Here is a 121,981-nt window from a genome sequence, read left to right on the forward strand (position 1 = left end):
ACTGAACCAGTTTCACCTATGTGATTCCTAGAATCAGTTCTCATGAGCGGTCTTGTAAAAACAAAATTCCAATGTGCACAGTTAGCTTGTGTGCAGCAATATTACATTGGTTAAAATTTTTGGCCCTTCATTTTTACGGTCTTCATAGAGGTTTTCTCATCTTTGGGATACTCTGATGGCACAGAGTTGCCACTATATAGAAAGATATTTTCATTATTGTGCTCTGTAGTTTATGTTAGTGGTAGTATACAGTGTACATAAAAATATCTATTTTCAGCATCTCAATTCATGCAATAGTAAACAGGTATTTATTGTGGTGACACGTTTTGCCGTCTGTGGTATCTACATTGCTGACAGCCTTATGCTGAATTTCGTGTGCAGAATTGCTGCGGTGTATATGCAAGGGTTAAAAAAAAATGTTGTAGTTGCATCCTGTTTTAATGCGATGTACGCTTCACTCAAGGTTTTGGTGCCCCTCTTGGAATATTTAAAGTAAGCTAGAATGCAGATTCATTTAAAAAGTATGTGGTAAAGCTAGTGCATTACGTAATATGCTCACTTTAAAAAGTAGCATCATTTAGTTTCCTTATGTGTAATGTGTCCCGTGCCGTATTTGTTCTTTCTTCACATACTGCATTGCACGATTTGAATCTGTCGAGGCAAATATACTTGTGAATATTGTTTGAAGAACAATAAATCAGTGTTAGTAAATGCTTTGGTTTCTTGTTGCATACAGTGGTCGTATTTCGGTGCAGGTGAAATGTTAGAGGCCTGTTCATTGTCATGTTAGAGAACTAGAGAACTCCATCTAGGGAACTTCAGCTAATCTAAATTATCAGGAGGCCTCCACTGTGGCATCTCGCTTTAGGCTTTTAAATCTCATAAACCAATCTAGTTGAAAGCAATGCGAAAGTGCTGCATACGAGAGAGAGGCCCTGCACTGAGATGGGGCACGATGCAGCTTCTGCTTTTCTACCCTTGTTGATAGTTGAACCTTGCTTGTGACAGAACGTAACTATCTGTAACAGACCAGTTACACGCTTTTAAATATGAGTTAACTTTCGGCCTGGTAGCTGTTAGCTGTATCACGTTTATAGCTGTCAGGCAGAAGGGCATGCGCAGGGTTCTCCTTTGGGGGAGCGGGACGATGTTTCGCCTCAACCCTCCGCCCCCATGGGCGTCGGCACTGGAGTGCAAAAAGGGCCTTGCTGCGCTCCAGCCACATCAGTACTTGTTTGCTACAGTAGCTCTCCCCCTCTCCGTGCCATCAGTCTGGAGAACACGTCCATTGGTGCAGGCTTGTGTGCATCCGCCTATGAGCCACTGACTCCTAAAGTTCTCCATACCCTCCCTTATTAGCCGAAGCCGAAAGAAAAGAAGTTTTGCAGTGGACAAAAAAAAAATTAAAAGTGAAACGATCAGTTTCCCTGGCCTTGCGGAAGTAAAGGTGGGAAGTAAACGGCTTTGGAATGCAACATGTGGGGTAGTCGGCCGCCATGAACGTCAAAAACCTGCATGACAGAAGTCCTGCACTTCAACCAAGGAGATTGCTGGAGTGGAAGCTCCCGCAATGCTTCGCCAGCTTTTTCCCTCGAAAGGTCTTTCTTTTCTGGTGGTTCCCACTTGAAAATCGAGTGGCTTTGATCTATTAACCTAAAGGCTGCGTTAATTATAAATTAAAAGATAGTTGTTTCTGGCGGAATAACGCACAGAAACGAGTGTCGGGGACAATCAACAATAAAATTTGCCTTCAAGGCATAGTAAAGAAAAGTAGCAATATAAGGGCGCACTTTGAGCACTATCTCAACCGCTAAAGTTTCCACGTTAAGCTCGCTGGGCGTGCGAGGAAAACGCTCCTTCTCAATCGCTGCACGCCAACAGGCTACAGTTTATCACGCCCCAAGTAAGATGGTGGCTGCGCCTGCCATCCTAAGGTAATACGGCTTCACTCGTGGGCAATTATTTCCACTCCAGCAATTTTTAAAACCTCCTTGGCTTAAAATAATGCTGGCACAGGTCCTACTGACTAAAAGCACAAGTAGGACAGCGCACCCCTTCGCTTATTAGTAAGGGCAACCCCCCATCCCCGCGGGCCGTGCCCAGGAATTTTTTTCCGGGAGAACAGAACGACGACAAAGAGACAAGAAGGACACGAGCGCTCGTGTCCGATCCGCGCGCGGAAGAAGGACCAACTAGCTCAAACTGCCACACTTTTTTCTAGGGTTGTGAGTATAACCCGTAGAAGGACTAACTTTGGCACCGGGTAGTCTATGTGAAGGAGAATAAATAATTTATCCCCTGAAAAGCATAAAAATTTCCTGGTCACAACCCCGCCCCCTTAGTATGACCACGGCCGCTGGATGAAAGAGCGCGCTCTTTCATCCAGCCGCCGTGGTATGGCCCTGCCCTCCTCCTATCTTGTGCGTTCGCCTGTGTCATCGCAACGGGAACGATGCTAACACGAGCAAGGACCGCAACTAAACAGAATAGGACGGGCAAACACTACAGGACCCAGGAGAGGAAATAATTATTCGCACATAAAACCCCTATATATTGTGGAAGGTAGCGACTAAGCCTCTTTGGTAGCGACACTCCCTGATACGCCGTCTCACTCTCACCGTGTCGTCGACTTCCTCTTTTTTCACCCCCTCTCTCGCGGAGCCGGCGCACCCGCAGCGCTCAATCGCTGGGACGCGCGCTACCAGCTAGTCAGGTGACCCTGACGTCACCTGAAGCGCGCGCAAACGAACTTATCGCGCTTTGCCTTCACAGCGCACGCCATGAACCCTCCAGGTTCCTTGCTCCGAACGTGCTTCAGAGTTGAATTCTGAGCTTCGTTATTCGTGGTGATGCCTGGCTGCTGCGTGTTTCAGTGCAGCAGCATGTCACATAAACGAGTAAGATTATTTATATTCCCCGTGGCGAAAAAAAAAATGCCGTGCGCGGGAAGCAGGGCATTTAAAACATCGGGGGAAAAAAACTTCGTCCCTTCCAAACACGTCGTTCTTTGCGAGGTTATTGTTAGAAATTTACTTATATATACCTGGATATCTTGGTGAAGTTGTATGGAGACTATAATGTTCATTGCATTACTGGACTGTCCGTTAAGTTCTATAACGAGCACATATAAATGTAGATTTAGCTTTATCTGAGTTACTCACTTTTCTATGCGGTTTTCTTGGTGCCTTGACAAAGCCTTGTTGGGTTTTCGCGTGAGCGTTAATTTTCAAAATATTCACTTTTTAAAGCTAACGTGTGTGATTCCTTACTTGTAGTTGTGAACGCGCGCGCGCGCGCGCGCGTGTGTGTGTGTGTGTGTGTGTGTGTGCGTGCGTTCGCGCGCTCGCTTATGTATGCGTACGTGTGCGCCTGTATTTGCTTTCAATTATGCATGTCAGTATTTGCACCGGTGCTTGTGCGAGCCTACGCGTATGTTGTAGTGCGTACGTTTGGTATGTCTGTATTCACACCTGTGTGTGCGTGTGTGCTCGCACGTATGCCTGCGTATGTGTATGCCTGCGTGTGCGTTCGTTTGTGTATGTCTGAATTTGTGCGTGCACGCGTATGTGCGGGAGCGCCTACGTGCGCTTGTGCATGTATGGACGTGAGTGTGCGCACGTATTATGCGCCAGCGTTTGTGTGCGATTGTGTATGTCTAAAGTGTAATCATAAGGTACCATAGTATTAAAAGCTTTTGTATGTGTAGTCAGCTTCCTTCAGGGGCGAAGCTTCTCCTTAGGCCGTGGACGTTCCCTCCTCCGTGTCTACCTCTAGTGTATGACTGGCTCAATAGATGGCGCTGCGTGTATATGTCCTTTTACGCGCATTGTCGCGTAAAGGCAGAAAGCGCTGGGGTGGTGCCGACCAGACCCGTTGTGATGTGAGTTATGATGTGCCGTTAAGGCGTACGTGAGCAAGTGCTGCGCTCCGGATGCGGGGGAGTGTCTCGTCGAGTCCCAGGGACCATCGGGCTACCATCTATATGCAGTGACAACGAACCGTCGCGCTGTACGAGCTTCTAGGAGGACGAGGCCTAACGGGCCGGTCTGGAACACCGACAGCAACATCGGCATGTAGTGGAGTGGTACCGCCTGCGGACGAGAGATGGCGCCAGTTTCTACACCCGTGGTGTGCGAGAGGCGGTTCGTGGAGTGTTATCGGCTGCCCACGTCGTTTTGACGTGCAGCATACCATGACGCCGAGGAGGTAGGCCAGAAAGACAACAGGCTACTGCTAGTGACAAGCAACAGGTAAAGCTGAAGGGCCAAATGACGAAGCGAGCTAAACAACAGCAACGCACCGGCGCGCCAGTCGTATAGTGCGACAGATGTGACAGATGGTTATACGTCGACGAGGCTGGCTTCCCTGACTTCGCCACGGCCAGTGCGGCTAACCCATTCACTTGCAAGCCATGCTTGACAGTAGAAGCCTTACAGACCAGGCTACATGCACTTGAGGCCATAGGAGCAGGTCTGGGGCAGCAAGTAACCGCCCGAGGTCAGGAGGTACCTGACCGGTCTGAGCAGGAACAAGATACCACTCTGTCCACATAAACACCCAAAACCGGGGCGATGAGAACCCCAACATCAGGCTCATCGGGACAGCCCGAGACTCAGCCCCTGGACGGAAAGAGCGCGCCTGTCAACTCTGGCGACTCAGCACACGACGATCACAACGAGCCATGCAGACAGGAGCAAGGCAGGGCACCACCCGAACGGCCTCGAATACACACGAATATGAAGGAGGTTGTAGACAGGTCGACGGGTGAATCACTGCAAGAACTAGACACTACACCAAACTCGCCTGGGGAAACCCGGCAAGTTGGTGTGAGGCAAGAAGACAACCTCCCAGCCCTAGACAACACAATGGATCTATCTGCAACGGGCCTGGAGGCGCCCCCAAGGCCGAACGACGATGCGATGAAGCAGGAGCGTCGACACTCTAAAGGGTATGCGAAGTCAGCTCAGGCTTCCCGCAATACCCACTCGCACATTTTGCTGGTGGGAGATGGGAACGTGCCACGTGTCGCAAGAGCACTCCAACGACAACTTGGCCCCAAACAGAATCTGCAGACATGCTGGACGCAACATGCGACTGTGAAATGTGCACAGAAGTTGCTACACCAGTACATAGGAGAACCCCAAGGGGAAGCTGGCCGTTGTCGCCGGCTGGTGGTGCTGCTGGTGGGAGCAACAGACGCAATTCGGGAGACCCGCCCGGAAGACGTCGTCCAAGTGATACGTGACAGCGTGGCCCTGTACGCGGAGAGGCTGGTGATTTGCTCTGTTCCAGAGGTGACTCCCCGAGGGAAGGTTACACTGGCTCGAGCTATTACATTGAATGCCCAGCTAAGAAAGATGTGTTCCATACTGAGAGCAACGTTCCTGGACAACAGCACGCAGTTGGAAGAAGGATGGCTGGCCCGGGACAGCGCTCTCTATGTCGCAGACACAGCCTCCCAAGTGGCGACCCGATTGGCAACGATTGCAAACAATTTTTTAGCGAATTGAGAACGTCCTCGGAGACGTGACAAAAGGGGCCCGAAGAGAAAAAAGGAAAACGACACTGGTACCACTGGCCACGGAAGTCCGGGCGGGTTGACACCTACTGCCTTGGACGTTTGCGGACAGGGGAGCGAAGGTCATCCAGCTTGGCCCCAGACGCAGCACCCCGTGCTTCTCCGGCATCCACAACCCGGCTCCACCAAACACCAACAGGAGCCGACGGACCCCCCAGAAAACAGAGCATTGGGCCAAAGTGCCCCTGTGGGACTACTATTCCCGGAGACGCGATCAAACGACGTGATACCACAAGCTGTCCAGCCCCAGCAGTCCCCGCCCTGGCAGGGCAACATACAGCCTCCATACCTAACCCAACCGATGGGAGCACTACCTATTGGACTAGACCTGGCTCGTATGATAGCCGACATGGTCCAGCAATACATGAGGCAACATCCCCAATGACATGCCCTCCGTGCCGAGCAGGACATGAGCAGGAGAGCTTTCGCAGTGGGGAGTATGGGAGACACTGTGGTCCAGAGGACATTCGGACATGTCTATTAAAGTGCCATAGGCGCCAGGCGAAGTGGCAATGCTTCCGATCGGGTTTTCTTAACATGCACGGTGCCCGCCGGGAACAAAAGTAGGGAGAGCTGTATAATGCCCTGAGAGACGAAGAGTTCTCGCTATATGCAGTGGCAGAGACCCACTTACGAGATCTGGAAGAGCCACCAATTCAGCGAGACTGGCACTGGACGGGTCAGAACAGATCTGGCCAGAGTCGCAAAGGGGGAGGGGTCGGTGTGTTATGGCGCCACGACCTCCATTGGCAACGTTTGGATGGGGAATGCAGAGACCACATGTGGGTAACAGAAAATGTGCTTGGTGTGAACACTGCGGTGTGTGTTGTATACTTGTCTGTGCAAGGCCTACACGAAGGAAATGTAAGGCTTATTGGATGTGTACGCGAGGACGCTCGACGACTGCAGGCAGACAACGATCATCATTATTGGCGACTTTAACGGGCACCTGAGTGAGCTGGACGGGCACCTGGATGCCAACGGGAAGCTGCTCCTGCAGTTGGGCGAAGGCTTAGACCTCGTCATCATGAACCTCGAGCCACAGTGGGAGGGACAGCTCACATGGTGTGCTCGCGGCAGCGCCACCAATATTGATTATGCCCTGGTCTCTCTGCGTTTGCATGCAATGCTACAGAGGTGCGGTGTGGACGAAGAGAGAAAGTACAGTCTCGGGAGCGACCATAACCGCCTCAGGCTCGACTTCGGACACTCCTGTCATAAAGGAAAAATAATTTCCAGACGGAAAAAGATCAAGCGGTACCTACCACACCATTCCATCGAGGCTGTCGTTGAGGACTTCGAGGCCTGTGCCGAAATGCACGAGGCTACCAGTTATGACGAGTACATGTTGGCCCTGCGACGGGTGGTGGAACGACATATGGTCCCAGACAGACGGTCGACACGAGCGTTAAAAAGTCTGTGGTGGGATAGCGATGTTGAGGAAGCCTGGAAAAGGCGTCGAGAGGCAAACAGGGAGCATCGAAGGATGGTGCAGTCGTCGGATACAGAGGCATGCGCAGCCACCTGGCAGAGATATCTTGAACTGAAGCACGAGATACAGGCATTGGTGCAGGCGAAAATTGCCGAGTACAACATGAAGCTATTTCAATCTCTGCGCGAAGAGGGCAAGAACGCAGCCCAGAAGTTCTGGCAATATGTGCAAACACTGGACAGGCGACAACAGAATTCGCCCCAATTGAGGTATGCTGACACCGACCAGCCAGTGGCACATGTGCGGCAGCACCTGACACGATACATCAGTGGACTGTTCGGCTCGACGGGAAATGACGGCGACAGGGATGCTTCCGCGGCCGCGACACTGCACCCTGCCCTCGGCTAAAGGCAAGAGGAAGCGGAACCGTGCTGGGCGGTGAGCAGTGTGACAGTCATCCGCGCCTTAGCGCGAATAAGCACTCGAACTGCAACGGGGCCCGACGAGGTGCCAGCGCGCCTGGTGAAGTGCCTCCGCCAACAGGCTAGGGAGAAGCTTGCAGACCAGCTGTCGAGCATCCTTTCTGGCGCTGAAATCCCGAAGGACTGGCGTCAGGGTCGGATAACATTGATCCTAAAGCAAGGTGGCGTGGCGGACCTGCTGCAGAGCTATCGCCCTATCATGGTCACTAGCGTGATGTACCGAATGTTTGCCGGTATCCTAAGGGAATGGCTAAGTGGCTGGGTCGAGACGAAGAACTTGCTGACGAACTACAAAATGGGTTTCGTTCGGGTCGTAGATTGGAGGATAATATTTTCACTCTGACCCAGTGTGCCGAAATAGCGAAGCTTGAAGGGCGATCTCTGCTATGCTGTTTTCTGGGTGTACAGAAACCATACGAAAGTGTCCCGCAGGCAGCATTGTTTGATTGCATGAACCACTTGGGCCTTCCAGAGATCCTCATCTCGACCGTGAGACGTATGTACAGGGGTAACACTGTAGTGGCACACTTCGGGGATGTTCAGTCAGACCCCGTTGTAGTAGTGAAAGGCCTGAGTCAGGGTTGCCCACTTTCACCATTACTGTATATTCTTTACGTCTCAAGCCTCGAGAGGAAGCTTCTTAGCTCCTGCCTTGGTTTTCGGCTCCACCACACGACTAGCGGTATCGACGAGAGGCGTCGTCTACCGGGCTTAACGTTCGCAGACGACATCGCGCTCATGGCAGAAAGCACAGGGGAAATTCAGGCACTGCTGGACATCTGCCAGGATGAAATCACCCGCCTGGGGCTCTGCTTCAACGTTAAGAAGACAGCCCTTCTCAGACTTGTGGGGGAGTGTACCAAGGAGAGTGTCGTGACCCTGGGAGATGCCGAAGTGAGCAGCTGCACCGAATACAGGTACCTGGGTGTAAAATTGTCAGCATCAACGGACATGTACAGCCTACATGAGGCGAAGACGCGTGAAGCTGGACTGCGGGCTCAGAGCATCCTCCGGCGCCGCTGTTTGTGGGGCTGCGACCGGTATTTAATGGTACGTGACCTTTGGAAACTCGTCCACGTGCCTGGGCTGACATTTGCGAACGCAGTCGTGATTATGTCAGCGGCCAGCCGGGAATGGTTGGAGCGGCGACAACGGGAAGTAGGACGCATCACTCTGGGCTGTCATGGCAATGGTGGCGAATGAGGCGGTCCAAGGGGACATCGGCTGGTCGAGCTTCGAAGCGCGTGAGGCGGCCAGCAAACTGACGTTCCACTGCCGCCTGATGTACATGGCCCGCGAGAGGTGGTCTCGACGAGTTTTTCTACCTCATGGTGACATGTATGCGCACCAAGTGGGTACGACGAGTGTACCAACTTGAGAAAAAGTTGGGGTTTTTCCGGCCGCCACTGGCGGCCGAAAACAAACGGGGGCGCACTAAGGAAATTCGCCAGCGTATTAAGGAGGCCGAGGAGGAGAAGTGGAGGCAGACACAAGTGAACAAGTCAAGTCTCCTCCTCTCCCGCCAGCACAAGGACACCATTGCTCCAGTCCCACTGTACGACAATGGCCTTGGAAGTGTGCTGTTGTTTGAGGCGAGAGCAGGGGCCCTGCGTACTCTCGTCCGTAAGCAAGCCTACGACGGGGAACTCGTGAGTGTGGTGTGTCGCGCGTGTGGTGGGACTGACGAGACCATCGCACACATCGTGACTGAGTGTCCGCAACTGAGCCCATCCAGTTCGAACACAGATCTCGCTGCCGCACTGGGTTTTGTGGACACAGGTGATGTGGTGGACTACGCCGCAGTAAGGCGCAGCAAAACTCGCCTAGAACAATGGAGGAAAATAACTCTCCGGGGACTTCGGGAGGGTTCTTGACTCGGCAACCCGCCCAGTCTGTATTTTATAAAATACAGAATTTTTCTTATTTTCTTTGTATTTTTTACTATCGGCTAGGGTGCCAAAGTGTGCCCGCCCGTTACAAAGGGAATGGCCTCTACCATCATCATCATCTTTAAAGTCACTGGAATTTTTTCCCCTGTGACTCTAATGTCCTTGAAAATAATATAACTAGATGGCGTTAGTGTTTTTCACAGCATATCCACGAAGTGAATGATGATGAGGGGGCGAAGCGTCCGTCTGTCCGTTCGTGCTTCCACCGTCCGTGCATCTGTCCTTCCGGACGGACGCTTCGCCCCACTCATCATCACTGATCACTCGATGGATATGGTGTGATTTTTTTTCTTCTTTCTAGGAGACTGAGGTAAGTCGCCGAGGTAATGAAATACAATTTTACGTCGTTCAATGGGGATGGAATACAGGCACGCGCGTTAATTTCACTCGGGCTTCACGCGAAAAATTCATGTGTTACCAAGGAAACATGACATGAATTTTTCGCGTCGGTGTTGGTATAATAAAAGGGCGTTAATTCCTCCGGTGAATTCATCAGGTAAACCGCCACATTCTTTCAAGGCTACCGTGTTTGAGTTCATCCGGACCACAACAAATGATAAAAATTCAACCTTATGCGCTTACATAATAGCGCTTATCACGCCTCCGCGTTAAGAATAGTAGAAGCACGGCCGCTCGATCTTCAGATCGAGTGGTCCTGGTTGAAGTGTAGATGAGTAAACCGCTCAGCTGATAGTTGGCAGGCACTGTTGGTACTCGTTTTTTAAAGTGCCTCCGCTTGTATTTATCGAAGCGCATTAAAAATATATCAACCACTTTTTTCCAACTAAATCCTACTTTCGTCCAGGTGGTTTTTAAATACGAAGCATTTTTTCGCAAACTTCGGTGACTGAGTCTATCTATCTATCTATCTATCTATCTATCTATCTATCTATCTATCTATCTATCTATCTATCTATCTATCTATCTATCTATCTATCTATCTATCTATCTATCTATCTATCTATCTATCTGTCTGTCTGTCTGTCTGTCTGTCTGTCTGTCTGTCTGTCTGTCTGTCTGTCTGTCTGTCTGTCTGTCTGTCTGTCTGTCTGTCTGTCTGTCTAGCCGCTCACGACTTTTAGTGTTTCTGGCCGTTTCGCTAATGATATCGATACGAAAATTGGCGTGGAATTACATGACGGTATGACGAGCATAAGTGATTAGTGATAACATGAAAATCATGAGATTTATGTCATGATTTACATTTCATGGTAATGCTGCTTTTGCAGTGGTTTCGTTCACATGCAAACCTAGTATGGTATGACATGACTGCATGGCAAACGTAGTTATGACTATGAATATATAACATGGCTGCATGGCGAACATAATGCATGTCACGTAAGTCATGACTACACGCCACGCTCATGGTGCGCTCGCGGCCGTTTCGCTAGCTTCACATATACCAAATTTGGTATTACGTGATGTCAATGGATGGCAAAAGTATATGACGGGTGCAAACATGATCATGATGACATGCGTGTCATGTAAGAACATGAAAACATGCTACGTGCATGGTGCGCTCGCGGCCGTTTCGCTAACTTCACATATACCAAATTTGGTATCACATGACGTGAATAGGCGACGAAGGTAAATGACGCGTCGAAACATCATAATCATGACGTGCGTGGCATGTAAAACGTGACTACATGCTACGCCCATAGCGTGCTTACGCCGGTTTCGCTAGCTCCGCATATACCAAATTCGGTATCACATGACGTGAATAGGCGACGAAGGTAAATGACACGTCCAAACTCGATAATTACGATATGGAAGTCATGTATAGCATAATTTACGTCCGCCTCGTAACGTTATACGTTGTGCTGATTTTAAAGCGACATATAAACGTTCCTCATTCGTGCTTCGCATATAATTGATTCTCACTGTACGTGGGATCTGCAAACTTTTTTCCAAGTGACAGAACCTCGTAAAATGCGTCAAGGAGCTGAATAAACAAGCGTGCGCATTGAGTCGATCTAATGCGGCTACAGCGAGCAAGTGGAGGGTTCCTGGCGGCGTCGGCCTAAGTTCCCTAGATAAAACAATCGACAACTTTATGTGGCAGCAAAGCCAAAGCTACGTGGGCGGAGCTTCTACACATGTGCTCCTACACCTAGTAGTCCATTTTCGCACAATTTCTGTTTCGCAAGCGCATCCAACATGTACGTTTTCGCACCACCATGCAGTATATCTTACATTTTTTGAAGGGAAGAAATAAATCAAATGTTTTTTTAATGGAAAAAACACGAAGCTTTTTTTGAAGGGTTGAGATTTATTTCAGAAGAAAAAAAGAACGTACGGCCGAGCAGGTACTGGCCAGGTGATTGAAACAACGCAAAGCCAAGAAACCACGTTCTAAATTTCAGTGCATACTTGGTTGGCATTATTGTTTTCCTTCTTTCAGAGAGGAAAAAACTTTCTCGAGGCGCTCACGTTACTTTATAGAGGACGCGAAGGCAATGACGGAAAGCAGTAATCTTGGCACAAATCAGTCATGACCGGGCGCCTGATCTTCGTAAATCCACAGTTGAGTGAAACGCAGTCTTTACCCGGCCAAGAACGCTGTTTTTGCACGGTCAACAGGGTAATGCACATGAGCGCGTCTGTTACCCAGTGTCACGGGTCCCGTTAATTAGGGAGGCGATCGCCGGGCTAATTCCAAGGGCCGAAGTATCGGCCCCCCGAACCGCACCACGAAAGCGTGGACAATTCAGAAGTGGACCTTTTTGGCGCGCCAGCGGACGCCGGCTGTGGCCCAAAGAACAAATCAGAGCCGAGAGTTGATAAACAAAACAAAATTATATTCTCAATAATGGCAGATCAAAAACAATACACAAGTATGCACACTCCACAATAGTTGCATACAATGTGTCACCAATCAAACAACGTACTACACAGTACAATCAGCCACACTCGAAACAACGGACACAGACAACAATATGCACTACAATGCAGTCGCATGCATTGAACAACCAAGACACTTAAAGACTAAAGAGATAGAAAACCTATTCAGTCCAAAGTTCTTGGAACAAAAGTCTGGATGATACTCTTCCGAGAATCACTCACTCAAAGTCCAGTGTTGTCGTTCCGCTGCCCCCAAGTTTCTCTTCCAGGAAATCTCGACTGCCCCCGAAGTTTCTCTTCTAGGAAACCTCGCGTCTTCACTTGGCCACTCTCCGAGCTTCAAACTTCTTCGCCGGAAACACGTCGGCTTCACACACGCAGCTGTTGCCACGCGTCTTCGCTCGATAGCGGTAGACCCACGCTCTTGCCTGTAGCTCGAGCCTTCACCCCTCAGGTGGAAATCCTCTTCTTCTCCTGCTTTGTCCTTACGGACAAAACCTTCGCCGACTACACGGCGGAATCCCTACGCGCTCTGGCGCTAACTTCCGTCTTCTCCTGATCTCTCATCTCGGCTGCTCGATTAAATACCTTCCGCGCGAGATTCCAGAAAGTTCTCTTCATTTCGTCGGCGCGATGCGCAGTGAAGGCTGGGGAGAGGGCGAGACGGCTCGAAGGCCGTTCGCGACGGATGACTCAACCCGGCATCACCACGCCCCTTTCCATCTAGAATTTTCCAGAGCTTGCTCCGCCGCCGATGCGAGGAGGTTTCGTCGGCGAACCCACGCTTCCCAGGAGAGAGGGGCGCGTGCCCGGGGAGTCTTTGGATGTTTTTTTTCCTTTTTCTTTTATCGCTGACCTCGCGGCGTTTCTCCCGCGCTTTATCGCGAGAATTTGGCGGCGCGCCCTTTTTGAGCGCTCGTTTTGAGACACCCAGGCAAAGCGTTAGGAAGGAACCAATACTTTTTTGCAGACTAGTTGGTTCATACTTGAAAAATTGAATTGCTGCACAAACTTGAAGAAAAAAACAAGAGAGACAGGAAAGAGTGCACTCTTTCCTGTCTCTCTTGTTTTTTTCTTCAAGTTTGTGCAGCAATTCAATTTTTCAAGTTAGGAAGGACTCCATTCGTGGACGCTGACGGGATGGGTGTTACGGTACGCTATCTTACCAACGCCTCGTCTTAGAAGCTTGCGGCGTGAGAATCAAAACAGCTGCCACACCCTTTCCCTCCTTCATTTTTGATTGCTGTCAGTTTTTAGCATCACTTGTGGTAAACGGTGCAACAACTCGGCATTTTGCATAGCCTCCGAAATAGTCGTGTATTATTGCAGATCTCGAATAACTTTTGACTGACGTGCCCCTAGGAGCCACAAGTAATCCTACTGAAACGTTCCGTATGCGAGTCGAATAATTCCATATGTTTCCATAAAGAATACATGTTTCCCATATATTTTTCATATATTTCCGTAAGATTCTTATGGCGTTTTGTTTAAACAAAACGCCGTGATAATGGATGGATAGATGGATGTCGATTGATTGATATGTGGGGTTTAATGTCCCAAAACCACTATATGATTATGAGAGACGCCGTAGTGGAGGGCTCCGGAAATTTCGACCACCTGGGGCTCTTTAACGTGCACCCAAATCTGAGCAAACGGGCCTACAACATTTCCGCTTCCATCGGAAATGCCGCCGCCGCAGCCGGGATTTGAACCCGCGATCTGCGGATCAGCGGCCGAGTACTTTAGCCACTAGACCACCACGGCGGGGTCGGATGGATGTATGTGGCTGTACCCTTTAGATCGGGCGGCGGCTAACGCCACCTAGCCGTAATACTTAGTGAACTAATCATTAGCTTTATCTTTTTTTCCTTTAAATAGTGAGGTTGAGGATTCGTACTTTGCAGTGAAGGGTTTAATTTTCACTCGTGCCTTGACTTTAGCCACCAATCAGATAACCTCCTTCTAGTTAAGTCTACCCGCTTAAAGTCTATTTTGTCCTCCCTGTCCCTAAACCCCAGTGCTTTGAAAAACTCTGCGCCATCATCCTAAACTATAGGGTGAAGCCCTTTACAGAACATTATCAAATGTTCGGCAGTTTCTTCTTCCTCTCCACACGCACTGCATATTGTGTCTACCCATTCGTATTTGGCCCGATATGTCTTGGTTCGCAGTACTCCCGTCCTGGCCTCAAACAGTAGAGAACTACTCCGAGTATTATCATAGATCCTTTCCTTGGCAATTTCCTGCTTAAATGTTTGATAGATCTCTAGTTCGGACTTCTGAATCATGCTAATTCTCCACATGTCAGTCTCCGTTTCCTTCACTTTCTTCTTAACCGATAGTTCTTTTTGGTTTGGCCACCTGCTGTTTTCTAAGTATTTACCAGTCAATTTCCTGGTTCGCTTCCTTCATTTTGTATCGACATTCATGTACAAGTAGCTGAAAACCTTCCTAGCCCAACGCTCCTCCCGCATTTCTCTCAATCGCTTCTCAAATTTTATCTTGCTGCTAGCTTCCCTGCCCTCAAATGATGTCCATCCCATATCACCTTGTACTTCCTGATTTGGCGTATTTCCGTGAGCTCCTAAAGCAAGCCTACCTATTCCACGTTGCTTAATTTCTAATCCAATAATAGTGTCGGTCACGAGCGCCCCTACACGGCGCTCGCTCAAAACTGAAGGCAAGGAGACTCCGCTGACAACACGAGCCATTCGTCAGGCACCGTAAAAAAGGAGGCGTTGGCACAACGCTAGCGCTGTCCTCTGGCGGGCTGTGCAGCGGTGAGAAGGTTCTGCATGGCCTCGTAGATGGCGCGGCCAACTGGTAGTTGTTCTGTGGCACGGCTTCAGTAGCGCGGTAGCGGGCGCGCTTGCTCTATTTCGTGCGTGTTGTTGACCATGGCGCTTCAGGAGAATATGGACTGTGATATCCAAATTATCGAAGAGAAGACTGACCTTCCGCCACCTTCGAAGCAAAGGTAAGTGTTACTTTGTGTGTATGTATGGTAATTTTTTGGTTTTGCCGCTGACTTGGTGGGCCTGGCCTTTCTTCGGACAACTGTGGTCGTGCATGTCTGTCTAGGCCTTGCCTTTGGGAGGTGGGTCTGCGAAAGGTTGTTTCGTGACACGGGAGTGCAAGAAACGCTGTCAACGAACCGTGCTTCGAACTCGCGGTTGTTGCACTCTGCATGTTGTTGGTGTTTAATCCGTCTAACGTAAGCGATCGTGTGTCGCATTTTTTTTCCTTTTTACGTTTCTCAAGTTCCCCGTGATCTTCCGTCGACTGTCCGCTGCGCCGATAGTGGTTCGCATGTCTTCTCATGTGATCGCTCGGGTACTTCCTCATTTGATATTTCCCAGCCGTCATTCGTAGGGGACGAAACATATCATAATACGTCATACAAGCCATCACTGCTTTGATGTGTGCATGAACGTGCTATCAGGGAACGTATTGCGATATCAAAGCGACCTCCCGATCCTGTTTTCTACTTCGCCTCCCGTTTTTTTTTCTTTTTTTTTTTCCTGCCGCCAGCAATAGCTCGTTTCCTTCACGGCTTCGTTAGTTCTTTTTTTTTTCCGGATTGGATACCGCTCAATGCCTAGAAACCATACAAACTGCAGTAATAAATTTGGGCGCAGATCCTACGCTCTGTGTGAACCAGCAAAGCTATATAAAGCGTAGGTATCTAAGGGATCTTAGAGCAAGTGTAAATCACTGTGGGGTAAGCAAGTTTTATTTCGCAGTAAAGAATGTTGAAACTCGACGTGTTTAGAAATGCGCGATAGCAACGAGATCGCATATGTTGTTAAACGGGGATTACGATTTTTACCGTAATCTCCGTTTCAACTGCAGTGAGTATATTTCTGTTTTGGTACGTAAAGCTCCGGCATTTAGGTTCATGGAAAATAGGCTGCTAGTAGTGGAAAAAAAAATAAAGTCTACTGTGTGGAGGTATCTTTGCGTTTTAAAACACACGATTCATTGAACCGAGGTCATTTTCATTCTTTGTTGCCGAAACTAAAAAAAAAAAAAACTAAAAGCGTGCCAAATCGCGTGTGGGCAAGTTTCTTTAACTTGCAAAAACTGAACGAGAACGGGACGAAAACAACACATTGTACAGCGTTGGGCTCGTTACCTCTCTCTCTCTTTTAAATTCAGGTCGAGCTGTTTTACCACAAGCAGCTGATTGGTGGTTGATCGTCAATGAACCGCACGTCCCGGCTATCATCCACCGAAAGGAGCAGTATGAAAAAAAAAAACAATACTGCGTCGTTTATGACTGACTTTGTTATCTGAAGATAGTTGTCATTAATTTTGCGTGTTCATTGAACGCCCTTCACAAGCTGCTTGTTTTTTAAAAAAAAAAAAAGAGAGAGAAGACAGGAGATCGCGGGAAGCTTTGATGGTTAGTGGTGTAACGAGTCTAACTGTTCTGCTTTCGCCCGCCGTCGTATCTTAAAGGAACCCTGCAACACTTTTTTGAGCATGGCATACCTGCCAAGTTTCCCGGATTGGCCGGGAGACTCCCGGATTTGGACTGTTTCTTCCGTTTGTACGGTTGTCATGAAAAATCTCCCGGAAATCGAAAATTTTGCGCGTGATCCCGCCGCCTTGACAAAAAAGGAGCACAATCCGCTCCACGCTTTTCTAACCTACCCCATTTTATCATGAATGAGTGTAAGAGGCGTTCATCTAAACGTACAGTAGAATCTCGGTGATGCGAAACCGCGGTAGACGCGAATAAGTGAAATTCCTCAGCGAAATTACATTATGTCTATTGGGCCTGAATTCGAATGTTCCGAACACATTTCCTAATCGCGGCAGGTGATACGAACTTTAGTACGGAAATCGTCCGAACGAAGGCCGAGAGCAGCGTACTCGAAGCTTGGGAAGTACGCGTGTGACCGGCGCACGCACTGTCTTCTACAGCGTGCGTGATTGTCGTTGCCGCTGTCGACGAAACCGTGGTCGCTTTTGACGCGATCATGTATGGCGACGACGTAACTGTCCCGAAAGTGTGCGTGCGCTTAACACCCAACCAGTCAAAGCAACGCTGCTTTCCGCAAGTCCTGCGGACAAAACCGCGGCAGATGCGATCGTAGGCGGCATAAAACGACTTTGTTTTGAAGGCGCAATCAAGCGCAGGGGTATTTAAAAAAGGACCTACCATTTGCCGCAACCGGCGCGCACAACATCAAGGCGGCGCGATAGCGATCTACGAGTTCCGAGGGCAGTAAATACGTAAAAAAAGTTTCGCTGCAAGGGCGAAGCTATGAATGCGACAGCAACAACTTGGAATATCAGACTGAGAACGGCAAGCAGATCGCAGCGCGCTGCTCACGCACAAATGACGCACGAAAACAATACATATAAGGCGAGAGCGAACTAACAACGTTTACCGCGCGACACGTAACGTGCTGTTTGAACAAAACCAAAAAAAGCGATGCTTGATACCTAATCACAGGTACGGAGCAGTACAAACTAACAAATGTCTCAGTTATACCTCGCTGTGTATGAAAAGCGCGCTCTTTTCGCAAGCGGGGCCTGGGCATAGACCGAAGATACCTTTGTGTGCCCGGCAACTAACGCAATCGTTCCAGTGAAAGCCGAAGGCACACGATTCTCCCCACCGAAAGATAGGCGCGCGCGCACAAGCATCACCCCCATCCGCGGCGCTAAGTACGCATCAGAGATAAGCGCGCGTCGGCGCATTGCGACGAGCTGGGCACCGAGCGCTGTCTTTTTTTTAAGTGTGAATACACTTTATAAGCGACCCCAAACCATCCACCGCCGTCGGCGGCGTCCGCAGTCTTCTCTCTATCTTTAAAAGAAAGAGGACTTGGCGGGCCGCAGCGCGCCGCTCTACCGAATAAGCCACGGACGCGACGCTGATATCGGTGTCAGTAACGCGCCTTATACCCCCTCCCCCTTCGCTCGCTCCTCCGCTCTCCTCACTCGCTGCAGCTGCGCGCGCACCCCTCTCTCTTGCGCGCCCGCCTTCTCTCTCAGTCTCCCGTCGAGAGCGGGTCGTGAGGGGGAGTAAAGTTAAAATCCGTTGGCATTCGCCAGTGAGTTAACGTAAACTCCCCCGTGTGATCAAATTGCGATTCCCAGGAACCATTACACCATAAAGGCACCATAGTGTGATTAATTAATATAATAGTGCGAATTAATAAATACCCCTCATAGCATCACCCCGTGTATTCGCACTTAACCATGTTCACCCTCGGGGAAATGCTTGGGAGTTTTTTTTTCCTTTCTAGAGTGTTAATATATATAGATAAGTATACATATACGGTGAATCACGGCCGTGGCGGTGACAGCAAAAGACCAGCCTAGACTGTCAATAACAAAGGGGCCAGACACGTTTTGGCGTTCCTGTAACACATACACGAGCTGTTTTGAAGGAAATATTCTGCTAGTTGTGTTGATCCTTTCAGACTCTCACTTTAGTGGGAAACCCTACCTTCGTGTGTTCGGCCACTCCAAGCCGACCCCAATGCTGATGTTCTTGTTTTCTTGTTTCCGCGATGTTTTTGGTTTTTTTTTTTTGGTGCCGAAAGAAATAAAAGCGAATAATTCAGCACCCCCCCCCCCCCCCCGCTGCTGCGGAAATCTTCCGGATTCAGAATCCTTGAACTTGCATGGTCAGATAAAGCTGCCGATCTGTAGTAGAGGCCCTGACAACATGCGAGCCAAATATTATAACGCAGATCGCGGCCTGGAATTCACATTAAACTATTAAAGTTGGCTAAATATAGCTTCCTCTACTCTCGACAAACCACGGAATTAAGCCCATCTACCAGCCATTGGATGATTTGAACATGGCGCGCTCGCTTGTTGCAGAGGTCACCGTGAGAGACCGTCACTTGTCCACGCGTGCGCGCGCGATCGCGCTGAGAAAGCTGCGTATCGAAGAAGAAAAAACGCTCAAGGTCACGAGGCGCGAGTGACGTTTTTTGGATTGCCCCTGCCATCCCTCTCTGCTTAGCTTCCAGCGCTTTCATCGGGACGAGAGAAGAAAGAATGTGATTGCAGCGTGTGACAAATCTTTGTAACTCCGCTCGTACTGGACGGTAGGCACTGCGCCGTGCTCCCGACCGGGTTGCAGAAATTAGGTGCCTTTTCTCATCTTCTAACCACTACCACTGGACGGATTCTTAAAATTTTTGCGGCGTTTATTTTGTGAGGTAATACGCTTTTCCAGTGAATCAATTCCATGGTTACTCAAACAAGTGTTTCAGGGCCCCTTAAAGGGCTCGAAAAACCTCCCATAAGTCGAAATTCAGTTCTTGTGGGGAAATTGTGCACGAGGTACGACGAACACGGATCCGTGATAATTTTTCGTTACGGTACGCGTTTCATTATCGAAACTGTGACATATTTCGCTCTCTCTCCTGCGCTTCCCTTCGCTGGTATCCTCTCCCACGCCCCTTTGCCCTCTCGCCGAGCGCCCCTGCCAATCCAACACCATCTAGAAAAGGTGGCCAATCCTGGCCAATCTCGCGTGGCATACGTCATCGCTGACGCGCTGTTTGAAATACCGTCTACTTCCGGTTGCCGCGACTTCAACCGTCGACGCCGTCAGTTGCGTGCTTGTTGGCGAACCGTGGCCGCCGTAGTCGTGCCGGTGTGGAACCTGCATTGCGCACATGCCTTCAAAGGATTGCCAACGTGATGGACCCGTACGGGGACGCGCGTGTTCCACGCATGCAAGCAACACGACGGACATCAAGCAGCGCTGCTTGCACACTGACCGGAAGTCGTAGGCGCTCGACAGCATATTTGGCTCGGTGGGCTAGGAATGTGGCACGGCGCGTCACGCGGAGGCCCGAAAAGCCATGAAAAGACGAGGGATTGTTTCTTGGAATTTGTGGCGCACCCGGCGGCTCGTAGCGCTGCCGCGTGCAGAATCGTTGACCGCGACAGCATTCTGCACAATGCGCGCGTTTACTTGAAATATATATATATATATATATATATATATATATATATATATATATATATATATATATATATATATATATATATGAGGCTGTCTACAGGCCCTTTAAGTGCCGTGTGCTCAGATTTGGGTGCACGTTAAAGAACCCCAGGTGGTCTAAATTTCCGGAGCCCTCCACTACGGCGTCTCTCATAATCATATAGTGGTTTTGGGTCGTTAAACCCCACATATCAATCAATCAGGCCCTTTAAGTGCCCAGCTTCAGGACGCGAGTTCAATCACCGGCTACGGTGGTGGCGGGCCGGTGCAAGCACGAGTGGGTCCCGTGGCCGGAGCAGTCGGAAGGGCAAGTTGTGATCGCGGAAACTGCATGCATCATTCCATCTCAGTGAACAGGCGTGGACGCTTTTTAGTGCGCCAGATGAAAGTAACATGATTGGGGTTTCATTCCCCGTCACCCTTCTCCACGCGGTGGCAAGTAAGGGAAAATAAGTTCCCCTCACGCGAAGTTTGTTTCTATTTCCCACTTACTTATCCCTTCCACCCTGATTTTACCGCGTGTTTTTCGCTATCATTTCATATTTGTTCTCTTCTTTTACCTTTCTTTTGCTCAATCTCACTGTCCCATCAATCCCCGTTCCCCCGCGAGTGGATCGGTGGAGGTGTCTTCACATGGGAGGCAGTTATCGTGCACTCCACACCCCATTTTCTTACCTTCCCGCCTCGTCCTCAAAAATCACCCACCCACCAACTCCTTCCCTCGCAGCACTGGCAGGTGTATAATGAAGAGCACCACTGAGCCTTCAAAGGTCACTGACCAGTCGACGACGTGGGCATGGAGGTTGACGATTGACACCTCGGATGAACCTTTTTGTCTGTGGGAAATGGCGACTCGTTGAAACCACTCAGTCGCCCCTGGGCGGGATAAGGCCGGCCTGGTGAGATCTGCTAGACTAAAAGGTGGCACCACCAAAATTTGTATCCCGCAGGTGCGCAGAGCACCGGAGTTTCCCCCTCCGCTCTGGAATGTTCTCAGTCACCGTGAGTGGCGACTGGCGTCGGTGATTGGGTGACAAGAGCGGCCACATTCGTATGGGTTCTAAATGCAAAAACTAGCAAAAGCCGAGGTAGTCAAAATTACGATGCAGGGGACCTGCCGCCATATCGCACCACATCATCCTTTCGTGGATTTGGCACGGAGCACCCTGACATTTTCCGGTCCCATTTTCCTTTTTCTTAACACTGGTCCAGACTTCAGTGATTATTGTTTGGCCAGTGTTTATCACTTAACCGTCAACCATGGCAGGCATCACGTGCTTTAATTTAAACGAAAAAAAAAAAGAAGATGGGTGCAGAATTTATTGTAGCCAATACAGTAAATAAAAAAAAAGAAAACGATCACGGGAAGGCATCCTCCCGTGAGACGATTCGAAGGCAAAAACGTTTTTTTTTCTTCTCAATGTAATGATCCTCCTCCCCCCCCCCCCCCGCAAGCTTCCTGTACTAAACATGGGTTTGCATTGGCTCCGTGATCGGAGCCATTGCAAGCTCTCTGCGCGTCACCTAAATTTGCAGGGCCTCTGTGATTGGTTCACTCTTAATGTCATGCTAGGACGTGGCCTCTTGACGTTAAAGTTTTGGCAACTTGTGACTTCATATCGTGATTTTTTTTTCATCACTATTGCTGTCAATTTTGACGTTGAATCATTCGAGGCTTTCGCATTAAAAAAGGTGCTACCATGTCGTTAACTACGTCATTAATTTGCCAACAAAGCACAAAAGTTGTCATTTCAGAAAGTTTTTTTTTTAAATCAGAATGACTGCACGCGCAATGAACATGCTTTTTCTGTGATGATGCCGATATTTCATTTACTGTCGACTTGTCATTTTTGTTCCTTTTCGTTTTAATTGCGCAGGTATATAATGCGTGGTTTGACAAATAAACTCATGTTTTAAGTCAGCGCTGTTGTATGTGTCCTTCTCTGCCTGGTCTTTATCCCGGCAGCGGCGGCTGCATTTTCGATGGAGGCGAAAATGCTGTAGGCTCGTGTGCTCAGATTTGGGTGCACGTTAAGGAACCCCAGGTGGTCGAAATTTCTGCAGCTTTCCAATACTTTTCTGTGATTGTTACGTTGAGCGTGTACGTAGTGGGCGGGTGGAGTGCATGAAAAGTAAACGCCAAAAGCTTCTAACTGCTAAAGAATAGACTGGCGCTGCTTTTAAGGCTGTATACAATAGATTAAAAATACCTTTTTTTGCGTTTCGGAGTAGTAATTAAAACTGGTAAATGGCTGTAGTGGTGGTCCTCTGTCCGGAGTCAGAGAGCTTAAAGCCGTCCCGGGGGCCTCACAGGGATAGAGAACATGTACGTACCATTAGGCGCCGAATCTAAGATACTTTGTACAGTGATAACGTGTGCGCTTCATTCACCGCATAGCGTAGCCCTCGTGGTCATACGTTTGGACAATGCAACTGGTGCCAGTGGGCGGCTATGCTTCAGAATAAATATTTCAAATTTGCCTTTTTGTTTGAACAGTGTACATTGATATTAGGTGCTGAATGTAACGTAGCATATGACCTTTAATAAACGTAAAAAGTATGCTAAGTCAATTTTGCATAATACCGCCTCAACATGGCCTATAAAATACACAAGACCTAAGATGGGCATATACTATAAGCTTACATATATATCGCCGCAATGAACTTGAACGGATACTCGTGCTAGCAATAGCTTGTTAGACGCTCGTAATAATGTCATCTAAGATTTGTTCGACAAATTCGCTCAACAGGTTCGTGGCAAAAGTCAGTAACAGTGCGCAAAAGAACCGTTGCGTAGTGAAGTTTACATAGTGAAAAGGTCACAGAAGTTTGTAAGTGCCCAAGAAAGTTAGTAACAGCTCCCTTTACTAACTCTTTGCTTGTGGTCACGAGACGAGCGTTTTACTGCTTTTTTTAAGAGTTTAAGGTACCGTGATTCGGCCGTGAATAGACATGAATGATTTATTCGTATATAGTTCAAGTTTAACGAACGATTCATAATGCAAGGGCCGCATCAGGCAACTCATACGTTGCGGGTGAATTAAAACTCCAGTTCGAATTTGACGCAACGGGCTACATGAACGCCTACGTAAGTGCAATATTTCAGAGCGCTGCGTAAGAGAAAGCAGCCTGCTGCAACACGCAACAAGTCCAGTGTCACGGTAGTTTTAAGGATGCGTGTTGGCGCGAATGCATACAGCGGTATACGTTAAGCCCAAAAGATCGTCTTCGCGCGATCAGTCGCTAGCACAGGCGAACCTCATTCACGCGGCGGCTTCGGCGAGCGAACTTCACTGTTGCTGGCATGAGGCAGTCTACTCGCACCAAGAAAACCGCGTAGTGAGCGGTATGCAATTTAAAAATACGATATATTGCTGTGTAATGGAACGGAAAGTGTTTATGAATGCCTTGTAACACTTTTTTTTATATGCACACGCGTAAACATTGCGTCATTTCCTGTTGCGAATACGTGACTCGGGCAGGGTCACGTGCATCTATGTAGTCCTTGTCTTTCCCGGTTTTTCGCTATTGGCTGCTTGAGCCCAGCACTTCCGCACGATGAGCGACGGTTTCCAAATCTGGAGAACCGAGCGATCGCGCGAAAACGAGCACGCGACACGTCGCGCGAACGCCCTGTTTCGTCGCTCATAGCATCGCTCGTCGCTGTCGCGTGCATTTTCGCGCTTATGAGGTTTGCTCTTGAGGCCAGTCGCAAGGAAAATACGTCCGATAGTAGTCATATGATGATCCCGAAGCTGTTGACATTGTAACGCAGCGCAAATGAAACTGCCTTAGACACGTTTACTTCTCGGCACACAACGAACAAGCGGGCTGTAGCAATGAACATAAATTAACGACAGGTCGAAGCTTACGCGCCTTTGGCACGCTCGACGCTTACAGCTAACAAGCGCCCTCGTCGCCAAACACTTATTAAACTAAAATAGTGATCTATTGCAAGCGGGGCGCCACTACAACTCAGTTCAACTCCTTTGCCGAATGCAAGCTCCACATGCACCCTATGCTTTACACTTCGGACATTGCAAAAGAAAAAGGTCTCCCGCGCTTAACTTCGCACTACTTTGCCTGTATCCTGATGAAATGATGCACACAACCTACATTGTCCGGCACACACAGCTCAACTTAGTGCACGGATGACCCTCATTTTCACGCGTTCATTCTTTCCTATCTTCTTCCCGTCTCGCTCAAGTTTGACATTCTTGGCTTAAAAGTGTCAGCAACGTCGGACCTTTGCTCATTTCGAGTGGTCGCACTCCCATTTCGACGTTTCCTGTCAACTGATAAGTTGCGCGCTCCTGTTTTGCGACTAATCGGCTATATTTTTTATTTATTTACAGTACCTTACAGAGCCCTTGAGGGGCATTGTGTGAGGGGGGCGGTACAGATAATGTGTTAGAAATATATATATATATATATATATATATATATATATATATATATATATATATATATATATATATATATATATATATATATATATCCATACATACATAGGCAAATATTGAATATAATAGGAAATGCAGTTCAACTTATGATCATGTAAACAAAATACTAAAAAAGTGAGTTACAGTATCAGAAGGTGAAATTAAAAAAAAGATATGACAGTAGCTACAACCTAGCAATAGTGCAAAAACATCGGCAACAGTCCTATAAGCACAGATGAGTACGAAGATGCGATAGAGTAGTTTTTGGTGCATAAGTATTCTTTAAGAGTATGATAGAACTTTGTGTGGTCTTGTTTTGACGTAAGATCATTTGGCAAATCATTCCACAAACGAATAGCTCTTGGAAGAGCCGATTGGTTGAAAGCGTTAGTATTGCCGTACATGCGTGATAAGCTAAAGGTGTTATGTAGTCTGCTCGAAGTTCGGCGTGCTACATTAAGGTGAACAGATGGCATCATGCTGGTGTGGATGAGTTTGCGAAATAGTGATTAAAGTGAGATATCTATGTGATTGTTACGCTGAGCGTGTACGTAGTGGGCGAGTGGAGTGCATGAAAAGTAAACGCGAAAAGCTTCTAACTGCTAAAGAGTAGACTGGCGCTGCTTTTAAGACTGTATACAATAGATTACCTTTCTTGCGTTTTGGAGTAGTAATTAAAAATCTGGTAAATGGATATAGTGGTGGTCCTCAGTCCGGAGTCAGATGTGTTTAGAAATATTGGTTAACGATTTAGAGTATTTGGTACTCTATTATGGGAGAGCTTAAAGCCGTCCCCTGGGCCTCAGCACGTGGTTATATGGCACGTCAAGCTAGTAATGTGTTTAGTAAAAGTGGTTAACGATTTTGAGTACTTGGTACTCTACTTGGGAGAGCTTAAAGCCGTCCCGGGGGCCTCACAGGGATAGTGAAGAACATGTACGTACCATTAAGCGTCGAATCTAAGATACTTTGTACAGTGATAACGTGTGTGCTTCACTCACCGCATAGCGTAGCCCTCGTAGTCATACGTTTGGACAACGCAACTGGTGCCAGTGGGCGGCTATGCTTCAGAATAAATATTTCAAATTTGCCTTTCTGTTTGAACAATGTACATTGATATTAGGTGCTGAATGTAACGTAGCATATGACTTTTAATAAAAGTAAAGAATATGCTAAGTCAATTTTGCATAATACTGCCTCATTATGGCCTATAAAATATACAAGAACCAAGATGGGCATATACTATAAGCTTACATATATATCGCCTCAATGAACTTGAACGGATACTCGTGCTAGCAATAGCTTGTTAGACGCTCGTAATAATGTCATCTAAGATTTGTTCGACAAATTCGCTCAACAGGTTCATGGCAAAAGTCAGTAACAGTGCGCAAAAGAACCGTTGCGTAGTGAAGTTTACGTAGTGAAAAGGTCACAAAAGTTTGTAAGTGCCCAAGAAAGTTGGTAACAGCTCCCTTTACTAACTCTTTGCTTGTGGTCACGAGCGTTTTACTGCTTATTTTAAGAGTTTAAGGTACCGTGATTCGGCCGTGAATAGACATGAATGATTTATTCGTATATAGTTCAAGGAGGTCAATCGCGTCCTCCCCTTCTAATGATTTGTGGGGGGCGCTGTATTTTTGTCGCATGCCTCGCCGGTTAGCAAGAATTTCGCGAGGGGCCAATCTGGAAGATCCCCGTAACGGTTGGAGAGAACGGTAATCAAATTTCACTCTTTGGCAGGAACAACGCGCCAGTGTCATTGAACTCAAATTTCCCGCGAAGGGCTGGTTGTTATAGCAACGCCTCTTTGTGTTCAGGTTGCGTCTACTCGCCGATGGATGTGCGCTGCCGGCAGCGGTTCGATGGACGCGCGTCGCTGTATCTGGTCGATCGCGTCTCGCGAGTGTCCCCACCGAAATTGTATCTTACACCGTGACTACGAGCCTCCTGGAGGACATTGCGCGGTGCCATCGCGCGACGTGACTTCTTTCCGCAAAGGATCCTTCAGAGCAACAAAAAGGGAGGTTATTGCAAGAGTACTTATTGCAAAATATAAGTGAGCCAATTGAAGCTAACTCTAAGGCCGCGTTCACACTGAGCATTCCGGCCGCCGAAAGTGCTCCGAATCCGGTTCGGCGGCGGCGAGTTCCGCCGAAAGGGCCCTCTCCGCGCCGATCGCTCTCGGACCGATTTTTGCGGCGTCTGCCGCCGAATCGGTCACCGCGGTCCAATAGGAGCGCTAGTCAAGGAAGTTTGAAAAATGGCGGCCAAGCCCTACTCACTTCTTATGCCGCAGTGCACGTAACTGAATGTTGAAACCAACGGGGGTTTAACCTACTGTGTGCCTACTTCGCCTCCGTATTTCGTGAAAGAGGTGACCGAGCTTGCTGTTGGCGTGACCGAGCTTGTTGCGGTCTTGCAGAGCAAAACAAACCCACCAACGCCGCTGGCGTCGGTGGTTTTTCTACTCTTCGTGCATTACAAGACAGACACTTGCCAGCAAAGTAAGCGGTACTGTCTTTTCTTGCTTCTTGCGTACGAGAATCGTCGAAGTATACACCACCGGATAGCGTAGTGGCGTTTGCGAGCCGCGACAACAACCGGGTGACAGCGCATCCATCCCGCGTTCGCCCCGTAGTAGGTGGCATATTCGGCGGCGCGGGGCGCGTCCAGTGCGAACGACGCTGCGTTTCGGCGGCAGGGGAATTTCGGTCGCTGTAGAAAGCGGATGTTTCAGTGTGAACTAGGCATAAGAATATTTTGTTGAGAGGTTAGGCACAGCACATACACAACGCAAGTGTAACCCATCGGGTTCTCAGAATGGCTAAGTATAGTCAGTTAACAGGTAATGTTCGCTTTTAATCCAGCGTCGCGCCTTGTGCGCGCTTTTTCGCGCCTTTTTGAGGTGTGATTTCGCGTGTCGCTCGCAAGGCATTCCTCGAATTAGCCGCTTTCTCCCGATTTCTGTAGATGTGCTCGTTGGTTTCGCTCATTCAACTATGTCGCCTATACTCTCAGTAAAAGCATTTAATTAATGTTTGTTTCAGTGTTTTAATAGCTTGGTCACTAGAAAAGTTCTTATCTCATAATACTCACACTTCGATATAACGAACCCGGATATAACGAAGTATCGGTTATGACGAAGTAAATGGATGATAGCGCTCATCCTGTGCTCTAGATACTTAAAGTCGCGAAACTATGACTTTCTTAATTTATTAATGTCATGCGGGCTGCGTGGTGGAATGGAACGTAGATTTGGGATAACCAAATCGAAACGTGAGAAAATATGTGGACGCTAGGGTGGTTACATGGGATTCATCAGACTACAGGGCTACAAGTTCAAGTCTCTCTGTGAAATAGGTGACCAGTAAAAGAGCGAGGGATTGTGGGATGCACCGTCTGCTACCGACTTCCCGTTCGAGAAGAGTAGACGACGGTGAACCGCTTCGCCGCAAGCCTCGGGTTATTCGGGATTCGCGCGCGCGGTCGCCCGTTTATCTTCGTCCTGATAAACCGTGATCGGTAGTTCAGCTGTTGACTGCTCCAACTCACGAAGAAAGAAAATTGAGGTGTGCCGCGGATGTGAAAAGAGCCACAGCGACAGGTGGCCTTTGAGTACGGAACGTTGAAGCCAGAGTGTGCGAAAACCATGTTATCACAGATACGTGTGTATTCCACTCTAAAAAAACTTACGCACAAATTTGCTCCGAATATTGTATTGAGAAATAAATTGTCGCGCAGACGCGCCTAGCAAAAATATTATGGGAACACGCGGGTGAAATCTACCTGCCATACGAGATGAGCGCCGGCCATTGCACCCATATATATGACAAAAAAATGCGATAGCTTCGCTCAATAGTAAGTTTACACGAAGCGCTGGACGAGTCCATTTGCATTTATCGTGGTCAAACTTAGCGCCAGGACGGCACCCAAAAGAATAAGTGCGTTAAACAAGCGCAGAGTTTCGATTACTCGGCGCTGTCTATGTCTGACTGTACTGTTTATGTGCCGCCGTGCCGCTAAGTTTGATCAAGATCAGCGTTCATATAAGCATCTGGCTTTGACTAAGAAATGCATCTTATACCGCACTGAAGGCGAGGAAAAAAAAAGACATCTCAGCGCACTCAATTGAGTGCTGCGCTTTATGCCGATCGACCGACGATGTCGGCCGAAGCAGCGATCCCGAAATGAACTCTTAGCACACTGCGCTACAGTCATCGCCATGCCCTGAGATCTTTAAAATGGGGATTTTTTATGTGCAGTAACGTATCATACAATGAACAAACGGGGGTTAAGGATATCATAGTTGAAATCAAGAAGAGGAAAATGGACATGGGCCGGGCATGTAGCGCGTTGACAGGATAACCGCTGGTCGTTAAGGGTAACTGACTGGATTCACAGAGAAGGCAAGCGGGTGAGGGGAAGACAGAAGGTTAGGTGGGCAGATGAGATTAAGAAGTTTTGCGGGTATAAATTGGCAGCAGCAAGCACAGGACCTGGTTAACTGGCGGAACATGGGAGAGGCCTTTGTCCTGCAGTGGACGTAGTCAGGCTGATAATCATACAATGAAAACTGTTTTGTGTATCGACTTATCTGCTAGCCAAACTGACAGTACCCCCGATCAGCATAAAAGCATAACAGATCATTTTAGTGCGATAAAAAGTTTCCTTACAATTCACGGCTTTCGTAGCTTGTCATCGTCACAGTCATGGTTAGCAAAAACAAAAAACCAACTTCTAAAGCGCTGGCATCGCACGGAGAGGTTTTTTTTTTCAACGGAGCGGTACAAAATGCGCGCGTGCCACTGCCAACCCGCGTGGTGCGTCGAACCGGAAGCATCCCACAGCTCCCTGCGATTGCCCATATTACCGGTCACCTATTGTAAAATGGCATTGCCTTACCGCTGATCAGTTCGAGCGTGAAGAAAAGATACGGTCAAGAAGCGCTCATTTTCTTCACGCTCAAACTTAGCTGCGCTAAAGCAAAAAAAACTCCCAAGCATTTCCCCGAGGGGGAACATGGTTAAGTGCGAATACACGGGGTGATGCTATGAGGGGTATTTATTAATTCGCACTATTATATTTATTAATCACACTTTGGTGCCTCTATGGTGTAATGGTTCCTGGGAACCGCAGTTTGATCACACGGGGGAGTTTACGTCAACTCACTGGCGAATGCCAACGGATTTTAACTTTACTCCCCCTCACGACCCGCTCTCGACGGGAGACTGAGAGAGAAGGCGGGCGCGCGAGAGAGAGGGGTGCGCGCGCAGCTGCAGCGAGCGAGGAGAGCGGAGGAGCGAGCGAAGGGGGATATCAGCGTCGCGTCCGTGGCTTATTCGGTAGAGCGTCGCGCTGCGGCCCGCCAAGTCCTCTTTCTTTTAAAGATAGAGAGAAGACTGCGGACGCCGCCGACGGCGGTGGATGGTTTGGGGTCGCTTATAAAGTGTATTCGCACTTAAAAAAAATACCATTTTATTATGCTCCAACTCGCCCAGTCAGCAGTGCTGTGAAGTTTGTTTAGAGGAACTCAGTGGTATTCCTTCGCTCGATAGTGTGTATATATGTAAAGAAAACGGTATCGTGGAAATGGTTTTGCCTTCCAGACTGGAAGGTAGCAAGTGCGCATCATCTCAAGAACGCAAGACCACCTAAGATCGATGGCAATGACAAGATCAGCTCGGAAGGCCTTCAGTGTTGCTTCCTTGATTTGGTAGGCGTGAACAGATGTTGCGCACCACTGAATGGCCCGTGCACAGTCTGGTCCGCGAAGTAGCTCTCTAATGCAGTAACTCTTTCGGTTACTACTCGACTGAATTGACGTAATAGTGGCAGGCCTGGGTGTTAAGCTGTGGTGCCATATTTTTTTTTTGTTTATGGCTGTACGTTTAGGCAGATGCCACAGGTTTAGAGAAAAGGCGCTAACTCATCCTCTTCCCGGACAATAGGTGCTTCGTGGGCAGCCATTTGACCGACAGGTATCGAATGCAGTTGCCTTGTCGTTTATTTGAATGTAAGCACTCCTTCTATTCTCAAGACTGACGAGCATGATTAGCATAGTGCGCGAATTGCGCAGTTTCTTTGTGTTAAATTGAAGCTATTTCAAGTGTTACAAACAAGCACACGTTTCACGGACGCTCCGCATCTGCTCGAACGCTTATAAAAAAACATGCTCACCAACTATTTGCTTGTGGAGATGTAATACATCAGAGTTAACCAGCATTGATAAGTGAAAGGAAAAGGAAAACGACGCGCTAGATTTTCGGCTGTGTCGGCATGCTGTTGTTGCATCCGACGTTTCAAGGATATTACTCAGTTCTGTTTCAGTGAAGCTGGGTGGAGTAGCCCGGTTCGTTGCCTTTTTGAAGAGAGGCTTCTTAGAGAAATTTGACAGCATGTTCATTTCTTCATTTCTTTCCTGATATTTTCCCTTCAAATTTCATTTTCGAGGACGTAAGGCTTGCGTATACCTTCGCATCCGGGAAGGAATGATAAAGACGGGAGGATTTTTTTTTAGCATCTTACCTTGGATTTGATTTAAGTCGCCGTGCCACGCGTAACGCAAGAAGGCTAAGCGAAGTGAACGCACCAAGATTGGTCCAAAGCTTTTGCAAAAAGCAGCATTACTTGCAGCCCCCCCCCCCCCCCCCCATTCCCGTATCTAGACCTCAACCGTAAAGAGACAGAAGGCAGGCAAACATTCCAATACGGACGGTGCGCCCAGCAATGCTTCTGGTGTGCAAGCGACATCAGCACTTGTTCCGCACCCGAGCTACAGTGTCCATCCACTGTCCCGAGCTACGCCAACGCTCGTCCAGTCACTTTGCCGTACGGGCTTGCACCTTCCAAGACGAACGTCGTCTGTGTATGTATGTGTGTGTGAGGGGAGGAGGAGAGAGAGACGGGGCAACCTCACCCCGACTGTCACTCTTTCCCTCTCGCTGTGTCGCTTTTATTAGTTTCTTGTCTAAATCTTTTAGTATAAACACGCCCAGCGAACATCTTTCGTTGCTGTGATGTTCCGTGTTAAGTCGAAATGCGATGAGATTCTGCGCACCCCGCGCGCGCTACTCTGCGACATCAGAGGAATGCGTGTCAAGGAGCGCTCGTAGTTTCGCCTTGCGTGCGAAGCTGTGTATTCTTTTTTTTTTATCCAGCAGCCGGCAGCAAGTTTGTGTAAGTCGCGCAAGAGGCTTACACTTAATCGACATTATGTACGCACAGAACGAGGAATAGGTCAAATGCATTTCCAGCGCTTGCTTGCGGCGGACTGGTGTTTTCGTTGTCTTTATCCAAGCACTTTTTCAAGATAATGTTCCCGCGTTCGTACACACTTTGCAAAGCTCACAGTGAACTAATTTATTGTACGAGGGAATAATAATAATAAAGAAACACGTAGTTGGTGCGTAATGGTCTCTGATGACACATAAGTCGGCGCATGCGCCATCGTTGGTGGAGTTTTAAATGGGCCATGGCTTCATCTTTCTGTACGCCGAACCTCTCAATCGTGAGAGCGGAACTATGGCTTGGCAGGGACCATTAGGCAGTGCGCTGGCGAACGAATCTCAAACGCTGCGGGCGCCCCGTCGCGTGTGTGTTGCAAGTGCCGAGGATCGCCTTTCGAGCCGCCTGCTTAGCCATGCATAATGCACGCAATGCCGCAACCTACATACGTAACGTGTCACCCCCCCCCCTTTTTTTTTTGCCTTCGGCCGTAGTCCTCGCTCTAAAGTGAGTGGGAGCACCTGGGAGACCTTGAAACCGTGTATCTGCACTTTTGCTTCTTCCACTGTATATATACCTGCCTCGCTTAAAACACCTAAGTCTGGGTGTCGCTCGGGGGTTGTGTGTCGGTGCGAGCGTCTGCCACGTTTTTTTGAAGGTTGGACTGGCGGCACATAAGAGTGGTGCAAGCATTGAGAACGATGCCACTGCCCGAACTATTTGCGAAACTTTCACAGACGAAAACATTTTCACATCGGGTATCACACACTGCGAAATTTGTCATCGAGATTAAGTAGTTGCGCGTGACGTCATCGTTTTTCAAGATTGTGCATCTACTCGAAGGTCGCGGGGACGACCCCGGCCGTGGCGGTCGCATTTTGGTGCTGGAGAAAGACCGGAGGCCCATCAAGTGTGCGATTTCGGTGCATGTTAAAAGAACACCACCAGATGGACGAAATTTTTGGAGCCCTCTCCGGTTCATCAGTCATATCGTGGTTTTGGCACGTAAAGCCCCACACATCGATGTATGTGTGAGTCTGATAGCCGGGTTTACCTTGCAATCCACCTTTTTTGTCACGTCCCTCTGCTATCATCGTTTGCGTGATTATGACATGTGCGTCTGTCTGTTAACGGGACCGTATACACTTGCGGAGCGTATGCTCGCTCAACTCATGAGTGGCGTGTCTTTCGGAGGCGGTTTCTCTCTCTCTGTTCTTCTCGGCGACCGGAAAGCGTTGATATTTCATGCAGTCAGGGGCGTAGCCTTCTCGCGTAGGTCACCAAGGACTTCAGCAAGCGCGCGCCGGCCTCGCAGTGCGCGCACCTTCGCTCACCCCCGTTCTGGCCCGTGGGCTGCGGTCGGCCCCAAGAATAACCGCTCTGTCGGTCGCGGGATCGACAAAAGACGACGCAATGGCCGAGGCGCCGAGACGCGCCCGTGCCGACTTCGGACGGCGACCCCCTGCAATGCCCATTCTGCGACGCCAGCAGCAGCAACACCGTGGCCGCGCAGTGTTCGCCTCCCTCCGGGCGGACGGCGTGGGTCGTGCGGGAGTGCGCTGCGGCTCCGTCGATGCCCTGTACCGCAGGCGGCCCGAGGTGGCCTCGCCGACGGCCGCCCGCTGCCGGAGCCAGGAACGAGCTCCCCGGGAAGCCTGGGCCGTCGGTTGCAGGTAAAGATCCCTAACCCCGTGTGGTCCCGGCGTCAGACCCTCGCAGCAGTGCGCGTTCCCTTCGCCATCCTCGGATTGTGCGCGTTTCCGCAGCCCACGCTGCAGCAAAATGCACCGGTGACTTGTTTGCGTGCAAGGAAAATTGCGTAAGTGCAAGTTGCCCGTGCAAGAAAATTTTTTACAAATCTCGTCTTAACGCTTTGTTCGTAAGATTCTGTTAACCTTTTGGTTAGTTTTTTCCTTTGCTTTTTACCATGCACGCACGGTGGTGTTTAACGTCCCAAAACCACGATGTGATTGTCAGAGCTAGCCGTAGTGAAGGGCTGCGGCAATTTCGACCTTCTGGTGTTTCTTTAACGTGCACTGAAAATCGCACAGTACACGAGCCTCTAGCATTTACACAGCTTATAACTCAACCCAATCGCGGAGGTTGTGTGCAATTGGTGACTGCATTTCATTGGGGGCGTCGTTCAGCCTTTCTGTGGACCTTCAACGCTGCTTTGATGGTCACTAGTTGACGGTAATTTTGGTAGTGCTTTCACACGTAAGGATGGACATAGAACCGCTCCGTACGTGTTTTTTTTTTTTGTTGGCTCTAAGTTTTATTCGTATCGCTGAACGTGTCGGCGATCTTACTGCCGTGAGCCGAATACGTTTATACGGCGCCGTACTCTTCTGTTCGCCTATTTGTCAATGTTAGGTTACAGTTTTATTTCTCTACCCGTTTCTGAAATTGCTTTCGCGTGCACCGTACGTTAGCATACAGTAACTCTAGTATACAGCTTTCCGAACGGTGTGCACAGATTCGCCCAGAAGGAACAGCTGGCGAAGGGCACTGTCCGCCCGCGCGTAATACTTCATTGTCCTTGTGGCAACGCAAAACCACACCTGCGATTTGTTTCATCATTGCTCAAGGACGCCATGTTTTTACCTCGCGGGGTGACTGATAAGAAGTTAAAAAAAAAAGTAGAATCATGCTTCGTTGCACAGTAGAGCGCCTTCTAGCTTTCGGAGGTCTGTTTTACTGTGTAGGAAATGATGCTCCTTACTGCGGTCATTGCGGGGAATGTGGTTTTTTTTTTTTGTGATGGAAACAAATCGATAGCATCAATCTACTCCTTTATAACCTACTTTTGTTGTTTTTTTTTTTCCACCGTTGGACTGAAGCTTCTCCAAGTAATCTCAGATTTACTCTGTAGGCGTTCAGAGATATGGGCGTTGGGTGGGCAAAAAAAAAAAAAAGTCTGGGAATTTCGTAGTTTTATTAGCGCACCGAAACCTCTTCCATTCTCGACTGAGCTTCGCATCTGCTCCATGGTGTCTATTCCGCGTGGTTTTTCCTGAATTTCCCATTCAGGTTCATGTAAAACGCGGAAATTTTCTCGCTACACAACTGTCGAACGAATTTTAACGAAATTTGTGTTCCGAGCTTGTATGCATTAAACAGCTAATACAGCTATAATATTCGGAACACCGCGCAAGGCCATCTCCAAATTGGCAATGTTACTTCAAAGCACGCACTGATACCCTTGTACGATGTGTTAGTTTTGATCTTTCCTGCAGCATAATGTAGTTGTAAAGTCTGAACCTATTATTTAACTCTGTGCGATTCATACGTGCGTGAAAAGGCCGCGCCAACAGTCGAGATAAACTGTCCCGTTGTTTTCCATTTTCATGAAGAGAAACCGTGGCGCACCGCTAGCTAGACTATTCGTGATGGGAATGTGCCGTACTCGCACTTATGGTTGGTTCACACCGGTGAATAGCAGCGGTCGCACGACTATTTGGGGAACGGTCGTAAACAGTGGGGAACGGTCGTAAAGCGACTGACTGCCTTGGCTAGTCGCTTCCTGATAGATTTTTCAGTCGCGCGACTGCAGTCCCAAAGCTGCTTGAATCAATCAGCGATGCCCAGAAGTGACACCAGCATTTTTTTTTTTATGCAGGCTCATTTTGTTTGCTTGTTTTTTCATTGCGCTGGCTTCCTGCCGCCAGATACAAACGAGTGCGTTCCTCTGGGTCTGTGGCACCATGGCCACCGCGGAATACTTGGCTTGGAGATGGTGGAACGCAGCAGCTCGAGCAAAATGTCGAATTTACGTGATGGCATTCGCAAGAAGCTAAACAACGTCAAAATAAAGAGAAAGTGGATTGTGCACCATCTTTCTCTCGCATTCAGAATCGTTTTTTTGTCTTGAACTTCACTTGTGACCGCCTTCAATGCAGCGCGTTTGGAACGCGCTTGCGCTTCGTGGCTTAACCTGGCTTAACACCGACTAAGGACACCGCGTTCGAGACGCGTTTGTGCTGCATTGTAGGCGGTGGCAAGTCAAGTTAAATTCAAGGACCGTTTCTGAATACGTACACCACTCTCGGAAATACTCCTCGTCGTCTCAGTGCCGCTTGGGAGGTAGGCCATAGAGTAACATAGGTAGGCGGCTTACATGGCCGGCCAACTCTCGCGAGTGAAGGGACGGTCACACCTACCGCGAACTTTTTTTTCTTTGGAGGATTCTGTGCGGCCAGCGCTGACACCATGGCATAGTACATCAGTGCCATGACAATCTCTTGTTCTTCGCTTGAATCGAACTCATTGACGCTGCTGGGAACGCCCAGCAGCGTCAAGGAGTTCGATGTGTGAGAAAGGACGAAAACAACGCGGCTCGCTTGATTCGCTCAGCTGGCGGTGACCAGCTGATCGGCGCCAGTCTCCGAGTTCTCGCTGATAACGAGATCCGGACGTGACTATTCGGGTTTGCAGCCTTGCCAGTGCGAACGTCACTGGCAATTCGGTCGTTAGTCGCAAATGGTCGCGCGGCCGCTGCTAGTCTCCGGTGTGCGCTAACCTTTACGGTTCGAGAATTTCGAAGGCGCGCGTCGTAGGATGACGTCGCGTGCTGGCAAAGAGAAAGAGAAATGCAGCTATGCACTAATGTTGCGAGCACTGAGGTAGCAGCGGATCTGGTCGCTGGCGTTGCCGTCCCCCCTCACCGTACAAGCGTGGTTTAGTCACGTCCGCCTTTTCTTCACCCACATTTTGATATACGACTATACATGGCTAGGGTAAGCGTCACCAAGCATTTTCCAAAATTTGAGTTATTGATCAATTAATAATTGGCTATCGATTCACAAAGTATCGGTCATGCATTTTGGGGGTCAGACTAAACGTATCCTGAAGCTTTATTTATTGATCGATGATCATTTGTTATCAATTATCACAAGGTATCAGATCATGCATTTGGGCGAGGCTAAGGTTGTGACAGCATTTTTTTAGAAGTTATTGGTTATTAATTCATTGTCGATCTCCTATTGATTAGTTATCGACTGGCTATCACTAGGCGTCGATGGCTATACTATGTAGGAGCTTGTCGCATGTACTGCAGCTTGTCGCATGTACTGTACGCTTTCAACGGCACACACCCGCCGAAGCCATACCAAAAAAAAAGATAAAAAGCAACAGCTCAACTGCTGGAACGCCATCGCTTCTTTCCCGGCTTCTTGGTCATCGTTATCTTGCGACTTGCGCGCCTAGCATGTTCGGCCGGGTGTGCGCGATAAGCTGCATTCACGCCGCTGCCACTAAGCGCTTGTCTGGCAGCGTTCGTGGTGGCGGCGTTTGATGCTGCATGGGCGATGTGGCGACAACGGACTGCGGCATCTGCGCAATGCTCGGCTCGCATTTGTCTTTTAAATACGAGCAGTATTTCATTAGCTCGCTGACAGAGTCCGTACGTGGTAGTATATATAGGTGTCCACGGCGCTGTCAAGCTATCGATAGTTTTTACCGCGCGCTCCTCGGACGTCACGTTTTGTTGGGATGGCGAAAGTAAACTGAATAAATCTGAATTTGTGACGTGACACGAGCTGTGCTGACGTCACATGCTCGCGAGTGACGTCAGCACAGCATGTTGTTGCGACTCCGGGTCCCGCGGGTCTCAGTTTGGTAGCGGGCCCCCGTCCAAGGACCCATCGTCTAACAAGTCAGATGAGGCGCTCGTAAAAACAATTTATTTACATGGTTAGTAACTGATAATTAGAAAGGAGGTGATCAAGTGATCAGAACTGTACATGAGAGCTGTTGAACTGTAGAGCTTGTAGAACTTGTAATACACAAGAGTCGATTGATTGATTTGTGGGGTTTAACGTCCCAAAACCACCATTTGATTATGAGAGACGCCGTAGTGGAGGACTCCGGAAATTTTGACCACCTGGGGTTCTTTAACGTAATACACAAGAGTCTTCCAGTTATATAGCGCCGCGTTGCCAACGCTGGGCGCACTGTCCACGGCTTCAGCCAATACGGCGCTCCATGGTCTAGATGCTCCACTCACGAAGGAGAGGAAAGACACCACACAATGCATGTGGAGAGGGCACAGTCCGCACGATGCCCAAATATGGTCGCCAAAGCACTGCACTGACGTTTCCGCACACGTCACCAAGTTTCGCGCACGTCCGATGATTTTGGTTTCCAAGATTCTTCTGGCAGCTGGGTGAGGTTCGAAAAACCGGCTGCCAGTACACGTGTCAAATTTGCTTGACTGTTTGGGTAGGACAATGTCGTGGTGGGCCCGCATATCGTCAAAATATGCCATCCCATTCAGCTGATCCTACGGAGAAAGGGGGAAGGAGGAGTGGTCGACTAACTCTTCGTCGTCGAGGCGAGCTCCCGCAAGGGCTGCAGCACATAGTGCATTATCCTTTTCTTCACTCCCACATTCCATTCCTGGTTGTTTGCTAGCAGCTGTGGCTTAGCTGCACATATCCCGGGGCTCCGCTTGACCTCGCAAGATGCAGCCACAACCAATTTGGCTTTGGCTTTAGCTTGCAGCCTGAACTGCAAATACCATGCTGGTTCCGAGATTTTCAGATCCTCGGTGGCCTTGAAAATAGCCCAGCTGCCTCCTTGTCTGCCTCGAAAGCCTTGCTCGCAGCAAACACAATGGCCTTTCTTGAGTCGAGCTCACAATAGCCTCTCTTGGCTCGTGCGTTTTCTCGGCGCGAACCAGTCCCGAACCCCTTGTTCAGGTTTTGCCGAGAGGAAATTAATCCGTCCTGACGGCACACCCTTGCTTGGAATGCGTCGAAATATTTTCGTCCCGTTCACAAAGGCCGAAAAACTTCAATAATTATGACGGTCGTAACAATGTGTATTTACCCGAGAGAAGTATAAAGCTTGCCGACGGCTGGATTCGAACTCGGGGCCTCTAGCGTGGAAGTCCGAAGCTTTAACCTCTACTTCACAGGCGCACGCCTCCACAGAGAACCACAGCTCAGCAAGGCATTGCTGCTGCGAGTCCGAGCAACTGAACTATAAGATTAATGTATCTGGTGTCAGAGGGAACCATACGCAGTAGCTTTATGATGATGAATATGTGGCCAATAAAGGATCTACCAACGCCGCCTGGAAGGGAATTAGTCTGACAACTGGTCGCCTTTGCCTTCACTCACGTCCATCGCAATGCGCTGCCGGCACGGCACGTCCGAGTGCTTTTCGCGCTATCACTGGAGCGCCGCCGCGCGTGGGTCGTTCGATTAGAACGTACCACTTCTATCGGTTGTGTTGCGGGTTCAATAAGATACCGTACGTCTGTTTTAGTTGGGCCAGCCTAATTTGTATGAAAGCTTTTACTCGAACACGCATGCAGAGCAGATTTTAGACAATGGTGCTGTTTTCTTAAGCGCCTAGAGTTAGCGTAGTGTCTGGGGAATCTTTAGGAAAGCCTGTCCTGCAACGTTGTACGCCCGGAATTACGCCGAACGAATGCATGCAAGTAAAGAAACTGGTACACGTTGGATGCACGGTGCGCATTTGGCGAGGAATGTCATTTTTATGTCGTGTGATTTGCCTTTGAAGGTATTGATGTTCTCTAGAATAAACGTATCGTGATGAAATACATATCCCATTCGAGAAAATATCGGCACTCTCATGGTGTAGTACCTTACAAAAATGTGATGGCGTGATACCGGCGCCTAAAACCCATTCATTATTACGACCATCACAAACTACACGTTCCCTGCTTACTAGAGCCCCCGCTGGCCAATTCATTTAAAAGAAATCCTAATAATAAAGACAACGTATGGGATTCTTCCTTCGGTCTCGTACGAACTGCTTGCCCTAATCTAGTGGTTCACAGCCGTGGTCTGTCGGGGACCCCTGGTCGTGAAAGAAAGGGAGGAGGGCTATAAATGAACACATCTAGCGTGTACAGCTGTGTCTCCCTGGCGAAGAATGGTCAAAGTGTCACGGGTATCTAATCCCAGCAGCTTGTCTATAAGCTGTGCGGTCTTCTGTCGCACTCAGCCCGTTTCAAGCTATGTCTGCTCTTCAAATATGCAAGCCTTCAGGTCAGTTCACTCGTGTATAGCCGTCCTTAAATATTGGTTGAGAGCACTGTGTCATTGGCGAGTTCTACTAATGAACTTCCGTAGTGTAGCCGTTGAATACGCATGTTTGAACCGCCACGGTGCTCTATAGGTGGATAGCAAAACGGCGCGTCGTCTGCTACTTCCGGTTCGAGGCCTACCCCTTCGCTGCTTCAAGGTACCTGCTGCGCGGTGTAATCGGGGTGGAAACTCGTGCAATTCTGTGACGCTTTTGCTGCCGCTTGCTCAATTATTATGTTCTTAAATTCTTTTTTTTGTGAAGAAATAGATTATATTTCGCGCATTTCAAGTAACGAAGCCAGGCGCGAACATGGGCAAAAAAAAAAAAACTCCCAAGCATTTCCCCGAGGGTGAACATGGTTAAGTGCGAATACACGGGGTGATGCTATGACGGGTATTTATTAATTCGCACTATTATATTTATTAATCACACTATGGTGCCTTTATGGTGTAATGGTTCCTGGGAATTGCAATTTGATCACACGGGGGAGTTTACGTTAACTCACTGGCAAATGCCAACGGATTTTAACTTTACTCCCCCTCCCGACCCGCTCTCGACGGGAGACTGAGAGAGAAGGCGGGCGCGCGAGAGAGAGGGGTGCGCGCGCAGCTGCGGCGAGCGAGGAGAGCGAAGGAGCGAGCGAAGGGGGAGGGGGTATAAGGCGCGTTACTGACACCGATATCAGCGTCGCGTCCGTGGCTTATTCGGCAGAGCGTCGCGCTGCGGCCCGCCAAGTCCTCTTTCTTTTAAAGATAGAGAGAAGACTGCGGACGCCGCCGACGGCGGTGGATGGTTTGGGGTCGCTTATAAAGTGTATTCACACTTAAAACGAAGAACGTTGGGAGATGGGTTTCGAACACAGCGTGCGGTTATGCATTTTGAAACACGCAGTAATCTTTTGCAGAATCAGCTCGATTTAGTATTTTCGAGCGCATACACTTACTGAGACCACTTCAAAATCATCACTCGCGCATATGTTCACATGCTGTCAAATGTCAATATACATATGTACGATGTCTACATATGTACGCGTACTTTGCGCGATCAAGTATGCCGATATAGTATATTTCTATTGTATAATCTGCATCGCTGTCTGTTGAACTTATTGGCACCGGTAAGTGCGTAAAAAGCCCCCAGAACAGTACGGCCACTCAAATAATGGTACCATGTGACGTAAAACGAACGAAGTTGCTTTTGAAGCAATGAGTAGCGTGGTGTAGCGTTTCTGTTATGTCGGACTTACAAGCGTGTAGTTCCGACAGGTCGTGTTGTAATCGGGCTCATCATAGCCTTAAAGGCGTATCTTGCACAACTGTACGCTGAGTGCGGATAATTTTGCGTGCATTGAAAAACATTGTTCGAGCGTGTGAGAGACGACACCTCATTTGAAGAAATACTTCAAGGCGTAAAAAAAAAAAAGAAGCCAGAGAACTACGAGCACGTTTCGTTTATAGCGTTCGAAACACATTACTACGGCCATTCGCTATATCGAGCCCAAAATAGTATCTTTGCAAGCAAAAAAGTTAATACACCATTTTACGGGTACGTGAGCAACATGAAAACAAGTGAACGGATATTTCGCTGTCCCATGATGTGCAAGAAATACTTGTAGGCGACAAAACATGCGCCATATAACCTTCGCTGCAAAACAACAAGCATTACATCCTGAGGATGTAAAAATGTTTTGCAGCTTTTTTTTTTCTCTTACTTTCAGTGCCATGTTGTTTCCCTTTGTTTCCCTTTGCGATTCACGCAATCGCACTTAAATCATCGCTGTTACGATAAGTTTGGTTGCATTGTTGTTGTATGTGTGTGATGATTGAATTATTGTACGCTGTGTGATGTTTGGCTTGATTGCCTTACTGCCTGTACCATTCCTGCTTGGGCTCCATGCTTGCAGTATCTTGTAAATAAATAAATAAATAAATAAATACATAAAAAATGTGTCTGGAGGTTCAAGCCACTTCAATGAAAAAAAAAATGACCGCTCGCACGATTATAACTATTTCGTAGTGATTATATTTGTTATTCAATCATGCTGCATAAAACTCCGAAGTATTATGCAGCAATTTATAAGAAAATTGCACCACGAGTGCAAGGTGGAACGCGCAAAAAACGCCGCCGCTGGCAAGAGTGCTCGCACGGCATGACGGCGCCTCGAACAGGAAATCGGTGCAGACGGGCGCCGTAGCCCACAATCCATTGCGTGAGCCACGATTTTGCTATCCACCTTTTGGCTACTGCTGTTTTGCTTGCCCGCGGGATCGAATCCCGTGCGCTTAGATTTAGGTGCACGTTAAAGAACCCCAGGTGTGCGCAAAAGCTTCAGTGTTCTGTGTCCATTTCGTCTGTGTCCTCGTGTGTGCGCGCTAAAGCTTCAGTATGCAGCAAAACAGACTTGCCCGTCTTTCCAGGCACTGCGCCGTGCTCCTGACCGGGTTGCAGAAATTAGGTGCCTTTTCTCATCTTCTAACCACTACCACCACCACCACCGTCTTTCCGTAATACTGAACACCAGGTGGCGGAAATTGCCGGAGCCCTCCATTATTATATGGCGTCTCTCATAATCATGTGGTGGTTTTGGGACGTCAAACGTCAACAATTATTATTATTATTATTATTATTATTATTATTATTATTATTATTATTATTATTATGTGTTTTATACTACAGTGCGTTTTAAAATCTTCTTTATGCGCTATGGTCTCTATCGGCGGTAACGTAAGTCTTTGTATGAGGTTGCTTCTGTTGACTGGTACCAATCCCTCGTAGAGGTGGTGTAGACCCTTAATTTAGTGAGAAGCAGAAAGAAAATCCTTGTGCAACGTAGATTTATTGCAGAACCCTGTTGCCATTGCAGTAGTGATTCTGATATACATACGAGGCGCCTAGCTTGTTCGTGGAGGTAACAAAAAAAAAACCAACAACCTAATAAATAGGAAGCGGAGCTGTCTGAATTTCTTGAGAAAGGTAGACGGCGTTGATTCAACAAAAGGTGCGCCGCAGCAACAGCGGTCTTTTTTTTTTTTTTTGGAAACATTCGACGTTCTCCTATTAAGCGGCTCGATAATCGTTTTCGTCTTCGAAATGTTGCAGATAGTCGCGCTCAAAGCACGTGCTTCGAGAAGGACGAGTGCCCACGCGCCCTTCTCGGCGTGAACTCGCTTTTCTGTGTTCGCTTGTGCGTTCTCGCTTTCCCCGTCGCTGCAAAGGAGCGTCTCTGCCACGTGTACCCGTTAGCGTTTGGCTGCTTCGTGCGGCGTGCTAAGTTATTCTATACCGATTCTGGAAATACGGGGTGCACGCCCCCTTGCTGATCGCACATTCGACATGGCGCATGGCCCCCTCTCCGGCAGCGTGTGGACGCCTCCCATGCCCAATCCGTGAGTAGTGTTTCGCCTTGCGTCGGATTATACCGAGGGTATCTAGCTGACGTTCGCGCTTATTTCTCCATTGTTCTCGTCGAGTCGTCCGTATACACCCACGCACCTTCATTGGCGTCGTCCTGTTCTAAGGACTTTTTTTTATTTATTTTTGTTGCGTTGTCAGGCGGGAAAAGACGAAATGGAACGCTCGACTTTCTCGCGTGCGCTGCCGCTTGCGAGGATGAACCGCTCGCTAGCTAACTGTGGTTGGGGCTGTAATCAACTCGGGTGTTAACGCGGCACCCAAGTTGCCGATCAAGCGTGACTTCGCTGTTGCAGTGCACTGCACACCGCAAAAGGCAGGCCCGATTCCTCGTGCCATTGTCAACATTTAAGAGACGTGGCACGTCTCCTTTTTTTATTCTACGCGCGTCGTGTGATTGACCGAGGTGACTTCGTCTTTTTTGTTGTTGTTTTTCTTCGCCGGACCGATTCGCTCTCGGCTTGGCCGTCGGGCACGTGCTATTCGGTACGAGCCAATCGAGGGGCACGTGACGCGTCTTCGTTTTCTTCGTCGTGGTGCCTTTCCGTCAGTTGGCAGCCGGCTCTAATTACGCCGGACACAGCTCGCGAGGCGCAGCGCATTATATTGTTATTCTTTCTTTTGCGTGCGACGTATTTGAAAGTAACTTAACGTATAGCCTTCTGGGCTAATTTCTTTATTATTTTGTTTCGCGCCAAGTGAAAGCTCGTTACGCGAGAACCATAAAAACAAAATATTGGCAAGCTTGAGGGTGCCCTAAATAACTTGGCTTTTGCAGAACCGGTTTAGTTTTCGAGGGGGCCGTCCGCTCTGTTGCTACGTTGGACCTCACAATGAATGGCGGCACAGGAGGCGACCGACATGGTGGCAAAGCGTACCGGCCGGTGTCTCCCACGCGACCACCTTCTCTGTCACGAACGAAATCGAAAATGGCCGTGGAAAATCTGAACCATTTCGGTCCCCGAGGCTTGTGAGAATTGTGATTCATTGGTGTTAGAGGTCTCGGACTTCCATTGAACATTGCTATTGTAGTTTTTTTTTTGTTTACACTTAGCCGCTCAGCGTACAACTGTGGGTGTAACTGAGTTTGAAATTAGCAGGTGAATAAACTAGCCTAATGGCATTACGAACAGGACTTAGATGAGGTAATGGGTAATAAGGGCCGGTGCACACCGGCGACTAGCAGTGGTCGCGCGACCATTTGCGACTGGTCGCAGACGGTCGCAAAGCGATTGCTTTGGCTAGTCGCTTCCTGACCGATTTTTCAGTCGCGCGACTGCGGTCGCAAAGCTGCTGAAACCAATCAGCGACGCTCAATTTTTTGTTGTTTGTTTTTTCTTTGCGCTGGCGAGAACGGATAAAAACAAGAAATGTGGCGCGCTCGGTTTGCTCCGCTCACTCAGCAGGTGGCGATCAGCGGATCGGCGCCGGTCTCCAGAGTTCTCGCTGATAACGAGATCCTCCGCTATTGCGATTTCGGGTCGCTCGCATTCAGCCTCTGCCGGTGTGAACATCACTCGCTTTTTGGTCGCCAGTCGCAAATGATCGCGCGACCGCTGCTGGTCGCAGGTGTGCACCAGCCTTTAGTTTTGCGCGCTAGTAGTTCCAGCTGGCCAGTCAGACCATTTTAATGCGCCCTAGGCCTGTTTGAACCGCAACCGTACATTCGGTTCGGCATGTCGCCCGGGTATGCATACAGCTTATGTAAGTTGGCTAATTTTCGATAAATTACGAAAAGGCACATTTCGCTAATACCACTAGCTTGTGGGTTCACCAGACATATCCATTTGGAACGAACGTTCAGGATGACGTTATTGTTTCCAAATTCTGTTCCACTTTTTCTTAGTGCTCGCGAACAGAGAAATTGAAAATCGACGTCTTTTACAAGTGTGCGCGTAAATATACATCAAAACTGGAGTTGTTTATGTGCTTATTTGCACGAGTGAAATAGTGTATTTTAAAGCTTTAGCTTAATTTTGAAATTTCGCTCCAGGTGAAGATGCTAAATTTACAAAACGTTTTACAAAACGCTTCTCATGTAAATAATCAAATTAAAATTCTTGATTCGCAAGCGCGTGTACCAGTATTTGTTTCGTTTGCCCGCCGCTGAGTGCCTGGCGGGGCTGGGAATCGTACACAGTACCTCTCGCATTTGAGGCGGACGCTCTACCATTTAAGCGACTGCTTCCGCGACCTGAACTGGTTTGAGTCAAAGCGCAATCCTTGCTCTCTCTTTCTCTCCATTACTTGTTGCGCAGGTGTCAAAGAAGTTGCGCGATAACAACACGCCTTCATATAGAAGTGTCCGGCTGCTTGGAAATGCATAGCTTTGCTGGTCACTTCAACGTAAAGGTGGCGCGCCCCCGTAACACCCATCGGCGTTGGACAACGTAAGGGTCGCTAGTCTAGTCCGCGGTTTTCAAAATTTCAGAGGCCCCGCCGCGGTGGTCTAGTGGCTAAGGCACTAGGCTGCTGACCCGCAGGTCGCGGGTTCGAATCCCGGCTGCGGCGGCTGCAATTCCGATGGAGGCGGAAATGTTGTAGGCCCGTGTGCTCAGATTTGGGCGCACGTTAAAGAACCCCAAGTGCTCGAAATTTCCGGAGCCCTCCACTACGGCGTCTCTCATAATCAAATGGTGGTTTTGGGACGTTAAACCCCACAAATCAATCAATCAAAATTTCAGAGCGCACGTAGTAGTGTCGCGTGCCTGGATGATGCAGGGCTCGTTGTCTCTGGTCGACGGGGCTTACTTATGTGGTTACAAGAGGGAAAAGAAAAGTGAGCCCCGTAACTGTCTGCATCAGCGTGCGACTCCTCTACAGTAGCTCACAAGGGATGGGGGTGAGGAGGGATTAAAAGGATCGGATTAAAGGTAGAGAGAGAGAGAGATGCGCTAGGACAGCGAGCGACGGGGCTGTCCCGTTCGTCTCATCGTTCCGGGTACAGGTACAGTGCGCTCGCTCTCCGGCAATACCTGTTGCGTGTAGCATCTGTTTCGGCGAACGTGGTGTCATCACTCGCTCTCGTCCGTCTGCGTGGGCCGGCTTGGCGCCGCGATTGGCGGCGCCTCGCGTCACGTGGCTGGTTGTTCACCTTCGCCGCTGGCGTTCCGTTCGCTTCGCTCGCGGCGAGCCACTGCGGTGTTCGATTCCCCAGGTGTGTGTGTGCATACGCTATGGTGTTGACGTCTCGCGCGTGCCGGCCGCCGGCTTCGCACAGCACGTTGGCCGTCCAGAAGGTCGGACTCACCGCAGTGTCCCGAAGGTGAGTGGTGGTGTCAGTCTATGCTAAATTTTGACCGGGTCCACTTTGACGAAACGTCGGATCGGTACGCGATGGATGCTCGCCGCGGTGTTCGCAGTTCCTAGCTAGTACTTACCAGATTTTAAAGTAATTTGATTGTGAGACATTTAAAGAAATCGGGGTGTTCCCTCGCGTATTTGTGCGTTTGGTAGAGCTCCGGTGGATCCAGGGAGCCACAGGTCATTACAAGTGCAGCATATTTGCATGGCGCTGGGGCGTATGACGCGCTCGTATTCTGCGTCTGCTTGTCTCCATTCTCGAAGCTCAAGTACGCTTGATGTGTGCTGCTTCCGCAAAGCCGTATTTACTTGTAGTTTTTGCGAATAGCCTGCAATAAGGCGACAGCGTTAGGCTGTATGCGCAGGATCTACGGATTGTTTTCTTTTTGTGTGTGTGATACCTGACATACTACATTTGGGTTCACAGCCAAACATCGTACTTATAGAACAAAAAAAGTACATTGTTCCGGTTTCACGATAAAAGAAGTTGGACATGCAAATACGGATCCAAGAGAAGCGATCAAGACAACACAAACGCCGTATCTTTTCGATGCCTTCCCTTGTGTGCGTGGCCTGCATGCCAACTTCTTTTATTACGAATCGTACTTCTACCTCAGTGTGGCTGATGAACGTGGAATGATTAAGTCAGCAGCGGGTTTCAGCAAGATCAGAGCTAAAGAGAGTTTATTAGGCTGGATTACTCCTCGCATTATGCTGGAGTGCACGCGTTTCTTTCTAGACGACACATCTTGATTGCATCATGTTTTGCATCTCGCTGTCTCCACCCGTGTAAAGGCCTCGGGCCCTTAGGGAGAAGAAAATGAAACATGTTCGCTTAATCTCTGCGTGATTTCACGGCTGGGTCGGAAAGTTGAGTGACCAAGTATTCGTGTGCACTACAAAGACTCGTATTTTTTGTTATTCATACCGTTGCCTCGACTATGACGTCTTTGATAATCGCCTGAGCGCTGGGATGTAAAATGGCGTAGCAGAACACATGTGCGACGTGTATTTGCACCCGTGGTAGTTCGCATTCGTCGATGGATTATTACGCGGATTGAAATACGGCACTTCTTTTTTTATTTGACCTGCCGAGTGCAAACGACGTTTGGTGAACGTTGGCAGATTTTACGCGGTACCCTTTCTCTCTTTTGTGTGCGTGCATGTGTGCGCGCGCGCGAAGTGGAATGCGGAGCAGCCGACCGAATGCGGTGTGTGCATCATTCTAAACGGAATCATCGTCTTGGCATCCCGCGAGGCAAGTGGTATCGGACGGAATGACTGCCGCTGCGCAGAATGAATTTCGGTAGCGGTTTCGACAAGTTGGTGTAACTCGTCCAAATCGCTGTTGTTCCGGTCATGGCATTCGCGACTATTTTCCGCAACGTCCGTGCTGCGCGAAGCGTTGATGCTGCGCATACACGCTCTCTCGGACGTTCGTGCTGCTGCGCAAAAGTGCGAATTATGTAATCGACTAGTTAACAGGAAGGGATAATTGAACTTGAATAAATTGATTGTGTATGTTGAAATTGTAGCCGGTGATTGGCGTGGGCATGATGATACAAAGGTTGGGTTGACGCGAGAATCAGCGACATGACTTGGTTTATTAGCAGATGCCCGATATTTCGTCCGTGTCAGCTGTTTTTCGTGACGTTCTTCGCCCGCGAGTAAGAAGCGAGTGGACCGAAGGGAAGTAGTAAATAAGGTCAGAAGTTCTCTCGACGCAGTTGTTATTTCGCCTTGTCAGGTCGTCCGAGTCTCCCCGTTGGTCATGAATCGCCTGTGGTCATCGGTCGTTGCCGTGTGGGACCGAGGTAGGCGCGTTTTTTTCGGTCACCTGGCCGTGTTTCCTCGCTGGCACGTCTTTTTCCCCGTCCGCGCACGGACGCCATCACGCGCCGCGCCTTTTTTTTTCCAGCATGCGGTCGTGAGTCATGTCCCGGGTCAGCGACTGCGGCGCCGTGCCGTTCCGCGTAATGGTTCAAGGACCGTTCGGAATGGGCTTTGTTTTGGCTCATTGTCTTGCCGGGAAGCCCACCGACGAGCTGGGCGCGCATTCTCACTCTTCCCGTCGCCTCGGCGGACGCTTTGTTCCACTCTGCCGTCCACAGTCATGGCAGGAAGTTAGGCTGCACCGAGGGGGATGCCTCCTCTGTCACATCGTCTAGCACCGCTGTGTCACTAGTATGCCCACTCGAACGCGCACTCATGTACCCTTGCCACTGCTTGTCGAGACGGCTCGGGCATTCACATTTTCGGTTCGATCGACGAACCCTTTGGTCACGCTTGTCTTTTTTTTTCCCCTTTCTTTCTCGCTTGCATCGAGTTTCGTGGCATTTCTAGTCTGTATAAGGCTTTGTCTACCTTCGTTCGCGCTGTCTGGATTCTCGCCATGCAGTAACATTTAGTAACCAGTTTTCCGCTTTTACATTGGTGTATTCATTTTATTATACCTTTTTAATCTCATCGACCCTCCTAACCCTGTCTCCCCTTCGTACGTTTGCCTTCTCTGGGAATCCAGTCAGTTACCCTTAAAGGGACACTAAAGTCAAATAACAATTAACGTCAGAGTGAAAGCTCAATGTATGCCATGTATGGCAACGACAATATTATCAGCAGCAGTGCCCTAATTACCGAGAAATTACGGTAAATGCACAAGAATTCATGCGCTGCAGTAGGACATTCTCAGTGATATTGATGACGTCGGACGAACCGCCTACAATTAATTACTAGTAATCGATCGAGCTGCAACAAACAAAGAACCTTCTGTGTAGCAATAGACGCAATAAAAGACTGCTTGTTCGTTTCTCTTTGATTCATGGAAAAAACAACCGCCGGACGTTACTACGGGGAATGGCGCGAGTAGTTGAAACATTTTCGCGTGGTTAAACTGGACAGGTCGTGCCGTATAGCGAGTACAGGTGAACCAAAACACGTCTGCCATCTCGCAGCCAATGGCAGGAAATTGATCAGTGGCCTTTGTTGCAGCTGCATTTTATTTCAAAATAAGCCCTTCCCTGGCACAAAAGTAACACTACTAGGTTTCTGGACCGCTATTTCAACAATCAACGTCGACTTAATAGTGTCCATTTGATGGCCAGCGGTTATCCTGCCTATTTGCTATGTGCCCGCGCCATGTCCATTTCTTTTTCTTAATTTCAACTATGGTATCCGTAACTCCGGTTTGTTCCCTGACGAACTCTGCTTTCTTCTTGTCTCTTAAGATTACACCTATCATTTTCTTTTCCATGGCCTTTGCCCTGTAGTGGGCGTAGTCAGGCTGGTGATGATGACTCATATTATTTTATTTTTAATATTATATACATTCGGAAGACGTTTAGAGCATAAAAAAAGTACACTTCCGGAAGTCGTGAGTGACCTGGCTGTGATCGATGCACAAGTGCCGCAGTGAAAATCAAGGTTAGTGTAGATTTTTCTATTTTCTATCTTACCGAGGAAGAGAGAAAAAGTATAACAGTGCACCGAAGTGAACTCAGCGTATCAAAACGATAGCTTTCATGCTCAATACTACTACGTGTGCTTTTTAGGTTTCGTTGAAACCTGACAAATATGGCGCGTCTGGGACGTAACTGCCTTATTTTATTAAGAGATTTAATCACAAGATGTGTTTAATTATACTCAACACTGGAATCAACCCTGTTCTACTGTTGCCTCGGGTGGTGCAAATCGAGCACAGATATGTGGTACCCGATTTTCACGATAACGCCTGTAAGCGTCAATTCATTCACGCTGGAGAGCCTGCGTGTTCCACTTTTTTGAAGAAAGTTCGAAGTTGGTGCCGAGCAGTCGGACGGTCTTCCGGACGCTGTTGCTTGCGGCATGGCTTCACGATGATGTAAGAAGCGTGATGGGCCGTTGTAGATTTTTTAGAGAAGGCTCTATAGGTTTCCGTGTTGTGGGCGTTTCGACGTGTCTTTTTAGGGGCGAAGCTCCTTAAAGCGTGGGTCGTGCGTCTCCTGTATGTAGTAGCCACCTCTCGTTTTAGTACTTGGAATGTCCACTGGATGGCGGTACTTGTACATGCTGAATATATGACGAAAATATGCGAGATGGCGGTACTTGGAGTGTTCATTAGATGGATGGATGGACGGACGCGGCCAGCGGGGTTATTCACGGTTTACCGTTGAAACCCTTCGAAGGTTCGCCCCACTCATCATCATTCACTCCGTGGATATGCTGTGATTTTTTGTTGTTGTTGAGCGAAGCCAACCGGGTTTCGTCGCGAGCGCAGTGTTTCAGCAAGCTTTCTTTTGTGGCATATGATGACGACGATGATTATTGAAACATTATTTTGGTCTAGAGATGATGACGCAGGGGAGACCCCCCCCCTCCGCTCCCCGACTAATCCCCCGTCGGGACCGCCAAGCCGAGCTTGGCGCGGGCACTCTGGAGGGCCAGGGTTTGATAGCTAAGTTCGGGGCTCGCTGCTCACCTGTCCTCGTTGAAGGCGGAGCCGATGACTTCACATTCGCGCAACACCTGTTTGAACGTTGCTAATATTCTACAGGCAGGACAGTACGCACTGGAATACCGTTCAGGATACATGTATATCTGTAGCGTTGTTTTGCTGTTTCGGTCGGTCTCTTGCGTGTCTCCACGCGCATGGGCCAACAGCTTGTGTGTGCGCACCAACCATACGCCCGGCGCTGCGCATCGTCGGTCGTTTCTTGCTGAAGCGTCCAGCTTGCATTTTAGAATGCTGACTTCGTTTGCTGCGTTTTTTTTTTCCTTATTGCCGTGTGATCATTGAAGTTGTCTGCTCCCCTGCAGTATAAAGTTCGTTGTCATTTCGATCGCGATTTTGATGGAAGCACAGTGTTCGTTAGCACCAGATGGTCGAAATTCCCGGAGCCCTCAGCTACAGTGTACTTGATAATGATATCACATTTATTTAATTACTATTTATTTGTTTATTTACCGCCCTACAGACCTTAAAGGAGCATTAGGTGAGGAGGAGGGTATGGCAAAACGACAAAGCATAAAAAACTACGTAGATGGTAAAACACGAATACTTTCACGCAAAACCAGCTATTATTATTATTATTATTATTATTATTATTATTATTATTATTATTATTATTATTATTATTATTATTATTATTATTAGAAGTAGTAGTAGTTTTTAGTTTGCTATCTTTGTTGGCTTATTTAGCAACTTATGTGTTATAAGTACCATTACTTTCGATTGCCGCGTGTGTGCGTGTTTTCATTATCTCTATAATTGTGTATCACTGTGTACTACGTTAATGGTTGCCCTCTCGGCATTGTTTCACAATACAAATATCTAGGTCTCCTTTTCACTCAGGATTTATCTTGGTCTCAACACATCGATCGTATGTGCAATCGTGCGCTTAGAAAATTATAGGCTACCTACAACGCACTTTACGTTCAGCACCTCTCAGTATACGACTCCTCACTTATAAAACACTGGTTTGTCCAATATTGGAATATGCATCTGTTGTGTGAAACCCACACAAGATTTCGGACATCAACAAAATAGAATCTGTTCAGAAGAAAGCTGTACGCTTCATTTATCGTCGCTTTGACAGGTATTTTTCACCAAGTTCCCATCTTCCTATCTTACAGCTTACCAGTCTCTCTTCCCGTCGACACGTTGAATGTTTGAAGTTTCTTTATACCTTAATTAATTCCCCACGGTTCCCTCTACTCAGCAAATATATAGCACACGCTAGACCAACGACCACCCGAAATTACCATGAGTTAAACATGTCTACTTTCGTTCATCGTACGGTGGCGCTTAAATATTGTTTTTTGTTCATTCTATTGAATTGTGAAAGTCTTTGCCGGGTTACGTTCGATCTTTATCACTGGATGAATTTTTATTGTATATTACTAACCATTGATGTAGAGCGCACTTGTTATGCTCTTCTATGTATGTATTTGCCCACTCCTGCGATAGTCCGGCGGGCTGCAGTATGTTGAAATAAATAAATAAATAATGATCTATGAAGACCAGATCCTTGCATGTTTTTCCGAGTTACCGCTATATTTGCCTCTTCCTGTCAAAGTGCATTCAGTTCAAATATGTTTAATTTACAGCACAATCATTTATTGTTGTGTGGCTCATTTAGTTGCTGCACTTTGTAGGGGAGCGGAGCTTTGTCAAGCCGCAGCATTGTTGCTTTATTTAACACGAAAACGCTTTATTCTGGTATCCACCACGGCTTCGCTGACGTATTTTCGTCACGGATATGACGTAGTAAAATATACACTGAGGTTGCATAGGAAACAAACGAGAAAGAAGATATCTGTAGTGGGGCGATCGAACCAGGGATCGCTCATTTTGCTGCGCGCGACGCAAGTCACTATGCAACGGAGCTTACGTTGTCAGGATGGCTAACGGCAAGCCATTTATATACACCATATACCGTTGGCGGTCCTCAGAGTTCCTCAACTTCACCGCGTTTTCGTTATCAGTAGCGAGATGGCGCAACGGCCTCGCGTTGGGCGCCTCTCGCGTTTCTTCAGTGAGCGCCCGCCTCCGCGGGGCATGGTCTCTCGGACTCCGCGCTCCATGGCTTATCGGATCTGACTCGTGATTCAGGAGAAGAGGAAGGTCGCTTCGCTCGCTGCCGCGGCGGCGTTTACGAAAGTCGTACGCTGCTCATACGATGAAGCAAGAATTGTAACAGCTGTTCGCGCTTGTCCAGTGTATACTTGTGCGCTCGTCTCGTGTGTATTTCTTTCTGTTTGAGCAGCGAGATTTAAGTGTCTAGCTGACACGGTTGTTTGTCCGCGTTCGTGCTGTGTATGCTCATTTCGTGCATTTTTTTTCTTTTCATTGGGTGCGCTCTGTAAGTTTCGAGCTGCTTGCCGGTTTTAGCGTGAAATTTCAATTTATTTCCATATCATTCCTTCCTTCGCCCTTGTGGGGAAAAGCAAAACAAACGCTCAACTACCTCGGTGAAGACGCGTTTCACTTTCGTGTTATACCGATTCCTAAAAAGGGAATCAGCCACGTTTTTTTTCGTTATCCCCCCCCCCCCATTTCTCAATTCCCAATGAGAAAGAAGTGACTGACTGATTGATTGACGTATTCATTGTCAGCGTTACTGTGTTACCCGAGCGCGTGTTTTGGCAAAGTTCTAGCTTCCCATACCTGACCGTCGACGTATACGTACGTAAACATATACCCACCCGCAAATGTTCACGGATCGGGGCCTTCACAGCAAATGCGAATTTTGTCTGTGTTAGTGCAAAGCGCCTCTTACTTAGCAGCTATAGCTGCGTAGGTCGCAAGAATTTCTACGGGAATTTCGCGTTCCTTAATGTTTTTTTTTTTCGGGGGTGGAAGATCAAAGCTGCAGGCAGGCCGACTCCGCTGGGAGCACGACCCATTCGTCAGGCATCTTAATAAAGGAGACAATGGCCAGACAATAAGAAATCTGTGTAGTTGCTACTGGAACAAGTTCCCTCTTTCCGCGTTCCTTGATGCTCGATAGAGACGGGCTGGCCGTTTACTCTGACTCGCGGCGGGCCTTTATCGCATCCGCAACGGAGGTGGGCCAGCTCGTTTGATCTCTGCTGCAGTGGCGTACAACGCCCCCACTCGCTCGCATTTACCCGCTGGTAGAACTTGCGTACTATGCGCGGGGGCATGTTATCAACGTGGACTTTATACGGCAACGGTTACACGGACGGCAACGGTTACACGGACGGCAACGGTTACACGGACGGCAATGGTTAGACGGACGGCAGAAACCCGTTGAGAGCGACCATATATTACCATCGTAATGAACAAAAAAAATACGGGACTAAAATGACCTGGCGGGCTGCATGCAGCCCGCTCTCCGCGCGTTTGAGACCCTTGTCTAAGATGATAACATGGGTCCGTTGGTGACTGTCAGAATTGCGTGACGACTCTTCGCGAAGGCGTTGCCACCATTGCACATTTCAAACTCGCCTCATTACTTTACTCGTGTGCTCAGATTTGGGTGCACGTTAAAGAACCCCAGGTGGTCAAAATTTCCGGAGCCCTCTACTACGGCGTCTCTCATAATCATATAGTGGTTTTGGGACGTTAAACCCCACATATCAATCAATCAATCATTACTTTACTCGGGCGCTTCATCGACTCTTGGTATTTCCGGATGTCTGGGTGTTCATCTTTGTTGGGAGGTGTCTCGTGTTCGCGTCGTCCGTGAGTTCCTTTCGCGTCCGCGCCACTTTATCGACTCTACGTGTCGCCGAGGCTCTGCATTTTTTTTTACTTGCGTTGGTGGCTAAGAGCGCCGCAGTGTTCGGGTTCTTAACGTCTGTTTTGCATACGCGCTCGTTCATCCTCCGCTCTGCCAGAACTGTAAAGCTCGCGTCTCGCGAGGGGGCGACTCGCCGTTACATCCGGGCTATTCATTTCTTTGTTATTCCTCGCCAAGGCCGCCACTTCGGGGCGGCCTTGGCCACTGTATACGCGATCCAGACTTTGTTCGCGAATTGGATTTTGGTCGCACTGTCTAAATTCCTTTATCGAAGTAAGTCAGCATGTCTTTCTTTTCGTGCCTGTTTCGTGATTTCCATCCACTGAAGATGGATACTGGTATGTCTTGAATCTTGAGTAGCCCTCTCCACCGCCCGTGCTGTAGTTTGTGTTTTCTCAAAGTGATGCCGTATTCTCGATCAATCAACATCGTGGGTATCACACTCGTCTCAAGCTCATTGGATTAGACAGCGGGCAGAACGCTGATTATGCCGTGTCACGCCAGGCGTCATGCAAAAATCAGCGTCTCCGAGAGGTACTGATCCATCGCCAAACTGCTGCTGCAGAATGGAGCACGAGACTTGATGGTTTTATTTGCAGCAGCGCTGCCGCTCGGTAGACGGTGATAATACAAACTACGTTTTCGCTTTTGCTATCTGTTTTCTCGCCATGAAGCAAAATGCTCGCGAATGTTCTGTCACCGATTGAGGCTGTCGGGTAAGGGAGAGGTGGTCTTAACGGGAAGTGTTAGTGTTCCTGAAACGTTTTTTTTTTTCATATTGCGTTTTTGCTTAAACCATTTCTGGAGAAAATCAGTATTACCATAATTGAAGTTCAAGTTTATTTCGGGCAAAAAAAAAAAAGAAGAAAGGTACAATTTGCCTAGGGGACTGGCGAAAAGGCATAAAAGCCTGACAAAGCGCCTGCACCCTGTAAACCCAAAACCCACCAAAATAACACAGTGCTCAGTGTAAAGTAAAGAGTCAATAAGAAATTAAGCATAAATAAGTTTCTACATGCAAAACATGTACAGGAAAGCATAAATGAGCGAAAATTTGCGCAGGCAACGAAATCAATAAAGTATATGCGTGTCCGACAAATGAAGCAAACTGTAGAGGACATAAACAAACGCTAATGTAAGACATGTAAAATACCTGAAGAAACTTTAATTCAGTCGAACCACCTCTTTACTCAGTCGAACCTTTATTCGTCATTCCAACCTTATTCAGTCGAACCACCTATTTAGAGCGCGCTACGGGTAATCTGAGTAGCTGCCCTCCACTCCGTCGTGGCCACGCGCTCGCTCGTTCACCCTAACAGTGGACGATACTGTATGTGTGCGTGTGAAATGATTCTACTAATGGGGCATGCTCTCAACTGTCAAAGCTTTCGTGGTGCGTTTAAGGGAGCCGATACGTTTTTCTTTTTTTTGGCTCTGTGCTCGGCGATTGCCTTCCCCAATCACTTGATTATTGACAATGTGTGTGCGTTTCTCGTGACTGCTGTACGTGCCTCGATGCCAGTCGAGTCGTCAGGCGGTCGACTCCTCGCAGTAGATGAACATTGGTGCGAGGTAGATCCCACGAGTGAGGGCTGCGAGCAGCTGCTCCGTTTCCCTGGTGGCTGCAAACATCGACGCCAGTCACCGTAAAGGGCCGACCTTCCTTACGAGGACACCTGACCAACAACTTGTAGGTTTGGCTGAGTCGGTTCACGATGCGAACAACTAGAAGCAGCGCTAAAAAAAAATTACAGCATATCCACGGAGTGCATGATGATGAGTGGGGTGAAGCGTCCGTCCGTTTGTTCTTGCTTCCGCCTGTCCGTGCATCCGTCCGTCCGTACGTTCATCTAGTGAACACTCCAAGTACCGCCATCTCGCATCTTTTCATCATATATTCAGCATAGAGGTGGCACTCGCAGTATTCAACCGGCGGCACGCTCTATCCGATCTCTTTCCGGCCCCGCCGCTGTTGTAGTTTTTAAATGGCCTTGCGCGATGAGCTCTCTGCCACGGAGTAAGCTATTGGCTTAACAAAACACGAGACTTATGGCGCGTACCGATATCTTCTGCGTCAAAGTGGGGTTTGGCTACTTTGCTGTAATTATCCCGAACGTTTGGATAAATATTTTTCCGTTTTTGGATAAATATTTTCCGTGTTTGGATAAATATTTCTCCTGCGGCGCGGATCGTCTGCTTCTGGCGGGTATATTGTCGAACGAACACGAGGGTCACCTAACGCCCACAACGAATGTTTTCGAGCGCAGTTATGATTTTGTTTTAGCCCTTGGGACGTAAAACCCCACATATCAGTCGATTAGTTGCAGCCCAAACGTCATGGTCAAGAAACCTCCCAGATGACTGATCGTACCGCCGACCACATTGCTGGCAAGAAAGTGAAATTATGGATGGATGTTCTTGGTCGTCAGCTGTAGTTTCCGCTGTTCGATACACATTAGTTCAGGTGTTTCGCAATTTCAATAAGCGTGCCTTTCTTTAGCATCTACAAGCATGCAGATACAGCTAGCCAAACGTCGCGGTGTCTCATCGGCGGCGCGGTGATGTACGACGCATGTCACGTCGTTGAGTGTGCGCGGCCGACGCCGTGAATGGGGATCGCATCACCGTCGCGGCTTCACATACCCGTGACGATCCAGTGACGCGTAGCGGTGACGTACTGCTCTGTGCCTCGTTGTGCTTCGTCCGTTCGTGAAATGGACGTTAGCTTTCACAAAAGTCCTAAAGGGGAGGGCACGTGCGCCCTATTCCTTAAGATTTTTTTTTTCTGCAGTGCAACGATAATGAGAGTGAACACGAGCATATGTGTGAGAATCGCCCATTTCTGCCACTCTGGCATTCGCAAACACATGAGATTATTACTGCAGAGCAGCTGTTTAAATGGCTGCTTCGGCAGTAAATCGACCGTTCATCCTAGAAATGCAAAGCAGCATCAAATTATCAAATTTAAGATAATCATGCTTCCGCGGGTCGCGGGTTCGAATCCCAGCTGCGGCGGCTGCATTTCCGATGGAGGCGGAAATGTTGTATGCCCGTGTGCTCAGATTTGGGTGCACGTTAAAGAACCCCAGGTGGTCGAAATTTCCGGAGCCATTCACCACGGTGTCTCTCATAATCATATGGTGGTTTTGGGACGTTAAACCCCACATATCAATCAATCAGATAATCATGCTTGGATGGGCGCCGGCAGGGCGCAAGTCGTGTTGTATCGCAGTAAGAGGAGTCTTGAGTTGTAGGTGCTGGTGTGACTCGGGAAAGGGGCAAGTTCCGACTTAATGACCAATGTTTGTTCAATAACGTCGACATAATATTATCGCACACAGGACCGTCGCTGGTGATTGTATAGTTATGTGTGATTGTATATACCGTGCACAGAGCCACAAAGATTTAACAACCTTTAGTGAATGTGCACTGAACAGCTAGGCGCGCGCTTGTCTTGATCAGTAAACTACGTATATATATATATATATATATATATATATATATATATATATATATATATATATATATATATATATATATATATATATAGCCATTGACCTCCTACGGGACGCCGCCAAGGCATGGCATGCCTATGAAGGCGTCAGACAGAGATAGTGGTCAGAATGGTGTGCGAGATTGACGAGTGTCTTTCGCCCGCTTTTTTAATGCTTGCGACCCCTTTCCTGCCGATCAAGTCTCAACCATGCGTCAGAGTTATGAGGCACACATCTTCGACAGTGCGACTCAGGTGTCGATCCATCAGCCTCCCCCCCCCCCCCCCCGCTTCTCATTCAGCAAATATCAACCTTGTGAGGGGCAGTGACACCCTTGTACATTTGTGACCTGTGACTGCTCCACTGACAGACTCGTGAAAAGTCCTGTGGCAAACGATTCTAGCCGTAAGGGGTCATCTTCACTACAGGTGTCAACTCCACGACGATACCTGTTGCACAACACATCTTGACAGAGTTAAAGCCGCATCTCCGCCAGAGATATCGATGACGTGAGCCGGAAGCCCATCACCACCTTGGAACGTGGAGACACCTACTCTAATTGTGAACACGCTACACGCTCGGAAGCCTGGGGGGCCCGTGCCAACGATCAACATTATTATGCCCGCAGACCTGCCGGAGCTGCGTATGCGATGTTCAGTGCAGTCATTGGCCGAATGCGCTAGTGGTCACCTTGCGCTGAGCAAAGACCAAACTTCTGATACAGGGGCCTAGCAGTCGTGTCAGTGCGCGCCGATGGCCAGACTGTTGGCTCCCACAACAAAGTTGCCACATCTATTACTCCGGTTTCGATGTATTCAGTGTATCCCAGACACACACCAGCGAGCACTTGCATTCGCAGAGGCATTTTCAACTGATTCAACGATGCTTCTCTGATCAAGGCGCGAGAAACCGACACGGCTGCAGACATCGAAAACATGCCGCTGCGGTTAAAGCGTCGCTCCCTTACGTCCAAAGCACGACCACGGCCGTCACAGCGCTACCAAGGCCATCAGCGACCAACCCGACAAAGCCACTGTCGGCCCCCAGAATGTCCGTCAGTTGGGCCAGACAAGCCACTCAAACCCCGACCCCACTTCATACAAGATCGACTACCGCGGAACAGCCAGTGCACACCACCAGAGACGATTTCTACAGGTGACGTTGAAGTGGTCAAGTGTCCCAGGCGGCTATAGACATGACAAGTGTGGGATCTCTCTACGATCGCTCTGTGGATGCTCTAACCACAGTATGAAAACGACTAAGGGCCAGGAGGCAGTGTGCACAAATTTATTCTGCCTGCCAAAGGTCGTGTACAATCAGTGAGACCTGACGAAAACGCCAAGCGCGAAGCGCCGCAGTTTATGGCTGGCATGCATCAGGCGCGCCGATATTCGACTGTGCGGCACTTAGCTTCGTATCAGCTGAGGTGGGAATGCGTTTTCTTATTGTTTAAATGCAGGAACACTACGCAAGAACGGATGGAATCGCATTCGTAGGCAGGTCATCTAATCCCGATTGCCCACCGTCGTTCTGCGCGCGTCATGAAGCCCCCGCTCGCTGCGACCGCGTGAGAAGACATCGCCTGCAGAGCGTTCGGCGGCGGCTGTCTCGGTGTTGGTCGGCACAGGAGGCGGCGACGCAGAGTTGTCCTGCCCCCACCGGGAGACGCTAGCTGCACGGACGGAAGTGAGTCTGGTTGAAAATTTTCTCAAGCAACTTCAGTGTTTTAAATCTCCGGTAGGGTATCTGTCACTAGTCCCGTTAATTAGGGAGGCAATCGCCGGTCTAATTCTAAGGGTCGGCGTATCAGCCCCCCCCCCCCCCCCCCCCAAACTGCACCAAGAAAACACGGACAGATTACATTTGGTGCTATTTGGCGCGCCAGCGAACGCCGGCTGTGGCCCAAAGAACGTGTCAGAGCCGAGAGTTCATAAACAAAACAAAAATGTATTCTCAAATACGGCAGATCAGTGCCTCCTCCATAACTTTCAGTGCCTGGTGGATGGAGAGAACAAAAGGCGCGACCGTCGGCGCGAGTACAACCGTTCACCGCCAGGCGCCGCCACCCAAACAGGGTTTCGCGGTCTTTCGCCGCTTTCGCTCGCTGCCCGCGCATCAGTTGTGCAGGTGCGGCTGCTAGTTTCGTGTCGCGATTTTAAAGTTATAGAGGAGGCACTGGGCAGATCAAACACACAAATATGCACTCTCGGCGATAGTCATAAGCACTCTCGGCAATAGTGCTAAGCACGAGGACGCAACCCACCTTGCTTGATGTCTGTGGAAACTTGTAAGCGGTCGAATTCAAGCCCTCACTCACCACGTTGTCTCGACTAACTCATTTTGTGTGCGCGCGCACGCGCTTAAAGGGGCCCTCCAACACTTTTGAAGCACTTATTTTTTTGTATGTGTTTTGCGTAGACCGATGGCCGGGGATACTTTTAGCATAGGTTCAAGCACCGATATGAAATCATTTAGTATTTTAATCGTGCAATAACCTCATTTTTGCCGACCGCGTCCGCGCACAGTGACGCTCGCTAGAACTACGCGGGCGGAAATGACGACGATGAGCGCAGCCTATCACAGGACGCGTAAAGCCTCGCTCCGAAGCAAAAGGACCTGCTCGAGTTCTGACAAGTCGGGGAGGCTCATTTCTACCAGCCTCACCCAGCTGTTCGACCGCGTAAACAAAACGGCGTGGTCGGGCACCACGTTGCCTGTTGCTATAACAACAGCGTCATAAACACACTTGACTGAACAGGCAACGATGGTGTACAAACTTCCTCTACGTAAGAGCTTTCAGCTCATGTCATTGGAGGCTCCCTGCAACGTCACAGCAGAGAGTGAAACGTGGTCATGTCACCGCGCGAAATTTGAGTTGAGGGTAGGCATTTTTTTCTTGTATTTTGAATTTTTAAATTGAATAACTTCGTACTGCGTGCCGCTATCGCTGCCGTTCTTGCTGCACTGATTTTTCCGTGCGTCAGTCTATGCAGTCCACGAGTAAAAAATGGGGAGTTGAAAAGTGTTAGAGGGCCCCTTTAATCGGTTTTCCTAATTTTAATTCGAAGTCAAAGTGTTGCGTGTCCTGAGCTGAACTGTTCAAGCCTTTGTTGCTTTCTGTATTCACTGAGATGAAAGTAGGTGAGGCATCTACGCCGCGTGACTGTGTTGTTTATACCGTCGCCGATGGGAGGCAAGTTTGCCGATGAAGTTACCGGCGGCGCTTGTACCTACAATTGTTCATATGAAAGGTGATGCGTGCCCGGCTGCGCCCTCTCTTCCCGTGTCTGCTGTGGAAAGAGGGCGCAGCGGCCGGTGTTGGAGATCGCGTAACGAGCATGTTAACGCTCCTTGTGAAAACGGAACTTCAGTCACATGGCATGCTCTGTCGGCATTCGCAGCTTTTATGTGTATGAAGACTTTTATGTTCACGAAGAAAACGCTGCTTACAATGGACTGCAGTTTTATTTGCGTAAAGCTGAATCACTGAATAGTCGTCAAGTGATGAGCCTCCTTGGTGAAGACCGTGCGCGTGACCGTCGTTTTGCGGAATCGTGGCGGGAAGCCGAGCGCCTGTACCAGGAGTCTCGATTTCCGCGCGATGCAGGCGACGACGAGTGTGGTATAACAAAAGCTCGCTGGACTGCAGTGGTATGTTACACTCTCGAGAGGCCCAATGTGTGTCGCAGATTCAACAGCGCATGCCGCTCTGCGCGGGACACGGAACCCAGCTGGCGCGACTTTCAATATAAGTCTCTCTGGTGTCTCCTCGTCGATGCCTTCAAACTTCTGCCGCCCTTCGAAAGGGTCCCTGACACATTGTATCGCGGATTCAAAACAGCGCGACCCTACAGTGACTCTGATACGGCCAAATTTCCCCACTTTGTGTCTGCCAGCAAGTGTTCCAGCGTGGCGGAGAGATTCGGCCGTGGAGGTTTCGTGTTGGCGCTCCAGTCGGTGCCACCGCAATTCGTGCGCGATATAAGCAACTATTCCGTGTATACGCACCACCAAGAAGTTCTTATCTGGCCTTTATGCACATTTAAATTTAAGGGGTCGAATATGAAAGTGGTGACGCTCAAGTTCGAGTGTGCTGCGCCATTGCGTGACCCCATACCGCTGCAGCCTCGTGCGCCGTCTACGACAGCTGACGCGGCTACCGAAAACGGTCCTCGAGACGACCATGTCTTCAGTCTCAAGTTCGCGCAGCTGTAGTTGCTTTGCTTCGCACCGACCCAGCTGACCGCGGACCTTGGCGGCACCGTGCTGACTCCGTGTGATATCGAACTTGGGCGACAGCGGCGAACCAGGTCGGTTGTTCGGAATTGATTAGCTCATTTTGCGTATTTCGTAATAGCTTCGGAAAGTTTGATGCTTGTGGTAGCTGGTTTCCTATAAGCGCGGGCCGCATTGAACGAATTCTCGGCACATTTGCCGCGTGGGCGCACAATGAATGTTAACCGATGCCACTGGTGTGCTACCAGGTTTACACGTAGAGATACACAAACAAAAATAAAGTGATTTGGGGAACGATGCTCTGCCAGCGCACCTCAGCTGGTGGAGCATCGCATGCGGAATGCATGCTTTGCGAGTTCGGCTCCACCAGCGGCTAGTTATTTCATTTGCAGTGTTTCTCTTGATAAGATTTTTCGTCTCCAGAAATGGTTTGCCTGTGTTCTGTCTAGTGACTGTACCTCCACTTCCATGGCACACTTTTTGATGATACTAGTAAGATTATCGTTCACTGTGTCAACGCTAACGTTGGTTACCTCGTGTAGTGCCTCAAATCTATTATGAAGCAAAACTCTGAATTCCTCTACTTTCCCTCTCACTGCTAGTTTATTAATTGGCTTCTTGCGTATCAGTTTTTGTCTTTGCTTTTTTAAATATAAGCGAATACGAGCTCTTACCATCCTATGGTCACTGCATCAGATCTTGCCAATTCTACATCTTGTACAATGCCTGGGTGTGCACACAGAATGAAGTCTATTTCATCTTTAGTTTTGCCACTAGGACTTCGCCACTTCCACTTGCAATTAGCTCGTTTTCTGGAGAAGGTATTCAAGATCCGTAAATTATTTCGTTCTGCAAACTATACTACTAACTCCTCTTTGTCATTTCTAGAGCTGATGCCACATTCCCCCACTGCATGATCTCCATACTCTTTCTTGCCTACTCTGGCATTGAAGTCTCCCATCAGAATAGTATACTGTGTCTTTCAGGCTGCCTACCAACCTGGAAAACTTGGAAAGGTAAAGGAATTCAGACCCTTCTGGGAAAAGTCGGGGAAACTGATGGCAGTGTGTGCATCTGTCACAAAAATAAGCATTATCATTGATCAAAGCTTTAAAAGTCGCTACTTCGGCTGACTACGGTGAACAGCTAAAAGAGGTGGGGAGAAAGGCCAGTTGCTTCTTAGTGAAAACCCGAAAGCAAAAAGAACACAAAGTTCGCTGACAATTCAGCACCTCATGTGGCGGCCTTGTTCACAATAAAAACCATAATAAAGGCACAGCATATTTAAAGGGACACTAAAGAGCAAAGCTATTTTTCGTGTGTTAGTGAAGTACAATTTCACAATCCCTAAAACGCCATTCTTACCGCGACATTTCGTTTGGTAAGCGAGAAAGCGTGCAAAAAGAAAATCCGAGTGGAGACGCCACCTTCAGATTCCTGTACCAAACGCTGTGACGTCATATATTTTGAAGGCAGCTACTGGGTCCTACATAACTTCTACTCAATAAAAGTGAAGTACATTGTCATCTGTAGGTACTATAGATCTAGCATATGAAGTTCCAGAGATTTTCCTCAAGCTAAATAGAAGTGCATTCTTAAATATCTCTTGACATGGGGAGATCTCGGTTCCAAATTTAAAAATGAAACTTCAACCTTTATTTTCTACTTATGATAGTGAAAAGTAAGGCATTAGAGTTCTCGGAGAGCAGTTTGTCAACCTAAACCAAGTCAGTTTTTTTTTTGTGTCCGTTTAAGTACACCTAAGTATGTGGCATAAACCCAGAGAGTACATTGTCGGAAACGTCCCATCACTCCTGTTCAGCATATGCGCAGCTGTCTGTATTTGCAGAGATTTCATGTGCACTCGTGATGCTAGCTTTTTTTTTTTTTTTTTCAGAACATGTGCCATTGACAAGTCAATTTGATGGCTTGTAGATTCCACATTGTTAAGCAAAGGAATTCGAGGACATGCGTCGTTTTGTGACATGCTCATGATGTTTAACTCTTCTTGAAATCGCCGGTTTCACCGTTGTACTGGTTGTCGCAATTCTGGGAGCTTATGGCGTAAGCAAGACCAGGGAAGTTTCCACTCAGCAACTTGTCCTTCATGTTGACTATACCATTTCTTAGCTTCCATATTGGTACATGAACTATTATGGATGTCTGTTGCTTCTGCATATCATGCAGCATATCTGACTTTCGAACCACAGCGTTACTCACGTAGGTAAATTTGTTTGTTTGTTTTGGCCACGATTTCGGCTTGGCTTGAAGGTCTTCTGATTCGGCTAGAATCGCTATCAGTAGAGGTTTGCCAGTGTATGCCGCGCCTATTATTGTTATAATTATTACTATTTTTATTATTGGCGATGCAACGGAAAATGTCCTCGGCTACAAGGGTAGCAGTTTCAAGGGTAGCATTGGGTAACTTCAGCTAAATTTCTTATTTGAATTTCTTGAGACGGTGTTCTTAAATCTGTAATTATTATTTTGCATCATGCCCTTATAAGAGCACATAAACAAAGGTTACATGCTGGCATTTGTGATGCACCTATGAAATTGAGGTAGCTGTTCCGACAAGACGGATTCCTTCATGGCATCAAAATTTTCAAATGTTAGCTCTTTAAACAGTACCGCCAGTTTTCATCGCAGGCATCTGAGAACTTCTATTGTGCTCTAAGCGTCGAAGTCCAGAGAAATAAAACGCCGACGCGCATCTGCTCGTCGTGATATATATATCGCAGTACGGCTCCGTTCCTGCGACAATGTCGTAAGTTGTTGTCAAGGGAAGGCGCACAGAATAAAGTATGTTTTAGAGGTGTGCAAATTAGGTAGAGATGCAAATCAAGAGTATACAGCAGTCCATGTTAATCTAATTCAATTCAATCCACATCCCGAGCACCCTGGGCTTTAGCCATTGCATTTAACTAGAATAGGCTGGAGTGGTGGAACCGGCCGGGCTCTCCCGTTGTCAAGGGAAGGCGCCATTTCTACGTTTCGTGGCAGTTTTGGCTGTGTTGTTGGACTATCGCGGGCTCCTACAAACTTTCAGCTGCAGTTAATGTTAACTCGTGAGTTTGCGTCCTGGTTCTTCCGAACATCAAACAGCGAACTTGCTCACTGCCGGGCTCAGATGTTTTGTTTTGACCGGATGGCCATTTTCACATTTACTGCACTCGCTCGGACCGTTTTGAGCACGTGTGGTAAATGTGTTTACTTAATCTACATGAGCGCCTTTTTTATTTATTTATATTTTAACTCGAGGGTTTGTTTCCTATGCACAGTTTTCCAAGCAGACGTGACAGTCACGGAATTTGCTTTTAATCATCATGGAAAACCTGGAAAAGTCGGGGAATTTCGAAAAACATCAAAATGGTAGACACCCTCGTCCTTACTTCATTATTGGCTGACTCTATGTTTTCATAGGAGAATTCAACCAAATGATCATCATGGCTCGATGTAGGTGCATATGCCTGTACCACATTCTTGTTGTATTAATGCAGGCACTACGGAATCGGAGCATTAAAGAACCCTACATAAACATACTGAAAGAAATCTACGGTGGGTTAACAACCACCATAGTTCTCCATAAAGAAAGCGGCAGAATCGCAAGAGAATGGTAGGCTGGAGGAAACGATCTCTCCAATGCTATTCACCGCATGTTTACAGGAGGCTTTCAGAATCCTAGATTGGGAAGAGTTAGGGATAAGAGTAAATGGAGAGTAGTAACTCAGGCTACAAATTGCAGCTCATTATTATTGAGCTGGCCACGAAAAGCAGAAAAGTAGGCCTGAAAATTATGCACAAATCTAAAGTACTGTGCAACAGTCTCGAAAGAAAACAGCACTTTGCGATAGGTGGACAGGCGCTGGAAGTTGTAAAGGAATGTGTCTACTTAATTAAGGCAGGTAGTAACCGCGGAGGCAAACCATGAGAATGAAATAACTAGAAGACTAAGGATGGAGTGGATCACATTCTGCAAGTATTCTCAAATCATGAATGATAATTTGCCACAAATCCTCAAGAGAAAGCTATATAACAGCTATACATCTTGCCAGTACTTACCTACGAGCATAAACCTGGAAGCTTACAAAGAGGGTTCAGCTTAAATTGAGGACGATGCAGTGAGCGTTGGAAAGAAAATGCTAGGTATAACCTTAAGAGACAAGAAGAGAGCGGAGTGGGTCAGGGAATAAACCAGGGTTAAGGATATCCTAGTTGCAATTAAGAAGAAGAAATGGACATAGGCCAGGCACATAGGCAGGATAACTGCTGGTCATTAAAGGTGATGGACTGGATTCCCAGAGAACCCAAACGCACAATGGGAAGAAAGGAAGTTAAATGGGCTGATGAGATTACAATGTTCTCGGGTATAACGTGGCAACGGAAAGCACAAGACCGGATTCATTGGCGGATCATGGGAGAGGCCTTTGCCCGGCAGTGGGCGTAGTCAGACTGATGATTGATGATGATGTTTCTCTTATCTCGTAATTTCTACTATTCAATTGAAAGGGACAAATAACGACCTATGAGCGTTCAATGGCTTGGTAATCTGTAGACTTGAAGTAGTTGTGTCTACCAAGTTTTTCAAGATGGGGGGGGGGGGGTCATTTTGGGCATCTCGGACTCACTTAGTATAATGTTGTATGATTAATATTGCAACTTCTGTATTCACTTATGTACAGCAATGGTTAGCACTGGCTAATGTTGGCTATATGCTTATGTAATAGCAATGCTATCTTCATTCAGTCTCAATCCAGTGGTTGAGTGTTAGTGTTTTTGCTTCAAAAGCTAGTGTACCCGGGCCTTTCTCAAAACATGGCATAACTTATAAGCATAATAGTACCTTTGTTTGCCAAATCTATGTCATGCATATTTCTCACAGAAAGATTTGGGCTCAAATAAATTACCTGAAGATGTCATTAAAAAGTTTTTGAAAGCACTACGTAATCTACTATACTACTGCTTCACTCTTAAAATTCTAGCCAGCAGAAACCATCGATGTCATCAGCCTGTATTACTATCAGTAAAAGAAGAATGCCTTCCCCATTTGTCACCAATTTACCCCATCTCACTCAATCCAATTCTCATTTAAAGGAGTACTGACACGAAATTTTTCACATGTCGTTTTTTTTTTTTCATCAAATTATAGGTCAAGCCCCCGAGAGCGTAGGAAACATACCAGTAGGCGTGACTGCGGCCTGAAAAATTACAGCATGATTTTAAAAGCTAGTTTCGGTTCCTACTTCCTACTATATCCTGACATCACGGATGGATAGATGGATGGATGGATTGATATGGCTGTACCCTTTAGATCGGGCGGTGGCTAACGCCACCGAGCCGTAATACTTACTGAACCAAAAACTTTATTTTTTTTCCTTTTAAATAGTGAGGTTGAGGACTCGTACTTTGCAGTGAAGGGTTTAATTTTCACTCGTGCCTTGACTTTAGCCAGGAATCAGATAACCTCCTCCTAGTTATTTCTACCCACTTAGTCTATTTTGACCTCCCTGTCCCTAAACCCCAGTGCTTCGAAAAACTCTGCGCCATCATCCTGAACTATGGGGTGAAGCCCTTTGCAGATCATTATCAAGTGTTCAGCAGTTTCCTCTTCCTTTCCACACACACTGCATATTGTGTCTACCCCTTCGTAATTGGCCCGATATGTCTTGGCTCGCAATACTCCTGTGCTGGCCTCAAACAGTAGAGAACTACCCCATGTATTATCATAGATTCTTTCCTTGGCAATTACCTGCTTAAAAGTTCGATAGATTTCTAGTGCGGACTTCTTAATCATGACAATTTTCCACATATCGGTCTCAGCCTTTTTCACCTTCTTCTTAACCGATATTTCTTTTTGGTTTGGCCCCCTGCTGTTTTCTAAGTATTTACCAGTCAATTTTCTGGTTCGCTTTCTCCATTTTGTATCGACATTCTTTATGTACAAGTAGCTGAATACCTTCCTAGTCCAACGCTGCTCCCTATTTCTCCCAATCGCTTCTCAAATTTTATCTTGCTGCTAGCTTCCCTGCCCTCAGATGATGTCCATCCCGTATCACCTTGTACTCACTGATTTGGTTTATTTCCGTGAGCTCCTAAGGCAAGCCTACCTATTCCACGTTGCTTAATTTCTAATCTTGCTTGAATTTCTGATCTCATGCACAAGACCACATTGCCGAACGTCAGACCAGGAACCATGACCTCTTTCTATATTCCTGCCACTTTCCCTTTTAGCCATTAATGTTCCTTGCACTCCTGCCTGACCCTTTGCCAGTCTGTACTTTTATGGATGAATGCCTGAATATCACCCCCCTTTCTGCTGCTTTCTGTTCTATTACAATATTCCCACGCATATTCCGGATTGTTAGGAGGTTGTTCCATGTCCCTAAGATGTGTTTCTACACTACCGTATACCATCGGCCTCTCCTCCCGTAGCGGTTATTTTGTCTCTTCCCACTTCAGCCTGTTCCTGCCACCCTGCATGTTAATATACCCTATGTCTGAATTGGCTCGGCCCTCGTGGCTACGTCTATTTCTGCCCCGGACTCTACCTATCTTAGACAATAGCCACTTTGGCTATTATACAAGTGCCACTTTGGAATCGTATCTGTCCATACCACCTGTCGTAGTCTCCCTGGTTGTTTTCCTCGTTACTAGCTATCCTGCGCCACTGTTTTCCGGGCGCCGCTCGCTCCGCCTACAGAAGTTCAGCGCCCCTATTCGCCGAGCACCATCACGTGGTCATAGGTGGTTCATTTGCATTGCGGAGACGCCAACGCTACGCAGATTCTGGGCATATCAAGAGGGTTTGACAACGGCTGTTGTCATTCTCGCCGTGCTTCTTCGGTAATGTAGCCATGCTGCCTATTGTTGACGAGAAATGCGGCAGCTAGTGCATTCTGTGTTGAATTGTACTACATAGAGCCCATGCGATTAGACGCGGGTGTAGCGGGTGTTGCTATAGAAAGATTAGTGTTCAGTTGGAAGGAATAAACGCTTGAACATTGTCGTCGGCAGGATTTTCTCTTAGGGGCGCAAACCATTGTTGCATTGCTGCTTAGGGAGAGCGCGTGCACTGGTCTAGCTTGGGTGAGGGCAAGTGCTGTAGTGGCATGAGGGGGCCAAGGGCCCCTTTCCCACTTCTCTGCTGACGACCATGCGCTTGGCTTTTTTTTTATACCTGTCTACGGCACTACAAAACCTGCTCTGTTTGTATTAACCACAGATGTAGTGGTGAATACGTTATACATGCAGAGTTGGGCAGCGTGTGTCAGCTGCATACGTCCAAATCATATAGTCTGGCGGTTGAAACGCTAAAAACAAAGGGAGAAATTAAACTAGAACTATTCGAATCGGCAAGATGTTGCTGCTAGTGCGTGAACTGAATAGAGCTTTGAAACCTTAAGCGAAAAGAATGTTGGACACGACAGGGTTGTTGAACAACAATTCACATGAATTGTCGTTAGTCGCGATTGTAATAGGATCGTAATACGAGATGTGCACTTAACTCGGGCGTCGCACGGCCACTCTCGATCGCTGTCCGGCTCGATTCAGTTGAGGACTAGAAAGCTTTAGCTGGTTAACTCACACAATTAACGAATGAGCCCAACGCGATGGAAATATTCCATCCCTGGCTCGATAGCGATCAAGAGTGAAAAATAATTTTATATATGTAAATGGGAAAAACAGTGCAAAAGAAGCCGAAGCTAATGTGTGGCTTACTATAAATATACACATGTACCTCTGGTTTAATGAGCTGACGCACGTTCTTTCATTATTACTTACCAAAAACGTTAACCTAAAATCAAGGCTTCTAGGCGTGACCAGAGCAACTGAGTTTGCCTCGTACCTTCATAAAAATAGAAAGAAAGCAAAGAAATAATAAAGCAACACTACAAGCTCGAGCGCTGCTCCTACGTTGGTGGAGAGTGGCTTTCCAGCAAGACATTTGGACCCAAGATGGCGTACCTTGGCACCACTCTGCTACCTAAAGGTAGCATGTACAGTAACTGTATATGTGCTGCTCGTAGCAGCAGTATGGATGGATGGATATGGCTGTACCCTTTATAACGGGCGGTGGCTAGCGCCATCAAGCCGTAATACTTAATGAACCAAAAACTAGATTTATTTTTTTTCTTTAAAAACTGAGTTTGAGGATTCGTACTTTGCAGTGAAGAGTTTAATTTTCACTCGTGCCTTGACTTTAGCCACCAATCAGATAACCTCCTTCTAGTTAAGTCTACCCGTTTAATGTCTATTTTGCCCTCCAGGTCCCTAAACCCCAGTGCTTTGAAAAACTCTGCGCCATCATCCTGAACTATAGGGTGAAGCCCTTTACAGAACATTATCAAGTGTTCGGCAGTTTCTTCTGCCTCTCCACACGCACTGCATACTGTGTCTATCCCTTCGTATTTGGCCCGATATGTCTTGGTTCGCAGTACTCCCGTCCTGGCCTCAAACAGTAGAGAACTACCCCGAGTATTATCATAGATCCTTTCCTTGGCAATTTGCTGCTTAAATGTTCGATAGATCTCTAGTGCGGACTTCTTAATCATGTCCATTCTCCACATGTCAGTCTCCGTTTCCTTCACTTTCTTCTTAACCGATAGTTCTTTTTGGTTTGGCCACCTGCTGTTTTCTAAGTATTTACCAGTCAATTTCCTGGTTTGCTTCCTTCATTTTGTATCGACATTCTTCATGTACAAGTAGCTGAAAACCTTCCTAGCCCAACGCTCCTCCCCCATTTCTCTCAATCGCTTCTCAAATTTTATATTGCTGCTAGCTTCCCTGCCCTCAAATGATGTCCATCCCATATCACCTTGTACTCCCTGATTTGGTGTATTCCCGTGAGCTCCTAAAGCAAGCCTACCTATTCCACGTTGCTTAATTTCTAATCTTGCTTGAACTTCTGATCTCATGCACAAGACCGCATTGTCGAACGTCAGCCCAGGAACCATGACCCCTTTCCATATTTCTCTCACAACATCATACCTATTGTAATTCTACAGTGCCCTATTTTTCATCACTGCTGCATTCCTGTTACCTTTAGTCGTCACGTATATTTCGTGTTCCCTCAGGTACTTGGTCCCATTGCTTATCCATCCGCCCAGATATTTGTATTTGTCTGTTATCTCTAGCGTGACCTCCTGTTTTCTAAGCTCACTACCTTCGTTGTCATTGAAAATCATGACTGCTGATTTTGGATTTTGCCTTACTGAATCTAAAATATAACCTATCTTCCTCATTACCGCAGATGTCCATCAATCTCTGCAAATCTTCCTTGTTGTTGGCCATTAGCACTGTATCATCTGCGTACATTAATGCTGGTAGTGCCTGATCAATAAGTTTTCCTTGTTTGACTAAAGAGTGGTTGAAGCCCAGTCCACTTCCCTTTCATTTGGCCTCTAATCCTTGTAGGTACATCATGAATAATAAGGGTGACAGGGGACACCCCTGCCTAAGCCCCCGTTTTACCTCTGCATGCTTGGATACCTGCTTTTCCCACTTTATAACTACCTTGTTACCTTTATAGATATCCTTTAAAAGATTAGTGACTACATGTTCTACGCCTAGTGTGTCCAGTATTCCCCACAATTCCTCTTGAACCACGCTATCGTACGCTCCCTTGATATCCAAAAATGCTAGCCACAGGGGCCTGTGTTCCTTTTCTGCTATTTCGGTGCACTGCGTCAGTGAGAACAGATTGTCTTCCAACCGCCTGTGTTTCCGAAACCCATTCTGCAGTTCCCCCAGCACCCCCTCTTCCTCTATTCATGCCTGCAGTCTTTCCTTCATAATCTGCATCGCCAGCCTGTAGACCACTGATGTCACTGTTATAGGACGGTAGCTGTTTGTGTCAGCTTTGTCCCCCTTTCTTTTATAGACCATGCTCATCCTGCTAAGTTTCCATCCATTGGGAACTTCACCATCGATTATTATTTTGCTCACTGCCTCTCTCAAAGCCTGCTTAGACTTCGGACCTAATGTCTTTATCAGCATAATTGCAATGCCATCTGGGCCTGTTGGTGTATTACTAGGAACCCTTTTCTCAGCCCTTTCCCACTCTCGTTATGAAAATTGAGCCATTGCACCACTTGATTCGTCCTTGTCTATTGTGGTGCATAAAGTACTTCTTTGTTGAAATTTTTCTGTCACCCTTGTTCTTATATATTCAATAGCTTCGTCCCCTTCTAGCCTAGCACCTTGGGCTGTAGTTATAAAACTCTGCTCTAGGCTCGTCTCATTTCTTAGGGAGTTTAGATGGTTCCGAAATTTCGCAGCTGCCTTTCTATCTTTTTTATGTACTCCTGCCAGCGACTGAGCTCCCTTTCTTCTAATCTTTTCATTGATCAGAAGGGATGCATCCCTTCTACAGCTTAGAAAGGTTTCCCATTTTCTTTCAACATCATCTGTCGGTTCACCCCGCTGCTTAGCATGTTTGTGTTCCCTAGAGGCTTCCTGACGTTTTGCTATGGCTCTCTTAACTTCCTCATCCCACCAACTTTTGGGTTTGTGTCTTCTTTTCCGGGGTGACTTGTCACGCGTTTTAGCAAGCTCTAGCTCAAAGAGTCTAATTAGATTCGTGTATGTTCACACTGTCTTATTATCATCCGTGATTACTTTCTCAATTTGTTTAGTGGCTATTTCAATTTGCCTTTCTGAATAAAAATTTTCCTGTAGTTGCTCATCTTGTATCCTTCCCACTTTCACTGCTTTTCCAAAACTTAGCTTGATACGTTTGTGATCACTACCCTGACTTCTGGAGCCACCTTCATCTATGTGCATTCCCCTGAGCTTATCATACATCCCATGTTGCATCAGTGCGTAATCTATCGTCCACTGCAGCCTTCCTACCTCCCATGTTATTTGCCCTTCACACTTCTCGGTACTGTTGCAAATGATCAAATCAAGCCTTTCACACATATCCATGATCATTTTGCCTGTCGGGTCGGTATAGCCATCTATATCTTCTATGTGCGCATTCATGTCTCCTAGTATAATTATCTCGCACTCTCTTCCTAACTCCTGAGTGTCCTTTGATATACACTCTACCATTGCCTGGTTTTCCTCTCTGGCTTTTGCTCCCGTCCACAAGTACACGAAACCAAGGAGTGTCATTTGACCTGCCACTTTCCCTTTTAGCCATAAATGTTCCTTGCACTCCTGCTTGACCCTTTGCCAGTCTGTACTTTTATGAATGAATGCCCCAATAACACCCCTCTTTCTGCTGCCTTCTGTTCTATTACAATATTCCCACGCGTAGTCCGGATTGTTCGGAGGCTGTTCCATGTCCCTGAGATGTGTTTCTACAAAACCGTATACCATCAGCCTCTCTTCCCTTAGCTGTTCTTCTACCTCTTCCCACTTCAGCCTGTTCCTACCACCCTGCATGTTAATATACCCTATGTCTGAATTGGCTCGGCGCTCGTGGCTACGTCTATTTATGCTACGAGCAGTAACATGCTACGAGCAGCGCCACCAGGCGGTAGTATGTGCACACGCAAGTTTTCGTGACGTCCGCACGCCGCTTCTTTGGTCGTCTGCTGCGCGCTGCACGTGTGGCAACTGTCGCGGAAGGGGAGCACATCGTTGTGATGGCATAACTTTTTAAGGTACAGGTTCTTCGTCGACAATCCAAAGTCAGTCAGCAACGGCATGTTGTGTGTGTACCCGTTCGAAGTGAAGTCGAGCGAACAGAGAAATCTTTGCCTCGGCCACACACGAAGTCAACCCAGGCTTGTCTTAGCGCCGGATCGGACTGGAATCAGTAGAACTTGCACATATTAGGGGCTTTTATCCGTATAGTACTTTACGCTAATGTGTTACCGGATAGTGGTTTGGGTTTACCGTTACTGGAACGCATGTTTTTCAACGTGTTAGCTTCCCAGACGCAAATGTTTACGTACGTACGTAAACTGCCTTTACGTTTTCTCAAACCATAAGTGGTGATGATAATTACGGTTTAACTATATTTATCTTGGAGAGGATTGTATCACCACGGCGGCAAGATCACAAGGCGTTTTTTCTATCGTGTACTGTTGTCACAAAACGAGCGCTCAAAAAAGGGCACGCCGCCAAATTCTCGCGACGAAACGCCGGAGTGACGCCGCGAGGTCAACGATAAAAGAAAAAGGAAAAAGAAAACAAGCTCCCCGGGCACGCTCCCTCTCCCCTCGGAAGTGTAGGTTCGCCGACGAACCTCCTCACCCCACATCGGCGGCCGAGCAAGCACTCGAAATTTCTAGATGGAAAGGGGCGTGGTGATGCCGGGTCGAGTCATCCGTCGCGGACGGCCCTCGTATCGTCTCGACCTTTCCCCCAGCCTTCGCTGCGCATCGCGCCGACGAAATGATGAGAACTTTCTGGAATCTCGCGCGGAAGGTATTTAATCGAGCAGCCGAGACGAGAGATCAGGAGAAGACGCAAGTTAGCGCCAGAGCGCGTAGGGATTCCGCCGTGTAGTCCGCGAAAGTTTTGTCCGTGGAGACAAAGCAGGAGAAGATGATTTCCACCTGAGGGGTGACGACTCGAGCTACGAGCTACAGGCAAGAGTGTGTGTTTACCGCTATCGAGCGAAGACGCGTGGCAACAGCTGCGTGTGTGAAGCCGACGTGTTTCCGGCGAAGAAGTTTGAAGCTCGGAGAGTGGCCAAGTGAAGACGCGAGGTTTCCTAGAAGAGAAACTTCGGGGGCAGTCGAGGTTTCCTGGAAGAGAAACCTCGGGGCAGCGGAACGACAATAACGCTGGACTTTGAGTGAGTGATTCTCGGAAGAGTATCATCCAGACTTTTGTTCCAAGAACTTTGGACTGTCTATCTCTTGAGTTTTCTATCTCTTGAGTCTTTAAGTGTCTTGGTTGTTCAATGCATGTGACTGCATTGTAGTGCGTATTGTTGTCTGTGTCCGTTGTTCGAGTGTGGCTGATTGTACTGTGTAGTACGTTGTTTGATTGGTGACATATTGTATGCAACTATTGTGGAGTGTGTATTCTTGTGTATTGTTTTCGATCTGCCATTATTGAGAATATAATTTTGTTTGTTTATCAACTCTCGGCTCTGACTTGTTCTTTGGGCCACAGCCGGCGTCCGCTGGCGTGCCAAAAGGGACCACTTCTAAATTGTCCACGCTTTCGTGGTGCGGTTCGGGGGGTCGATACTTCGGCCCTTGGAATTAGCCCGGCGATCGCCTCCCTAATTAACGGGACTTGTGACAACTGTATCCTTCTCTGTGGTATCCTTGTCTGAAGAATGTACAAGGTTACTGCACGGATGGTGTAGACATCTTGGGATACTTCGTGCAACCACAGTCATGAACACGTTGGCTTACGCGTATTGTTCTCAGGTGAAAATGATTAAAAAGGTAACTCATTCGTAACAATGCCACTGTGCGGTTTTTACACCAGGCTATATTGCACGATGCTTCTGCAACAACGATTTTGTGATTGCCTAGTTCATTTTGATCCCGCTAGATGGCGCTACCTATCCAGCCTGTCTAGGGAGCCTACATGAACGGCCGTTTTAGGGGCGAAGCTCCTTAGGGCGTGGGCTGTGCGTCCCCTGTAGCCTGTATGTAGCCACCTCTAGTTTAGTTTTTGCAGTGTTCACTAGATGGCGGTACCGTCTCCTGTATGTAGCCACCTCTAGTTTAGTGTAGTGTTTACTAGATGGTGGTACTTGTAGCTGATGATGAAAAGATGCAAGATGTTATAAACTAGAAAGCGGTACTTGTAGTTGATGAAAGACGCGAGATCTTATAAAATAGGAATGATGTCACATATGGCGCGTGTCATTGGTTGAAGGCAATCGTTCGATTTAGTGCGGCGACGTACGCTAGGGGGAGCGTTGTAATAAAATCCGTTCGCTGTTGGCGTGCGCTCGGAGTCGCCGGATGGATAAGGCTGCAACAGCGGAGAGAGCGCAAGGCACAGACCATAAAGCCGTCATAATGAAGGGACATCGCAAGCCATCCATCGTCTAAGAACAAATAAAAGTTGATTTGTGTATATACACACACAGCGTTTCTCACGTCTTTACATGATGATCGACTGGGCGAATTACACGGAAGATTCACAGTTTACCGATGAATCCCTCCGGAGCTTCGCCCATTCATCATCATTCACCCCGTGAATATGCCGTAATTTTTTTATGGTGGAGACATCTTAATAAGTGCCTTCAAGGAACTCGGCCAAAACCAGCGGGCGACGGGGCACGCTGGTGTCCAGCTTCCACCAAATTCAGCATAGTTTTCTGTGCGCCGCCATTTTGGAGTCAGCCGCCGCTCCCTCCAGCTACGCGAAGTACGGCGCAACAAAAAGGAGCCGACCGAGTGACAGCGGTGGTTCTCAGGGTCGTGTAAGCGACCCAGTTCTCAAAGTGAGCGCACGAAGAAATTCGCAGCCCACACACAAACACTTGCGACATAATTCTGAGATTACGCTGACACGAACGCAAGCGTGGCAACTGCTCAGACTGGCGAGCGCGTCTCCGTATGAACGCGCGGACGCGTTTGTTTTCGGGCTTCCTACTCGCAATGCGTGGACGCAGCAACGACAACCTCGGTTATCTACTCATTCGCGAACACCGCGAAACACATATACGTGTGCCGCAGGAAAAAAACAGTGAACGAAATACGCAGTACTCACAGAGCAAATACGAGACGCACTGGTGGGCTCCCAGCCGTCTCGCTTCACTTGAGCCAGCCATAGTTGTCGTCGGCCAGGGCTCGCTGGGAAGCGGCACATTCGCACCCCCTTTCTGTTGTGGTTAGTGCAGAGCGGTGCGCAGCATCCAGGCATTCTAAAGCTTCACCGGCAGCGTTTAACACGCCACCGCAACGTTCGACGCCGTATTATTGAGAACCAAACGCAACCGGGCGTAGACGCAGTGCGGGCACCAAGATGGGGCGACGGCGCGGCGTTGCTGTCTGGCAACATTGTTTTGGCGGGCGGCGGTGCGTTGGCGGCATGTAGTGGGTCAAAGGCTGACATCACCCTAAAAACGGCCGTTCATGTAGGATCCCTAAGCCTGTCGGGGGCTCGCACGTTTACGGCCGGGCTTCGATATTCTAGGCCAACATAGCCATTTCTAGGTTTGGTAATCTGGTTGAAACACCATAATCGCTGCTGGTGCTTGCGCTTCGGCGTATTTTGACTTGACTCGAGGCTGGCATCTCTGCAATGCTGTATCACGAGTTTCCTACGAACGAAGGCGGATTTGCGAGATTGTGCCTCAAATGTAAAGCCTATCTGGCTGGTAGGTTATGTTACGTAAAGGTTTACGTTCAGCGAAGACCCGCGAATGCGCAGATTCTATTCGGTACACTGTAATATAAAGAAGTATACTATAGGTGTTCTCTGGTGTACGTACAAGCTATAAGCCCCTACTGTCCCCCGTTTCACAGGCGCAGGACAATCCACAGGGTACAATATTGGTGCCATGACGACCAATTCAAAATCAAACGATTCATTTGCCCGCTGAAACGTGTATATCTTGTATTCGCGTGCACGTACACTATTCTATACAGACTCCGTTAACTAGCTTCACAGGTATGCTGGATGACAGTGACCGCTCAACGGAACGGTGCGAGCAGACGATCGAGAGAGCGACGCGCAAGCTGCCACCATACTGCCACTTTTTGTGTGTTGGTGCCTGACATCATTACAACTTGCCATACTGCTGCGTGAAGTCGCCAAGATCAGTACTGTAGCCTGCCGTCAAGTTAGTGTGGCAGCTTGGGCTAGTTGGTATGACGTGACGATAGTTATAGCGCGAGAGCAGAACGACAAAAGCGTGTCCTTCTTCTTTCTCTCTTTGTCGTTGTTCTGTTCTCGCGCTATAACTATCGTTATGTCAAGTTAGTGTCAAACTCGGTAGGTGCGCCGTGAGAAGTGTGACTTTAATATCAAAATAATATATCTTATGATTTGCCGAGCATCGTACTTGCTCAGAGTCGTCTCTGTATGTAGGAGAATGGTATGGCAGAGTAACTCGCCTGCAAAAAAAGTGTCTGTACCCTTCCAAAAAGCGGTTAACCCTTTCAGACGTCACCTATGAAGAACTGTATGTAAATTTGTCGAATTGCTGCTACGTTACTTCAAGGCACTCAATATTCTATTGCAACAAGAACAATGAGATAATTCTTGAATTTATGAGTGTTATAGCAACTCATCCTAATTAAGTTGTAATCAAATCTCTTTTTAGCCTGAAGTTATAGATGCTCACTTTCGGCATAAATAGAATAAAATCTTGGGCTAGATGTGTAGTGCAAATTCATTTTCGGTGATGTCCGTGTTGAGCGAAGAAAATTTCTTCTTTTCACATTGCTCGCAGGAAGCGGTATGGCGCACCACTTGCCGATTGTGGTAGTGCCTTCAGAGAAGTGACCATATGTACACTGCATATTGAAGTTAAATGATGACAACTTTATTATGGGGATTCAATTATTTCAAAGTACGATATATCTTCCTCATTCATAGCCTCTACTTAATGCAAATAGCAAAAATGAGTGATGTACACAATTGTGTACAAGCGTCTCAAATTCTTTAAAGAAAAAAAAGAACAGATAAAGAAAATAAAGTTGCTATTTTCTGCTTCCTGTCGCGGGGGCATGGCTCAGCGTCTTTAGGGATGGGAGAGGAAAGAGAAAGTGAAAGGCATGACAAGCGAGTGTTTTGTCAGTGCGGTCTGTAGCACGAAGCTAAAATGTTCATCTACAAGCCAGCAAGGACCACAGAAGCACAGAACTAGAGGTAGGCTCAGAGGGCTTGCGTTTTCGAGCGCGCGAGAAGGATGTCTTCCACTAATAGCTGCGAGATCGAGCAGAGCCACCGCCTCGCGGCAACTGGCCAAAGTGGCGAAGTGTGGGTTGCTCCGTGCGTCGCCTGCTAGCCACGTCGTGTTTTTAAGTGCGCGTACGCCATGAACGTTCTCAAAGTGCGGTTTGTCTGGTCACGTCAGCGTGAGTGTAACTGTTTCAACGTACGCCTGAATCGACGCGCGAAAGCATTTGGTCTTGCTCGGCTGCCAATGCATTGTAATAATATCGGCGAGTTCAACTTTCCAGAGTGTTGTTTATTGTCGTCGTACCCCCATTCACCACAATAATTTCAGAGTCTCTGCCGCTTTTTGTTTCAAGCACATCGCAAAATGCTCTTGGTATCCTCCCAAACATGAATATTAAATGCTGCGTAAATGCAACGTTTTATGGCGACTCGGTTGTAAAAAAACAAAAAACAGGCTATACAGGTCATGCACTTGCGCGCTGTTCGTAAGTGTAAAACTACGGCACTGTAGTTAACCCATCATGCGAGGAGCCTTAGTTGTGTTTATCTGGTCGTGGTACCGCTATACATAGAAATATTACTGTTACATAAACTGTGACGTATTTAAACTGTACTTAAGAGTTAGCGTGCGCAACCGTGTGCTCAGATTTAAGAACGCTTTGAAGAGCCCTGACGTTGAAAGTTAAGTGAGACGGCATGCCTTACATATTATAATTTTACTGAAAATGTCATCTTTTTTTACAATGTTTTCAGCGTTTGTGTGGCATTGTTAGTGACTGACGGAAAGCAGGGGTCATTTCTTGTCTGAAAAAAAAAAACATGCTTGTCCCATTAACCAGGCCTTTGTTGTAGCACTGTCATGCACGTAATTTATCGATGAAAGCTTTCTGCTGAACTCTTATATAAGATTTTTATATTTTTGCGTACACGTGGTAAAATACAGTGTAGCTCAAGGTGCCATCATCCACTTAGGAGAAAAAAAAATCATGTGTGTATAAGGTGCGAACGATGGTACAGATATGCGGGCTTTCTATCTTTCTCTGTTTTTTTGTAGTATGCAGATGACTAAGACGTAAATAAGTAGTTCAGTCACGCTACAGCAGTGCGTAACAGGCGGAACACAAGCTAACCACGTACAAATAACACAGCAGGGGCGTGATTTAGTGCGAAAGCATGAACAGTCACCCAGCATCCCTATGAAATGCAGAATGCGCTCTACTCGCGGGCAATGTTAACGTTGCATAGGCGTCGTGCGCCGATTCTGAAGAGCGTAGATATTAACAGTAAACTGTAGTCAACGCATTTTATCCGCCGACAATTGGCTCAGACTGCACGCAACGAAGCGCCGCTGCGTGTATTTGTATACGCACCGCCGACTGCCTATCCACACTTTCGCAAGACGGTGCTGCCACTTATAGCCCGATCTCGCCGTGAATAGCCGCAGGCAGACCAAGCAGGCGATAACGGCTCACCATCACGCCATGCTTGTGGCCAGGGCAAGGCAAGAGCAAATAATATGCTGCACCTTAGGCACGCAGGCGATGAACAGTGACCCATGGAATACATGCATGCCACAGGCCAAGCATTGCCGGTACAAAAGCGAACCAACAAACGCCGCTCGCATCTGTCCAGGCGGTCTCCGGAACAGATGGCGGAGGCTTGCCGCATGCCACCCGCGTGTCAGGGTGGTCCGTTGGTAGCAAGCAGCAGTCGCAATCGTTGCCGGGAGTAGTTCGACTGGGCTACCACCTTGGTGAATGGGGTGTCGGAGTGGTGTGCTGCCTTAATGCCTAGTTCGCACTGAAACATCCGCTTTCTACAGCGACCGAAATTCCCCTGCCGCCGAAACGCAGCGTCGTTCCCACTGGACGCGCCCCGCGCCGCCGAATATGCCATACGGGGCGAACGCGGGATGGATGCGCTGTCACCCGGTTGTTGCCGCGGCTCGCAAACGCTACTACACTATCTGGTGGTGTATACTTAGACGATTCTCGTACGCAAGAAGCAAGAAAAGACAGTACTGCTTACTTTGCTGGCAAGTGGCTGTCTTGTAATGCACGAAGAGCAGAAAAACCACCGACGCCAGCGGCGTTGGTGGGTTTGCTTTGCTCTGCAAGACCGCGACAAGCTCGGTCACGCCAACAGCAAGCTCGGTCACCTCTTTCACGAAATACGGAGGCGAAGCAGGCACAGAGTAGGGCTTGGCCGCCATTTTTCAAAATTCCTTGACTAGCGCTCCTATTGGTCCGCGGTGACCGATTCGGCGGCAGACGCCGCAAAAATCTGTCCGAAAGCGATCGGCGCGGAGAGGGCCCTTTCGGCGGAACTCGCCGCCGCCGAACCGGATTCGGAGCACTTTCGGCGGCCGGAATGCTCAGTCTGAACGCGGCCTAACGGCGGCGGCAGCGGCCTCCTCGTTGCCAGCTATCCCAACGTGCGAGGGAAGCTAGTGAAGCGACAGGCGCACACCACTATCTCTGATGGCGGTCAGCCTATATTCTTGAATTGCATCACTTTTTTCATCAATTTCCTACCCCTTGCTTACCCTCTGCCATCCTCGTTAAGCTTTCATCCCTTGATATCCATTCCGTTCTTTTGTCATCTCGTTATCTGGCCTATTACGTACCCTTCCCATGCCCCCCCCCCCCTTTTATGCTAATGTCATTTGTAATCAAGCCTGAGTTTAGAAACACCTCCAGCTAGGTGACCAAATTGTGGCATCAGTTTGCCTCCATGACTCAAGTAGTGCCGCTCACATACTCGGTGATCTTCTACAATGGAGTCATCTTCGTCGGTTGTGTGTACAGGCTTATTGGGGCAGGCTACCCCTGTTTGTTCTCTGATCCAGTCTATATTATTGTCTTTCTACCTGTGTGAGCCTCCATTTCTTCTCAAGTTTATTGGTTGTCCTCCATGTGATAATACTGATAAAATACAATGGTTGTGGAGTATCCTCTTGTGAAATACAGGAAAGTTGCCACTCATGGATCAGGAACGGCTTTTCCATGCACTCTAGCCCAAAGGAAGTTTGCTCCACTCCACGCTAAGAAAATTCAGTGAATTTCCTTTGCGTGAACTTCCTCTCCCTCTGTTAATAACTGCCTTAAATAGGCAAACCGTTAGTCGTGAACTCTTTCCCCCACCAGACTACCAAACACAACTTTCTGCCGTATGCACCTTAATCTTCAGCCACATTTTACCAATCCCTCGTTTCAAATCACCAATCTTCGGCAGTCCATTGTCATCATTGCGGAACCCCATTTTTAAAGCCATGAAGCGTGGAAACTTGGGCAAGTTGGTAGGACATAACTGAATATACGAACAGCACAACTTAAATGTAGTTACAGTGCAACTACGGAATTGAATAAACAAAAAAACAGCGCTCTTTTATATCCTTGTTTCTTGGCGTCACTTGGTCCTTGAACGTCACAGCCTCCAAATTTTTCTTCAGCCGGCGAGCGCGGCGGCAATTTTAGCAACCATGTGTAGTTTGACACCGCTGTTTTGTACGGATGACTACGATGACAGCTGGACGTCTGCCGAATGGGTCATTGCACAAGCATACTAGGTATTATAATAATGAAGAATACGTGACTGACCGATTTCACGCGTATATCGCTGCTGCGTCACAAAGAATATGCGGGTGCTTGGAATGTTTGAGTCACATGGTCTCCCTACTGGTCAATTTCTCACCTGCCCTCCGGGAGCGTGGCGCATTCCAGTGGCAGGTTGAGTGGGCCTGCTCTCAGTGCTCTGCCCCCCAATCCTCACTGCCCTGCCCCTATACTCCTGTGCCTTCAATGGAATTCGCCATTACTTTCCACGTGACATCACATACAGGCTCTATGCGCTGGGTACACCACGAGGGCAGACACAAGTACTTTCTATCTCATGACACCTGGACACCGGCACAGAGTTGTTCGAAGACCTTGGTTGTTCGGTGCCCGCGGTCTTTTGTGCTTTCCCCACCAGTCGTGCGAAGGGGGAGCACAAATAAACGCGAGCGACCTCGAGACGCGCGGAATAATACGTTTTGCTGGCCGATCTTCTTGCATAGCTTCCACAGCGTTGCACCTGATATGCGAGACGTAGTATAAGCATGGGCGAACTAAAAAGGCGTGCGGGCGAGATACAGTCCGAAGAACCCGCAGGGAGTACACGAAAACGAATCGTCGCAGTCGGGCTTCCCACGGTTTGAATACGTACGAAAACATTGGCATGGATAACGCGATTGAAGTCTGGTGCAGTTAAACGTGCCCAGTTTGTAGTAGGAAAAGTCGGAATTGTTACTGTGTCGACATGAGCCGATAACGTAGAAAACTTTTCGAAAGGCTAGGTGCTTATTTCGAGGGAATAGGCACTATAAATTTGCTAGCAGTACCCATTGCCTTGTAATCGTCACCAACGTTTTCGTCAATAAAAATTTATTGCTAACCGTATGCATCAAGTCAAACGTCTCATCTCAGCAGAACTGGCTGCCTACCAGCACGGGTAAGCGGACAAACACCACTTTTATCTGGAGGAGGGGCATGGTACTAAAAGCACGTGGTCGCAAAATAACGTGTGTCGCGTCGCTGAGATCAAGGGTGGCGGCGTCAAGATAGGGGCGAAATCCATAACCATAAGCGTGTGCAGGGTTCCTCATCAGGGGAAAGATGGTTCATCCAAGAACAGTTATGCCTTCAGAAAAATTGCGAGAAAACGCTGACTGTTCTTACTCTTCTTGTACAGTTCATTTTAAGAAAGACGTGAAATTTGTCTGAGGCATAACTTAATTAGTATTGATTGCCAATACCTACTACTGTATAATATGTAAGTCATTGTACAATCTACCTATCAAATCTACAATAACTGCTTATCATGACATCTGTAGTAGCTTTATTGAGGTATTCGATTTACCAAATATGATACAGTGTGCATTACAGGGTTACATCAATGTATGAATCTAAACGTCAACGCATATGCGACCGTTCTTTTTTTGGAACGTGCGTTCGTTTTTGTACTAACAAAATATTCGGACTGGTGTATTTTGAACGTTGAAAGCACATGCAATGGACACTTTGCAAAATAATTCGAGTCCTGGTACATACAGAACACAGCGGCGAAGTGAACCGGCCCCTAGGAACAATGCCTCCGATCTACGTGCACGACCTACGAAACGTGAGGGAAAGATTCTTTCTCGACCATTATAGTCACCCATGAGGAAGGGGCCAAGCCGGTCTCGAAACGTCGGGTTTTCTCCAAAATTGTGGCTGGAGGTCACAATCTTGGAGGACTACAGACTAGCCGGCAAACTATTTTTTCCATTAATCATTAACGCCTGCATTTCCTTTATTTTGTTTCTCTCGTTCTCCTGTTGCACGGGGCATGGCCGGACTGAAGGAGCTAGAGTTACTCCATATGATACCTTTCTACCTAAATGTAGCATATACAGTAACTCTAGGAGGAGCGGCACGCACACGCTATCTTACGGCCTGCGCTTCGTGTCTAGTTCCCCCATTTCACCGCCGCTAGTTCATGGTACTGCGGCCCAACCCTCGCTAACGAATCTTTTCTCCGCGCGCGGGTTTCCTCCTTGATTCAAATCCAAACATGTGCGGCTGGTCAGAAGCGAGGCGTTGACTGAGTGAGAAATAGCAAGAGGGGGAGGGTAAATCCCCTTCATGCGTTTCCCAACGCCATGGGGGGAGGGGGGCTTTAGGAGAGGGTAGTGGGTTGGCTCGATGCGCTCTCGCCTGCAACGAGCTGTGACCGTGCCTGAATCTGCCCCATTGCACGACCGGGCTAGACTGCACCTGTGGAAAGAAGCGCGCGCACCTGCAGTCTAGCCCGGCCGTGCCCATTGTTCCCTGTTTGGGTGCGCAGGCACGCTTGCAGCTCCTCTAGTCCGGCTGTGCACGGGGTTATCCCAGGGTTAGTGTTAAATGAGACCTGACATTCCTGCGGTGTGTTTCTGTGCTTTGAACAGTCTTTGTGGTTCTTTCGTGGGAGAGGCCTTTGCCCTGCAGTGGGCGTAGTCAGGCTGATGATGATGTGGCTATTTCACACCTTCGCGGGAATGTGGAGGGCTGAACGTCCTCGTAGCTATAAAAGTAGTCTGGGGACCAGGCTTCTCGTTGGAAAATGTTGCTGCATGAAAGCCAATGTTTTTCAAGTGCACGCAAGGGAGCAAAGTGTCTAATAGACCTTGTGCACGTGGCGCAGTTAACGCCGCCAAAAAGTTCACACTCTACAATGGTCAAGAGGTTCTTTGTCTCCTGCTCGCATGTACCACTGTACACGGTGATAGCATGTTGTAGGGGAGGGGTGCGCTGGGACAGAGTGGAAAGACGCACTGCTCGGAAGCGCCAGGTGAAGGTTCTCTCTACATTGACGAAAGCAGCTGGGTGCAGGGCGACCATTATCTGCGGAATCGGCACCTCCTGCATAGGACTCCAACCACTTGATGAACTGCACTCTTCTGGGCCTGCTGGCTTCATCTATTCTTCTCTCAGTGGCTTTTCTCTCTCATTCTTTTTGGCGCTGAGCCGTGTTCTCTAGGAGGCTGCAGAAATCAGGCGCCTTTTTTTTTCTTCTAACCACAACCACCACCCATTCTTCTCACGTGGTCTTCACTTTACTGAGTTAGCTGCGTCCGTGTTTTTTGCTTCGTGGCCATACGCTCTTCGAGGGTGGCAAACACCGGCCGAATCCGAACGCCGGCGAAATCGGGACTGTGCCTGTTTGCCTTGCTTTCTGACCTTTATTTATTGCTCTTAATTTTTGCGATATGATCTTGCTTAGAGACTGCTGCGCAGCGAATTGCGGGCTTCGTTTCTATTTAATGAAAGCCGAATTCCTTCGACCTGAGGCGCTCGGAAGAATCCTAGCCAAGGAACTGTACGTGGACGCCGAGTTTTTGGAGGCATGGACTGAGGCGGAGCAGTTCTACGAGAAATCGCAAGATCCGCTGTCGCCTTTGTGGAATTTCATGCCCAAGGACCACTACTTGGCACTCATCTGCCACACGCTGGACAAGCCTAATATCTCTCTGAGGTTCAACGCTGCCTGCCGTAGCGCTCGGCCGACCGAACAAAGCTGGCGTGAGTTCGGCTTCAAGAGCCTCTGGTGTCTACTGCTTGGGGCATTCCATTGCCTCCCGCCCTCTCATGACGCTCCCGTCGAGTTGTACCGTGGTGTGCTCGACTTTTGCAGCTCTGGTCTGGCGCCAGTGCCCTTCCCTCATTTCGTATCGGCCAGCTTGTGCGAGTACCAAGCCTCAAAGTTCGGTTGGAAAAGACATCTTCTCATGTGCCTCCCGAGTTCGTGAGATGCATCAGTCCCTTCGCCATCTACCCCCACCACGCCGAAGTGCTTATCTGGCCCTTCTGCAGTTTTGTGTGCATGTCTTATTGCGGCGACTACCGTCAGTACTTGTCGTTCTGTGACGCACTTCCCGTGTACAGACCCTCTGCATGCCAACCTGGGCAGCTCTTCATGATCACAGATCGGCGTCGTGGATGGGCGCGTGGGTCACACTGCCGGGACCATTGACCACGTTTCAACAGTTATTTGTGCGTGATTTTTCTGGTGGCCTCGGATCCCGCACAGCCAGGGTCCGAGTGTCCGCGTGAAGTCGTCCTTTCCGAAGACACACTTGCGCAGATCTGGTGGTGGCGCGTCAAAAGGTCAGTTTAGATGAAAGCATTGTTAAGAATTGAAATGTTTACCGCATTTTCTCAATTTTTTTTCTAAGGGCTCTGCTTGCCTTTGCTGAATCGGTAACAACGGTAAAAGTTTTTTTTTTTCACTGCTGTGAAATACACTTGTTCAGAAGCTTTGCAAAAAGTAATTAGCAGTTTATGTAAAATAGGGAGTTTTCATTGTTTTTTTTAAATATTGTGAGCGCAGTCATCAACTCTTCTTTATCAATAGGACATGTCATCATCATTTGTATAATTTCCTCATCTGTGCTGCATTGTGCTGGCTTTCGTCACTAAAGAACTTATCGGGTCGCCTTGGTCGCTGGGTGCTTCGTTTACAGGAGCACGACGTCGATGTCGTCTAGAGGTCTGGTAAGAAGCTCAAAGATGCTGATGCTGCCCCGCCGCGGTAATCTAGTGGCTAAGGTACTCGGCTGCTGACCCGCAGGGCGCGGGTTCAAATCCCGGCTGCGGCGGCTGCATTTCCGATGGAGGCGGAAATGTTGTAGGCCCGTGTGCTCAGATTTGGGTGCACGTTAAAGAACCCCAGGTGGTCGAAATTTCCGGAGCCCTCCACTACGGCGTCTCTCATAAAAATATAGTGGTTTTGGGACGTTAAACCCCACATATCAATCAAAGATGCTGATGCTCTCTCTCGCTGCCCTCTACCCAACCGTGATAGCCCACCGTCACCAATTTCCACCGCGGGTCTCAGTTGGCTCAGATCCGGCCGCCCATCTACCCTTGTGCCGCATCAACGCGTTGACCCTTACTGCCGCTCCATAATAGCATGCTTAGAAGGCACATCCACTTCGTCGACAACTGAAACAATTCAAGCTTCATGAGGTCGTTTTACATCGCTGCATTTACCACGTAGAAGGAAACAAATGGGTACCCGTTATACCGCGTTGTCTACAACGTCAGGTTCTTGACATTCCACGATGATCCTGCTGCTGGGCATCTCGGCTATCACAAAACGTACGACAAAATACGCAGTTGGTTCACCTGGCCTGGCCTCTCATCCGCGATTGCCAAATATGTTTCTTCGTGTGCCTTATGTCAACGGCGGAAACGACCCACTACTGCTCCTTCTGGCTTTCTCCAACCTCTTCCTTGTCCGGCTTTGCCATTTGAAGTCGTCGGGATAGACTTGTACGGCCCCCTTCCCGTGACCTCCAATAGAAATCGTTGGATTGTGACAGCTCTTGACCACCTCACTCGCTACGTGGAAACAGCCTTGCTGCACGCTGGTACAGCCACTGAAGTAGCAGATTTTTTTCTGCGTAACATATTTTTATACCATGGAGCTCCACGTGTTCTGCTCAGCGATCGCGGCAAGGTCTTTCTTTCCTCTATTGTTGCTGAGGTTCTGCGCGCCGCCAACACCATCCGAAAGACAACTTCTACTTATCATCCGCAAACAAATGGCTTGACGGAACGCTTTCATCGTACTCTCTCGGACATGATTGCCATGTACGTCAACCCTGACCACACGAATTGGGACGCCATTTTGTCATTCGTGACGTTCGCCCACAATACGGCTACGCAACGCACTAGCGGCTTTTCTTCCTATTTTCTGGTCCATGGCTGCTCTTCTAGTGTAACTCTGGACGTCTCCTTCCTTTCGGCTCCTGCTACCTCAGCAGGCCCTTTACCCGCACAATTTTTGTCTTGCCTCGAGCACTGACGTCATCTGGCCCGAATTAACACCGGCATCTCCCAGGAAGCTCGCAAGTGTCGCTACGACTCAACTCATCGTGCTGTCACTTTTTCTTTCTCCAGGAGAGGAAGTTCTCTGGACTCCCGTGGCGTATGCGATGTTCATCGCGCGCGTCTGCAGTATCGTGTTGCACGGCGCGCACCGCAGTCAGAGGCTCTGTGCTTCGTACTCAAAGTTACCGGGGTTATCCGCCAAGACTATTCAAAACAATAACGGGAGACCTACGTTATCACACTTTCTCATGCGACCGGCTGTGGAGAACGCGAATAATTCGCTTACTCAACACGTTCGCAACGGCATCCAGCGCTGTCGCCATTCTGCTTCGCGACAGCTACGAAAATCGGTATAACTGAAGTCATTTGCGCCAATTCAAAACGCAACAGTAGCTTCGACTGAGCTCTTTTTTCGTAGAGCGCGAAGCTGTAGCATCTTTTCTTGTATTCGCCGTCGTTCTGGCGAGTGAACCGGTAAAGACTTCATGGCGGCTCGGTGACGCGTCCGACTAGCGCAGAGAAATTCTTGTTTTCATGAGTGTTAAAAGCGCTAACACACCTAATATTTAGCTCAATCGTTGTTTCGCACGCTCGAGTTGCAGCAGTTTGCGCAGCAAACTATGGTTGATTGTGCAAGTTGGTGATACACAATTGTTTGAAATGAGAGCGCACTACGTAGACGCGGACAGGATAGACAGGGACAAGCGCTTACTACCAACTGAATGGTTATTCGGAAAGCTGTGAAATATGTACTGACACATCAAACAATTTCGTAGGCACATGCGATAAGACCTAATCACAAACCAATATAACAAAACAGATAAAATATCTGTATGCCAGCTCCACCTTACCAACGCCCACTATGCCTTAGAACGATTACTTAACGCCTGTGGCATCTGCGACTGTCCAGAAACGCTAGCATATTATCAGACAGAGCTATTGGGGAGTTTTAGAATCGCGCACCGCAAGCCCTTGCGGTGCGGTCACTGCCACTGCGCATGCGTCGTAACGTGAGTCGGCGTTCGCGGACCGCACGCAAAAAATCCGAAATTGCGTGCGGTAATGGCGGCCCGCATGTGGCCCGCAAGCGCTGGTTTTGAGGCTACGGTGTTGCTACTATCGTGCGTTGCGGTTAGCAGCAGGGCAAACGGTATTCTAAAACTCTCTGATCAGGTGGTCTAAATTTCCGGAGCCCTCCACTACGGCGTCTCTCATAATCATATAGTGGTTTTGGGACGTTAAACCCCACATATCAATCAATAAATCAATCAATCAATGAATCAATCAAAACTCTCTGATGGTTTGCTGACGCAAGTCAAGTGTTCACGCGCTATGTTTGCTGCTTCGATTCCTTGTGCGCTCATCTTTGTGTTCATTAAGCACGACTGTGTTGTCAAACTGCATCTCACAGCCACATCTAGTGACGTGCTGGGCCATTGCACGCATGCGCCCGCAATCTGTCGTTAATGGGTTACTGACACAAAACTTCGGGGCCGATATAGCTACAGCTTATCACCTGCAAGATATCAACAGCGAATATAGCTTGGCAGGTATCTTAAATTAATTTTTAAGTTGATTGATTGATATGTGGGGTTTAACGTCCCAAAACCACTATATGATTATGAGAGACGCCGTAGTGGAGGGCTCCGGAAATTTAGACCACCTGGGGTTCCTTAACGTGCACCCAAATCTGAGCACACGGGCCTACAACAAATTAATTTTGAAGTTACCGACTCCATAGCGCTATAGACATCCTTGGAGGTGACCTCGAGGTATAGCGCCTAGAATATACTAATGTGCCGAGCGTTTCGAATGGGAGACGCTGGCATTGTCGATGATGCCTTCCTCCGGAGGCCACCACACAGCAACACCGTGCTATCCGAGCGGCACCGATAGCGCACGTTGCAAGCGCGTAGAAGTAGTGTGGCAGCTTGGGCTAGTTGGTATGGCATGACGATAGTTATAGCGCGAGAACAAAACGACGGCACAGACACAGTCTCTGTGTCGTCGTTTTGTTCTCGCGCTATAACTAATCGTCGTTGCAGGCGCGTTTCGTGCGCGTTGCTCGCGCTTTGGATGCACTCCGGATGCGCGTTCGTTAGCCCAGTCAGTTGCAGTGTAGTTGAGGGGCATTTCTGCTGTTGCGCACATAGCGCATGCCTCCGCATGTCTTTGCCGTGTTTTTTTTTTTCTGTGCGCGATGTTCACGCTTGTGTCCCTTCACGAAACCGGGATGTCGTCGCAGAAAAGTAGGCGCAAGGAGAGCACCCGTTTTTTTTTTTTTCCATATTGTGTGAGTGGATACTGCTCTAACAACGAGCGCATCTTATTATTCAGCGGCCCTGCAGATCCAGTACGCTGAGCCGAGTAGGATAAAAACATAAAGCGAAAGGATCAAAGACTAACTGCGGCGGCTGTCGTTAGTGAGAAACATTTTAGTGATTGCTACACTAAGCGCTCTTTCAAAATTACAGTCTATGGTGCGATCCGTGAAATTTCCCGTGAAAAGCTGGAACTAATAATTTGTATCCTGCATGTTATTTGCAGCTATCGATTTCTTTTCACGGCCATGATTACTTCTCGCATAAACCGGCGTCGCCAACACCGGCATTTCTACGAAATGAGCTCTTTAATGCTGTTGCGTTAATATTATAATTTTTTCTTGAACCATCGATAATATCCGCATTGGTACCGGGTGTTTCGATAAATGTGTCCAAAATACTCAAAAATGAAAAGCAAATCGATATTTGCTGTAGCACTCGGACCGTATTTGTTATGAAATTAAACTATTTACATTTAATAAGTTGAGCTAGCGCCAACGTCATTGGAGAATTGAAGTTCATGCGAAGAACTTACCCTACCTTTGAGCCATAGAAAAATTCATTAAAGTTGACGTTTTTCCTGAGAAACCACGCGTGTTCATTAATTTATTGGGAATTTTTTGATCAAACACTCGATATCGTGTACCGTATTTGATAACGGGGTGTACGTACGTTTGCAAAAATGCAACGAAAAAATATAGCTTTGGTTACGCATCGCCTCCCAACCAGCGTTCTTAAAGTGGGCTGGGAGAGCCCATCGGCGCCGCGCGCGCGTTGGCAGACACGGCCGCGGTAGAGACGCCGCCGACACAACTCCGCTCGGGCTCTGGCAACACCACCTCTGGCCGCTGGGCCATTGGCTCGGTATAGCACGGTCCCTGCGGCTATCGCCGTCTGGTGGCCGCTGGTGGAAGGCATCATTCTCCCTGCCATCACGACGGCCGCGGTCGGCACACTAGTAAGTATATTCTAGGCACTATACCCGAGGCGACCGCATACTTCTCTCACGTCACCACGCTACGGTCAACAAAACAAGTTATGATGACGTCATAGCCACCATTTTTTTTCTTCTGCCGCGTTAGTTTCCGAAGTCTGTATTTCCCGGCGGCTGTTTGCGAGTGCATGGTTGTGGCGCACGCTTAAAAAGTTTTGTGTTTCGCGTCATTCCAGTGCCGTTACCTATTCGAAAATAATTCTTGTTGCGGATCGTGTGAAAGTGCGTCACAGTTCTGTGTGCTGACGTGGTCAATAGTTGCACACCCTAGGTGGCGACAGTTGCACCGAGTTTTTGGAACTCTCTCAAACCGAAACTGAAACTGATCGCTAATGAGGGGCCTGCAATTATCTATCGCGTGCTGCAGCAAACAATGTGTCCGTGTCTGGACTAACAGCACTACAGCAACGCATTGCAGCAGAAAAACGCCAGGCCAAATTTTTTGTCAGTACCCTTCTAAGGCATCTTCTATTGTCCAATATCACAGGCACCACACGAAAGTGGAATCCTGTAGATAACGTTGCTAATGCAATTGACAGAAAGGGTTCTGTGCTTTGTTTTGCACACCTGTTTCTTGTGTCTAGCGGCACATGTCAGCCTATATATGGTTTATCAAAGCCTCCTAAAAAAATTATGCCTGAAACGTGAGCCGCGAACGCGCTGCCCTACCCACTGATTTCACCCTCCTTCTTCGGTACGAAGGCGAGCGTCTCCAACGGCTGCCCCCCCCCCCCCCCCCGCGGACACAATGCTCTCGCAGTTGCCTCCGAGCAGCCGTGATGTCACGTGACTGAGCGGTACGGAGGCGAGCGGTCTCACGCGGCGGCCGATTGCAACACAAGGCAGGAGGCATGGCCTCCGAGATTGCGTGCTGGCAGGAGGCTTCCAATTGAAAAAAGAGAGCGACGTTCCAGACATAATTTTTTCTAGGAGGCGTTGGTTGGGTTTATATATGTCAGCCATATATGGTTTACGGTAATGTGGTTAAACCGCTGCGAAAAATTTTCTTCAGTATCGCAACGCCGATGTTTGCTGTACGGACCCCCCCTCCCCATCCTTGCGGAAATCTCCCGGAATCGCAAACCTTGAACTTGGCGGGTATGCTTTTCCCATAGTGCCGCGTGCGCCCGTGGGGCAATCTGGGATATCCTGACCGAGAAATCGCGGCAAAACTGCGCGGCGTCGTGTTTTTGGCGCGAGATGATGGCCCAACAGTTGAGCATGGTGCTCCGACGGCGGCGCCGGCCTCGCTACGTTTGCTACGTTTACGACTACGCTCAGCAAAACTCCAGGTAAAACATTGTCTCTCATCTCGTGCATCGCTGCGCGGTTGGTTGGGCGTCGGGAGAATTGAGCACGCCTCGAGCGTTCTGGTCCTCCGTGCTTTGTCGCGACTTCCTCGCGCGAACGGGCTTGACTTCTCAAGCGATTTCTACAGGGCCGTTTTTTTTTTTTTTTCGGCATCCTACAACCATTCGCAACCCTCGTAGTGGCTACCGATGCCTTTGCTACTCGAAATTTTGCCCGTCGGAAGCTTGACTGCGGTTGATGGAGTATCATTTGTGGGTAAAACGGATTTCATTCTAAACCTGACATTTGCCGAATTCCTACTAGCCGAAATGGTTATTACAAATGTTGGAATAGAACTAAATTTTTTTTTTCTCGGAAGTAGTGACCCACCTTAAGCTGCATTTTATGTCTTCAGTTCAATTAAGTGTAAGCAACATAAACTGGTGGGCAATTTTTATTCGCCTTGTTAAAGCCAACCTATATTTTCTTTCTTCCCTGTGATTTGATGTCATCATTGCAGTCGTTATCGTCGGCCATTTTGCCATGTGTGGATTGTCACTCTTGAGAAAACTGTCACTTCCACGCGTTTACTTGTGTTGTTACGATTTCGTGAGTGGAAAACTTTGCACAGTGGCCGCACTTTAGACACTCTTGTTTAACACCCAGTGCAAGTTAGGAGGTGTCACAATAGGATAGCATCACAAAAAGCAGTCATGCCTTTGTTAAACTTGCCTTTGCTCTGCCAGGCACACTACTCCAGCTGATGACCATCACTAGAGGCATTCACCATTGTAATCTGCTGCATTGTCCAGTGTCTTGATATGCTAGTTTGTCTATGGCAGCATTGCTTATACAGATAGACTGTCAGTGTCTGCATAAGTTCTCTCTCCTCAAGCTCCCTAGGTCCTTTCTAACTTACCTGTTGAAAAATACTGCTGGCTAAAAGTTGCTTACGAACCTGTTCAAAGCCTTTTTTTGGTGGATTGTCACCTTAGTGCACATGCTGCAAGTAAATCTGATTAGACAAGTTCTCATAGCAGGCAAAATCTGACAGCATAGCCGATAAAAAAGCCATTGTGAAAAAAACATTTTGTATCGCTTGTCAGTCAGTGCTGTTTTAAAAACGTTCTTGCTTTTATTTCTCTTGAACAGTTGTCTGCCATGCTGCCAGGGTTTTCATGCGCTTTAGATTTCAAGGAAAATGAGACCTTGATAACTTTACTGGCTCACTTGTGCAGGATTAACCAGCTGACAAAATGTTAATTGAAGAAACTGAAAAATTTCTTGCTGTAAATATTGCTGGTGATCACCTGTTTCTCCTCATGTAGCTCTGGTGTATTTCATGCACTGCCTGGTTTATTTGAATATTGAGTAATATACTGTCGCATCTACTATTTTAGCGTGCTAAGTGTTCTTTTTGTGCAACGGGGGAACAGATCAGTGTGACCTAGTCTACCAAAAAAAAAAAAAAAAAAAACTGGGCAGTGTACCTGCCTAATCTAGCCTGACTTGTTGAATAGCCACTGGCTAACTGCCCAGATGTTATGGTCTGTTCAGTGTCAGTAATATATTTTTTTAATTTTCACTCAATGTGTTTATGCTACTCTGAGTAGAATTGTTGAGAAGCAGGCCATAATTGCACACATGAAAGATGTGTGTTAGGCAGCCCAGCATGTTTCACAGAATTTGCCTTTCTTGATCCTCTTCGCTATACCGCAGCTGTCTTCTCAAAGTATGCAGTTATGGCTGGTGGTAGGAATCTATCGTGAAACTTCAGCATAGGAAAGTGAATGGGAGAAAGACAAGGTCGTTATTGCCCTTGTCTAATCTTTTTTTCTTGTCCCCTTCTGTGTGCTGAAGTTTCATTACGCAGCTGTCTTATGTACACGAAATGCCTTTAGAAATCTACTGGCATAATTTGTATGCACTTCTAGTGAACAGTTTATGTGCATAGTGTAGAATGGTGTGTAAGACATCTTGCTTCAGAGATTTGTAATTGATTTTTGCTTGCTGCATTACATGTGCGTGTTCCATTCTGTAGTTACTATTATGAATTGTTTTAAATTCCTCATCGGCTTTTTTTTTTCATATATTAGCTGTCGATTTGTGCAATACAGTCATCAAATGTTGATATTTAGCTTGTGTATAGACACAGCATTCTTTATGTACAATTACAGTGACACACGTAATTTTATCAGGGAAGTTTTATTGATTAGGTCATAAGGTACCATGTTGCTGCAGCACCGACTATCTATTGGCAGTTCACACCCTAAACAAGCTTATTTAATGCCTCGCTCCGCATGCTTTATTTGGTGGAGCACAAAAGTACTTGTATTTGCATTAAATGCCATTTTCACAAGTGCGGAAGTTAAGGCAGGTGTGGAATAGGCTTCAACTTACAGATTTAAAAAATGAATTACAAACTCTTTTAGCTGTTGTCATATTCAGTGATATTTAATCGAATTTCGCAGTAAAAGACAGGCGAGCTTATGCAGCCAAAAAAAAAAAATGAATATTTAGAGCTGCCTTGCTTGATGCACCATCTTGTTCTCTGTCAAGAATACTAACTTGGTATTTATTCACTTGTGTTTTCTGCTGTTATAGACTTGCTGAACTGAAAAAAGAAGAAGGCAATGAGCTATATGGTCGTCAAATGTACGATGAAGCAGTCAAGCGCTACACAGAAGCAATAGGTTTGTTCTTATATTTTATGCATTTTAGGCAGCAATGAATACCTTTCAGCAAGCAGAACGTTTTGGCTGTTTTTGTGTTGTTTACTGTAGGAGAAATGAAGGCGTAAGACACGTGAGTCGGGATATCAAGAGATTCTTGTTAAAGCGAGTTAGATCCAAAAGTTTTAGTAGGGTAGCACCACCTGTCAATCGGAAACACACAGTTGTACATGAGGGATAGCTGCTTAGATATGATTTATGCTCTGTGCAAGTAATCGAAGGCTGGTTCATGTATGCTCTTCCACTAGAAATGATATGCCTAAAACCTTGGCCATGAGAAGGGTTTCCTTTTCCTGTGTTCATTTAAAACTGATTTCATTGGATTTGGGTGTGCATTTACAATTTTGACAGTGCAGAGAGGCTGTTTATAAAAGCACATGACTGCCGTTAATTTTTGTAGAATGTTTGGTTTTATTTGTCTTTACAAACTAATCTTAATTCATGTAGCTGGAATACCCTGTATACACACATGCAAGCAGAATTCTTGGTTATATGAGTGCACAGAGAGACGAACTATTATTACCTTGTGGTAAAAGCAGTAGTCCAAGCAGACAGAAAAGTTTATACATGGTTATGCACATCTTTACAAAACAAGTTGGGAGTGGGTCTAGATATTGAGTGCCAGGAATGCGTTAAAGTTTACATAAGAAGCCTAATGTGTCTTTTGAAGATTCCAAAATGTAGAGAAAGTAAGACGCTTTGTTTAGATTAGTTTAACACCATCCCAAAGATGTAAACATGGCATTTAGATCTAAAATGAGTAGCTACTTTGCAGATGAACTAGTATTGACAAACAGGATACAGTTTAGATTAGTGCCACCAAATTCTTTTTGGCCCCATAAAGCTTTGTGTCACACCGTAATACAATGGCCTGTTTGTGTTTTGAGCTTGCAGTTTTACCATAGCTAAAAAAGCAGACTACTAAGAATTACAATCAAAACTTGGTATAGGAATTTTCTTCCAGCACACGTTTTCTTAAATTTTAATTTTAAAAAATCTTGCTGTTAGTAAATTCACTATAATCACCAATAGCTTTGTGTGTATTTGCCATCATCAATGTGGACAATTCCAATTTTGAGCATTTGACCTAAATGATTGAAATTGATGGCCAGTTTTATAAAATTGGATGACATTTGTGCTTCGCTTCACCTTCAAGAGTAGATCGCGATAACGTAATCGAGCCTAGCGCACATCACCCTACAAACTGCTAGCCTGTTTCGGTTCTTGATGCATACCTCAACCGTGCCGTAAGGAAATAGGCTGTGGGTGTAACATTGCCCACTTCAAACTATCATAGAATGTCTATTGCAAGCACACTTGCTTGGGGCCCACGACATGTTCGCAGGGAAGCATGCAAACCTACTCAGCTGTTCACTTCTTTGATAGTTCTGCTGCTGCTAAAGATTCTATCTGAGCGCTTAGTAATGAGTGAGCCTTTAAAGGGCCCGTAAACCACCCAGAGGTCAAAATTCATTTTAATTTTCAGAATTGGATGGAAGTAATGCAACATACTATTCAAATCGGGCTGCTTGCTTCATGATGCTGGGAGACCACAGGGCAGCTCTAGATGACTGCCGCCAAGCCTTGCAGAGAGATCGACGCAATTCCAAGAGCCTGCTGCGTGAGGCCAAGTGCTATATTGCACTAGGGGACCCAGCTGCTGCATTGAGGACCCTCCATTCGCTGCGTGTGGTGGATCCCGAGAATCCAGCACTTTTTCGTGAATTGAAAAGTGCAGAGCTTCTGCAACTTTTCCTGGATGAAGGCGATAAGGCCTACAAAGCACAGAACTATGAAAAGGTACCTTACACTTTTACGTGAATGTTGGCATGTTCAAGTGCTACACTTAGTAGTAAAATCTTTGAATGACCATGTTTGAATGTGCTAGGATGTCCCTAGCTTGATTGGAACACTTGTTGCCTCTATCAATCAAGCAGCATCCTACTAGAAGTGAACTGGTAGTGCCTCAAAATCTTTTTAAGCATTTATATGGCATACACATTACTGATTTCTTAATAGATGGCTAGATGAAACCATGCAACTTTTGTTAAAAGGTTTTTTGTATACCAGTGTCAAGTTAACACTGCCAAAGGTGACATCCTGAAACATTTTGTGCAAAAAATTTAGAGGTACACTGAAAAGGAAAACAATTTTTCTGCTATTAGTGAATTCCTTTTCACAATTTCAAGATCGCTGTGCTCTCCATGAGAAGGCGCTGTAGTTCCGTATCTTATTACAGCACTTATTCACAAAGTTATTGAGGCAGCATGTTTACATTGTACTAGTGTGCAGTTATTTCTCCATGAGAAATTTTGGATTGCGAGGTCTTCTACTGGCTTGTGGTCATTTGCTCCACTGTTCTAGGTCATTAATCTTGAACTGATTGAATGATTAGGAAGTGCCAGTCCTACTTTTCTGTTTGAACTTGCAATTCATTGCCTGTTCAGGAATACCACAGTTGTGAATCTAAAATGGTCTGTGGTGCCCTGTTGTATGCTCAAAGGTCTCATTTAAATCTGTCAGCACTCGCCACACCGGTGTGCTACCATCGAGCGGCTGAGCAGTTAACACAGTGTATACTATGATAACATTTGTACCAGTATGTAGCATGATGTTGAACAAAAATTGTTTAATCAGATTTTGCATTCAGGTGTCATCGCTTTTAATAAATAAATCTTAGAAGTTGTCCTATATCAGGGTGCAGTGGATCTTTGTGCCATGGTCCAGTCAGTGCAATTCAATTTTTCTGCTTATTTAAGGGTGTGTAGGACATATATTTATCTATGCTACAAGTTCTGAAAAATAGGAAGGAAAAAAGTGTAAATATAAGTGCTTGTTTTATTTGTAAGATATACATCAACTGTCATGGGAGCAGCACCTATGGTGTACAGTTGAATCTCCTAAAGGATTTTAAGGATGCAAATTATGTCTTGATGAAAAGAATTTAACTTGTAAACTAATAAGAGGCAAAGCATCGTTTGTAGAATTATTTCAAAAGAGTTGAAAAACAAATGGAAGGAAATTATTTAATAACTAAAGTGTACCTCTGTCCTGCAGTCTGACGCCATTGTGGCGGAGGGCGTTGTTGAAATTGAGGTGGTCAGTGTGAGGGCAGTGAAAGATAATGAAGTTCACGTTTGTTGGTTGAATAATTTCCTATCTGTTCATAATATTCACTGCGTCTTCGTGTCCCCGTGCACTTTTCTATTGTTTGAAACTAAGGTAACTTTGCTCTACTTGTGTTTAATGGACACTCCCTGTTTGTACAGGTCATCCACTACATGGATCGTGCATTGCAGCAAGCTGTTTCTTCTTCTAAAATTGAAATCCTCAAAGCCGAAAGTCTTGCCCAGCTGAAGCGATTGACTGATGCTCGTCAGATTGCCAAGTACGTGCTTGACACATTGTTGTTCCTCTCTTTTATGGCATGATATCAAATTCTGTTGATTCGTCACAGATTTCTTAGCGTTGTCACAAACTACAGTAACACCTTGTTACTTTGAAAAAACAGTTAGTGTATCCATCATTTAATTGTGTCAAACTCGTGTTAATTAGTCTGTATGTGGCCTCACACTGTTTTTTAGACTAGCCTTGGAGTGCAGTGTGCTACTATGAAATGTGAAGGACCAGAAATGGCACTAGCATGCAATTGAAACGCAACTTAATCTGCTATGCCATATTCAACTAAAAGTGTATTGGAAGAGCAAAAACACAGGAATGTATAAACATGGGCAGCTGCTTATTATTCGATTACTGCGTGCTAACTCCTGCATAAAGCTCTTTTGCCTGTGGCGTTTAACTCTCATGTTACAACCCGCACTTTACTTTCGAATGCAGAAATTGGGGAGAAAACTAGATATTACAAGGGTGCCTGAAACCAAAATTTCATGTCATCGAGGGTCCATTATTTCACTAGTTACTAGAAGATGACACAATTTCATCTGTTTTCTAGTGGAGTCTCTTTCTTCTCCTCTTCTTTCCCCCCCTGCATTGTGTGTCTTTAGCATCATGTTGCAGGCTGCATACTTTTGAGTTTAGTGAAAGAGAGCAGCTTTTCAGATGTGGAACTTTCAAGCGAAGTGGACATCACACCTATGAGGCTAGCTCATTCTGTAATGATAAGTGTAAAAGTGGTGACAAATAGGTAAATAAGCTACTCATAAATGTTAGCACCTCTCAGGATTGTAGCCAGAATATTTTTCCGGGAGGGGGTGTGGGGTCAACTATAGTTTTTGTTTATGCATGTATATATGTGCAAGCAAAATTGAAACATTTTGGGGCTCCCTGCCAGCTGTTGAGCTACTTACATAATGGCCACTGTGGTATTATGGTGTGTAAATGCATAACAATAAGCCTGAATCGTGCGTGGTTTGCATACAGGTGTAGAAGGTATTCCACCATCCTGTAAAATGCTTTTCTAGCAATACAGCTTTCCTTATTCATGCATTGCTTTCTGGGAGCATTTGTAATTTCAAATGGTTTTACACGACTGCTTTTTGAGTGCTCCTAGTCCATATGCACTGTATCACCAGTGCAGTCATTCCACTGCTGGTGGTGCTCTTTTGTATCGTATGGCAGCTCATGCATGGTTTTGCTGTGGATCCACTGTGCATCATGCTCCTTTCACTCTCAATCACTCCTCAGAATGCATTATCAGTTTGGAATTTTCAACCTGTTCAGTGATTTATATAGTGCTAATGTATTGTAAAGCTGCAATGAGCAAGGCGACTTCAGGAATGTGTGCAGCGTTTGTTCAGTGTAAAAAGATGACTTATTAGTTCAGAAGTCTTTAGACAGTGGAAGAACTTTTTCTGCTCAGTTTCTCTTGCCCCGGATTACATGTCATAAATTTCATTGCTCTCGGCAAATCGGAGGTTTCCCTTAATACTCACTGTGCGCATGCACAGCTCTAGCATGACCCCTGCTTCTCTGTTCTCCACAATAGGTGTCGTTGCTGCATCGGGCAATGAAGATCTTGCCTGGGAAGCGGAATATCATTTTAGCAACTTCAGTGCAGTGCAGTGCAGTGCAAAGTGCTCGCATGTGCTTGCATGGCAGGGTTTCTCTGTTGGGCTGCTGGCTGTGCCGACAGAAAACAATGTCGTTTTCATATACTGAAAGCAAAGTGTCCAGTTTCCGAATGCTGTTCGGGTACATTGTATTTCATTTCACATTCTTGTCGACAGCGATACGTAGCTCTCAACCAGTCATAGCAAGACTATTTTTGTGATCTCCAATGTTGCGGACATCCAGTGCAGGAAATTCAGAGGGGCATCAGGACCTGTCTTACAGCTTGTTGCAATTTTCTCTCAATAAGGGGAAATGCTACCAAAAAGTTTATTTAGTCTATAGGCTAGTGTATTAAAATTCTTGCTGTTTTCATAGTTTTTACACCGATTTCAAATATGTAATCACTTTTTTAGTAACTTGCATAGTTTTTGTTTTGTTCCACGACAATGTGTGAACTATCACTCTTTTTGGATACAGTTTTTATGCCACTTAACTGTTATGGTTGTGAACAACTAATGCAAGAATGCTATATGAGTTACATGTGTAACTGTAAAATACAAATAACTAACAACAAAGTGGATATAAGACATTTTAATGAACAAGAAAAATTAAGTGAGAAGTTTAAAATGCTCAACCCATGCTTGCTTGATTTAGGTTCATAAAAATTATGAGTGATATCGGGTTTCAAAGAAGATAATGGCACTCTTCTTATTTCAAGGAATATTTGGGAGAAATTTCATCCCAATCTGGCCATCAGAAGTAACAATAACATTGTGTCCAATTTCAAAAGTTGCCCACTATTACATCTTGAGAAAAACGTATTTTACACCTAGAAATGAAATCTCATCCATGTGGCTAAGGTGGGCTTTTTAAAATGATTTATTCCATCATGAGAGCTTGGGAATCATGATATTAATAAGTACCAACTAATGATGATGCCAAGGAAAGTATAGAGTATGTTATGAGGAGTAATTCTAATGTGAATGAGAAGAAAGAAAAGTTCACAAAAAGATAACTTGCCACTGGTAAGGACCGAACCTACAACCTTCAAATAATAGGGCTGATGCTCTACCACTGAGCTTTGGTGACAGTCATTGGTCCATCCACTTTATCCTCCTGACTTCCAGCTATGGTGATTTGTCCAATATATTGGACATCAAATACTCCATAACTACAAAGATCTCAGCATGTTTTCTTCATCAAACACCATTTTTTCAATATTTTCGACATCTACTAGTGCCCTCTATAAAGGTTTGTCGAAATTGCACCACGATATCCCGAAACAAAGAAGAAAACATGGTGGTGTTCAAAAGAGCAGCGTAATAGAAGTTTAACGGCGAAAATTAAGGTCCACTTTTGTGTAGTTCTTAAGCATTTGTTTAATGTTGAATATTAAGTTGCAGTTATTCTAGAATTTGTCATAATTTTCTTTGGCAACCTTGTTTTGTATTGCATCAGGCCCACTACTTAACGCTTCAATTCGGTTCCAGCGTCCAATTAATTGGACATCACGCCATACCAAAACCAAAGGCATCACGCAAATAATAAGCTTAACTTTTTATCTTCGTAATCTACACACCCAGTTGTGAAAGATTCAGGAAATTTGGTGGGCCAAAATCCAACCCGGAAGTCAGGAGGTTATAGGTATATATGTGCATTTACATGTGAGAGTGTCGGCTAGTGCTGCCTGCAACCATTAAGGTAAGTGTCGAACACACCATTTCTTTTTGCCTGTTGGCATCATGTAGCACTTGATCTTATTACAAGCTGGCAGCTGACCAATAATCCCTTGCATGTTACCTGAAGGCATCAAGCCAGCCAGAACTAGACCCTCGCTGTAGGTAGACATGCATACAACCACAAGTTCATTGAAGCAGGATACTACACAGTGTCTAAGTGCAATGGCTGCATATTTGCTTTTTTAGTCTGCCTATAAAGCAGACTGCATTTGTTTTTGTTTGCCTTCGACATCTACATTCATAATATTATTTCATTTACAGCTTGTTCTCAATCCTGGTGACTAGTGTATTCATGATGAGTTCATGGGTATCATGTAATGATCAGAGGTTCTTGTTTGTGCATTTGAAATTGAAGTTGTGACTCATATTTCCTTACATTTTTCAGTAAGATAATGCGTGCTGAGCCAACAAATGCAGATGCCATGTATGTGAGAGGCTTGTGCTTCTACTACGAGGACAACATTGACAAAGCACTGCAACACTTTCAGCAAGTTTTGAGACTAGCACCAGATCACAAAAAAGCATCTGCAGCATACAAGGTTTGTACTCTTTGGAGTCCAAACCATAGAGCCATCTGGTCAAATATGCCTTAGTCACAGCCTTATTTCTACTGTTTTAACAGTGAATACCTTTGGAACAGCTATGATTGAAAATTTAGTGTGGCTGGCATTATGTCATGCTAAAGATGTGACCTCAAAAGAGCATAAGTGCTAAATTCTTCAGGTATGTAGATGTCATAGTAAGAGAACCGTTAGCTCAATCTTATAACATACCTTTTTAAATATACGATTTCTTTCCAAGCACAGTGCTGAATATGAAGCTGGAACAAGCATGTAATGTATGATGCCTATTCAAATGGATTAACAGGGATTGATGCTTTGAATTACCAATTTGGCCGTGTTGAATTTTTTTTTTTTTTTCACCTTGCACTTCCTAGTGGTTAGTCCTACCATTGCACTTCATAAACCATTGAAATATTCCTGCTTTGACTGAATAGTGATTTTTAACAAACCTTCACATGAACGAATGTGTGCTTGATGGGAAAGTGGGCATGGCTGATGCACTTGAGAGCAATGTGTGCCGCTCATGGTTAGGCTTCTATAACATCAAAGTTCTGTAATGAAACGAACCCTGATGTCAACTGTCAAATCATGGCATCAGCTTAGCAGTCTGACAGTGTTGAGCAGTAATAATCGCAGTAAAATTAGACCAGCTATTCGCTTGGTGTTGTTTGGAGTTTGAGGAAGATTTATTCTTTTCTATAGATTTGCCACATGTATAAAGCGTGGTGGTAGTGGTGATCTTTTCAGCCAGTTTCCACCAGAATCAGTTTTGCTTCTCTTGTTAAATATGATAGAGGGCTGCATCTTGTGTCCCTAATCGTTCCTATAGGGGCGGAATCATGCACACATCTTGAAACCATTTTGTAACTTGATCTAAATTAGGTGATGGTAACTCGAGCCTTGATTCGAATGATGACAGAACCTCAGTGTCAAGCTTTGACAGGAACGATGTTTTGCATCAGCCTGAGACAGCCACAGCTGTTCAGGATTTGGTTTTGCTTATGGCCTCAAGTGGTTCCCTCTGCCACGTGTGCGTAACTGCCAACTTTTGTGTGTGGTGTTAGGGGTACTCTGGGTATGTGCAAGCACATGTCACTCCAGTGAGATGTGGTGGTGTTGGCTCTGAAGTTTCTCTTTTGCCAAGAAGGCTGGCTAGAGCACGTCTTGTCCCTGCGCAGCGAAGCACGGACAAGACGGAGTATTGTCTCTAGTTTAATTGACAAATGTTTGAAATACACGAACATGGCTCTCAAGGGCATATAAATAGGCTGCATAGTATGTTCTGACAAATGTGCAACTCTACGCCAATTTTATTACGTGAAATTGTGGTTCACATTGAGTTTGATCTACAGTTATGTATCTAATCAACCCAGAAAGAGGGCAGTGTTCAAAATTCATCATTCATGTATTTTAAAGACGACGGAGCAGCACGATTTGTAAGCATCAAGCGTCCCTTTTTTCTCGGTAGCATTGAGCGGCTTGTGTTCTCAGATGTCACTTCGGTTTTTCCATGAATAAATGTCGTAATTGTGAAATTTTTGAGGGCTAAACGAAGTATTTATAAGAACAAGAAAGACTGTACATGCGCTTGTGAATGCCTTGATGCATTGTTCATTCCTCGAAAAATTTCCAAAGCTATGCACCATCTCGCCGAATTTCAAGTTTTGTTAAAAATTTGACAACACAGGTTGTCGGCTTTTGTCATACCATTTTCTATCAAATAAACAGCGGCTGCATTATTTAGGGTGACTTGATATAGTCTGCTTCGAGACACGTTGAAAGTTTTGTTGTGAACGAAAATCAAGGAGGAAGGTGGCAGAACTACACCTTTCATGCCATACGCGACGCTTAATCATTGGCAAAAAGAAATTTTTTGAAGCTGTAATGTGGTAAAATATTTCTGTTGCCTCATGACAATTGGAGGAGCTTTTAAAATTCAGTTCCCTTTTCGAATATTTTAGTCTCTATGACATATTTCTGCCATATTTTCCCAGCAGGCCTGCAGTTCAGGACTCTGTACTGGTGCAACATAGCAGCGGCCGTTTTTTTTTTTTTTTCAGTATTTTTCTTTCTTATCGAAACACCTTTCCATTCATGGTCAGATTAGACACGTGGAAGCATGATGGTTTCTCACTCCTCATTTTGTTTGCCCAGTTCACAATGCAAAAAGCTTGATGGCACGGGAATTCTCCTGGCTAAATTTTCTCGTAACTGAGCTTTCGTGCTCTTTGTATGCCCCAAGGAATGCAGTTAGAGTACAAATTGAAGTAACGAGCCTGACACTTAGGTTTGGGGATAGCAATACAGATATACGATATCTGTATTCTTTCAAAGGTGAACATTCAGCAGAAGTCTGCTTGGTTGGGATAACAAAAAGCTTGAGAAAAGATAAAACTCCAACCAATATTTATTCAAAGAAACTCAATGTTTTGAAGCCTGATCAGCTTTTTCTTCAGGGGTGAAAAGGCCCGAAATGGGCAGCTCGTGCAAGGTTTGCCACGACTTGTCGTTAGTCCTCAAAGTAGAGGGAGGGCAGTGTACCTATTCGTGCTGCATTCAATGTTTCCTGGTGTCTGTTAAGTGAGCTAGGAATCAAAGGAGAGCCACTGGTGAAAGTTTTTTTCCAAAGTCACCGCGCTATGAGGGCTGGTATGGTCGTCAAACCGCTCGGTGTTATTCCATTGCACTGACTGAGGTCATTCCTGTGCTGCCACATTCTTTCATGGAAGTTCTTGGTTTTCCCAGTTTGCACACGCAGTCCTGTACACGAGGCCCTGCACTTTTCCGCAGGTACAAGGTCAAAAAAGTTAAAGACGAAGCTGAGCCTGATTTTTTTCTCTTGCCCTTACTGGTGGTTCACATTTCGGTTTCAATAGAGTGAGTATACTTATGCTCACAAAGTATCATTTTGGCAGTTCGCTGCTACACTTGAAAGGAAAGTGTACTTTGGAAATGATGGCAGTGGCAATTGATCGATTTGTAGCACCATGTATACTTGTTATTTTTGAGCCTGTGTCTCATCGTCGGACATTGTCTTTGTGGAAGTAGCACCTGTGGCACATGCCATCTTAAATGACCCACACCAGTGTGCCTGGAAGTAAACAACGCGACGAATGCAGCCATTGCACAGCATGTGCTGCCGCATCCCCCTAGCGTACGTGGCGGCAAACTGCCCGATTGGGGGAGTAGCGAGGGTTTTTTTTTGTATTATGACTTGTTTTAATACACAGCAGTGCTCCTTATTACAAAAGCAATTGTTTAAAAATTGCGTGACCACCACTTTAGGCAACAGCGTATTTCTGTACAAGCGACTGGTATTGAGGCTACACACTTCGTCGCAGCAAAGTGATGTTGGGGAACGCACTTGCCGGCAAGTGTACATTGCAGCAAGTGAAACTGAACTATCTTGTGTGACAGCGTGCTAATGACACTCGCAGCAAAGTGTACTAGCTCAAAGTGCACTTAAGTTGCCACGTCTGAAAGAGGTATTAGTCGATCCCCCAACTTTGGATTTCGAGTTTAAATAAAATATATCAACATGAAATTTTGTAAATGTTGTACAAGACCTTTGAAACAGTATGCTACTTTGCATCTTGTGTGGTGTTAATTCTTTTCCTTTGTGTTTTTTATAGAAAGCCCGTATATTAAAGTCAAAGAAGGATGAAGGAAACGAGGCATTTAGCAAAGGAAACTTCCAGGAAGCATTCAACATTTACACAGGTGCTCTTGAAGTGGATCCTAGCAATAAACTTGCTAATTCAAAATTGTACTTCAATCGAGCAACTGTGTGCTCAAAGGTATGTACTGTCCACAACTGATACATTCAACTGAGTTGGAATACAAAAGAATCCCATGCAGTGATGAAATTGAGACTGTGGACTTCGCTAGTGTGGAATCAAATTATGGTTGCCAGACCTCAGGGTTAAGACTCACACTCTCCATGGAAAAATGAATTTTTCAGTGACATCTTATGAGACAGAGTTTCAATTTAAGGAAGTTTTATTGTAGACTTGTAATAATTCAAACCCTGATAATTCATACTTTCAGTTCATTCAAATGAAATTCAAATTTTTGGCTGGCCCTCTATTCTTTCAATATTTTTAAAAGCCTCTTAATTCAAACTTCATCATTCGGTTAATTCATACTTTTTGCAGGTCCATACCAGCAAATATCTGCTGCTTTCCCTCTACTATTTAAAAATTTTCATGCTTACATAATCTGAGCAGTCTAAAAAGGGAAAAATAAACACCTCAAGCATTCAAGGAAAAAGGCTTTACTAGTAAAGAAATGCTTGAAACAAATACACACATGGTAAACCGTTAGGATTCTTCACTGGTATAGAGAGCTTTGTGCTGAAGGCACATACCTATAGCAGTGGACATTGAGAACATTACTCCTCTGCTTTCTGTTATTTGCATATAGTTAGGGTTTAAAAACACATAAAAAACTGTGTTGAAGTAATTGAAGATTTTACAGACTATGTTGTATAGGGGTTAAGTCGTATAGACTTGTGTGCTGGTTGAGTAATTTATCTCACTATGGGTAACAACCTGTTCATACTGTTGGAGAATGAGTGTGTGGCAAGAAATTTAGAAGAGTGCATAACAGGGTGTGTGTTGGTAAGACAGCACATGAGCGTCACAGTGGACGAAATAGAGAACAGAACACTCTGTTCTCACTTGTGTCGGTCTTTTTAGGGGTTTGTGCAGTTGCCAAATTAATTCCATTCAGTCACAGGTTCAGTTTTGGCACCATTATGGCATAGATCGTGGCCGTATAGTAGAATGCAGTAACTGTACATAAAAATACAAAATGTCTACTGCTCTGCAGTATTGAGTGGTTTACATTTTGGGTGCTGTAGAACTCTGGATAATGTCAAACGGGTCTAGGCTTACAATAACCCCACTTAGAAGTTCATAACATAGTTCCTCGTTAAAATGTGCTTCCTAGTCCTGAATCAAATCATTGGTTATTGTGCATCTTGATGCGAAAGGTGAATTTTATAAATAAAATTCTTGTATTTGAAGGGGCTGCCTAGGAAACACTCATATAAATGTATAAGATTGGGCTTAAAATGATAAGATTGCATATGACATAGACAGCAATGAGCACGGCATTATTCTATGGACAAGGAATTTCATTTTTAATTTACATCTGAAAGTCGTGAAAAATTTGCCCCTAGCATTGCCTATCATCGTGGGTCAGCCAATCAGCAGAGGTGAGAGAACTACCTCACAGATACTTTACTCGGGTTAAAAACAAGAAATTCATGACATAAAGTTTCATTTCATGCACTTCTGGCAGCATCAGACCATTTATTTTCTCACATTTAAAGAACCCCTGACAGCAAGAGTTTTTTTTTGCGACTTTTTATAGTAAATTGTAGCTTAGGGGTCTGGTAATGCTGAAACTGAATCGTCAATTAATGCTAGCATCGATAATTTAGAATACCTAATTTTGCATCAGTTTGAAACTCCCACCTAACTACAATAGGAAACTAGCGTCCCCCTGCAATGTAAACTCAAGCTTGCATGACGCTCAACACCCAATTTGTTTTCAAATAGGGGGACCCATGGGCGGTGAAGGATGAAGTGATGGGGGTGCTTTGAGCGTGACGCCCTCAGAGAGAAGAAAAATATTCCTGGTTAAGCAGCCAAAACCACCTTGAGAGCAGCCTGACAACACAGAATGAGGGGGGACAAACAATGGTCCTTGCGATGTGCCAGTGGGAGTATTGTGTGCACCCTGCAACACCGACAATACTTGATTGACTTCTTCCGGTGTCACAGATAATGTTGATTGCGGCACCCGAGTACTCGAATGAGGATGCACCTTTACTTTTAAACCAACTTGAAATATCTTGCAGGCAACGGGCTCATGACTAATAGATTGGTCAAAAGTGCCCTTGCATGCAGAACTCTCAAAGAACACAAGCATCTTTAGTTTCAAAACTTGGTGTCAGCGGTCCTTAGAAGGTGGTAATTGACAACACTGCAGGTGCTTCTTTAGAGTTCATCTACTTCAATTCATAACAATAAAGTATTTCTCATCTCAGTTAAGCCTTTATTGGGGTGAGGCAACCGTTTGTCATTTTGAAAGTTTGCTTGATGAGGGGCCCTTACCAAAGACTTTCTTGGTGCTTTGTCAGCATTTCCTAGGCGTAAGCTGCGTCAAATAAATTCATGCATACACCATTATTAACCCCAAACAAGCACTTCACCTTCACTGCTGGCCCACGTGATGGTTGAGTGTGTGTTGACACCTGCCTGTGGAGAAAAGCCTCCATGGTGCCCTAACCAGCAGATTGTATAAACATTCAAAAGGGGGAAAAATTAACAAAAAAGACATTTTTGGTGAAAGGTCAGCGATGCGGCTGATTTTGTATTATTTTCTAACCATATCTGCGAGTAAAGTACCAGTAAAGTGCCTGTATTCACCGGCGCTGAAGTCAACTGTAATTTATAAATAACAAGGTCCTTCTCTTATTCTGTGAAGTGCGTCAAGCGAGTGGAATCACTGTAGTTTGTTCCACGACACTGGCATTTCGTGCACTTCTGGCAGCATCAGACTATTTATTTTCTCATATTTAAAGAACCCCTGACAGCAAAAGTGTTGTTTGGGACTTTTTTACATTGAATTGTACCTTAGGGGTCTGGTAATGCTGAAACTGAATCGTAAATTAATGCACTGTTTCTGGAATTCACCAAGTATTACACTCGTCTGCTGTGGTTTTTCATAATAAGTAACCAGAACAGGAAAGACTGTGATATTAATGCTTTATTTGACCAATGCATGCTCTAAACTACTGCTATGGTAATATTTTTATTGTTGAGTGATAATGTATTAGTTCTGCAAAAAGTGTATGTGGTTCTAGTTTTTTACTTTCATCAGCACAATTGACATCAAGTGCAATAACGAGTGTTGTGCATGTTCCTACACCATTTGAAGAAGGCAGAATGTAGGTAAAAATATTCTCTTAAAAATTTCTGGTAGTCCGAGAAACCACTGCAGTACTGAGCACTTGAGACAGTCCTTTTTTTTTTATTGATGCAAGATGGGAAGGCATTGAAGGACAGTAGACAGTCTCTTTAAATATCTCTTGCTGTGCATTACAGGGCCATATAATATGGCAGAGCTTTCTTTAACTCGAGCGCAGAGGACTGAAGTAGTCTGCAACAGCTTGTTTGCAGAAGCTAGCATTTGGAATTTAAACAAAAGCTGCGAGTCTAGTGGCTTTTGCTTGCTATGTCAGTAGAATTAAATATTTGGTATTATTTTTTTCAGTTGGAAGTTTCATTCAGCCTTTGATGTTTTCTTTGGTTAACAGATAAACAAGCTCAATCAAACACTTGAAGACTGCACTACTGCCATATCACTGAATCAAGATTATCTGAAGGCTTACATGAGGCGTGCGAAAACGTAAGCCTTGTGCATACTACAAGGGCATATGCTCTGGACTTCATTAATGCAGACATACCATCAACAAGATGTTTTTGTTTGCAGCTACATGGATCTGGAAATGTATGAAGAAGCTGTCCGGGACTATGAGCGCATCTTCCGGAAAGAACATACTCTAGGTGCTTTTCATTTTTTTAGTAAAGTATTTTCACCATAGCAGTAGCATCTTTCTGCAAGCTGGGGTACCATGCATATAAAGAAATTGAAAACTGCAGGGCTTTTTATGCCATTCTAAAGAAATGTTGCCACATTCATTAAAACTACAAAGTTCTGCATCTTTTCGCTTGCAAATAATGGCTTTACGATATCTTTGCTACTGTTATGACACACCTGCCTACTCTGCCAACTTGTCCCGGAGACTCCAGACTTCTGGCCGCTCCTGCTGATTGTGTGTGTGGGTGTGGCCATAAATCACTCAATCGATCAAAGAACTTTATTTTCACCAAAAGCAAAAACATTTACGGTGAAAAAACGTGGCCTGGAAAAAAGCTGTCCGATCTCCCGATTAGTATACCTAAACCAAATCGATTAAATCAAACCGATTAGTATACCAAATTTCCCGATTAGTATACCTAAACCTACCCGAAATAAAAGTATCAAAGAATAGCAGCTTTGAGAATTATTTGTTTTTCAGAAATATCGGCTTACTGTGAGATCCAACCCCTTTATCCAATGGTGTGGCGTTGTTTATTTGTGCTATGGTATATATGCAGTGCACGCCAAGTTAACTTCACCATTTTACTATGTTATCGATGAAGTGGGCTAAAGGCGGGAAAAACTACTAGATATTGCAAGTCGTTGCACATCTCGCACGGCAAATCCAATGTCATTTCTTTGCGATGTCATTTGTTCGCTGTCACATGGGGAAACTAATGTCATTTCGGAAAAATTAACGTTTTTGTTCAAATGAGTTTCCTAAACACATGCGCCCAGCTTCAGTTCACTGTACTCACACTCAGTCATGTCGTCGGCCATGTTGGTTTTCGAGTGTGTCGTACAGCTGTGGCAAGTTGTGTAAAATGGCCGCGTTTATATTCAAAGAGCACCTTGTTACCCAAAAAATTATTTTAGTGGATACATGCATGTTACATGCAAGCTTCAATACATCTTCATTTCTCCCAAAGCCACGGCTTCGGAGTGCTGGGGTCATGGTCATCATTTCAAAATTACATTTGTGTTCGCTGTTTGACAGCACGCAGGTAAAATGACATTAGGTCCGCCTAATGTCATTAGTTGTAAATAATGTTAGCTTTGCCATGTAACAGGGGTATTACCCTGCGCACATGATGATATTTAATGTTTTGTGGCACAAGGGCCATTTGTGGTCAAATAGCATCAAGGCAACTTAAATTCTGCAAATGATGACAAGTGCAATCGCAATGGGTAAATTCAAGATGACTGTAAAGTGGCCTAATATACTGCGCACTGCCTAAGAGATCTACAAGGAGAAAAATGCTAAGATGAAGCGACTCTGGACGGCTGTTTCTAGATCTCTTGCTTTGCAAGGGACCAGAGAGGCGTGCATTAAAGATGCTATTTTCCTACAGAAACATCCTATTGGAGTAGACGTGCTACCGATGTCTTTCACAGATAACTTACAATGTGCTGGCAGCTTGAAAGGACTCTAATAGCAAATGCTGGTGAAATTCCTAAAAAACATCGTGGGATGAAGGGGAATATTCTCTCAACATTCCTTTTTTTTGCATGTTCTCTATAATTACAAACCCACTACGGCATCTCTCATAATCATATAGTGGTTTTGGGACGTTAGACCCCAGATATCAATCAACATATCAATCCTTTAATTACAACCGCCAGTATGACTGCCGATGTGTAGAAAAAGCTTTACTGCAACCCTATAGAGCTGTCTACAACGTTACTAGAGACCTGATTTCAAGCAAATGCCTATTTTGTTCTATGCATTTCTATTGTACCACTTTGATATATGAGCATTAATTAGAGGTTAAAGAGGGCTTTTATATTGTTTTTATAGTGCCTATATAAACACTATTTAAGGGGGAACATGGTTTTTAGGGCTCTCTCATTTATTTTTGAACCAAGTGTGACAGAAGTTGGCATGCTTACTTAGTTTGTTCTCCTGATTCTAAAAATGTAGTTATTTTTTTCTGTAGCTTCATTAGTTAATTAAATAATCAAGATAACAATTTCTATTGTTCTTACCATAATAGAAAAATAACCTGCCAAAAATTTATAAATAGCATAGGGATTGACAGTAGAAAGCATAAGACATGCAACATAAAAAGCAGTTTTTTGAATGGGTCATTATTTCTTACATTACAGTACACTAAACTTTACAGCCCTGAATGTGGCCATTGTGTGGTCACACAAAAGACTAGTTTGAAAAACTTGCATCAAGAGAAATCAAAATCTGCTTCCTATGTTGTGTGCTCCAAACATATAGCTTCATGCTGCAAAATAAAATATTCTGCTATCTGTAATAGTTTCAGATATATTGCAGTAATTTTTATGCAAAGTGGCCTGCACAAGTAGGCGTTTGGTGTGTAGCGACACCACGGACCCGAGCTAACGGGGAAGTTTTGGTTCCCTCCCACGCTTAGCCGTGCGTGGCTTTGCCGTGTCCGGGGAAAAGGGGATCCTGAGGGTTGAGCCGACGCTGGGTGATTGGACCTTTAAGGCCCCCCAGCAGAGGAAACACACCCCTTTGGCCCCGGCTTCACGTAGACGGCACCCTTGGGCTGACCCACCCAGGGGAAATCGGCAGTCACCTTTTCCTATCTCTCTCCCCTACAACTTTGTCTTTATCTCTCTCTTTTTTAGTCTTTCCTGTCTACTTCTCTCTTCTGTTTACTTCCAATTTTCCTGGTGGCAAGGGTTAACCTTGTGTAATTACTCAATCTTGAGTAGTTATATTTGGTTATAGTGGCAATGTACGGCTGGCGTCTGCAGCCTTATGCTATTAAGTGCTTCAGCGTCCCCTGGTTGGACTCCATGGTGGGTGGTCGCCATTGCTGCCGAAAAAAAGTACACTACTATGGGAACACCTGCATTTCCCCGTCTCCTAGATCGTCTTCCGCCTAAGAGGGGACGCACCGATGACATATCAATTTTCAACCAACCCAGACAATGCTTTCCAAAATTCCATGTTGTGCACAGCGAAAATTCAACAAAACAAGCCAGAGCCATATCTCCATTTCTTGTTGCGAAATCTCTGACTGATGTCTTTGGCCCAGGGTACAAGGTTACAAAGATGGCTAGCAGAGACCTTCTTCTTGAGCTGCCTGAAAAACGTCACTATGAAAAACTTGATAGTCTTTAGCATTTGGTGATATCCCAGTATCCGTTTCACCTCACAGATCAATGAACACCACACGCAGAGTTGTTTCAGAAGCAGACCTTCTTGAAATGTCTGAACAGGAACTGCTTGAAGGGAGGAAAGAGCAAAATGTCACGGATGTGAAACGAATCGTCATCAGACGCGACAACAAAGAAATACCTACCAAACATTTAATACTCACTTTCGCATCTAGCACACTGCCTTCATTCACAATGCCAACAAAAGAAACTAGAGGGATGTGGATTTGGCTACATAGTCCGCAATTACGAGTCGGCATAACAAGCAGGTGCTTCCGTGTCAGCCCATTAAAATATTAACATGCGCCCTCTGTAAAGTCGCCTCATAATCTTGTGGTTTATTCAAAATAGTGTAGTTTGTACTGTTTTTTTTTTTGTGCATTTTTGGTTGAGACACTGTGCAGTCATCCATACGAATGGGCAAATCATTATCATTATTGTCGCCAGCCTCTTTTTTGTAAACAGTGATGGGGTCGACTGCTCAAGTGCACTGGGGCAATATGCACAATGTAAGTTTACCAAGAATGCATTTGAAAGTTTTTGAATGCAGGTAATGTTACTAGAGTAGATTAGTTGTGCACTTTCGTTCCGAAAATTTTGTTCATGAGGGACTGCAGCAAAACTGTTTCATGGTCACGAGTTGCAAAATGCGTGTACTCCTATGGGCATTCGCCAGTTCTCTGAAAATATTTCATTGCGGTGAGAATCTCATTCTCTTAAAATTTCGTTATTGTGGGTTTAAACTGTAGCATGTAGTTTCCCGGGCATTCATGCAGTTATGCACTGGCAAGTTTCTCTCGAGCTGTTAATGTAGGGAGCTGCAGCCGCTAGTGGTACTTGCAGCGGCTAGTTGTACTTGTGGTTCAACCTGTGCTAAGCTACATTGCTTTCAGTGTACTGCATCAGGACTGAGTGTTCTTACTTTTTTTTTTTCCAGAAAACAAAAGGTTACTGGATCAGGCTAAATTAGAGCTGAAAAAGAGCAAGCGCAAGGACTACTACAAAGTTCTCGGTATAAATAAAGATGCCACTGAGGAGGATATCAAAAAGGCTTACAGGAAGCGTGCCCTCATGCACCACCCTGGTAATTTTTGTTTTCAGTACATCTTAATTAGTATTTGGTTTGTCAGAGAAAATGCAGGCAAGCCTCTGCTCCAGTATTTTAATTTAAAAGTAAATGAAAAGAAGGAGTGCATGCATGACAACAATCCGTGGTGCTGCTTGTATGGTATCACTCATGTCTGATGCATGCACTCTCAGTAAAATTGTGCCACTGTCGGCAAAGTCCGTTCATTGAACATATGATGGGATAAGAACAGGAATAAAAGGATACACAAGAACAGGATACACTATGGCTGTGTAGTGGTTGCAGTGCTTGGCTGCTGACCCGAAGGTCACGAATTCGATCCTTGCTGTGGCGGTTGCATTTTAATGGAGGTGAAATGGTAGAGGCCATGTGTTGAGCGATTTTGGTGTCCGTTAAGAAACACCATATGATCGAAATTTCCGGACCCCTCCACTCTGGCATCCTTCATAATCGTATCGTGGTTTTGGGACGTAAAGCACGAAATAATATTATTATGCATTTCTGAAAAAGCAATATACAAGCTCTGATCTTTACTTGTGTCAAATCGGCATGGAGGTATGTATGGGAGGACTAGTTTGGCAGCATGTGACCAGCAGTTGATAGCAGCTGCTGTTTTCAGGCCATTGCATTAGGCAGACTAACAAGCTACTTACTAGTAGTTTGTAATACCATGTGGCTTCCACCTACAGTTTTCAAGTCGTATTCTAATTAAACATAAACATTTCTCACTTGGTGAAAAGATTCTAAATGCTGGACTGCCACAGTCTAGGTGTTTTGGACATGGCAGTAGACAAGTAAGTGTTGACATTGATTCACAAGGCACCTTAGCATTATTTTTTCTAGAGAACCCAAAATTCTCGCCAGCAGAAGCAGATTGTGAGAGAAAGTGGGGTTGAATGTAGCACTTCTTTCAGAGACATTACTGTAAAAGCATGGTTGCTTTCTGAACACACGGTCGATGAAGGCTTCTGTGAATCAGTCTCCCAAGTTTGGTAGTTGCCTACTTTACATCTTCTCTTCTGATGTACAGATTGGTCTTGCACCGGATAAAAGAGGTGGCTCGTGTGCTGGAGACCGCAGGTTTGTTAGGAACTATGTGAATAAGGACCCATTGAATGAGACAATCTACGCATAAACTGTTCGTTGTCACTTCTTTCATTTCCTCTACAAAGAGGCTGGTGTTGAGTGTGTAGGCTGGTATTCCACTCACAAGCAAAGCCAGAATCTTGTGAAAATATTTGAACCCACAGAGTGAAGATCTGAAATCCACAATTGGATGGAGGTGTGGGACGCGAGGTTTGTGACTCTTGAGAAGCCCACAATATCCCAGCTGTGTCTCGGCTTGCAGGATCCTGCTTCTGGGTGTTGCTTGAAAATGTCAGACTGGAGTATGTTTTGTTCTATCTGAAGAGTTTCTTATAAGTCGGTTTCAAGATTTTGAATTTTTGTTATTGCAAGCTTCTCTGTCAAGTAAAACTGTTGCGCTTTTCTTGTGTGCAAGGAGAATAACAGTCCTTGTAGGTGATTCCATGCAAGATTGAACAAAGCATGGCTGGTTGCCCTCTTAAATTTCTTTCAACATTTTATATAGTGTTGCCTGATGAGTGGTAAAAAAAAACATCAATTCGTTTCGCTGGAAAAAATTTTTGCAAAACATAGCAAATCAATAATGATAAAGAGGTAGAGTGCCACGCTTACCTGCTCTGCTGTTTTTTTTTTTTTTTTTTTTTTGGACTTGCAATGAATTATACAATATACATTAAGGCTACGTACCTCAAATTTGTTTAGCTAAATATAGGCGTACTTGTGCTTACGTTCAATGACATTTCAATCTTCTGCGTAGTATAGCTGTTTTTATAAAAATTCTCAAATTTGACCTAAAGGTTGTCTAGTTTACAGGCCTTTATTTCAAAAAAGGCCTATGACAGAGTGGCGAAAAATTCTGCATTACTTTTTCTGCATGCTTATTTATAAAACTGCTAAAGCTTATTATAATAACACTTTCTATAACAAGATATAATCATGCTAACTTCAAGAAAGAGCATGCAAGGGAAACTTCTGACGACGATTAAAAAAAAATTAGATATTTTTAACTTTTCCCACATATTCTCCTGCACATCAGCTTTGTTGCATAATGTTACATAATGCATATTGTGATTTCACTTTCAGTTACAGCTTGTCAAAAAATGATTTTCTGGAAGAATATGCAATTGTAGATTGTACTTCCTGCCCGCTAAGTATGAAATGCAGGCCTTTACTTTAGTTTCTTAAAAAGCAAGCAGTACTGAAATAGCTCTCAACTGCACTGAGGACGCCAATTTCGAAAATATTTCGTCACTGGAGCGGCCATGAGTGCGGGATCACTGAGCTAGCAAGCGCGCACAGTCCATGTTCGGGTGTGAAGAGGGCCTGTCGAATAAGGCCTTTGCTCAATACTGAGCACATGTGGTTCTGAAGATTATGTGAAATTTGTGATCGCATATGGCTCTTCAATTTCGCATGAAATTATATTGAATAATGATGTTTTGCTGCTGTACTCTGTCACCACGAAAAGCACGTGCACTATCAGAGTCAAATGAAGCGTGAGCAGCGGACTGTGCGGACTGTGTCTTTATAAAGTGGCTGTCACCCGCGTATGGGAAGCGAGCGTTCGCAATTTCCTGACAAGAGTTTTTATGGTACTTCCCACTGAGGGAACGCAGTCATACTTCAACTTCCACGTCGATCCCTCGAAGTGTTTCTTGTGCGGACGCCAAATGTGGTCGCGGAACTTGAGCGACTGATCTCGAATCTGTGACTTTGGCCGATCACCTCTATTTACATGCCAAGCAAGTGCGTTGAAATCCTGCCATGCCCAAGTTAGATCAGTCATCTTGGGACGCTTTTGATGAAATATACAAGTACGTATTGCAGACGTGCTTTTGTTTGCGTTTACTCTGACCACACAAAAAGCACAAACAATGTCTACTACTGCTGCTGCTATGCGAGCAAAGAGCTGATAAAATACCATATTTACTTGCATAATGAACGCACTTTTTTTTTCTAAAAAAATCGGAGCAAAGTTGGGGGTGCGTTTCTTATGCGGGGTAAATTTTATAAAAATATTTTCGGGAGAATGAAAAAATGTGGTAATGCAAAAAAAAAGTTAGGTCGCTTAGTCTTTCGCAATTTACATACGCGTACACTGTTTGGAAACAGCTTCTTTGTTGCACTTTACTGATCTTCGGTGGTTGATGGCGCTATCTTCTGCAAGCTGTCCCTGGGCCACCTGCATTTAAATTTAAGCAACAGTGTTATCTGCTTGTGATGTCCAGGAGCGCCCTGCCCAAAAGGCTGCACTCACAGGGAATGGGGCATGAAAGGGCAGTTAGAGTAAAGAAAAGAAAAAGTAGGCTAAAAAAGAAAGGTGGGGGTGGGGAGGGGGTTAGTGAGCTTCGCTGGCTGTGTGCTTATCAGCTGGGATACACTTTCACCACTGGTGGACCCCACTGTGGGGCACAGATAAGATGGAAGACCTAAGCTATAGGCATGTGGCAACAGGCGAGAAGGGGGAGGGAGTAAGCTGAGGTGGTTGAGGGGGGTTGGCAAAGTAATAAAAGACAGAAGGGAGCCAATGGGTGAGGAGGCACCAGGTGTCGGTTAGGGGGACTGCAGATGATATGTAGGGGGGTGTGTTCATTTCGTGGGGAAGGGAAAATCAAAATTTTTATGACTGAAGTTAGGTATGTATTTGTTATGCGAGCAAATACGGCAACTATGCTTTATTGTCATGCGTGGAACTTACCCCCGGCTTTATCACAATCTATCAGTCTGAGGACAGAAAAACAAGCCTTCTTTACCCAGGAACACGCCGGACTGTCCACGCATGCGTGCTAGTTAATCCAGCAGTCATGGTTGCTCCTGTGAACAAATCGTTTTGAAATTAACATTCTCAGTGCAGTCGACAGCTATTTCTGTGCTGCCTTGCCTTTTCATATAGGCTTGCATTCCATACTTAACGGGCAGGAAATCCGATCTACAATTGCCTATCCTTGCGCAATGGCATTTTTTTGACGGGCCGTAACTGTAAGTGAAAGCTGATATGCTGAAGAATAGGTGGGGAAAGTTTATAAAAGTTTCCCTTGCATGCTCTTTTTTTTTTTAAGTTAGTGCGATTATATCTATTTACAGAAGAGCATTTATTTCAATATACGCATTGGCACTTTTATAAATGAGCATGCTGGGAAAGTAGCGTGGACTTTCCACTGCTCTGTTGTAAGCCCTTTTTGAAATAAGCCTGCAAACTAGTTCAGAAAACGTTTTCTGGGTCGATTTTGAGATCTTTTGTAAAAATATTTGAACTACTCAAAGAAGCGAAAAATAAATTGGCACAAGCACAAATATGCCTATATGTAGCTAAACAAATTTGGAGTACGTAGCTTTAATTCATTTTCTGTAATAATCCCCAAAGTCGCAAAAAACAGCAGAGCAAGTAAGCATGGCACTCTACCTTTTCGTCACTATTGATTTAATGTGCCTCGGGAAATTTTTTCTAGCAAAACTAATTGTGGATCTCTTCTTTCCTCTCATCAAGCAACAATATACAAAATTTTCAAAGAAATTTAAGAGGTCAACCGGCCATGCTTTGATCGATCTTACAAGGAATCACCCTTGCACCTTTTGAGCCCCCGAATGGCATTCTCCTCCTCCTTTGAAAGGTTGTATGGATAGCTGTTTACATTCAATAGGATATCAATGGTTTTAAGTTCGACTTGAGCCTTATGTCTTGGAACTGCTCACATTCAGAGAACACATATTCTTTTTCTGTGCACTTGGCAGATTCATGTAAGTACTTTAAAAGCCATGGTGTCATCGTCATGAAAGTGGTCACACATGTGCTTTTTCTCTGGTCTCTGCACTCTGTAATGTCTGAGCCATGCACCAATCTGCATACAGTTTGTGTTACGCATTTCGGTGAAACTGGCAGCTACCTCCATACATGGTTCTTAGGAGTTACTCTACAAATGCATCTGTGCAGAAATTTCTCAATTGGCTGTGGGCTTTGGAAGGGGTGAATGGATATGTATGCATACAACGAATTGTCAAAAGTGCATAGCTAGGACAGAGCTCTTAAGTTATTAACAAAGTACTCCGTGATGTGCAGTGTTACTGCTTCATGTTTATTGCCCATTCCCTGCTCATTTTTTTTGTGTACTGTATAGAATGAATCTTCTAGATTTCATTATCTCTAGTTCTAAGGCTGCTGATAATTTCTGTCAATCTGCTCTGTTCTTTGTAGGCATTTCAGGCAGTGCAAGTGTACTGTTGCAATGCATTGTTTTGTTTTTGTATATTCAGATCGACATTCCGATGCTCCTGAGGACATAAAGCGAGAACATGAGAAAAAATTTAAGGAGGTTGGAGAGGCCTACAACATTCTTTCTGATCCGAAGAAGCGAGTGCGATATGATGAAGGGCATGATTTGGATGACATGGACAGCTCTAATTCAGGTAGGCTGGAAAATCATTTTTTGCAGAATTGGCTGATGCACTTCTACTTCTGTTCTTGACTTTTTTTTTTTTTTTTTCAAAACTTCCAGGTGGTAGTCCTCCCGTCTTCAGGACATTCTTTGAAACCCCTGGATTCTTTGCCGGTCCTGGTTCTTTTCAACATGAAGCAGGGTTTGGCTTTCCCAGCGGCTTCAGTTTTCAGTTTGGATAAATCTGGATCTCTGCTGTCAAGTGTGTTTGTTCATATCATTGTTATAAATTTACAGAATAATTTGTCTACAGTCTTCAGGCACAGAATACTGCCAGATGCTAAGTAATTTCTTGCCTCCTCTGTCAAATCCATGCACGGTCAGCAAATGACGAGGTTCATAAAAGGTGCATGATGATTTCTGTGGATGTGTTCATTATTTTTGTCATTCAATTTTGTTGCTTACTGTCAATAAAAGCATTCCATCAATGCTCGTTTTAGTGTTTTAATAGTATTGTCACCAGAAAAGTCCTCTCTTTCTGTCTTCATGATACACTCAAACCTTGATACTATAACGAACTTGGATATACTAACAAATATTGGTGAAAACAAAGTAAATGAAAAAAGAATAGCTGTCATACAGTGCTGTATTTATTTATAACAAATTTTCGGATCGAACAAGGTATTTTTGTGGCAGGTGTGATTATGTGATAATGAGGTTTGAGTGTAATGCTGTCAAAAGCGAAGTGAGGCATGAGAAAGAAGGTGTGCTCCGAGATAATCGGCGTAATTCAGTGAAACTGCTTCTCGGCATAGCACCGACTTCATGGTTGCTAAGATAATTTTTATATTTTCAAGATATTTATTTATTTTTAATTTTTAAAGAAACCAAAAATTTGCTTTTTGGAGCATAAAACATGCTAGTTTGTAGCATCTGTTTTGAGCAGATTGCAAAATATTCTGACTCCTGGAGTTTAATATCATTTAAGCATCTCATTAATATTAACCTATTTTAAAAAATATTATACATATATTAATCTGCACTGTTGCTCAGTTAATAGAAACAAGTGCATATAATATACCGTTTTCATATGTAAATACCACACCCTTTTTTCTCTTTATCAATGGAATATATTTTCAAAGTCTTTGAAGGT

The 121,981-nt window shown here is 46.3% G+C and overlaps 1 protein-coding gene across 5 annotated transcripts; it reads left to right on the forward strand.

The window, feature by feature from the left end:
- The first annotated feature begins 15,102 nt into the window (after positions 1 to 15,102).
- Positions 15,103 to 121,320, forward strand: LOC119176084 (dnaJ homolog subfamily C member 7). 5 transcript variants are annotated; one of them, XM_037427212.2, is made up of 11 exons: positions 15,103 to 15,259; positions 96,052 to 96,140; positions 97,666 to 97,979; positions 99,449 to 99,567; positions 103,314 to 103,467; positions 107,124 to 107,288; positions 110,819 to 110,910; positions 110,995 to 111,068; positions 115,220 to 115,366; positions 120,707 to 120,859; positions 120,949 to 121,320. In XM_037427212.2, the coding sequence occupies exons 1-11, from the start codon at positions 15,180 to 15,182 to the stop codon at positions 121,068 to 121,070; spliced, it is 1,509 nt and encodes a 502-aa protein (XP_037283109.1). In that variant the 5' UTR covers positions 15,103 to 15,179; the 3' UTR covers positions 121,071 to 121,320. The 5 variants fall into 5 exon arrangements, with proteins under 5 accessions (XP_037283109.1, XP_037283107.1, XP_075732980.1 ...); XM_037427210.2 differs by lacking the exon at positions 15,103 to 15,259 and adding an exon at positions 33,315 to 33,605; XM_075876865.1 differs by lacking the exon at positions 15,103 to 15,259 and adding an exon at positions 43,306 to 43,373.
- Positions 121,321 to 121,981: the final 661 nt, after the last annotated feature.

The sequence above is a fragment of the Rhipicephalus microplus genome, chromosome X (genome assembly GCF_043290135.1).
Source record: "Rhipicephalus microplus isolate Deutch F79 chromosome X, USDA_Rmic, whole genome shotgun sequence".
Lineage (NCBI taxonomy): Eukaryota > Metazoa > Arthropoda > Arachnida > Ixodida > Ixodidae > Rhipicephalus > Rhipicephalus microplus.

Excerpts from the sequence above, each read along its gene's own strand:
- LOC119176084 (XM_037427210.2), top strand. The coding sequence starts at position 33,346 with ATGGCCGAGGCGCCGAGACGCGCCCGTGCCGACTTCGGACGGCGACCC. Across the intron at positions 97,980-99,448 it reads AAGCACAGAACTATGAAAAG|GTCATCCACTACATGGATCG; the intron begins GTACCTTACACT and ends CTGTTTGTACAG. Across the intron at positions 120,860-120,948 it reads CATGGACAGCTCTAATTCAG|GTGGTAGTCCTCCCGTCTTC; the intron begins GTAGGCTGGAAA and ends CAAAACTTCCAG.